This window comes from Dermacentor andersoni, chromosome 8 (assembly GCF_023375885.2).
Source record: "Dermacentor andersoni chromosome 8, qqDerAnde1_hic_scaffold, whole genome shotgun sequence".
Classification (NCBI taxonomy): Eukaryota; Metazoa; Arthropoda; class Arachnida; order Ixodida; family Ixodidae; genus Dermacentor; species Dermacentor andersoni.
The window spans coordinates 39,474,752-39,618,610 of NC_092821.1; the positions used below are offsets into that span (position 1 = coordinate 39,474,752).

The window sequence follows — 143,859 nt, forward strand, 5'->3', positions numbered from 1 at the left end:
TTATGTATGGCCACACATGTGCAGGTCATAAATACCAGGTTCTCTAGCCGAGTGCCATCCGTGCGGTATAACCGAGCTCAGATTGGTCCACCTTGACTGATCAAATAGGGCACCACTGTAGGTTAAATGAGGCGTACAACTGCTGCGGGACCCGCCGTGGTTACTCGGTAGCTATGGTGTTAGACTGCTGATCACGAGGTCGCGGGATCGGATCCCGGCCACGACGGCCGCATTTCGATGGGGGCGAAATGCGAAAACACCCGTGTACTTAGATTTAGGTGCACGTTAAAGAACCCCAGGTGGTCGAAATTTCCGGAGTCCTCCACAACGGCGTGCCTCATAATCAGAAAGTGGTTTTGTCTCGTAAAACCCCATAATTTAATTTTTAATTTAACTCCTGCGGAGACGGTAGAGTATCCGCCTCCCGTGCAAGAGGACCGTGATTCAAATCCCTGTGCCGCACAATTCTCCACCGGAAAATACAAAAAAAAAAAACCGTGTGTTGAGAAAATTGCACAACAGGCCTGGAGTGCGGCCTGATCCCGGTGACCAGAACTGGTAACGCACTCTCTCACCAGAGCAGGATTGGCCACCCTGGTGCAGTACTTGGCCACAACCTCCTATATGAACACAACAATCAAACCCCGGCCCTCAGTCCCCAGCAGCTGCGAAGCAACTGACCACGGCGGCGGTCAGACCTGCGACGCTGCAGAGGGTGCTAAGAATCCCTGGCTCCGGACAGGCCGCCATTGGAATATGAACCTGGCAACGTTTAACGTTAGAACGCTATCTAGTGAGGCGAGTCTAGCAGTGCTATTGGAGGAATTAGAGGGCAGTAAATGGGATATAATAGGGCTCAGTGAAGTTAGGAGGCCAAAAGAAGCATATACAGTGCTAAAAAGCGGGCACGTCCTGTGCTACCGGGGCTTAGCAGAGAGACGAGAACTAGGAGTCGGATTCCTGATTAATAAGAACATAGCTGGTAACATACAGGAATTCTATAGCATTAACGAGAGGGTGGCATGTCTTGTTGTGAAACTTAATAAGAGGTACAAAATGAAGGTTGTACAGGTCTACGCCCCTACATCTAGTCATGATCAGTGGCGTAGCTAGGTTGTCTGGCACCCGGGGCCCATAGGTCTTCGGTCACCTCCCCCCCCCCCCCCCCCCGGCTGTAGTCGAGGAAGGCGAGGATATCGACAATTTCCGGGTTTCAGCACCAGTACAGCCGCCTTCGATACCGCGCAAGTCCCCTGGATCCCCCTCTCCTTCGCTTTCTTTCCCAGAGATCGCGAATGCAGCAGGTATTGGCGGCGAGGAGTTAGGCAGTCGCCATCTATCGGAAGCGCCTCGCTGGCGTAGTATGAGGGATCACGAGGCGCGCTTCTTATAGGTTTTGCTTTCAGCGCTCACTGAAAACACCACGCGCGAGCTCTCCCGGACATTTCTGTAAGTACTTTCGAAGCGAGAGAAGGTTTTTACTGTCTAAATTATAATCTTGGGCTAACTGAAAGCACCGAATGGTTTACAGACGCAATCTCTTTACCGAATACGTACAGTGAACGCCACTGTGCGCGGTCGCCGCGATGGAGTCTCCCGAACCGGCTTCTTGCGTGAAAGGTAGGCAAACGCTGAGAGCAAACTATGTGAAATATGTTCTTATAGTGTTTGTATAACTAAATTGAGCATAATAGAATGAAGTCTCAATGCAGCGATCGCACAGCTTCGCAGTGACCGACTGCGCGTCTGCATGCTTGTCCGCGCACTGTTTCGCTTTCTCCGCGTGAGCGTTTTCGCACCGTGCCATGAGCTTTAGGCCGCAGAATATGAGCATTTGACAGTATACAAGCAAGCATTGTTGCGTCGGCGCTATCAGAGCTGTGCAAAAATTATTTCATTGTAGAGACTTTGACGCCTACGGGGACTGTGATGTGCCGTCGCGACAATTCAATCTTTATTTTTTCTAAATTCTTGGACGTTTCAATATTATTTCTCGAGTTGCATCGCACTATATGTTTATCGGTGTTCTTAGCGTGCGATATCCCGGTGCTGCTTTTTTTGTAATCCAGTGCATTATTTCATAACACAAACACGACCATATGCCATGCTTTTTCTTATGTCGCTCCCTTTCCACTCCAGCAAACTTGCCAGTATCTATAGCATCGATAAGTTCATAGACCAAACCTTCATGACGTTAGTCGGGCAGCGGACTCGGGAAAGCGTTTCAGTGCGCGTTTTTCGAACATCGCAGACCCGGTGTGGTCCCAGAAATCTTCCTCGCGTCTGTACTTGCTGCATACCCGAGTTGTAGCCGATGACTGTTTGCCGGTTTTATGTTTCGCGAGCCAAGCTTCACGCAGCTTCTTGTCCTGCGGCTACGTATGAATAAGGCTGACACTGGGCTCCGTTGCGTACGTCCGGCACCGAGCAGTAGCCTACCATGTTGCACTCCTTCAAAGGCAGCCACTACATATTGTAGTGCTTTCTATCGTTGTAAAGGAGACACTCGAAGCGGGAAAATCTCGCCACTAAATGAGGGCTGCAGCGTACGAGGGAACTTAAGCTCTCGTTTCCGGCTCGCTTCGGCGCTCCCGAAGCAGCCGACGCGGCCGCTATGTCCACGTGATCCCTAATAGCACGTCACGCCGACGGTGGCGCCAGCTTTTCCAGTGGTGCAGCTCGAGGCCAGTGCACGCTGTTTTTTCTGTGCCAAATAACACAGGGTGCTGCACTGATAACTTGTGATAAGCACATGTGCACATATTCTGTCAGACTGTAAGGCTTGGCAACCAATACAAATGCGGCATCGTGGCAAATACGGCTCACGTCACAAATAAAAAAAAAATATTTTTATGAAGTTTTAATTACCAGTTTTAGCGGCAACATTGCATTTGCAAAATTGAAGGCCGACATTCATATCTTGTCCAGCAAAAACTTCACAAAAATCGTCGTAGGTACTATGGCCCGCAGTATTCTGGCTGTGGGAAGCCCTGAACGAAAACGAAAATTAAATTGTGTCTCAATGACGCTGATCTCCCCACCATATTACAAAAACAGAAAACGCCACCTGCCTCCCTGCTGCGCGGGCGCCAATGCTATGACAATTACGAGTTCTCTTTATTCTGATCAATAAAGCCTTGTTTTTATTTGCTGCTATGCGGACAAACGTGATTATCCGAGCTGCGGTACCCCGAAAAGATTGGGAGACGAATAGAGCACGCTTCGCGTCGATTCTTGGCGTCACCATGAAGCCCGTGCCAGCGAAACCTGTTCGTCTGCACTCGCAATGGAGAGGGTTGAGGGATCAACGCCACTGGTCCACTATTTCATATTTCTTTCGCTACTGCCATACTGGGCGCCACCCGCTGTGTCGAAGTACTGTAGGTCGTAGCACCCAAAACGATTTTGTTTAAGAAATGTTTGTTGAGTTAATAATATGACTTTGAGTCCTCAATTCTTGGAATTGAAGTGCTTCCTCTAAAAGTACTAATTAAGGAATTATTAAGGATATGGTTATTACCTATCTGCAATATTTTTCGCGCTACCGAGTTCCTAGTAATCACAAAGACACATATAACTTGATAGAGTATCGGGAAATATCCTTACAAAATTCACGTTTTTATTTTTGTAAAATTCTGTGCAGCTGACACAGACACTGTACTTGTGACATGAAGTCAAACAACAACAACAGTTTTCTGAAACTTTCGAGGGTAGGAAGGAAAGCGTGAAAGATAACGGCAGGTTTCGCAGCGGCTTCTCGGAGCGAGCGCGAGAGGGGAAGTAAAAGGCAAGTTGAACATCGCGGCGCCCGCGACTATATACGGCCTGTCGAGTCATACGCCGCCAAACTCTTCGGCCGCACCGAGTTTGAAGACGATGCAGAGAATCCCATTCGCGACTTTTGACGGCCGCACTTATGCAACGTCGCTCTCAACGAACGCTTCGCCGTAAACGCGAGCGCCGGGCGCGCTGGTTGAACGCCCTCTTTCTACTGCCCTTCTTCGTCTTCGCTGCGCGTTCTGAACGGAAGAGGGACCCAAGAGCCTCAACGCCTTATAACGCCTCACTGTATGTTTAGCGACGCCTGCTCCCAGCATGAACGCACGGCACGAGGTGGTGGTGGTGGTAAACATTTATTGTTTGAGCCTCTTTACAACATTACTTGTGAGGGGGCTCAGGAGCGCGTAGGGTGTCCGGGAGTTTGTGGCCCTCGGCGACCCTCAGAGCCCAGTCCACCAGCCGTATTTGGTCGGCTGGGTTGGAGCTAGACACCGCGGTCTCCCATCCCTCTACGTCGGTGAGTTGCCACTCAGAGGGTGGCTGGAGCTCAGGGCATAAGAACATAATGTGATGGAAGTTAGCTCTAGGTGCGCCGCAGAGCGTACATTCCTGTTTATATAGGCCTGGATGAACCAGGGCGAGAAAAGCTGGAGAAAGAAAAGTTTGTGCCTGAAGCTGGCGCCAGGTACTTTGTTGGAATTTTGTTAAGGATTTATCTGGGGGAGGGTATCTCAACCGCATTTCGCGGTAGTGGAGGGTGATCTCGTGATATTCGACCAATCGGTCTCTGGCGTTATCCAGGTCATCGGACGGCGTGGCTCGGTTGACGGCTACTCGAGCGATAGAATGGGCCATCTCATTGCCTGGATGGCCTGCGTGCGCGGGCACCCAGATGAGCTTAATTGGTCTGAGGGGGGTCTGATGATTGAGAATTTTCAGTGCCGGGTCATGAACTCGGCCTTTCGAGTAGTTGCGGATTGCAGTTTTGGAATCACTAAGGATAACCTCGGCAGCGGTGGTTGAGATGGCCAGCGCTATGGCAGCCTCCTCCGCCTCTATGGACGTGCGCGCGTGTATTGTGGCAGCTGTGATGTAACCAAGTTGATGGGACACTGCACTTACGGCATAGGCTGGTTTCTGTGGGTAACTAGCGGCGTCGACACACACAGTGAGGTGGTCGTCTTCGTGTTGTTTGTAGAGTGCTTTTGCCCTGCTCTGCCTGCGTGCCTCGTGATGCACGGGGTGCATGTTTTTAGGCATGGGGAGAATAATGATGCAGTTTTGTATGTCCGATGGTAAAGGACATGTCTGATGGGCCTTGGAAGTCGGGATTAGCCCTAGTTTGTCCAGGATGTGCCGACCTGTGGTGGTAGAGGACAACCTCTCAATTTGGGCTGTGCGATGGGCTTCCGTGAGCTCATCAAATGTGTTATGTACCCCCATGCGAAGGAGGCGCTCGTTTGGCGTGTGCCTGGGGAGGTTAAGTGCAGTCTTATACGCTTGACGTATAAGGGCATCCACTTTTTCCGTTTCCGTCCGGTTGAGATGTAGGTATGGGAGCGAGTATAGTACTCTGCTTATGACAAAAGCCTGCACTAACTTTCTCAAGTCATGCTCTCTCATCCCATTGTGTCTATTGGCTATCCGCTTAATGAGGCGCATAGTGTGGTGTACTGTGGTGGTGAGTTTGTTCAAGGTCGCCGTATGTCTGCCGTTGTTCTGCATGACCATGCCAAGCACTCGTAGCTGTGTGACCTCTGGAATGGAATACGTCTTCATGTGGATACGGATGCTGGGGTTTGGAGTTGGGTCTGTGCGACTCTTGGGGGGGTGAAGAACAAGAAGTTCCGACTTAGTCGGGGAGCATGCGAGACCTATTGCCATAGCCCGCTCCACCACCACATCGGCCCCTGCTTGTAAGGTCGCCTCCATGTCGCCTATGCTGCCTGTAGTGGTCCACAAGGTAATATCATCTGCATACAGGGAGTGCGAGAGGTTAGGAATATTTGCCAGGTCTCTGGCCATGGGAATGAGAGTAAGGTTGAAGAGGAGTGGCGAGAGCACTGACCCTTGCGGTGTGCCTCTGCTACCCAGTTGGACCTTGTCTGTTGTGAGTTCTCCCACAGTAAGGACCGCAGTCCTGGCCTGTAGGAAAGCTGTGACATAGGCGTGAGTTCTCCCGCCTACGTGTAGATCGGATAAGGCGTTCAGCACTGCGGTATGTTCCACATTGTCAAAGGCCTTGGTCAGGTCGAGTGCTAGTATGGCTCTTGTGCGTTTGACATGCCGGGGGTGTAGGACTTCTTCAGAGAGCTGAAGCATGACGTCTTGCGTGGATAGATGCCCGCGGAAGCCAATCATTGTGTGAGGGAAGAGATTATGTGTTTGCATATGCTGTTGGAGTCTTTCTAGTATGACATGTTCGAAGAGCTTACCTAGACATGAAGTGAGTGAAATCGGACGTAGGTTTTTTAGATCTAGCGGTTTGCCTGGCTTGGGAATAAAGGTTATCTTTGCATGGGTCCACTGTGGTGGGAGGGTTCCTGCGGCCTAGTGCGAGTTAAAGAGTTGGGTTATCGCCTGTATCGACCTGTCATCAAGGTTTCGAAGGGCTTTGTTCGTGATGTTATCCTCCCCTGGAGCGGATGTCGTTCTGAGCTTATGTAAGGCTGCGCGGACTTCCCAGACAGTGACGTCTGCATCTAGTTCTGGATTGTCCTGGCCGGTGTAAGGAGGTAAGGGGACCCTTGTGCGGTCCGCCAGATATAGGGTTTGCAGAGAGTCCAGTAGTGCTTTGTCTTCCGCTGGGTTGCTGTGCAGCAGCCGCGAAAGACTCTTGCGCTGTTGAGAGCGCACCCCACATGAAACGTTCCGCTAAGGCGAGTAGTTTAGCGACCATTTTGCGAACTAAATTTTTTAGCCCGCACATTCGTGCAATTATTTCGTGGGGTGTTGATAGAGCTGCAGCCGACAATTCTGCGGCTCAACGCGTCGGGTACATGAGCTCGGGCTACTGGATACTGGAGCATTCTTTGCCATTTGTGCCCAGTCAAGCCGGCAGAAAGAGGGGTGTCTTCAGGCGTATGACACCCCCCCCCCCGACTGGCCCCTTGTACCGGGGGCCCACGGCCCCCCGGCCCCCCCTGTTGCTACGCCACTGGTCATGATGACCAGGAAGTCGAAAGCTTCTATGAAGACGTGGAATCGGCGATGGGTAAAGTCAAAACAAAATACAGTATACTGATGGGCGATTTCAATGCCAGGGTAGGCAAGAAGCAGGCCGGAGACAAGTCAGGGGGGGAATATGGCATAGGCTCTAGGAATAGCTGAGGAGAGTCATTAGTAGAGTTTGCAGAACAGAATAATATGCGGATAATGATTACCTTTTTCCGCAAGCGGGTTGGCCGAAAGTGGACGTGGAGGAGCCCGAATGGTGAGACTAGAAATGAAATCGACTTCATACTCTGCGCGAACCCTGGCATCATACAAGATGTAGACGTGCTCGGCAAGGTGCGCTGCAGTGACCATAGGATGGTAAGAACTCGAATTAGCCTTGACTTGAGGAGGGAACGGAAGAAACTGGTACATAAGAAGCCAATCAACGAGTTAGCGGTAAGACGGAAACTAGAGGAATTCCGGATCAAGCTACAGAACAGGTATTCGGCTTTAACCCAGGAAGAGGACCATAGTGTTGACGCAATGAACGACAATATTATGGGCATCATTAAGGAGTGCGCAATAAAAGTCGGTGGTAACGCCGTTAAACAGGAAACCATGCAGTAAGCTATCGCAGGAGACGAAAGATCTGATCAAGAAACGCCAATGTATGAAAGCCTCTAACCCTACAGCTAGAATAGAACTGGCAGAACTTTCTAAGTTAATGAACAAGCGTAAGACAGCGGACATAAGGAACTATAATATGGATAGAATTGAACAGGCTCTCAGGAACGGAGGAAGCCTAAAAGCAGTGAAGAAGAAACTAGGAATAGGCAAGAATCAGATGTGTGCGTTAAGAGACAAAGCTGGCAATATCGTTCCTAATATGGATGAGATAGTTCAAGTGGCTGAAGAGTTTTATAGAGATTTATACAGTACCAGTAACACCCACGACGATAAGGTGAGAGAGCATAGGCTAGAGGAACTTGAAATCCTACAAGTAACGCCGGAAGAGGTAAAGAACGCCTTGGGAGCTATGCAAAGGGGGAAGGCAACTGGGGAGGATCAGGTAACAGCAGATTTGTTGAAGGATGGTGGGAACACTGTCCTAGAAAGATTGGCCGCCCTATATACACTATGCCTCATGACCTCGAACGTACCGGAATCTTGGAAGAACGCTAACATAATCCTAATCCATAAGAAAGGGGACGCCAAAGACTTGAAAAATTATAGACCGATCAGCTTACTGTCCGTTGCCTACAAAGTATTTACAAAGGTAATCGCAAATAGAATCAGGAATACCTTAGATTTCTGTCAACCAAAGGACCAGGCAGGATTCCGTAAAGGCTACTCAACAATAGACCATATTCACACTATCAATCAGGTGATAGAGAAATGTGCGGAATATAACCAACCCTTATATATAGCCTTCATTGATTACGAAAAAGCATTTGATTCAGTCGAAACCTCAGCAGTCATGAAGGCACTACGGAATCAGGGTGTAGATGAGCCATACGTAAAGATACTGGAAGATATCTATAGCGGTTCCGCAGCCACCGTAATCCTCCACAAAGAAAGCAACAAAATCCCAATAAAGACAGGCGTCAGACAGGGAAACACGATATCTCCAATGCTATTCACAGCATGTTTACAGGAGGTATTCAGAGACCTGGAGCGGGAAGAATTGGGGATAAAAGTTGATGGAGAATACCTTAGCAACTTGCGATTCGCTGATGATATTGCCTTGCTTAGTAACTCAGCTGGGAGACCAATTGCAATGCATGCTCACTGACCTGGAGAGGCAAAGCAGAAGGGTGGGTCTGAAAATTAATCTACAGAAAAGTAAAGTAATGTTTAACAGTCTCGGAAGAGAACAGCAGTTTACGATAGGTAGCGAGGCACTGGAAGTGGTAAGGGAATACATCTACTTAGGGCAGGTAGTGACCACGGATCCGGATCATGAGACTGAAATAACCAGAAGAATAAGAATGGGCTGGGGTGCGTTTGGCAGGTATTCTCAAATCATGAACAGCAGGTTGCCACTATCCCTCAAGAGGAAAGTGTATAACAGCTGTGTCTTACCAGTATTCACCTACGGGGCAGAAACCTGGAGGCTTACGGAAAGGGTTCTGCTGAAATTGAGGACGACGCAACGAGCTATGGAAAGAAGAATGATAGGTGTAACGTTAAGGGACAAGAAAAGAGCAGATTGGGTGAGGGAACAAACGCGGGTAAATGACATCTTAGTTGAAATCAAGAAAAAGAAATGGGCATGGGCCGGACATGTAATGAGGAGGGAAGATAACCGATGGTCATTAAGGGTTACGGACTGGATTCCAAGGGAAGGGAAGCGTAGTAGGGGGCGGCAGAAAGTTAGGTGGGCGGATGACATTAAGACGTTTGCAGGGACAACATGACCACAATTAGTACATGACCGGGGTAGTTGGAGAAGTATGGGAGAGGCCTTTGCCCTGCAGTGGGCGTAACTAGGCTGATGATGATGATGATGATGTAAATCTGCCAACTTGATACAGGCAAGGAAAACATCTTTTTGACAGTCTCACCATATGTCTGCAATCCATTAAATCTGTGTGCCCAATATGTGGTACCACACTTCTTCAACCGAACGCAGCAGACCTACAAATATTTCTACTTGTATGTGAGGCTTACCGCTCCTTTAATTGCTTCATTATTGTCGTTATGGTAGTGCACCGGATAAGTGAAAGCAGCGGTTTTTAATGCAGATCGAAGCCCCTTATATATAAAGCTCAGTGGACGTGCAGTTGGGAATGGTTTAGGTATGAAACATTTCGGTACATTTAATTATATAAGGTAAGAGTGACATGTCTTTCTCAAAAATCAAACTCGAGAATAATTGTGACGTTTTACATCTGGTGATATATATATTGAGGCACCCTGTTCAGTTCTAACCACCTTGGGTTAACCTAAACAGGAGTACACGAGTGTTTTTCCATTTCGTTCCCACCGAATTCCGCGACCTGGTTCGAACCCGTGAGCTCGCGTTTAGCAGCGCAACGAGCTGCCGCACCACTTTTTTTTCTTCGTTTTTGTTGGTATTGTTAAGCATGAACAGAACAAAAAATTCATATGGCTTACGGGCCAAATATTAGCACGTATAATGGCTACCTAAAGCTGTTTTCGGCGCCTGAGGTCCGACCGCAATAAAAGCACTCGCAATATATTACTCCTCATTGTGTTACATGAGAAGGAAACATGAATGGAATGTTGCACTGCATATTTTTTTCTTTTTACTAGAAGAATACTTTCCGTAAATCTGAGTACTTCCTGTTTCCCGCTTCAAACAAATATGTTTTTTTTTAAAGCGGTGAGCAGGTAGTTTACAAATTTTAGTATACGACTATAGAATACGGGAAACGCGGCAGGACCAGCGCATGTTATGCAGGGAGGCGCGCGACGACGAAAAATGCTGTGGCGGCGCTGCGATCATGATTGGGACTCATCAAGGTCGCGCCATTAGAAACTGCCGGCGATACTTCTTGGAAGGGCCATTCGTGCTACTTCGCGCTCTGGTACATGCGTTCACACCGCTCAAACGGTGTTTATAATTGCGCATGACATATATTTTATGCCTTAGGAGTAGATGCTTTTCTTTGTCTTTTTTATTTCATTGTATCTTTTTTGTTTAATGCCGCTCTGTGATTGTGCGTGCATTGCGGCCCCAGTGTCGGCTCTCATTCCACTACGTTATTGTACGATTCCCTTTGGAAAACAAATATTTTTGTCTTCTTCAAGAAGCATGTATCTCTCGCGTGTATTTTTGCGCATATAGTTTTCCATTAGTAGGTCTTCAGCAGCGCAGACAGAAAGCATATGTAACCTACCTGCATGGCGTTTCAAACAAAGTATGTCTGCCCCATTCGGCGCCCTGTACTGTGATTTACAGGAAGTATTCTTTGCAACATTCCATTCATGTTTCCGTTTTCCCCGCGTAACGGAATGCGGAGTAATTGGTACGGCTTCTTTTATTGCGGTCGGACCTCGCGAGCGCCGAAAACAGTTTTAGGTAGACTTTGTATATACTAACCTTTGGCCCTTAAACCGTGGGAACTTTTTTGTGCAGTACATACTTAACAACAACAACAAAGGAACAATGAACAAGAAGAAGCGGCGCGGTAGCCTCACTACTTTACCTCATGTATTCACAGTTTATTTTTCGATCTTGGAATATATATTTGTTTCCTTTTATTTGTGTTATTTATTTATTAACCATTTTTTTATTTATTCAATCATATTACCACCAGATTCGTGGCCTTTCCCCCATAGTGGGTTTGTGCCATTAATTGAGGCTTCATCATCATCTTCATTAGAGGCTACATAGTGGATATGGCGTGGTGCTGCTAAACTCGAGCTCACAGGTTCAAACCAGGTCTATTAAATTTATGGGAACGAAATGGAAAACGCTCGTCTACTAAACACTGCTTAGGTACATGTTAAAGAACGCCAGGTTGTGAGAACTGAACAGGGTGATTCATAATCGTATCACCGGGCATAAAACGTCTGAATTTGTTTAATTGAAAAAAAAGAACAAAAAAGCAGAAAAGCGTCCTTATGCTTTTTCTAGGGATGTAAACGAAAGAAATTATTCTCGAGGTTGATTTCTGTGAAAAACGTGTGACGCTTATCTTATATTTCATATCTAAATGTAATATGCCGTTCCCAAATGTACGTCCGCTCAACTAAGCAGCTTCTGTATTTTAAACGGCTGCTTTCATTATCCGGTGCACTATCATAAAAACAGTAATGAAGCAATTAAAACAACGGTATGCCTCACATACAAGTAGAGATATTTGCAGATCTGCTGTGTTCGTTGAAGAAGTGTGGTACCACATTGGGGCACCCAGTTTTGATGGGTTGCAGACATGGCGAGACTGTCAAAAACATCTTTTCCTTGCCTGAATCCAGTTAGCAGATTTACAGGCTGCCCCTAAACGGGGCGGCTAATTATATTGAACTAGAGCTAGGAAACTCGTTCAGCAGAAACAATTAGCACCCATGCGTTAATTCTCTCAGGAACTAATGCGCCACTGCGCAACAGCAACGACTCTAGCTCCAGCAGCACAATAATTCGGAATAAGAGCCCTCACTTGCACTGGCCCCTCACCATCAAGAATTTAAATGTGCTGTTATATGCGTTACATTCGAATGGAAACGGCTATTCGATCATTTTTAATAGTGAATTCTGAAGTCGAATACAATCTGATCAAATAGCAAATATTCGATTATACTATATGTTTCTGCTTCGTTTCCCCTGCTGGCACTTTGAAGGAGACCGCCAGACAAGCCACGGACATTACAAATTGGTAGACCCTTTCCGGTCACCGCGATTCAGTTTGAGTCCATAGGCAATAGCTTTTCCCTAGCACCGTTGTTCATATTAACGTTCAATAATGGCCTTGATTCCTTTTCTCGGAAAGTCGATTGGTTCACCTGGGGCTGTTGCAGCTTTTAAAAGAAACATGCTTATTCCGGTGGGGAGTTTACACTTTTTCAATCAGTGGATTTATGATATTTGATAATGTTTCTCATACACGTATGTCGTGGATATATATATGACCATGTACCCTTAGATTTACCTAGAAGTGCACTGGTCATCTCCATCTCTTCGCGCCACGCAGATGATAAACCTGCTTTATTTCTCTATTATATTGTTATCTTTGATCATTGTCCATGATCAACATTCCACCAACAGGAAGCGCACGTAATGTGCGACGGTAATAATAAAATTGCAGATAGGCGGATTCTGTGGCAATAAATAATAAGGGTTACTTTTGGAAAACAATGTTAGAAACAGCAGTTCACCTGGCTAAAACTGCAATTGGCACCAGCCGACGAGAGTAGCGGGCACGCCAAAGCAAGTAAAACCATAAAAAAATTTACTGTACAGACTTTTTTCAAGAAAAACTCAGCCTCGGCCAGCGTCCACGCAACGAACGCGCGCTCGCTAGCAGACGACGCAATTGACAACGACATCAAAATTGATGATGTCGTGCTGTATATTCCATGCATCGAATGCTTAGGCGTAGCAAAAAGGTTTGAAAATAAATTTGCAATTGAAACAAACCGCCATTATAAGAGCGTACGCGAGCAATCGGTCTCTGCGCCCGCAGCGCAATTAAGTTGAATACGCCGCGAAGCGCGCCCCCGCCCCAATGGATGGATATATGGATGGATGGATGGATGGATGGATGGATGGATGGATGGATGGATGGATGGATGGATGGATGTTCAGAGCGTCCCCTCTGGAACGGGTTGGTGGGTTGCGCCACCAAGCTCTTGCTTTTATACTCCCTAATGTCCTACCTAGGTTAAACAATAAAAAAATAAAAAATAAAAAAAGAACACTATGAACTACCACACCCAAATTTTCTGATCCCCTAGTGCGAACTGTGCATTTGTACGGCTCCGTCTTTTGTCGTTTCCCTACTTTTCTTCCACCAATCCTTTAATCGCCCCTTACTAATGCCTATTGCGGACATGTTTACTTTACCACGGCTCCCGCTGAACCGAAGGCCTTCAAGGAGGCCAGTGGTGCCTAAATCAACCGCTGGGTAGACGTCTTCACATTCTAATAAAACATGCTCCATAGTTTCCCTAGCTTTACCGCAGCAAGCACATGCTTCTTCTCCCTTCTTATATTTATTTATTTATTTATTTATTTATTTATCATACCCTCAGGGCCATTACGGCATTATAGAGGGGAGTGGTTACAAGCAAAACGGGTAAATTCAACAAACAGGAGTTACTTGTGCAGAAAATTATGTATATAAATATGTATGAACAAAACTATTTAACAAATGGCACCTAGATATACAATGTTAGCTAAGGCATTTGTGAGTACAGGTTGAACAGTATGAAAAAATAGTTTCCTAGTTATACAGTGCTAGCTATGGCATTCTTGAATAATTGGTGATCTGCGATAGTGGCTATCGAGGCGGGGAGGTGATTCCACTCATTGGAACTGCGTGGTACAAATGACTGCAAAAAAGCGTTTGATCTGCAAAATGAAATGCTGACCTTATGAATGTGGTCTAGTCTGGGTGATACATACGGAGGCGGTGAAATAAGTTTGTTGCGTAGCAGCGGGGGATGAAATAATTTATGAAAAAGGCACAAACGGAACAATTTTCTACGTGATGACAAGGACGGTAGGTTAAGACTAGATTTCATGGCACTGATACTCGCGGTTCTATTATAGTTAGAAAGAATGAAACGAGCAGAGCTATTCTGAACCATTTCCAGTGAGTGTATTAGGTTTACTTGACCTGGATCCCAGATTGAAGCAGCATACTCAAGTTTAGGTCGTATTAGAGTTTTATAGAGGATTAATTTTAAGGAGGAAGGTGCTTTGGAAAAGTTGCGTCGTAAGTAACCTAGCATTCTGTTAGCGTTACTTATTATATGGGTGATGTGGGTATTCCAAGTAAGATCAGAGGTGATGTGAAGGCCAAGGTACTTGTAAGTTGTTACCAATTCTAATGGAGCGTTGTTAAGGAAGTACACAGGTGGTTCACTGGTAGTTAGAGATACACGCATGAATTTACACTTGTTAACATTTACTTCCATGAACCATGAATTGCACCATGCAGAAACGGCGTTAAGGTCAGCTTGAAGCCTGGTAACATCCTCGTCGCGAGTTATTTCGGTGTAAATTACGCAGTCGTCAGCAAATAGGTGAATTTGAGATGAAACACAGGAAGGTAAGTCGTTAATATATAAGAGAAATAGGAGGGGTCCAAGCACGGAGCCTTGTGGTACACCTGAATAAACAGGACTCAGATTAGATGTTACTTCGTTAGCTGAAACGAACTGTGAATGGTTAGTAAGGAAGACCTCAAGCCAGTACAGAATTTTAGGGTCAAGGTTTAGTTGTTGCAGTTTGTAGATTAATAAGCTGTGGCACACTTTATCGAACGCTTTTGCGAAGTCCAAAAAAATTAGATCTGCAACTGAGGAGTGGTCAAGCAATAGGTTTAGTTTATGCGTGAATGATACTAGTTTGGTGTCACATGAATATGTTTTGCGGAAGCCGTGTTGAAACTCAGAAAAAAAGGAGTTTTCTTCTAAGAAGTTGGCAATATGAGAAGACAGAACATGCTCGATAATTTTGCACGGTACACTGGTTAAGGAAATAGGCCGATAGTTCAGTGGGGAATGTTTAGTACCTGTTTTGTAGAATGGAATCACCTTCCCCACCTTCCAATCAGCAGGCAGTGAACCTTTGTCAAGTGATTGCTGGAAAATCTTTCCAAGAATAATGGAACAATATGTGCTAGTGTTTTTTAGAAACTTGGCGTTAATCAAGTCACAGCCAGGAGCGGATGAGAGTTTCAATGAGGCGATTATTTTTTCTATGCCAACGGGTTCGATTATTAAAGGGTGCATTGCGGCGTAGTCGTAAGATAGTGTAGTTGGGCGTGTTACATGAGCGTGTTTAGAAAAGTTACGCGCAAAAACGTCATTTAATACAGATGCGCAATCGGCAGGGGGAATTGCGGTATCGGTGCTATCAACAAGGGTTATGGCGTCGTCATGTTTTGGGTTAATAGTGCGCCAGAACTTTTTCGTATCAGTAGTTAGCATGGAAGGCAAAGTGTTATTTAAAAAGTTATCTTTAGCTTGTTTAAGCGCTGTTATGTAGTTATATGTAGCGCGTTTGTAAGCTGCCCATGTTTGAGCGTTTCCAGATGTTTTAGCTAGTCTGTACGAACGTTTCTTTTTGTTTGAAAGGCGCTTAATGTGGGTGTTGTACCAGGGAGCGTTATCATTACAGGAAAGAGTGTAGGTAGGGATAAATTTTTCCGTTAATTCACGAATTTTAGTAACAAACATATTCCAGTTCAGTTGAACACTGCGGTTATCGAAATCAGTAAGGAAAGTGTCAAGGAATATACAGAGTTCGTTGTTAATTGATTCAAAGTCAGCTTTCTCATAGTCGTGAATTGTCTTGATCTTTTTTTCTGATTTCGGACGTGAGATGTTGATGTTGAAATGGATAAGGGAGTGATCGCTTAAGGATGGTAAGTAAGTAATGTTCGAAATAAAATCGGGTCGTGTTGTTAACAGAAGGTCAAGGGTGTTAGCGACTTGTGGTGTGATTCTGGTGGACTGGGTTATCAGTTGATTGAAAGAGAACAGTGCGCACAAGTCAAGAAAATCTTTTGCTAACGCGGAGAACGGGTGTATCACGATAGGTTCACTATGCCAGACTATGTTTGGAATGTTGAAGTCACCCAGTAGAGACAAGGGTAAGGAAGGAAAGCGTGTTACGACGATATTGATTGTGTCTTGTAACTCGTTAGCAAAGGAGGCAACGTCAGTAGGAGCGCGATAACATACGCCCATTATAACTTTTACGTAGTTTATTTCGATAATTGCCCAGACTATCTCCAAATTAGTAGCAATAGTAATGGGTTGAGAGTGTAGGTGTTTATTAATTGCCAGAAGAACACCACCACCTTTACGCAACGTACGGTCGCAGCGATAAACTGAGAAGCCATGTGCGGTAGAGAAGATTTCGTGGTCTCTAATATGTGGGTGCAGCCAAGTTTCGGTAAGTGCAATAATATCTGGGTTAAACGTGTCGACTGTGGAAGTGAATGAGTCGCGTTTGTTCTTGATGCTTCGAATGTTAGTGAAAAGGACAGACATGGGATGTAAGTGACTTCCACTGCCCCTCGCGCTTCCCTATGGATGACTAGGTGGCGCGGTACGCGGTTCGGTGTTAGCACGCGTGTGTTGTGACGTGCACTCTGTCACGCTGTCGGTGACGGGATCGTACGTATACTGCTTCTTGTTTACAACTAATTTGTTGTATCGAAGATGAAACAGGGGTTTGCCCGGTAACTGTTTTGCAAAGGAAATCAGTTTGCTTCGGATATGGCGGGTGGCAGGTGAGTAGTCATCACAGATCGTGATGTCTTTATCTTTTAGGAGCTTATGCGCGGAAAGCACCTTTTCCTTTACTTTGTAGTTGCTGAATTTCGCTATAATGGGGCGGCATTTATCAGGTGAATAGGAACCGAGACGATGAGCGCGTTCAATTGCCATGTCGGGTAGACTGCCGATGATAGTTGCTAGCGCGTTAATGATGTGGGCCTCAGATTCTTCCCATGATTCACGAGAATCAGGGACGCCATGAAAAATTAAATTGTTTCTTCGCGATCTGTCCTCTAGGTCGTTGAAACCAGTTTGCAAAGAAACAAGCTGAGTGTTGCACGTCGCTACAGATTTCTGGAGACCTGTGACGTGTTCCTTAAGCTGATCTAGTGAATTAGCTTTATCTTCAAGAGCGTCCAGTCTTTCTTGGATGCAGCCAATCTTGCTTTCAATATTTTTTTGGCTGGCTTTGATTGCTTTAGTATCAGCAACCAATTCTGTCTGATGCTTTGAGGACTGAACCGATCGCAATTGAACGTCTTTCAGAAGCTGGAAGAGGACGGCCATTTGTTCCGAGGGTTCATCAGGTAACGTCTGTGTATCAAGAAGATACTCTGAACGCGTGATAGGCCCAGGATTAGTTTCGATGTCGCCACAGCAAAGTAATAACACAGACATATGGAAACATTCGCAAATAGTATCACAAAGCACGTGTGTCGCTTTATAAATGCGTGTTCTAAGGCATCCCGATCTCGCTTCGAAAAGTAATGAGCTTCCCTTTGAGTTATCATAAATGGTTTCTTTCCTGATTTCGTTTTTTCCTCTTAAGTAGTTACTCATGGTAGGTTTCTTTTCCATTGCCGCCACCCATGAGTATATTTCAGCCTCTCTGACTTTCCACTTGACCTTCCTTGTTGCTGGGTTGCCACTCTATACAGGCCGCATACTTGCTGGTAAGCGTCCTAGTTCTTGTCCTCCACCGTGAATCAGTGTTTTTCCTGAACAGATACCTGGAACACTCTACCAGCCCATTTACTTTCTTCCATATTCCTCAGCCGTTCTTCATACTCAATTGCACTGCTTCTAGTTCTAGTTCTCGTTCTAGTAGTGCAATCTAGTTCGCTCGCAGCGCCCTCGCACAATTTTTCCACACGCGGCGCCTCAGCGGGAAAGCGCCGTTTGGTCCACTGGACCATTGTTTAGTTCACTCTATAGTTACGACCTGAAGCATCCTGTAATCAAGGGCTACAGACAACCTCATCTAAAAGCGTTGGGTACAGGACGTTTAAGTAAATATCATGAAAAGCATGTACAGAAATTATTTAGCTACCTCAATTCTCCACAAGAAAAGTAGGAAGATACCTATATATAAAAGGATCAGGCAATGAGACAATCTCTCCCCAATGCTATTCACTGCGTGCTTGGAAGAAGAATTCAAGCTATTAAATTGGGAAGGCTTAGGAGTAAGGATCAACAGCAAATATCTCAGCAGCCTTCGATTTGCAGATGACATTGTCCTTTTCAGCAACCCTGGGGATGAGTTACAACAAATAATGATTGAGGATCTTAAAGGAGTACTGACACAAAATTTCGAAGTCGAGCTAACGAGTGAATATAGCCTACAGCATATTTAATATCAATTTTAAATGAGCAGCCAACCGCAAAATGCAGCACCTCTTGACATCGACAATAAGAAAGCAATGTAAACAACCGAGAAAACGCTACGTCACGAATTTTCGTTGGCTGCCATGCTGCTTGCTGCAAGTGATCTTCTCAGTTCTTGATCGCAATGGGACGCTGTCCGTGTCGCTGCAACTGCAGAATTAGGCGGAAGTTTTCGTCGCGTCCGCGGATTTCCCGCACTATCAGCTTGACTGCACTGCACTGACCACGCACGAATTGCGAGTACAGCACAATGCCGCGTACATACTGCGTCGTTGACTACTGCCGAACAAATTCAGGGTTGGGAATAGCGATACATCGTTTTCCCCGCAATACTACGTGACCTCAAGCCTGCTGCTGTGCCGACTATTCACCACTTCTTGTATCCTGCTCCGGAACATGCTTCCTTGCCCAGGCATTCTCGACGACAGGTTTGTACTACTTGCAGCGGTGCGTACCCATAATGATAGCGCCATATGTAATGATGCCTGATATTGCACAGTCGTGCTCGGACACGGAGTTCGAGCCAGCTGCACCACGTCCCGTGTCGATGCACCTCAGTGCTGACTACAAGATGAACGAAGCCACAGATGTGGCAGGTGAGTTTTTAGTGCACCGTGTCGATGTCTAACGCAGAACAATTACGTTTAGGCTGTTGCTCAACATTCCTTCTTGGTCCCTTCTTGGACCAGTGACTGTGCAAACGGCAAATCATCAAGTCACGTTTGGAAAAATTGAGATATGTTTGAGCTTTCCTGAGTGAAAGGCTTGGCTGCGCTCCTCGAGTAAACGAGCATCGCGATCGAAATAGGTGATATTACACTAGAGTTGGGAAACGGAAATCACAGAAAGATTTGGAAGTTCTCGTCATTTCACTGGACATTTCAGTTTACATGCTCTTTGTACTGCTTCGCACTTCTGAAGTGTCGCACAGTGCTGTGATCTTTGACAAATTGCAATAAGTGTAGACCTGCCCAATACATGTCGTTAGATAATTTGACAATGTTAAAGTACGAAAACGTCCATGAGACTACTGAAGGCAAGATACAGACTATTGAAGGCAACATACAGCTCTAATAGAAACAGATCTATAATTATCAAATTAGCACATTTCAAAGTAAAACAACGTATTCTTTCAAATGCTAAACAACTAAGAGGGTCCAACCACAGCGTACCAGAAGACTACTCAGCTTACACTCGGCATGTACGTAAACAACTAATCGAGTTCGGCAAGTCGCAGCAGAAACCTTTCAAACTCCGGTACGATAAACTAATCATGGATAACAGAACTTACAAGTATGATAACACTACAAATAGAGTTATATCAACTTCGTAGCTACCATCACGCACTACCGCAAAACCATATAGCATCCCTGTATCGTTCGTTTATACTAGCATTAGAAGCTTGTCGCCCAAACGCGAAGCACTCTGTAGCCTTATCGATTCTTCTGATTGTAAGCTTCTGGTACTAACAGAAACGTGGCTGCATTCCACCGTCGATAACACAGAGCTTAATTCTTTCTTCCCTGATTTTGACATTTTTAGGCGGGATCGTGTAGGCAAACGCGGAGGAGGTGTTCTGATAGCTGCCCATCGCAGCCTTTGTTGCTCCATTGTCAATGTCACTTCACCTCTTGAAATTTTATTCGTATTGTGCAGTTCTTCATACCTACAAACTAGTATCGGTGTATGCTATGGACCCCCCGACGCAGATGCTTCCTTCACTATTCACTTCCACGATGCACTGCAAACTGTTACGACGTCATTTAATCATGCGCAACTACTCCTCTTAGGTGACTTTAACTTTCCTGATATAACATGGTCTGAACCAGCCATAACACTGTCTAAGAATAAGGAATAAGCTTGCATGTAATTTTCTTAACACATGCCTCACCTTTGGTTTGACTCCGCTAGTATCTACTCCAACGCGAAAAAACGAACAGTGCTCTAACATATTCGACCTTATTTTAACATCCCATCCCGACAGTGTTTCTTCTGTAACACATCTACCAGAACTAAGTGGTCACTCAGTACTGCATACAGAATTATCCTGGCAGCTACCTCAGTGCAAAAAATCAAAAAAGAAAATAACACTTTACGATAAAGGTGATTACATCAGCATCAACAATGCACTAACCGAGTTTTAAGCTGGTACATTATAGATTTCCCGAAGCGCACAGTAGACACCAACTGGACGCTTTTTCAAAAATAATATGATCGAACTCACTGAGGCCTGCATACCAACTATCATTTTAGCAGAACGACTTTCGTCCCCATGGTTCAACAACAAATTAAAACGACTAAACAATAAAAAGAAAAGATTGTTTCGTAAAGCCAAGCATTCCAATACCGCTCCGGCCTGGGAAAAGTATTACGTCAGTGAAAAGGAGTTTCATTCTTTGGTCGCCACAGGTAAACGAACCTTCTACTTAACGACACTCCCTAACATGCTGTAAAACAATCCCAAACAATTCTGGAAATATATTAAACGAAATAACCGTAAACCAGTATTATTATATGACAACGACAATAACCGTGTTCCAGACCATAAAGTATCTGAAGTACTAAACTCAGTCTTGCGTGTTCACTTCTGAACTTGACACTGACCACCCAGGCTGTCCTTACCTCAATAACCCAACGATGCCAGACATAACAATCGAAGCATATGGTATCACCAAGCTTACTGAATCCCTCAAATTAACATCCTCAGCCGGTATCGATGGAATCAATTCCAAAATGCTTAAGAACACTATGCACATCTCTAGTGTATTTTTATGCCATATCTTTCAGCAATCATTATCACTTGGAGTGGTGGCGCAAGACTGGAAAATAGGTAAGATAATTCCAGTACCAAGAAAAGGATCAACGTCATCGTGCCACAATTACCATCCAATTTCCTCCATTAGTGTTCGTTCTAAACTAATGGAACATATAATTTATTCTCATACTGTAAACTACCTAACATCCGCTAATTTCTTTAATCCTAATCAACACAGTTTTCAGAAAGGCATGTTCTGCGAGACTCAACTAGCTCTATTCGTTAATGACATCAGCTCGCATCTTGATCAAAACATACCCATAGACGCCCTCTTCCTAGATTTCCAAAAGGCTTTGGACAAGGTTCCTCCATGAACGGCTCCTCCTAAAACTATCACGTCTTAATCTTAACCCTTGTGTTCTCCAATGGATACGCAACTTTCTAACTAACCGTCAACAGTTCGTTTACGCTAACCAATGCTCGTCTAATTTATCGCCCGTTATCTCCAGCGTGCCACAAGGCACAATCCTGGGGCCACTACTCTTCTTAATATTGACGCGTCAATTCTTCTATGCAGACGATAACGAAGATAGGGACATTAACGGACTTCATCTAGTGGGTCAGTGGGATTCGGCGAGGACGAAGAAGACGTGTCTCTGGTCCATTTTGTATTTGAACAAGTTGTCCTGTGGTTCTTGAACGTCTCCCTGTCTACTGTCCACGTTGTACTGCGACACTGGTGGAGGTGCGGGGTACTGACAGCGTCTGGTGCGTTGGAGTCCTTCAGGGAGTCGTTCCTCTAGCCCGGACGCATTATCACCAGTTACGACAACCGTGCATCGCTTTAGTCGTCGACTGCTAGGCCTTTCCCCGGAGTTCTCCCCCCTTCAACTACCTCTCTCCAGGAGCTCCACGCATCTCGCAATGGCCGAAACCAGCCCACCGCATGCACCCCAAATCAGCCGGTTTTCCAGTCCACAGCAAGTAACCGTTCGGCATCCTCTGGTTCCCGATAGCTATCGCGGAGCAGTCTTCGAAGACATTGAAGACTGGCTTGACAAATATGAACGCGTCGCACAGATTAATCAGTGGACTGAGCAGCAAAAGCTCTCCGACGTCTATTTCACCCTTGACGACAGTGGCCGTACTTGGTACGAAAACCGCGAAGCTAGCCTAACGACATGGAATGACTTTCGTCAGAAAATCACGGATACTTTTGCGAGTTCCGACCGACGCGACCGTGCCGAGCAGATGATGGAGCTACGGGTACAACAACCTAATCAGTCGGTCACAATGTTCGCCGAGGACATGGCCAGCCTCTTTCGTAGAGCCGAGCTAAACATGAGTGAAGAAAGAAAGTTGCGCTACCTCATGCGAGATGTAAAAGAGCAGTTGTTCGCGGGACTTGTGCGGAATCCACCAGTCACCGTTGCTGACTTTATCAAAGAGGCTACGGCTATTGAGCGGGCCCTTCATCAGAGATGCCGACAGTACGATCGACTTTCCACCAGCACCACAATCAATGCCGCCGCAGTGACTGGCGAGTATCAGAACCCCCTGCGGGAATTGATCAGAGAACTCGTCAGAGAAGAAATTCAAAAGATTCTGACACCGACAGTGGATAGATCCGTAGCGTCAATCGCAGGCGTGGTGCGTGACGAAATCAGGCAGGCGTTACCCGCAGATCTTCAAGATCACCAGCGTCCCATGACCTACGCAGCCGCTGTCCGATGTCCACCACCCGTTGCAACCACACCGCCATACCACCAGCGTCCAACAGTCGTTCCTTGGTCGCCGCCGCAAGAGGAGGCTTCGAGGCGGGCACCCGTTACACAGCTACAGTCATACCACCAGCCGCCGTTCACAGCGCCTTGGTCAACGCCGCAAAACGACACTACGGGACGGCCACAATTTCGGAAAACCGACGCATGGCGCACCGTCGATCGGCGCCCACTCTGTTTTTATTGCGGAGGCGCCGGCAACATTTCGCGTCATTGCTGGCATCGCGACACATCATTTCGACCTTTTCATCCGTGGTCCTATGGTCGACGTGCAAATAACGACTCCATGCTACGCCGCGACGAAACTGCTTTTCAGGGACCTCCAACAGCCCACCCGAATGACGAATCTGTGCCGCATGTTCAGCCCGATTTCGGCCGTCGGTCGCGCTCTCCAATCCCTCCACGTCAGATGCCTTCCCCTACAGGACGTACTTTTACTGACCTCCGAGGACGAAGGTCGCCCAGCCCACGCCGGGGGAACTGAAGGCGGTGACCTCTGGGGGTAAGGTTGCAGGCCCATCGCAAGACAATAAAAAGCCCCCGACACTCTCGCCGCAGAACGACGTGAAGCCGATAAACCCGACACCGAAGAAATTGTGAGCACCGACATTGATGTTTTGGTGGATTGACAGCCGGTGACAGCGTTAGTCGACACTGGTGCCGACTTCTCGATAATGAGTCTGGAACTCGTCCTCCGCCTGAAGAAAGTAAAGACGCCATGGACGGGACCTCACATAAAGACGGCAGGCGGTCAATTACTGATGCCTACTGGAAGATGTACTTCTGGAATTGATATCGGGGATTCTTCTTTCGTGGAAGCTTTCATCGTTCTGCTTGTGTGCTGTAAGGATTTGATTATTGGAATGGATTTTCTGAAAGAATATGGGGCCGTAATTAACATCCCGGATCGCATGGTGACGTTTTATAAGAGTCCTGGTTTACTCTATTGCTTATCGCCGCAACACCACTCCTTTCGTCTAACAGAAGACGACGTTGTCATCTCACCTCGATCATGTACTCTTGTTTCGGTAGCATGTGACGCACCGTTTCATTGCGAGGGAGTTGCCGACCAAATAATTACGTTGTTGCTTACTCACGGTATCTCGATCGCACGAGGAATCGTAAATGTCACCGACGGGCGCACGAACCTGTTGCTAACAAATTTTAGCACAGAGCGACGGCGCCTTCCAAAGGGCACGGCTATGGCTTATTTTGACGGTGTTGCGGATGTCCGCGGCTGCTGTTCACTACTCGAAGAAGCACCTACGCAAGACCCAGCTTCTGTACTTGACGTCAGCACAGCTTTGTCGCCACAGGATCGAGAACGGCTTCTTACGCTACTGGCCAAATTCAGCGACTGCTTTGCGTCGGCGTCCAGCGTCGGTGGGACACCTCTAACAAAGCACCGCATAATTAAAGAATATACTGCAAGACCGATTCACCAAAATTCTTATCGTGTTGCTCCCAGAGAACGTGAAGCCATACAACATCATGTGACAAAAATGCTTAAAGACGACGTGATCCAACCATCAATGAGTCCCTAGGCATCTCCTGTAGTTCTAGTCAAGAAAAAGGACGGCAGCTTGCGTTTCAGTGTGGACTACCGAAAACTAAATCAGGTGACAAAGAAAGATGTGTACCCGCTTCCCCGTATAGACGATTCACTCGACAGGCTTCGACAAGGGCGTTACTTCTCTTCAGTAGATTTAAAAAGCGGATATTGGCAAATCGAGGTAGACCCGAGAGACCGTGAAAAAACTGCTTTTGTGACACCAGACGGCCTATACGAATTTAAGGTCCTGCCTTTCGGCTTGTGCCCTGCCCCTGCTACGTTCCAACGCCTCATGAACACTGTGCTTTCAGGCCTGAAGTGGAAAACATGCTTAGTATACCTCGACGACGTCATCGTGTTCTCCGCAACATTTGAAGAACATCTCGAATGGCTTGAAGCGGTTCTGCAGTCCATCCGGTCCGCCGGCCTTACCATGAAACCGGAGAAGTGCCACTTTGGCTTTGCGGAACTACAGTTTCTTGGACACGTCGTCAGCTACGTAGGTGTCCGCCCGGATCCCGGAAAAGTTGCCGCCGTCACACAGTTTCCCATACCATCCAATAAAAAGGCTGTCAGGCGCTTCCTCGGCGTCTGTGCCTTTACCGGCGGTTTATTGCAGACTTCGCTCATATTGCGTCGCCGTTAACTCGCCTGACGAGAGACGACGTTGCTTTTGTATGGGGCGGCGAAGAGCCAGGTGCATTCAACGACTTGCGGGAACGTCTCCAGACGCCTCCAGTGCTAGCCCACTTTGATGAGACCGCTCTTACATTGCTCCACACTGATGCAAGCAATGTTGGCTTGGGAGCTCTTCTTGTGCAACAGCAAAAGGGCACAGAAATAGTACTTGCCTATGCAAGTAGAACACTCTCACGCACAGAGGCTAATTACTCCACGACTGAGAAAGAATGCCTCACCGTAGTATGGCCGGTTATGAAATTTCGCCCATATTTGTATGGCCGCCACTTCACAGTTATAAGCGACCACCATTCACTGTGTTGGTTGACAAACCTTAAATATACTTCGGGACGACTGGCGCGTTAGAGCCTACGGTTGCAAAAGTTTGACATGACTGTCAAGTACAAGTCGGGGAAACGACATACGGATGCTGACTGCCTGTCTCGATCGCCGATAGAGTCGTCTGCTCCACCCGAAGAAGACTCTGCATTTCTTTGTGTTCTGGGCACATCCACCATCGCGCAACAACAACGGGATGACCCTGAGTTGCTTGAACTCATCAATTACTTAGAGGGCAGATCTGCGAAAGCGCCTAGAGTTTTCGCAAGAGGACTGTTGTCGTTTTGTTTGCGGGCGAAAGCACTTTACAAACGAAACTTTTCTTCCACCGGGTCCCCCTATCTGCTCGTCATTCCTGCAGCTCTTCGTACGGAAGTACTTCAAGGCTGTCACAACGAGGTGACTTCTGGTCCCTTAGGCTAAACGAGAACGCTGGCCAGAGTGCAGCAGAGGTACTACTGGCCGAGACTTACCACCACCATGAAACATCACGTTCGCACTTGCCTCGACTGCCAGAGGCGCAAGTCGCCTCCTTCGAAAGCAGCCGGCCTCCTACAACCTGTGCAGGTTCCTCGAAGACCGTTTGACCAAATCCAAATGAATATATTGGGCCCACTTCCTACTTCTACTGCAGGAAATCGCTTTGTTATCGTCGCAACCGACTATCTCACACGCAACGCTGAAACAAAGGCAATCCAGAGAAGTACAGCAGCCGAGGTGGCGCGCTTTTTCATTGAGCACATTGTGTTGCGACACGGCGCACCAACCGTCGTAAAAACATACCCAGGAACCGCATTCATGGCTGCCCTTTTAGATCACGTCTTGCTGGTAAGTGGAACGGCGAATTGGAAATCAACCGCCTACCATCCACAAACCAACGGACTAACAGCACGCCTAAACAAAACAATTGAAGACATGCTCTCCATGTACGTGGATGTTGAACAGAAAAATTGAGACGACATCCTGCCTCATATCACCTTTGCATACAACACGGCGAAACAAGGGACAACGCGAATGACTCCGTTCACCCTTGTTAACGGACGGGATGTACGAACGATGTTGGATGCAATGCTTCCACACGACTTTGACGACACTGATATGGACGCCGATGTGTTTACGCAACGCGCAGAAGAGGCTCGGCAGCTAGCACGCTTGCGGATCTGCCAGCAGCAAGACTACGACTCAGGGCGCTACGACCTTAACCGTCGACTGGTCATCTATGACATCGGCGACAGAGTGTGGGTTTGGACACCCATACGGAAACGAGGCCTCTCCGAAAAGCTGTTAAGACGATACTTCGGACCGTATCGAGTATTGCGCCGACTCAGTGATGTCACGTACGAGGTCGTCCCCGATAGTGCCAGTTGTACGCGGTGCCGCACGCATTGTCCTGAACTTGTGCACGTTGTCCGCATGAAGCCGTATGTGACCAAATAACTATGCGAGAGGCTCTTACTTCCGCGAGTGACATTTCTGGTTTAGCATCGGGGCGATGCTCTTTTAGGGAGGGACAAATGAAGCGTATATTCTACTTAGAAGACAACGACGATGGGGGCAATAACGGACTCCGTCTAGTGTGCGGCTCAGATTTGGGAGAGGACGAAGACGTGTCTCGGTTCCGTTTGTTTTTGAACAGGCTCGCATATGCTAGCACTTTAATTTCCTCATCGGCATACATGTATCCTTTAATGCTCGAGTCGCAAAGCACGCTTAAGCAAAGCGGTTGTAAGTATATGGCGAAGAGTAAAGGCCAGAGCGGACAGCCTTGACGAACGGATGACTGTACTTGTATTATATCTGAGAGGGTACGGTTCACAATTAACTTTGTAGTGCAATGTTTATAACAAAGTGTTATACCATTGTATAATACATCCCCTAACTGAAGATGTCGCAGTAGTTGGAACAAAAATTCGTGTTGAACCTTATCAAAGGCTTTGGCGAGGTCAATCTGGAGAAGAGCTACTTGATTCGTACTACCCTCTATGCACTCAAGGACTGAACGTGCGATATGAACATTTGTCTGTATAGAGCGGCCTAGAATTCCGCATGTTTGATGATCACCTACTAATTTAGTAATGACTGTCTGCAATCTATTTGTCAGTATTTTTGCAAATATTTTGTAATCCACGTTACATAACGATATCGGCCTATATCCGCTTACTCTCTTTATTGTTTGATCATCAGTGCTTTTTGATATTAAGGTTGTCTGGCCCTGGTAGAAAGATGGAGGAAGCTCACCATATAGATAGGCTTCCTCGAAAAGCTGCTCCAGAAAAGGACACAGGAATTCCTGAAATTTTATATAAAATTCAGCACTAAGGCCATCAGGACCAGGCGTCTTGTTCTTCTGCAGCGTTTCGACGGCAAAATTAATTTCTTCTCGAGTTATTGGCCCATCAACGCTGAGTCGATCATCTTCTTCTAAGTGTGGCATGAGCAAAATAAACTGATCAGCGTTTTCTTCGTATCCATTCTGAGGCTTAACTGCAGCGAAAAGATCTTTATAGTGAGCTTCAAATAGGCTTCTTATTTGGGACGTGTCTGTGTATATAGACCCGCCAGACTCAATTTCCAATATTTGCTTGGAAAGCGCGTATCGCTTTTCACCACCGAGAGCCCTTTTTGTGGGCTGTTCCTCTGTGAAGCGAGTTGTGCGTGAACGCACCATTGCTCCTTTGTACACTTCCGTCTCATATTTCTGTATTTGTGCGCGAACTGTGTTTATTTCATCACTATACAACCCTGGTTCCTGGCTTTCGAAAGCGTGCAGCTTGTGAAGTAGATCATGAAGGTAATGCTTTTCAGCTTTTTTTCTTTGAGACAGCTCACATGAAATGGCAATCGCCTCATTTTTTACTCTAATTTTGAACATTTCCCGTTGAGCGAACAAAGGAAGCTGTTGACATTGTGTTATTTCTAGCCATAATTCTTTCACTTTGTTTACAAAACTTTCCTCTCGCAAATGTTGTGTATTAAGTTTCCACAGTTCCCAGTTTGGAGCAAACCTGCGAAATTTTCGGGGACCCCATGAAACAGCTACTAAACAGTGGCACGGCCGTTCGATGAAAACACACAAGTGCGTTTTCATCCAGCGGCCGTGACAGTGGTCTGTGAAAAATACAGGCTTCACGGCGTAGTTGTGAATGTTAGACCAGAGATTCGTCGAAACATACACACGATGAAGTCGAGCATGGGAGACGCCTTGAAAGTGCGTGAACCGCACCCAAGATGGTGTGTAGGCGCCCACGTCTATTGGATTGTGATCTTCCGTTAACTGATGCAGGAAAGTAGCACTTGCGTCATAACGATTAGTTAGGTATGAGTGGTCTCTGGAATGACAAACACAGTTGAAGTCTCCCAACATTACCAAATCTTTGTCAGTATCTAGGAGCGGAGCAAGTGAGAGGAAGAAAGGCTTCCTGTCACTCACTTTTGAGGGAGCATAAACGCAAATAAATCGTCAATTACGGGAATGAAAAGAGAGGTCACAGCATATAAGGTGGCCTTCCCCATCAACACGCAGCGACAATGAAGAATGATTTAACTGCTTTCTGACTAACAAAAAACATCCAGCGGAAGCACCACATGCTTGGCTTATACACACCTCGTAATCAGGTTGAAAAAATTGCAGCGCAAGGTTGACATCACCAGCAGACGATATGTTTGTCTCTTGCACTGCACCAGCATCAACTTCATGCTGCCTAAGCACGTGTAGTAACTGCTGCTGACGCCTTATATTCTTCAGCCCACGTACGTTGCGTGTCCCTACACATAAGGGGAGGGTGAAGGCGGTAGCCATTTTGCTCACCTAAAGCTTTTGTGTTTCATCGCCTTTGGCCACAGGTAAATCTGTAGTCTTGCTCCCTTTGGACTTCTTTGTGGCACTCTTCTGACTACGCTGATAAAACCGGCGCGGCACATTATCACCAGGAGAGGGAGTTCGCTGAGCACTAGGAGACACTTTCTCGGGCGCCTGTAGTGCACTTTCTGTTGCTTCGTCGTTGCATGGTGCCGGACGTTTCCTTGCCTGACTTATGCCCATCGCCTCTTCCTCTTCTTCCTTGTCATCAGGGGGCTTTTCTTTAAGGCTTGCTAGGCCAGGTGGGCAAACTGAGTCATCCTCGCCGGTAGCTTCGCTAGTATTACTTGAGCTGTTGTGACTGCTTGGCATTGGCTTCAAGGACTCCTGGTCTTCGTCCCTAATGCCACCTGTAGTCTCTCCGGTGGCATCTACTACCTCTGTAGAATCCATGAGATGGTCCAGTTGTGGCTCGTCTGCGCTATATTGCCCAGAACGAAGCTTATTGGCATAGGTGGACACGCAGGCGTCCGCTGAGTGACCAAATCGGTGGCACTGTAAGCATCTCGGTGTTCTGCATTGTCGTCGAACGTGTCCCACACGCTTGCAACGAAGGCATGGCGGAGGCCTACCGGGGATAAGTACGAGGCACTGGTGTCCATAAATGGACATAATGTGCGGTATTGAGGTTACGGTGATAGTGTCCTTGAGCACCAAGGAAACCTCCCGGTTTGTTGTCACCCACTGTTCCATGCCAGTGCATCTCCATACTTCTCTCTCCACCGACTTCACCTGACCATAGGCCTGGAACGCCTCTTCAACGCGTCGTGGTTCAAGGTGAGGTGGAAGCCATAGTAATTTAAGCTTGATCTATCACCGGATCTATCACCATGCACTTCAGCTCTTTGACACGGAGCTCACCACAGGCGACGAGAGTCTGTTTTGCCGCACTACTAGCGCACGTAACCATCCATACATGGCTCATTTAAAACTGTCCGACACCTACAATATCTGAAGTATTCACTAGCTCAAGCAGGGCGTCTCGGAAGTCGGGAGCACGGTATGGTCTGCCACTCAAGTCCACATGAAGGAAAATAGAATTCAAAACATCGTTACCGGTGGGTAGACGCGGGAGGACAACTTTGTAGCTTGCATCTTCGTTCGAAAACGGGGTCGACGATCCTCGGCCTGGGGCCGATACGCTGTTTCCAGCAGAGAGCATTTTCGAGCACAGCCGTTCCACACGGCAGAAACCTAAGTGAGCATATATCGGGTGAAATGGAATGATAAATTGGCGTGCGTATGAGGACTTTTTTTTTCGTATGTCGAATATAAAAGAACATGCCCCAGGTGAGGCTCCAACTCAGAACCCCGGCATGGCTCACGAGAACTGTTTTATAAGTACCGTGCGCTAACCAATTGCGCCACTGGCGATTGAGTGCAGCAAAAACCTTTTTTTTTCTTTATTCCCAGTCCTCGACATGTCAACAAAAATGCCTTAAATGATATACAAAAACACGAAACAAAACAGGAATGAATACAAAAATCGAACAAGAAACAATGATATCACATTCGTTGCCGTCGGCTACTATGGAATGACGTTGTCTTATTAAAATTCCTTCAGTGCTGTCAGGGGTTCAACCCTGCACAGCCACTCAGGAACAGGCTGTTACAACTTCTGCCCTTCCACATACCGTTGCATGCATTCCCGGAAGTATACACGCGCCGGTCGGGCGTCCGGGTCACAATGGTAGCCCGCCATTCCTGCGCGCCATAAACAGTGGAGGCCCGTAAGCATGATGACGTCGTACGGGAAACCTTCGTCGTCACTTACTGGCAGAAACCTGATTCCGTGGGGAACTATCGGTAACTCCTTTTTTAGAGTCCTTTGCAGCACGTCCCAGAAAAAAACCCCTTCCCAACAGTGGATGAAGACATGTTCTATGGTTTCTGGTTTTTTACAAATAAGGCAATGTGTTCCCCATGGCATGTAGAACCCACGTTGTTCCAGGAAGATTTTAACAGGTAAAGTGCCGGTATATAATTTGAAAAAGAACGATTTCGTGGCTGGCTGAACTGGCATCATCTTCACTCTTTTCAGTACGTCTAGGCCTGGGCCTCCACTGTACACGGCTCTGTACATGGGTACAAGCAATACACTGTCACACAAGTCACGATATAGCTTTTTCCGTTTTGCACTCCATAAATATGCACCTGAAAAACGAACACGCAAAAAATAAACACTCTGAACTATTTTCCGAAAGAAACCACGGACTGGTCCTGGCATTATTTCCGTACCTACAACGAATTCGGGAAGTGATCTTGACAGCCTCATTTATATCACCGTGCGCAGAAATGGGTCGTTTGTATCTCGAAAGAAGAAGAATCTATTCACCAGTTGACGCAAGAAAAGGTGCGCCAACCCCAGACCACCATCATTCACACGTCGGAAGAGATTATCTCGGCTGCATCGCTCCCAGCTCGATGCCCACACGAATACAGCGAACACGCGGTGCAGTTTCTGCACATTAATACGAGAACACTGTAGGACCTGCATTACGTACCAGATCTTTGACACGAGAAACATGTTGCACGCTGTAGCTCTCGCGAACATTGACAAGTGAACGGCGTTTCATCGGTCCGCTTTTTCTTTTAGTTCTTTTGTCCGCTCCTTCCAGTACTCGCTACTGTTCTTGTAGGCATCAAGGGGTGCTCCAAGGTACTTAACTGGCGTCGTGACCCAGTTTACGTTCGAAAAGTGGTCTGGTGTAGACGCCCATCTTCCATGCCAAAACCCCAAACATTTCTGCCAGTTAACGTAGCTGTTAGTGACGTTACTAAACTTTTTGACGATATTAACAGTATTAAATACAATTTGTTTGTCTTTACAGCACACAGCCACATCGTCAGCGTATGCCAGTAGCTTCACTTCTGCTGATTGAAGACAAAACTCCTTAATACATTCATTTTCGATGATGGCCAGACATAGCGTTTCTATGTAGACACAAAACAGGAGTGGACTGAGTGGACAATCCTGGCGAACGGAGCGCTTCACGTTAATGGTGGCCCCCAACATCTGATTAATTATAGGTCTAGTATAGCAGCTCTGGTAGGCCAGGGTCACCCCTTCAGTGATTATGTGGCCAAAATTAACGTGTTCAAGGATGGTAAGCAATATGTCGTGAGAAACACAATCAAACGCCTTCTCCAAGTCTAGCTGGAAGATGGCTACTGCATCGCACATGGCGTCACAACACTCCAGCACACACTTCATTGTATGGATGTTAGTGAAAATGGTTCTTCCACGAATACCACACGTCTGGTTTGGGCCGACTACTTCCTGAATAACTGACTGGACCCGTCGTGCCAACACCTTCATCAATATTTTGTAGTCGCAGTTAGTAAGCGCTATGGGTCTGTAGTATGAAAGTTGCTCGAGCTTTTCGGTCTCTTCTGTTTTCGGTATTAGTACTATATGGAACTGGCCAAAGGACGGTGGAAGTATTTTCAGTTCATATTGACACGTGTACTTATCTTTTTCGGGCGACCACGTTTCGCCGCCGAACAAATGTTATCGCACAGCCCGGGACGCGCCTGCATGTATCCGAAGTTTCTGGAAAGTTATCGATGCTTCTATCCGCTGTCTGTTGTCGCCGAACCTTGTATTATCTAATTTCATCGCGTGACGCGAATGGTGTAGAACTTTGTGGAAGGCACGCGGGTCCGAACAATTGGACTGGAACATTCGATGACTGCTGTATAAAAGCCGACGCGCTTGACCCGCTGATCAGATTTTCGACGATCGCCGATCGTGTTCGCCGCTATCGTTGTGCTATAAGTGTAGCCTGTTTTGTGGGCACAGGTTCGCCCAATAAAAGTTTGTTTTGTCGTTCACAGTATTGCTACTGTGTTATTCAACGTCACCACCACGTGACATCTGGTGGAGGTGCTTTTCGTTCATGTACCGGACGCCCCCGACAAGCCGTGATCAAAGCCCGGACCGCAAAGAGAACACCAACGTAGTCCCGGAGCATCGAGCAAGCCGCCGTCTTCAACAGCTGCCCCCGGAGCACGGACTTCTACCTGAGAAGACCAAGAAGATTGTGGACAAGGCAACCCCAATGGCAGCCCCAGCGTCCCCCATCGTGCTGCAGCAACCCAGGGAACCTCCGACGTTCCACGGATCAACATTCGAGGACCCGGAAACCTGGCTCGAAACGTATGAGAGGGTCGCTAAGTTTAACAGTTGGGACAGCGACGACAAGCTGCGGCATGTCTATTTCGCATTGGAAGACGCCGCCAGGACGTGGTTCGAGAATCGGGAAGCCACCTTAACGACGTGGGACCTTTTCCGAAGCGGCTTCTTGCACACGTTTACAAGCGTCGTGCGAAAAGAGCGAGCCCAAGCTCTACTAGAAACCAGAGTGCAGCTGCCAAACGAGACGATCGCGATCTTCACGGAGGAGATGGCCCGTCTTTTCCGGCACGCCGACCCGGAAATGTCGGAGGAGAAAAAATTTCGCTTCCTGATGCGCGGCGTCAAGCAAGACCTTTTCGCCGGACTTATTCGTAACCCACCGAAGACTGTGGCTGAGTTTTCTGCAGAGGCATCGACGATCGAGAAAACTCTGGAGATGCGCACCCGGCAATATAACCGCCAGGGGCACACGTCGCAGTATGCCATCCAAGAACTGGGTTCGGACGACCTTCAAGAGACCATCAGGGCCATTGTGCGCGAAGAAGTGCGCAAGGTCCTGCCTTCGTCGCAGCCTCAAGTAGCTTCGATCGCTGACATCGTGAAAGATGAGGTTCAGCGATCGCTTGGGGTTCCAGAGGTGCAACCTCTATTACCGCAGCCCCAGCCGGAAGCGAGGACCTACGCCGCCGTCGCACGCCGTCAAGGTCATCCTCCGCGACCACGCCAGGGCCCTGCAACGACGCAATTCCGTCGTCCCCCGCCGCCGCCGCCGCCGCCAGCATGCCCACCCGTCGCCCAGCGCACCTACGCGAGGAAGACAGACATTTGGCGAGCCCCCGACCACCGTCCGCTCTGCTATCACTGCGGAGAAGCCGGCCATGTGTATCGCCGATGCCCATACCGGGAGATGGGACTGCGAGGTTTCGCCGTCAATGCTCCGCGCCCGCAGCGAGGTGAACGCCCTCGCGATATCGCCGACTACCTCACCGCCACTCAATGGAGCCCTCGACGACCTTCCCGTTCGCCATCACCAGGCCGCTACCTGTCGCCGCAGCGCCGTACATACACTGGCCCAGCCCGGGGCCGGTCAGCGAGCCCGTATCCGGAAAACTAAAAGCAGCAACCGATGGAGGTGCGGTTGCTGTTCGTCGAACTGACGAAGATCCTCCGCCGCCGACGAAGACGACGAAGAAACCATCTCGACGACCTAATGACGACACGCCGCCGTCCCGACGAAGTCAGGAAGCCAAGACTACACCGACGAAAGACGACTTGATGGCGCGACGTTCCAGCGTCAGTTCAACACGACGCAGCCGTGATCCGACGCCGAGACCTAACTGTAACGCAAGACGAAGAACCACCGACCTCGACGTGCTTCTCGACGGCCACGCAGTCACCGCCTTAGTAGACACAGGAGCCGATTACTCCGTCATGAGTGGACCCATCGCAGCCCAGTTGAGGAAAGTTAAGACTGCATGGGAAGGCCCTCAAATTCGCACCGTTGGAGGACACCTGATTACGCCGACTGGAATCTGCACGGCAAGAATTACCGTTCATGACCGGACTTACCCTGCCACCTTCGTTGTCCTCCAACAGTGTTCACGAGACGTCATTCTCGGCATGGACTTCCTGAATCAACATGGCGCAGTCATCGACCTGAAGTCGAAATCGATAACCCTGTCACAAGATCAAGCGATACCGCCGGAGAGCTGTCGTAGTCACCACGCCTTGAGTGTGCTCGAAGATCAAGTGAGCATCCCGCCGCGCTCCAGCATTATTATTTCCGTCGGCACTGAAACACCCGCTGACGTAGATGGCGTCATCGAGGGCGACCAACATCTACTGCTCGACCGTGAAATTTGCGTCGCAAGAGGGATCGCTCGACTCCACGGAGGGCAAGTGGAAGTTATGCTAACCAACTTCAGCCAAGAGTTCAAGCACATCAACAAGGGCACGACAATCGCATACATCGAGGAAATTGTGGAAACCAGCAATGCCTTTGTCCTCTCGGATTCAGCCGCATCTACCCCGATGAGCATTGCCCCCGAACCAGACTTCGACGTGAATCCAAGTCTTCCTATGAGTAAGCAGCAACAGATCAGAAGTCTTCTCCGACAATACAAAGACTGCTTTTCGACGTCATCGAGGATTCGACAAACACCAGTTGCAAAGCATCGCATAATAACCGAAGAGAGCGCTCGGCCACTCCGCCAGAGCCCTTACCGAGTTTCGACGCGAGAACGTGAAGCTATTAGGCAACAAGTCGACGAAATGCTGCGCGACGACATCATCCAGCCGTCGAAAAGCCCGTGGGCCTCTCCTGTAGTCCTGGTAAAGAAAAAGGACGGAACCCTACGCTTCTGCGTCGATTATCTTCGACTGAACAAGATCACGAAGAAGGATGTGTACCCCCTTCCACGGATAGACGACGCATTGGATCGGCTCTGCAACGCTAAATACTTTTCTTCGATGGACCTCAAGTCTGGCTATTGGCAAATAGAAGTCGATGAAAGAGATCGCGAAAAGACCGCCTTCATCACCCCAGATGGCCTCTACGAGTTCAAGGTCATGCCATTTGGAGTGTGCTCGGCCCCTGCGACGTTCCAGCGCGTGATGGACACGGTTTTAGCAGGATTGAAGTGGCAGACCTGTCTCGTTTACTTGGATGACGTCGTTGTATTCGCCGGAAATTTCGACGATCACCTTAGGCGGCTTGCCACAGTACTAGAGGCCATCAAGTCATCAGGGCTCACTCTGAAACCAGAAAAGTGCCGCTTCGCTTACGATGAGCTTTTGTTCCTAGGCCACGTGATCAGCAAATCAGGAGTACGCCCCGACCCACAGAAGACAGCTGCCATCGCAAAGTTCCCGCAGCCAACCGACAAGAAGGCAGTGCGCAGATTCCTTGGCATGTGTGCCTACTATAGGCGCTTTGTCAAGGATTTCTCACGCATCGCGGAGCCGCTAACACATCTAACCAAATGTGATGTCGCGTTCAAGTGGGAAACGCCGCAGGCCAAGGCATTTCAAGAACTCAAACGACGCATGCAGTCGCCGCCGGTACTTGCACACTTCGACGAGGACGCCGATACCGAAATCCACACTGACGCCAGTAGCCTAGGCCTCGGTGCCGTCCTAGTCCAGAGGAAAGAAGGACTTGAAAGGGTGATATCGTATGCTAGCCGGTCGCTGTCAAAAGCGGAAAGCAACTATTCTACGACTGAAAAGGAATGCCTCGCCATCATTTGGGCTATAGCTAAATTCCGCCCTTACCTCTATGGCAGGCCATTCAAAGTCGTCAGTGACCACCATGCATTGTGTTGGCTAGCTAACTTAAAGGACCCTTCAGGATGGCTGGCGCGGTGGAGCCTCAGACTACAAGAATATGACGTCACGGTAATATACAAGTCCGGAAGAAAACACTCCGGCGCCGACTGCTTATCGCGCGCCCCCATCGATCCCCCGCCGCAAGACGACGAGGACGACGACGCCTTCCTTGGGATAATAAGCGCGGAAGACTTCACTAAACAGCAACGAGCAGACCCGGAGCTAAAAGGCCTCGTCGAGTATTTGGAAGGAAACACCGACGTTGTCCCTAGGGCATTTAAGCGCGGGTTGTCGTCGTTCACGCTACAAAACAACCTGCTCGTGAAGAAGAACTTCTCACCAGTCCGCGCCAGCTACCTTCTTGTTGTACCGTCAGCGCTGCGTCCAGAAATACTGCACGCCCTACACGACGATCCAACCGCTGGGCACCTCGGATTCTCCCGGACGCTGTCGAGAATACAGGAAAGGTATTACTGGCCGCGTCTGACCGCCGACGTCGCGCGTTACGTCAAGACATGCCGAGACTGTCAACGACGCAAGACACCACCGACAAGGCCAGCAGGATTACTACAGCCGATCGAACCTCCTCGCCGACCATTCCAGCAGATTGGGATGGATTTGTTGGGGCCGTTTCCGATATCAACATCCGGGAATAAGTGGATCGTCGTGGCGACGGACTATCTCACCCGCTTTGCTGAAACTAAAGCTCTACCAAAAGGCAGCGCAGCCGAAGTGGCGAAATTTTTCGTCGAGAACATCCTGCTGCGACACGGTGCCCCAGAAGTCCTCATCACCCACAGAGGAACGGCTTTTACAGCAGAGCTCACCCAAGCCATTCTGCAGTACAGCCAGACAAGCCACCGGAGGACAACTGCCTACCATCCGCAGACGAATGGTCTCACGGGGCGCCTGAACAAGACCCTCGCCGACATGCTAGCAATGTACGTCGACGTCGAACACAAGACGTGGGACGCGATCCTGCCGTACGTAACCTTTGCGTACAACACGGCGGTGCAAGAAACAACACAGATCACGCCGTTTAAGCTGGTTTACGGCAGGAACCCGACGACGACGCTTGACGCCATGCTGCCGCACGTAACTGACGAAGAGAATGTTGACGTCGCTAGCTATCTCCAGCGCGCCGAAGAAGCCCGACAGCTCGCCCGCCTGCGAATCAAGAGCCAGCAGAGGACCGACAGCCGACACTACAACCTCCGACGACGCTTCGTCGAGTACCAGCCTGGCGACCGTGTTTGGGTCTGGACCCCTATACGCCGACGAGGACTCAGTGAGAAACTACTCCGACGCTATTTCGGACCTTACAAGGTCATCCGACGTATTGGCGCTCTGGACTATGAGGTCGTGCCAGACGGCATTTCGCATTCACAGCGGCGCCGCGCACGATCTGAAGTGGTCCACGTGGTGCGCCTTAAACCCTTTTACGGACGCTGACGAACTTCATTATCTTTTCTTTGCTACGAGTGCTTTTGTTTATTAACTTCGTTTGTTTGCAGCATCGGGTCGATGCTTTTTAAGAGGGGGGTATTGACACGTGTACTTATCTTTTCCGGGCGACCACGTTTCGCCGCCGAACAAATGTTATCGCACAGCGCGGGACGCGCCTGCATGTATCCGAAGTTTCTGGAAAGTTATCGATGCTTCTATCCGCTGTCTGTTGTCGCCGAACCTTGTATTATCTAATTTCATCGCGTGACGCGAATGGTGTAGAACTTTGTGGAAGGCACGCGGGTCCGAACAATTAGACTGGAACATTCGATGACTGCTGTATAAAAGCCGACGCGCTTGACCCGCTGATCAGATTTTCGACGATCGCCGATCGTGTTCGCCGCTATCGTTGTGCTATAAGTGTAGCCTGTTTTGTGGGCACAGGTTCGCACAATAAAAGTTTGTTTTGTCGTTCACAGTATTGCTACTGTGTTATTCAACGTCACCACCACGTGACAATATGCTTCATTGAAAACTGCTGTTAAGATAGGAACTAGGTGACTTTTGAACGATTTGTACCAAGCGGCACAAAGACCGTCTGGACCTGGCGACTTCCCAGGATTCAGGTCTTCGATGGCTTTCATCACTTCATGTTCTGTTAATGGTCGTTCTAAGGTTTCTTTAACCTCACTCGACAGCTGTGGGATTCGTTGCAAAAATAATTTCTTGAAATCGTGCATGTTGACAGGCCTGAATGCAAAACGTTCTTTGTAATGCTCAAAGAAAGCACGCCCTATATCATTGTTATCCGTTAATACCACCCCTTCATATTCGATAGCCTCAATCTGCTTACGTCTCGAGTGCTTTTTTTCTAGCCCCAGTGCTCTTTTCGTTGGCGTTTCCCCGCATGATAGCCTTTCTGCTCTGGCGCGCACTAGCGCCCCTCGGAAGCGATCTTCGTCGAATACCTCGAGCTTCTTCTTAACGGCGCGCATATCTTGTTGATAGGCGCCAGATTGCATGCATTCAAGCTTCGCAAATTTTTCTAGCAATGTTGTTAAATCCTTTTCTCTGGCCTTTTGTTCATATCGCAGTACGCTACTTCTTTCGATTGCCTTCAATTTAATGCTTTGCTTCAGCAACTCCCATTTCTCACCAAATTTCGTAGAACTGTCTGCTCCAAAAGAATTCAGAGCAGCCACTGCATTTTCGTTAAAAGTTTCATCCTGTAACAGCTCTGCATTCAATTTCCACAGTTCCCAGACGAACTTGTTTCGCTCTTTCTTCCTGCCCACCGTGCATTTTACCAGGCAGTGGTCAGAATATGATATGGCCGTAACTGTGTAGCACTGGCATTTTTCAACTAAATCATATGAAAGATAGATACGGTCTAAGCGTGCGTGACTTGTGCCCTGAAAGTGAGTGTAGCTTACGTCTCCGTGACCGCGAAAACATTCTGCGATATCTTCTAATTCGAATTCGTGTGTAATCTGCGCCAGGATATCACTACTTTTGTCACAAACCACGCGACGCGTAGACCTATCCTCTGCTTTCAATACGCAGTTGAAGTCGCCTACACAGGCTATCATTTTTTGCACATGTAAATGATGCTTTAAACTCAAAAAGAAATTTGCCCTCTCTTGCACAGTATTAGGCGCATAAATGCAAAACACGCGCCATTGGACATTACAATAGCTGAAGTCACAAAAGACAAGTCGACCAGAAGTACAGGAGAAGTAACCATCTATAACAAGACCAGGGAGCTTCCTCACGAACAGCACACACCCTGCCCAAGTCCCTAAGGCGTGGCTCACTACCGTATAGTAGTTATACGTGAACCTTTGCACCATGCTCCCGGTCTCCTCCTCGCCGTCTACCTTGGTTTCTAGCACGGCTAAAACGTCGAGGTCGTGGTCCACTAGTAGTCTGTAAACCTGACTCTGTTTCCTTTTGGCGGCCAGACCTCGAACGTTTAGCGTGCCGAGGCTAAGCGACGGGTTGGTAGCCATTATTGGTGAAAACCGGAGGGGAGAAGGCCCGGAGCATGGTGCTCACCTTAACGTCTAGCTGACCGCTAGACGCCTCCGTGGCCATCCGGTGGCCGTCGCCCGGGTTCCTCTTTGGTCGGCTTCGGGGTAAGCCTACGGTCAGTCTCCAGGTTCGGCTTAGGCTTGAGGGTGGAGCGCCTTCCAGGTAGCGTCTTAGCGGGTGGTGCCTCGGAGTCACCGCCGGCCTTTCCGTCGACTTTCTCCTCGTGCTGCATGGATCTCTTGACCGGTGCCGAGACGGATTCGACGCGAGCGCTAGCAGGGGTCGCGTTGTCGTTCGCCTCTGCCTGCGTTGCATCCGTAGCTCGCTGGTGGCTCTCATTTTCTTGCGGGGCCGTCTTCACGCTCTCGACTGTAGCTGCTGGTTCTTTGGGGGGAGGCATATTCCTTCCTCCTTCGGCTTGCTTGGTCGTCGCGCCGGTTTCTGCCGCCACTTTGCCGTTTCCAGCTCCCGTGGCCGCTTCCTCCGCCTCGGTCACGTCCATTACATGGTCTAACGTCGACGGCTCGCTCTCCGCCGAACCCGCGGCTACTGCGTATGAACACACACAGTCCGCGTCGTTGTGTCCAAAAAGCCTGCACCGCGAGCAACGGGGAACGTTGCATTCACGACGAACGTGGCCAGAGCCCCGGCAGCGCAGGCACTGCATGGGACGTCCTGGGGCTACCACCAGCGCAAGCTCGCCGGCGACGCGGATCTGGTGGGGCAGGTCGTCGACTTTCATTCCTGCCTTCAGCTGCAGCAGCACTGCTCGGGTCGTCGAGCCCTTGTCGGAAACGCCATCCACTCGCCAGCGCTCCCGGGTCACTTCCGTCACTTTGCCGAAGGAGGCCAGCGCGGTCTTGACGTCTTCGTCGTCCACCCCATGCAGAAGCCAGTGGATACGAAGCTTCACCTGTTGTTCCTTGGGGTCGATGACCAGGCAGCGACGCCCCTTCACCTGCAGCTCCTTCAGGGCCGCCAGCTTTTGGGCAGCCTCGGCTGTCTTCATCGTCACCGCCCATACATGGTTGATTTGGTATGCTCCAAGGGCGACGACGCCAGAGAGCATACCAACAGCTTGAAGCGCGTCTCGAAAATCTTCTACACGAAACGGGCGAACACGAGCGTCGCCGTGCAAAAAAACTGTGTTTAAAACAATACGTCCTGTAGGTAGCCGAGGCAAAATTATCTGGTAATCCTTATCTTCTTCCGTCGAAAGCCTGTTGCCGCGGCTAACAGCCGCATATGCCGCTCCATTGGAGCCCATGATCCCGCGATCCGTTCAGCTCGGGAGCCGGAAGCAGAATGCTCGAACTCACAACCCCGGCATGGCTCACGAGAACTGTCGTATAAGTACCGTGCGCTAACCAATTGTGCCACTGGGGATTGAGTGCCGCAGAAACCTAAGCGAGCATGTATCGGTAACTATGGAATGATAAATAGGCATGCTTATGAGGACTTTTTTTTTCGAATGTGGAATATAAAAGAAAATTCCCCAGGTGAGGCTCGAACTCACAACCCCGGCATGGCTCACGAGAACTGTTCTATAAGTACCGTGCGCTAACCAATTGTGCCACTGGGGATTGAGTGCCGCAGAAACCTAAGCGAGCATATATCGGGTAACTATGGAATGATAAATGGGCATGCTTATGAGGACTTTTTTTTCGAGTGCGGAATATAAAAGAAAATTCCCCAGGTGAGGCTCGAACTCACAACCCCGGCATGGCTCACGAGAACTGTTCTATAAGTACCGTGCGCTAACCAATTGCGCCACTGGGGATTGAGTGCCGCAGAAACCTAAGTGAGCATATATCGGGTAACTATGGAATGATAAATAGGCACGCTTATGAGGACTTTTTTTTCGAATGTGGAATATAAAAGAAAATTCCCCAGGTGAGGCTCGAACTCACAACCCCGGCATGGCTCACGAGAACTGTTCTATAAGTACCGTGCGCTAACCAATTGCGCCACTGGGGATTGAGTGCCGCAGAAACCTAAGCGAGCATGTATCGGTAACTATGGAATGATAAATAGGCATGCTTATGAGGACTTTTTTTTTCGAATGTGGAATATAAAAGAAAATTCCCCAGGTGAGGCTCGAACTCACAACCCCGGCATGGCTCACGACAACTGTTCTATAAGTACCGTGCGCTAACCAATTGTGCCACTGGGGATTTTTTTTTTTTAATTTAATGCCGGTCTTTGACATAACACAGAAAATACACGCATCTCACAAATGGAAAACAGCGAAAAAAAATTACAATAATGCCATCCGTCCGTATAGGACCGGCGTTGTCAAATTAAAATTCCTTCATGGCTGTGAGAGGTTCTAGCCTCGACAGCCAATCCGGTGCACATTCTTGCATTTTCTGTACATCAAGAAACCGCGACATACATTCTCTGAAATATATATGAACCGGCCGTGCGTCGGGATCGCAGTGGTACCCAGCCATTCGAGACCGCCATATACAGTGGAGGGCATTCACCATAATGAAGTCATATGGGATGCCATCTTCATCCTTAATAGGCAGATACCTGATCCCTTGGGGGTTTACAGGTAATTCTTTCTTCAGGGTTCGCTTCAAGACGTCCCAGAAGAACACAGCAGCCCAGCAGTGCAAGAACACATGATCTATGGTTTCGGGCTTCTTGCAGATCAAGCAGTGAGAACCCCAAGGTACGAGACAGCCTCGTTCTTCCATAAAAGTCTTCACGGACAGGGTTCCAGTGTGGAGCCTAAAAAAGAAGGATTTTACCCCTGGTGGCACCTGCATGCGTTTAACCCGTTTAAGGACGTCCTGTCCTGGCCCTCCACTGTACATGGCTTTGTATAACGGCACTGGGAAAACAATGTCGCACACATCTTTATACAGCGTTTTCCTTTTCACTTGACACAAGTAATCACTTGAAAAACGAACAGTAAGAAAACGCACACTGTCTACCACTTCCTTAAAATAGCCACGAAGTCTTCCGGTTATGCCGGCCGTACTGACAACATGTGCCGGCAATGCGTCGGTCAATCTGTGCTGACATACGGTGCGCAGGAAAGGATCGCGCACGTCGCGGAAAAACAAAAATCGGTTTACTAGTTGTCGAACAAAAAGATGCGCCAAACCCACACCCCCGTCCTTCACTCTTCTGAACAAATTTGTTCGACTGCACCTTTCCCAGGTTGAACCCCAGATGAACACCGCAAACACTCTGTGCAGCCTTTGCACATTTACTCTAGAACAATATAACGCTTGTATAACGTAGTATAACTTGGCGACTAAAAAGATGTTACAAACTGTCGCTCTTGCAAATACAGACAGGTTAGTAGCTTTCCATTTGTCTAATTTTTCTTTAATTTCACTCGTTTGCTTCCTCCAATATTCATCACTGCTATTGTAACTATCTAGGGGAACACCTAGATACCTCATCGGAGTTCTCACCCAGCTCACACTCGCGAAATAGTCCGGTGCGGAAAGCCAGTCCCCGTGCCACAGTCCGAGGGATTTGCTCCAATTTACTCTGCTACCAGACACTTCACAGAAATGATTTACTACAGTTATTGCTTCGGTTACGCTTGGTTTATCTATGCAACACACTGCAATGTCGTCTGCATACGCCAATAGCTTCACTTCTGTCGCTGCCAATCTAAAACCACGTATTTTGTCATTTTCATTGATTGCCACGCACATGGCCTCTATATAAATAGCAAACAGAAGTGGGCTGAGGGGACAGCCTTGGCGCACTGAACGCATAATGTTAATGGGGGCCCCCAATGACTTATTAACAATTAATCTGGTTGTGCAATTCTTGTACGCCAAGGCCACGCCCTCAGTGATGATGGAACCGACATTAACGTGATCCAAGATGGTAAACAAAATAACATGCGCGACACAATCGAAAGCTTTCTCTAGATCGAGCTGAAGAACCGCAACGCCACCTCCGTTGACGTCACAGCACTCGAGAACACATCGCATCTTATGAATGTTAGAAAAAATAGTTCGCCCTCTGATGCCACAAGTTTGATGGTCTCCGACTATTTCTTTGATGACGCCTTGGAGTCTAGTAGCTAAAATCTTCATAAATATCTTGTAATCAACATTTGTTAGTGTTATTGGCCTATAGAACGACACTAATTTTAGTTTATCTATTTGATCGCTCTTAGGTATTAGTATGGTGTGCGCTTTTCCAAAGGAAGGGGGCAAACATTTCTGCTGATACGCGTCATTTAATACCTCTGCCAACAATGGCGCCAATTCTCTCTTAAACGCCTTATACCACCCAGCGCAGAGGCCATCAGGTCCAGGCGACTTTCCAAGGTTCAAATCGTCGATTGCCTTTTCTACTTCCCCCTCAGTTATTTTGGCTTCTAATCGTTCTTTGGTATCATCACTTATTCGCGGCATGAGATTAAGAAAATCCGCTTTAAAACCCCCTACATTCGCTGCCTGAAATGCAAAGAGTGACTGGTAGTACTCGAAGAAGGCGCTCCCAATGCTCTCACTGTCTTCAACGACAGTCCCGTTCAATAGAATTTTATCGATGTGGTTTCGCCGTCCGTGCGCCTTCTCAAGACCCAGCGCCCTTTTCGTGGGCGTCTCCCCTGCCACTAGTGCATCTGCTCGCGCACGCACGATAGCGCCTTGATAACGCTCTTTGTCGAACTTTTCAAGTTTTTCCTTGATGTTTCGCACGTCGTCTTTGTACGTACCAGGCTCTCTACACTCAAGCGTTATCAGCTGCTCAAGCAGTCTTCTTAAGCCCTTTTCTTTTATTTCCCTCTCGAATTTTAGGCAACTCGATCTTTCTATGGCTTTAATTTTAACCTTCTGTTTAAAACATTCCCACTTCTCCGCTATTGTTTCCGTTGCATCATCGAATACTTCGTTAACCGCATCCCTTACTGCTTTTACAAACCGCTGATCATTTAGTAACAAGGCATTCATTTTCCATAGATCCCAATTAAAAGCATGTTTCGTTTTCACTACACCTATGTGACATTTTACGAGGCAGTGGTCCGAAAACGACACGGGCACTACACAATAACTGTGGCATCTTGGAATCATGTCCAACGACATGTACATTCGATCCAGTCGTGCATGACTACTACCCTGAAAACGAGTAAAAGTCACTTCACGCCCCCCTTCCAGACACTCGAAAACATCGTCAAGTTCATTTTCCCCTATTAGGTTTGATAATACGCTACTGCTTTTGTCGCGCACACCTGCATTATTCACTCGGTCTCTGGCATTCAACACACAATTAAAGTCCCCTAACAAAATAACGCGCTTATCACAGCGGACATGCTTAGAAAGGTTAGAAAAAAAGGAGACACGCTCTTCGACAGAATTCGGAGCGTAGACGCATATGACACGGTATTCAACATTACATATCACGACATCGCAAAAAACAATCCTTCCAGATTCACAGGAATATACAATTTGAATCTGCAGTCCAGGCAGTTTCTTGACAAACAGAATGCACCCCCCGGACGTGCCTACCGCATGACTAACCACCGCAAAATATCTGTGCGTGAATCGTCGCACCATGCTCCCGGTCTGCTCCTCTCCATCAACCTTAGTCTCTTGGACGGCTAGTACGTCTAAGTTGTGGTCAGTGACCAACCGTAGGACCTGACTTTGCCTACGACTAGCCGCCAAGCCTCGCACGTTCAATGTGGCAATAATAAGGAACGGTATTTCAGCCATTTCCAGCTAGCGAGAAAAGCAGGCCCGGAGCATGGTGCTTACCGTTCACGACTAGCCCTCGGCTAGCCGTCTCCGGGACCTCCCGGCTTGTTTGTGTCGTCAAGCGTGGCCGTTTTGCCCGCAGGCTTCTTTCCAGGTGGTACATTGGGTTTTGGCTTGTAGCCCATCCGCCTTCCTTGAGGCGCCTTCGTCGGCGGCCCCTCGCTGGTGCTGGTGGCACCGCCGTCCTTGTCCTTGGTCTCGTCGTGGGGGCGCTTGACTGGGGCACCAATAATCGCGGTCCGCTCGCCGTCATTGACTTCCTTGTCCTGCAGCATTGCTGTCGTGTCGTTGTCGGGTGCGTCTTCGTTAACGCCCCCCGTAGCAAGGCTCACTGCAGGCAGGACCTGTACCGGTTTGCCCGTCTTCTCGGCAGCCTCAGCCACCGTGCTTTCAGCGCCAGCGGTAGATGACCCTTCAAGTGTGGCTGTCGAAACCAAGTCTCCAGTTCCTTTGGCGGCGTCCTCCGTCTCAACCACGTCCATGACGTGCTCCTCAGCAACGTCAGTCGCTGCTGGTCCTGTCACGGCGGCGTAGGATTTGACGCAGTCAGCGTCAACGTGGCCGAAACGTCTGCACCTGGAACAGCGTGGGACTTTACACTCTCGGCGGACGTGCCCCGTGCCTTGGCAGCGCAGGCACTGCATGGGTCGACCAGGCACAACCACCAAGGCCAACTCTCCGCCGACGCGGACCTGATGAGGAAGGTCCTCAACTTTAACGCCGTTCTTTAGCTTGAGGAGCACCGTCCTGGTGGTCGACGTCTTGCTTCCCATGCCTTCGACTCGCCACCGCTCCCGGCTCACCTCTTCCACCTTGCCGAAAGCCGCGAACGCTGTCCGGACGTCCTCGCCAGCCACTCCGTACAACAGCCAGTGAAGCCTAAGCTTCACCTGCTGGTCCTGCGGGTCCACGATGACGCATCGTCGTCCCTTCACTTGCAGGTCCTTTAGGGAAACCAGTCTTTTCGTCGCCGTCGCATCATTCAGGGTCACCGCCCAGACGTGGTTTATCTGGTACGCCCCTATGCATACCACGTCCGGCAGGAGGCCCGTCGGCAGTAGGGCGTCCCTGAAATCTTCGACCTTGTATGGTCTCGCACGCACATCACCGTGCAAAAACACGGTGTTAATCGCAACTCGTCCTTTCGGCAGTTGTGGCAAAATGAACGGATATTCCTTATCATCCTCTGCAATCCTGTTTCCGCGACCAAAAGTGGCCGCTGTCGCTGCCCCGGAAGAGGCCATGACCCTACGATCCGAACAGCTCGGCTGCCGGATGCAGAATGCGCCACTGGGGATTGAGTGCAGCAGAAACCTAAGTGAGCATATATCAGGTAAAAATGGAATGATAAATTGGCGTGCGTATGAGCACTTTTTTTTTTCGAATGTCGAATATAAAAGAACATTCCCCAGGTGAGGCTCGAACTCACAACCCCGGCATGGCTCACGAGAACTGTTCTATAAGTACCGTGCGCTAACCAATTGCGCCACTGGGGATTGAGTGCAGCAGAAACCTAAATGAGCATATATCAGGTAAAAATGGAATGATAAATTGGCGTGCGTATGAGCACTTTTTTTTTCGAATGTCAAATATAAAAGAACATTCCCCAGGTGAGGCTCGAACTCACAACCCCGGCATGGCTCACGAGAACTGTTTTATAAGTACCGTGCGCTAACCAATTGCGCCACTGGGGATTGAGTGCAGCAGAAACCTAAGTGAGCATATATCAGGTAAAAATGGAATGATAAATTGGCGTGCGTATGAGCACTTTTTTTTTCGAATGTCGAATATAAAAGAACATTCCCCAGGTGAGGCTCGAACTCACAACCCCGGCATGGCTCACGAGAACTGTTCTATAAGTACCGTGCGCTAACCAATTGCGCCACTTTTTTTTTTTTTTTTTTTTTTATTACCGGTTTTTTCACACAACGTGCATGTTCCACACATTACAGTATCACGATTGCAATACAAACAAAAAGGAATGAAAAGAGTCACACCGTACAACAAAGCCGTCTGTCCCTATTGGACAGGCGTTGTCAACTTAAAATTCCTTCATGGCTGTCAGAGGTTCTAGCCTCCACAGCCATTCCGGAACAGATTGTTGCATTTTCTGTATTTCTATGAATCGCGACATACATTCTCTGAAATAATCGCGAGCGGGCCTAGCGTCAGGATCACAATAGTACCCTGCCATACGAGCCCGCCATATACAGTGGAGAGCGTTTAACATAATGAAATCATATGGAACCCCGTCATCATCCTTAATTGTGAGATACCTTATCCCTTGGAGGTCCACCGGTAACTCTTTTTTCAGGGTTCGCTTTAAGACGTCCCAGAAAAAGAAGCCCTCCCAACATTCCAAGAAAACGTGATCTATGGTTTCCTGCTTTTTGCAGATCAAGCAATGCGTTCCCCATGGTACGATACAACCTCGCTCTTCCATGAAAGTCTTCACTGAGAGCGTACCGGTGTGAAGCTTAAAAAAAAACGTTTTTACCCCTGGTGGCACCTCCATGCGTTTTACGCGTTTAAGTACATCATGTCCTGGCCCTCCACTGTAAATGGCTCTGTATAACGGCACTGGGAAAACAATGTCGCACACATCTTTATACAATCTTTTCCTTTTCACATCGCAAAGGTAATCCATTGAAAATCGAACAGAAAGAAATCTTACGCTGTCGGCCACTTCCTTAAAGAAGCCACGAAGTGATCCGGTAACGCATGCCGTACTAACAACATGTGTCGGCAAAGCGCCGCTCAACTTGAGCTGGCATACTGTGCGCAGAAAAGGATGGCGCACATCGCGAAAAAACAAGAATCGGTTTACTAGTTGTCTAACAAAAAGATGAACCAAACCCACGCCCCCGTCCTTCACTCTTCTAAACAAATTTGTTCGGCTGCACCTTTCCCATGTTGACCCCCAGATGAAAACAGCAAACACTCTGTGCAGCCTTTGCACATTTGCTCTCGAGCAATACAACGCTTGCATGACATAATATAACTTCGTGACAAAAAACATATTACAGACTGTCGCCCTTGCAAAAATAGACAGCTTCACATCCTTCCATCTGTCCGCCTTTTCTTTCATTTCATTGGCTTGGCTCCTCCAATATTCATCGCTACTATTGTAGCTATTGAGAGGAACGTCCAGATACCTCGTCGGCGTTTTTACCCAGTTGAGGTTCGCGAAGTTGTCCGGTGCAGACTCCCATTTCCCGTGCCACAGGCCTAGGGATTTGCCCCAATTTATTCTACTACCCGTGACATCACAGAAATGTTTCACTGCCGATACTGTTTCCGTTACACTTGGTTTGTCTGTGCAACACACCGCAATGTCATCTGCATATGCGAGCAGCTTCACCTCTGTCGCTCCTAATCTGAAACCACGTATTTTGTCATTTCCGTTAATTACTACACACATTGCTTCTATGTATATGACAAATAACAGCGGACTGAGGGGACAGCCTTGGCGTACTGAACGCATGATGTTAATGGGGGCCCCCAGAGACTTATTGACAATTAATCTTGTTGTGCAATTCTGGTACGCCAAGGCCACGCCCTCCCTGATGATGGAACCGACATTAACATGATCCAAGATGGCAAACAAAATAACGTGAGCGACACAATCGAACGCTTTCTCCAAATCGAGCTGAAGAACTGCAACGCCACCATCGGTGACGTCACAGCACTCGAGCACGCTCCGCATCTGATGGATGTTCGAAAAAATGGACCGCCCCTTGATGCCGCAAGTTTGGTGGTCTCCAACAATTTCCTTGATGACGCCTTGAAGTCTCGCAGCTAAAATCTTCATAAAGATCTTGTAATCAATGTTTGTTAGTGATATCGGTCTATAGGATGACACAAATCTGAGTTTGTCTGTTTGATCACTCTTAGGGATTAGTATTGTGTGCGCTTTTCCAAAAGATGGGGGCAATAATTTCTTCTCGTACGCGTCATTGAATACGTCTGCTAACAATGGGGCCAGTTCTCTTTTGAAAGCCTTATATAACCCCGCACAGAGTCCATCAGGCCCAGGCGACTTGCCCGAGTTCAAATCGCCGATTGCCTTTTCAACTTCGTTCTCGGTAATGTTGCCTTCCAATCGTTCTTTAGCGTCATCTCCCAGTCTCGGCATCCGCTGAATAAAATCGGCTTTGAAACTCTCTACATTCGCTGCCTTAAATGCAAAGAGCGACTGGTAGTACTGACAGAAGGCGCGTCCTATGCTTTCGTTGTCGTCAACAAGAACCCCGTTCATTAAAATCTTATCCACATGGTTTCGCCGTCCGTGCGCCTTCTCGAGTCCAAGCGCCCTTTTTGTGGGCGTCTCCCCCGCCGCTAATACATCTGCTCGTGCTCGCACGATGGCACCTTGATAACGTTCTTTATCGAACTGTTCAAGCTTTTCCTTCACGCTCCGCACATCGTCTTTGTACAGACCAGGCTCTCGTCACTCCAGCGTTATCAGCTGCTGAAGTAGTGTTCGCAAAGCCTTTTCTTTATATTCCCTCTCAAATTTGAGGCAGCTTGACCTTTCTAAGGCTTTCATTTTAACTTTTTGTTTGAAACATTCCCACTTTTCAGCTATTGTTTCAGCTTCATCTTTGCGTATTTCATCAATGGCATTCCGTACTGCCTTTACAAAAGATTCATCATTTAATAACGAGGCATTCATTTTCCACATCTCCCAATTAAACGCATGTTTCCGTTTCCCTATACCGACATTACATATTACGAGACAGTGATCTGAGAACGATACGGGTACTACAGAATAACCGTGGCATCTTGGAATTGTATCCAGCGAAATGTAGATTCGGTCCAACCGCGCATGGCTACTGCCCTGAAAACGTGTAAATGTCACGTCACGCCCCCCTTCCAGACAATCAAAAACGTCATCTAGTTCATTTTCACTAATTAGTTTTGACAAGACTTCACTGCTTCTGTCACGCACACCGGCATTATTGGCTCTGTCACTAGCGCTCATTACACAATTGAAGTCTCCTAAGAGCATAACGCGCTTATCGCATCGAACATACTGCGAAAGGTTCAAAAAGAAACGGGCACGCTCTTCTACTGAATTGGGCGCATATACGCATATGACACGGTACTGAAACTCGCACAAAACAATATCGCAAAAAACAATCCTTCCAGATTGACAAGAAAAGGTACTTTGAATCTGCAGTCCAGGCAGTTTCTTCACAAAAAGAATGCACCCCCCAGCCGTGCCTAACGCATGGCTTACCACCGCAAAATACCTAGACGTGAAACGGCGCACCATGCTCCCGGTCTCCTCCTCCCCGTCAACCTTAGTTTCCTGGACGGCTAGTACGTCGACGTCGTGGTCAGTAACCAACCGTAGGACTTGACTTTGCCTACGACTAGCCGCCAACCCTCTCACGTTTAAAGTGGCAATATTAAGGGACGGTATCTGAGCCATGTTGAGCTAAAGAGAAAAGTAGGCCCGGAGCATGGTGCTTACCGTTCACGACTAGCCCTCGGCTAGCCGCCTCCGGGACCTCCCGGTTTCCCGGCGTTGTTTGTGGGCGGCACTTTGTCCGCAGGCTTTCTCTCAGGTGGGACATTCGGCTTTGGTTTTAAGCTCGTGCGCCTCCCAAGGGGTGTCTTTGTCGGCGGCCCTTCGCTGGTGCTGGTCGCGCCGTCGTTGCGGTCCTTAGTCTGGTCATGGGGGCGCTTGACTGGCGCACCAAGAGTCGAAGTCCGGTCGCCGTCGAGGACGGCCTCCTCCTGCTGCATTGCCGTCGCATCGTTGTCGGGCGGGTCCTCACTACTGCTCCGCGTAGGCTGGCCCTCAGCGGTCGCGCCCTGCACCGTCCCACTCGGCTTCACGGTAGTTTCAGCCACCTTGCTGACCACGCCCAAAGCCGTCGTCCCACTGGCTGTCGCTGTCGAGACCGTGTCTAGCGTTCCTTTAGCAGCGTCCTCCGCTTCGGCCACGTCCATGACGTGCTCTTCCGCAACTTCACTAGCTACTGGGCCTGTTACGGTGGCATAAGATCTTACGCAGTCCTCGTTGACGTGGCCGAAACGTCTGCATAAGGTACATCGGGGGACTCTGCACTCACGGCGGACGTGTCCCGTGCCGTGGCAGCGCAGGCACTGCATCGGTCGACCGGGCACGACGACCAAGGCCAACTCTCCGCCGATGCGTATCTGATGTGGCAGGTCCTCCACTTTCATGCCGCTTTTCAATTTGAGAATGACGGTCCTGGTGGTTGAGGTCTTCGTTGTCATGCCTTCGACGCGCCATCGCTCCCGGCTCACCTCCTCCACCTTGCCGAAGGCCGCGAATGCCGTCCGAACGTCCTCGTCGGCCACGCCGTACAGCAGCCAGTGAAGCCTTAGCTTCACCTGCTGATCCTGCGGGTCAACGATGACGCACCGTCGTCCCTTCACTTGGAGTTCCTTGAGGTCCAGAAGCCTTTTTGTGGCACTCGCATCACTGAAGGTCACTGCCCAGACGTGGTTGATCTGGTACGCCCCTATGCATACCACATCAGGCAGCAAGCCCGTCGGCAGAAGGGCGTCCCGGAAATCTTCCACCTTGTACGGTCTCGCACGTACATCACCGTGCAAAAAGACGGTATTAATCACCAATTGACCTTTGGGCAGTTGCGGCAAAATAAAGGCATAATCCTTGTCGTCGTTTAGCCTGTTTCCGCGGCCTAAAGTGGCCGCTGTCGCTGCTCCACTGGAGCCCATGACTCTGCTGACCGCTCAGCTCGGCTGCCGGAAGCAGAATGACCAATTGCGCCACTGGGGATTGAGTGCAGCAGAAACCTAAGTGAGCATATATCAGGTAAAAATGGAATGATAAATTGGCGTGCGTATGAGCACTTTTTTTTTTCGAATGTCGAATATAAAAGAACATTCCCCAGGTGAGGCTCGAACTCACAACCCCGGCATGGCTCACGAGAACTGTTCTATAAGTACCGTGCGCTAACCAATTGCGCCACTGGGGATTGAGTGCAGCAGAAACCTAAATGAGCATATATCGGGTAAAAATGGAATGATAAATTGGCGTGCGTATGAGCACTTTTTTTTTTCGAATGTCGAATATAAAAGAACATTCCCCAGGTGAGGCTCGAACTCACAACTCCGGCATGGCTCACGAGAACTGTTCTATAAGTACCGTGCGCTAACAAATTGCGCCACTGGGGATTGAGTGCAGCAGACACCTAAATGAGCATATATCGGGTAAAAATGGAATGATAAATTGGCGTGCGTATGAGCACTTTCTTTTTTCGAATGTCGAATATAAAAGAACATTCCCCAGGTGAGGCTCGAACTCACAACCCCGGCATGGCTCACGAGAACTGTTCTATAAGTACCGTGCGCTAACCAATTGCGCCACTGGGGATTGAGTGCAGCAGAAACCTAAGTGAGCATATATCAGGTAAAAATGGAATGATAAATTGGCGTGCGTATGAGCACTTTTTTTTTCGAATGTCGAATATAAAAGAACATTCCCCAGGTGAGGCTCGAACTCACAACCCCGGCATGGCTCACGAGAACTGTTCTATAAGTACCGTGCGCTAACCAATTGCGCCACTGGGGATTGTTAGAATCGCACCGCTGGCACGAGTTGTTGGGGTCTCGGTGCTGACGCCCGTTATTGCCAATGGGTCGCAAGCCCCAAGGGTAGCGTTGGCCTGGCGGCCTGGGGCACTGGAAGCATCCGAAGGTCCCGGCAAAGCAAGAGAAGACTGGTAACAGAACAACTTGTTTATTCTAACATAGCAAAAGAGCGGCCGGTCAGGTCGACCGAAGTGGAGAGACGGGAGAGCACGTAACTCAACAGTACAAATCGGAGCCTCTCTCCTGGCGTCCGGGGGCAGCTGCTCTTATAATCTCGGCGTCGCGGTCCAAAAGGGAAGGTCATGGGATGAAGGTCACGGGATGAAGGTCACGGGACGGCGGAGCATGAGCCCACGACGGCGCGCACGGTCGAGCCGAGAGACCTGCTGAACCGAGTGCAGTGACGCATCGCCAACCCGCCCACACGACGGCGCGCACGGTTGAGCCGAGAGACCTCCAGGCTCCTCATTCGGGGAACTCCGCTCCCCGGCTGCCGCGCTTTGACAAGCGAGGGCACACACACACACACGCACACACGAAGACACGTGGCACTGAAACACGCCTGGACACGCTTGGCGGGGAGGCGTTGCGGCGGCGTCGCACGTGCCAAAATGTCCGCCGCTTTGAACGAAGCCCCGGCGTCCGTTGCATCCGCGCCGGCATTACCGCGCGTTGTAGGCGAAACGTAACAGACCGCCCCGCCGGGGGAAGGAGATCCCGATGGTCAGGGGACTGCATCCGCTGTCCGGAGGGATGTCGCTCGATGATGCTCATAACCGAAGTCGGGCGTCCTTTGGCGTTTCTTGAGCGCAGCGCACAGAGAAGGCCTCGTTCTCACGTTCAGGTGCACACAGGACACTGCAAAGTGACTTCGGGAGAGTCGACATTTTTGTTCTCGTTTCCGGCAAGCGTTAGAACTACGCCGAAAGTCAACCGCTCAGTCAGCAAGCACGGCACAACCCTCACTAAGCCCTGCCAGGCTCTTTCCCCTTTTATGCTGCTGCCTAGTTCCTTACAGTAGTTTAGCAGCACTCAGAACGCGTCCACAAATCGGAAAAATTGCACTAAAAAGCACATCATCACTTTGAAACACTACACAAAAGCAATAGGTTAAAAATCCTGCCTCAGGAAGAAAAACATCAGTAACAAGCAATTTTGAGGCTGATTCCCACGTTAGGGGCTTCGACTTAAGCCATCGGCGTTACCGTTGAGACTCCCCTTTTTGTAACGCACCTCAAAGGAATATTGTTGCAAAGCGAGGCTCCAGCGCAGGAGGCGGCCATTTTTGGGAGAGATGGTCTGCAGCCATTGGAGAGGGCAGTGATCCGTCTCAATGATAAACCTCGAGCCAGCTAGGTAACATGACAATTTCTGAACGGCCCACACGATACACGCACACTCTTTTTCGGTGGCGCTATACGCCTGCTCACGACTCGTCAGCTTACGACTAGCATACAGGACGGGGTGTTCTACTTCTCCATTTTCCCGTTGGCACAGTACAACGCCCATGCCTCGCTCACTAGCATCACACTGAACAACGAACCCTTTTGTGTAGTCGGGCGATCGTAGCACAGGCTGGCTTGTTAGGGCGCTCTTTAGGGCGCTAAAAGCTCTTTCCTTTGTCTCATCCCAGACGACTGTTTGCGGCTCTGTCTTTCTTAGAGCATCCGTCAAGGGAGCCGCGATATCAGAGTACCTGGGGATGTACCTCTGATAGTAGCCGGCGACACCTAAGAACGACCGAATATCGGTCTTCGTGCGCGGTTGCGGGAAGTCTCGCACAGCGGCCACCTTTATTTCAGAGGGGCGGCGACGACCCCGACCAATCACGTGTCCGAGGTAGACAACCTCGGCCTGTGCTAACTGGCACTTGGGAGCCTTGACTGTCAAGCCCGCATCGCGCAGGCGGGTTAGCACTGCCCGCAAGTGCGCCATATGCTCAGGCCAGGATGCGGAGAATATCGCTACGTCGTCTAGATACGGTAAAGCGAATTCTTGCTGTCCCCGCAACACTTTATCCATGAGGCTTGAAAAGCAGTATGGCGCGTTCTTCAAACCAAAACTCAAAACTTTAGGACGGAATGTCCCCATTGGTGAAATGAACGCCGCATACCTACTAGCCTCTTCTGTAAGTGGAACCTGCCAATAACCCCTGACAAGATCTAGGGTGGAAATAAACTGAGCGCTACTCACTCTCTCAAGGCGCTCCTCGATGTTAGGGATCGGATAAATTTGATCCTTAGTGATGGAATTAAGCCTGCGGTAGTCGACGCAAGGACGAGGTTCCTTGCCCGGTACCTCAACTAAAATCAAAGGGGAGGTATAATCACTCTCACCCGCTTCAATCACACCGAGCTGTAGCATTTTCTTTACCTCAGCCTCCATAATATCGCTCTGGCGGGGTGACACCCGGTACGCCTTGGATCGTACTGGCTCTGGGGAGGTAAGTTCTATGTCATGAGTAAGGACAGAAGTCCTACCAGGCCTCTCAGAGAACAGACCTTGAAACTCTTGTAAGAGCTGGTGTAGTTCGGTTTTCTGCTCAGGCGACAGCGATGCTTTACTTATTAAGTCACTAATGACTTGATCGGTGTCTTTCCTGTTCGTCACTGAGCCTAGTCCCGGAAGCTCGACCGGAAGCTCTTCTAACTTTCCCGCATCGGGAATTTCCTCTCCAGTATCTGGTGCCTTTAACGCTACAGGCTCAATTTTATCCCGTTCGGGCGTGCTCTGAATACCAGCTTGCTGCGCCTCTGACCCTTTCTCATCGTTCAACAACGTCGGCCCCGCAACTACCGCCTTTGCAGCGAGCTCCCGAACCTTCGATCTGGTTAAGGCCTGAACGCTAGCCTCACCAAACAAAAGCCCCTTCTCGCGCAGGAGGTGATCGGACCTGTTCGAAAATAGGTACGGGTACTGGGGGGGCAGCATAGATGACACTGCGGCCTCCGTCTCAAGTGCTCCGAAAGGTCCTTCAATAAGCACTTTTGCTACCGGCAGACACACGCTATGAGCTTCCACTGCTTGCTTGATCCATGCGCACTCGCCCGTGAACATATCGGGTTCTACGTAAGAGGGGTGAACTACATCCATTGTAGCTGCGGAATCGCGAAGCACTCGGCACTCTTTCCCGTTCACGAGGAGGTCTCGCATGTAAGGCTCGAGAAGCTTCATGTTCTCGTCAGTGCTGCATATAGACAAAAACACGACTTGTGTTTTTGTTTCTGGACACTGCGCCGAAAAGTGACCCGGCTTCTGGCACGTATAACAAACGCGCGCTTGCCTCGTCTCGAACCGCTTTCTGCGTTCGGCTTCGGTTGCCGCCGTCTCCGTACGTTCGGTCGGACTGCTTTCACTCGCATCCGAACTACGTGTGTCCCCCTTTGCTCTCATGGGCGTGAACTTCGGCCTCTCAAACTTGGAGCCAAATTCACCCTTTTGACCGTCCTTAGCTCCACGAGCCCGACGCGTCACAAACTCCTCGGCTAACTCAGCGGCTCTAGCCACCGTACTAACGTCTGGCCTATCCAAGACCCAGTACCGCACGTTCTCAGGTAACCGACTATAAAACTGTTCTAGCCCGAAACACTGCAGAACTTTCTCGTGGTCACCAAACGCTTTCTCTTCTTTGAGCCACTCCTGCATGTTTGACATAAGCCTGTACGCAAACTCTGTATATGACTCACTTCTGCCTTTCTCGTTTTCCCGAAACTTCCGACGGAACACCTCCGCTGACAGCCGGTACTTTTTTAGCAGACTCGATTTCACTTTGTCGAAATCCTCTGCCTCCTCTCTCTCCAAGCGAGCGACTACGTCGGCCGCCTCGCCGGGTAGCAAAGTGAGCAAGCGCTGTGGCCACGTTTCCCGAGAGAACCCCTGCTTCTCGCACGTTCGCTCAAAGTTAACCAGGAACAAACCAATGTCCTCTCCAAGCTTAAACGGCCGCATCAGGTCAGTCATTTTGAAATATACTCGTTCTCCTGCACCGTGTGCCTGACTTCCATTACGAGCGCGTTCCATCTCTAACTCGAGACGCTTCATTTCCAAAGCGTGTTGACGGTCGCGCTCTCTTTCTTTCTCTTGTTGCTCTCGTTCTATCTGTTCTTTACGTTCCTGCTCCTGTCTTTTTGCCGTCTCCCTCTCCTCAATGGTCTCAAGGCATTCCGACAGCTCGTCATCCTCAGCTTCTAACTCAAGAATAGCCCTTAGCTGTTCTGGTTTTCTGAGTTTGTCTGAGACATCCAGACCCAACTCTCTTGCAAGCTCCAGCAATTTCGGTTTGCGCAACGACTTCAAATCCATGGCTGCTCTGAATGCTGCTTTCTCTACTGCCTACTATTGTCTTGCCGCAAACTAACCCGGTAGCAACGACAACCACAATTACCAGCTCTGTTTCTGACACTAACAAAAGCCTGGCAAAACTCAGAAGAAGAAAGTCCCGCACTCACCAAACCTCGCAGCCAAGAATTCCGCGCAGTCGTTCCGCTGCAGGCAACCAGTCATCACACAGGGCTCGTTGCGCTGCTCCCGGATGGTCGTTGTGCTGCTCAGCATACAGTCAACCGCATCTCTTCGCTGCTGGCCTCCGTTGTCGCGATCTCACCGCTGGCAACCAGATGTTGGAATCGCACCGCTGGCACGAGTTGTTGGGGTCTCGGTGCTGACGCCCGTTATTGCCAATGGGTCGCAAGCCCCAAGGGTAGCGTTGGCCTGGCGGCCTGGGGCACTGGAAGCATCCGAAGGTCCCGGCAAAGCAAGAGAAGACTGGTAACAGAACAACTTGTTTATTCTAACATAGCAAAAGAGCGGCCGGTCAGGTCGACCGAAGTGGAGAGACGGGAGAGCACGTAACTCAACAGTACAAATCGGAGCCTCTCTCCTGGCGTCCGGGGGCAGCTGCTCTTATACTCTCGGCGTCGCGGTCCAAAAGGGAAGGTCACGGGATGAAGGTCACGGGACGGCGGAGCATGAGCCCACGACGGCGCGCACGGTCGAGCCGAGAGACCTGCTGAACCGAGTGCAGTGACGCATCGCCAACCCGCCCACACGACGGCGCGCACGGTTGAGCCGAGAGACCTCCAGGCTCCTCATTCGGGGAACTCCGCTCCCCGGCTGCCGCGCTTTGACAAGCGAGGGCACACACACACACACGCACACACGAAGACACGTGGCACTGAAACACGCCTGGACACGCTTGGCGGGGAGGCGTTGCGGCGGCGTCGCACGTGCCAAAATGTCCGCCGCTTTGAACGAAGCCCCGGCGTCCGTTGCATCCGCGCCGGCATTACCGCGCGTTGTAGGCGAAACGTAACAGGATTGAGTGCAGCAGAAACCTAAATGAGCATATATCGGGTAAAAATGGAATGATAAATTGGCGTGCGTATGAGCACTTTTTTTTTTTCGAATGTCGAATATAAAAGAACATTCCCCAGGTGAGGCTCGAACTCACAACTCCGGCATGGCTCACGAGAACTGTTCTATAAGTACCGTGCGCTAACAAATTGCGCCACTGGGGATTGAGTGCAGCAGAAACCTAAATGAGCATATATCGGGTAAAAATGGAATGATAAATTGGCGTGCGTATGAGCACTTTCTTTTTTCGAATGTCGAATATAAAAGAACATTCCCCAGGTGAGGCTCGAACTCACAACCCCGGCATGGCTCACGAGAACTGTTCTATAAGTACCGTGCGCTAACCAATTGCGCCACTGGGGATTGAGTGCAGCAGAAACCTAAATGAGCATATATCGGGTAAAAATGGAATGATAAATTGGCGTGCGTATGAGCACTTTCTTTTTTCGAATGTCGAATATAAAAGAACATTCCCCAGGTGAGGCTCGAACTCACAACTCCGGCATGGCTCACGAGAACTGTTCTATAAGTACCGTGCGCTAACCAATTGCGCCACTGGGGATTGAGTGCAGCAGAAACCTAAGCGAGCATATATCAGGTAAAAATGGAATGATAAATTGGCGTGCGTATGAGCACTTTTTTTTTTCGAATGTCGAATATAAAAGAACATTCCCCAGGTGAGGCTCGAACTCACAACCCCGGCATGGCTCACGAGAACTGTTTTATAAGTACCGTGCGCTAACCAATTGCGCCACTGGGGATTGAGTGCAGCAGAAACCTAAGTGAGCATATATCAGGTAAAAATGAGGTAAAAATGGAATGATAAATTGGCGTGCGTATGAGCACTTTTTTTTTTCAAATGTCGAATATAAAAGAACATTCCCCAGGTGAGGCTCGAACTCACAACCCCGGCATGGCTCACGAGAACTGTTCTATAAGTACCGTGCGCTAACCAATTGCGCCACTGGGGATTTTTTTTTTCTTTTTTTTTTTTATTTAATGCCGGTCTTTGACATAACACAGAAAATACACGCATCTCACAAATGCAAAACAGCGAAAAAAAATTACAATAATGCCATCCGTCCGTATAGGACCGGCGTTGTCAAATTAAAATTCCTTCATGGCTGTGAGAGGTTCTAGCCTCGACAGCCAATCCGGTGCACATTCTTGCATTTTCTGTACATCAAGAAACCGCGACATACATTCTCTGAAATATATATGAACCGGCCGTGCGTCGGGATCGCAGTGGTACCCAGCCATTCGAGACCGCCATATACAGTGGAGGGCATTCACCATAATGAAGTCATATGGGATGCCATCTTCATCCTTAATAGGCAGATACCTGATCCCTTGGGGGTTTACAGGTAATTCTTTCTTCAGGGTTCGCTTCAAGACGTCCCAGAAGAACACAGCAGCCCAGCAGTGCAAGAACACATGATCTATGGTTTCGGGCTTCTTGCAGATCAAGCAGTGAGAACCCCAAGGTACGAGACAGCCTCGTTCTTCCATAAAAGTCTTCACGGACAGGGTTCCAGTGTGGAGCCTAAAAAAGAAGGATTTTACCCCTGGTGGCACCTGCATGCGTTTAACCCGTTTAAGGACGTCCTGTCCTGGCCCTCCACTGTACATGGCTCTGTATAACGGCACTGGGAAAACAATGTCGCACACATCTTTATACAGCGTTTTCCTTTTCACTTGACACAAGTAATCACTTGAAAAACGAACAGTAAGAAAACGCACACTGTCTACCACTTCCTTAAAATAGCCACGAAGTCTTCCGGTTATGCCGGCCGTACTGACAACATGTGCCGGCAATGCGTCGGTCAATCTGTGCTGGCATACGGTGCGCAGAAAAGGATCGCGCACATCGCGGAAAAACAAAAATCGGTTTACTAGTTGTCGAACAAAAAGATGCGCCAAACCCACACCCCCGTCCTTCACTCTTCTGAACAAATTTGTTCGACTGCACCTTTCCCAGGTTGAACCCCAGATGAACACCGCAAACACTCTGTGCAGCCTTTGCACATTTACTCTAGAACAATATAACGCTTGTATAACGTAGTATAACTTGGCGACTAAAAAGATGTTACAAACTGTCGCTCTTGCAAATACAGACAGGTTAGTAGCTTTCCATTTGTCTACTTTTTCTTTAATTTCACTCGTTTGCTTCCTCCAATATTCATCACTGCTATTGTAACTATCTAGGGGAACACCTAGATACCTCATCGGAGTTCTCACCCAGCTCACACTCGCGAAATAGTCCGGTGCGGAAAGCCAGTCCCCGTGCCACAGTCCGAGGGATTTGCTCCAATTTACTCTGCTACCAGACACTTCACAGAAATGATTTACTACAGTTATTGCTTCGGTTACGCTTGGTTTATCTATGCAACACACTGCAATGTCGTCTGCATACGCCAATAGCTTCACTTCTGTCGCTGCCAATCTAAAACCATGTATTTTGTCATTTTCATTGATTGCCACGCACATGGCCTCTATATAAATAGCAAACAGAAGTGGGCTGAGGGGACAGCCTTGGCGCACTGAACGCATAATGTTAATGGGGGCCCCCAATGACTTATTAACAATTAATCTGGTTGTGCAATTCTTGTACGCCAAGGCCACGCCCTCAGTGATGATGGAACCGACATTAACGTGATCCAAGATGGTAAACAAAATAACATGCGCGACACAATCGAAAGCTTTCTCTAGATCGAGCTGAAGAACCGCAACGCCACCTCCGTTGACGTCACAGCACTCGAGAACACATCGCATCTTATGAATGTTAGAAAAAATAGTTCGCCCTCTGATGCCACAAGTTTGATGGTCTCCGACTATTTCTTTGATGACGCCTTGGAGTCTAGTAGCTAAAATCTTCATAAATATCTTGTAATCAACATTTGTTAGTGTTATTGGCCTATAGAACGACACTAATTTTAGTTTATCTATTTGATCGCTCTTAGGTATTAGTATGGTGTGCGCTTTTCCAAAGGAAGGGGGCAAACATTTCTGCTGATACGCGTCATTTAATACCTCTGCCAACAATGGCGCCAATTCTCTCTTAAACGCCTTATACCACCCAGCGCAGAGGCCATCAGGTCCAGGCGACTTTCCAAGGTTCAAATCGTCGATTGCCTTTTCTACTTCCCCCTCAGTTATTTTGGCTTCTAATCGTTCTTTGGTATCATCACTTATTCGCGGCATGAGATTAAGAAAATCCGCTTTAAAACCCCCTACATTCGCTGCCCGAAATGCAAAGAGTGACTGGTAGTACTCGAAGAAGGCGCTCCCAATGCTCTCACTGTCTTCAACGACAGTCCCGTTCAATAGAATTTTATCGATGTGGTTTCGCCGTCCGTGCGCCTTCTCAAGACCCAGCGCCCTTTTCGTGGGCGTCTCCCCTGCCACTAGTGCATCTGCTCGCGCACGCACGATAGCGCCTTGATAACGCTCTTTGTCGAACTTTTCAAGTTTTTCCTTGATGTTTCGCACGTCGTCTTTGTACGTACCAGGCTCTCTACACTCAAGCGTTATCAGCTGCTCAAGCAGTCTTCTTAAGCCCTTTTCTTTTATTTCCCTCTCGAATTTTAGGCAACTCGATCTTTCTATGGCTTTAATTTTAACCTTCTGTTTAAAACATTCCCACTTCTCCGCTATTGTTTCCGTTGCATCATCGAATACTTCGTTAACCGCATCCCTTACTGCTTTTACAAACCGCTGATCATTTAGTAACAAGGCATTCATTTTCCATAGATCCCAATTAAAAGCATGTTTCGTTTTCACTACACCTATGTGACATTTTACGAGGCAGTGGTCCGAAAAGGACACGGGCACTACACAATAACTGTGGCATCTTGGAATCATGTCCAACGACAGGTACATTCGATCCAGTCGTGCATGACTTCTACCCTGAAAACGAGTAAAAGTCACTTCACGCCCCCCTTCCAGACACTCGAAAACATCGTCAAGTTCATTTTCCCCTATTAGATTTGATAATACGCTACTGCTTTTGTCGCGCACACCTGCATTATTCACTCGGTCTCTGGCATTCAACACACAATTAAAGTCCCCTAACAAAATAACGCGCTTATCACAGCGGACGTGCTTAGAAAGGTTAGAAAAAAAGGAGACACGCTCTTCGACTGAATTCGGAGCGTAGACGCATATGACACGGAATTCAGCATTACATATCACGACATCGCAAAAAACAATCCTTCCAGATTCACAGGAATATACACTTTGAATCTGCAGTCCAGGCAGCTTCTTGACAAACAGAATGCACCCCCCGGACGTGCCTACCGCATGACTAACCACCGCAAAATATCTGTGCGTGAATCGTCGCACCATGCTCCCGGTCTGCTCCTCTCCATCAACCTTAGTCTCTTGGACGGCTAGTACGTCTAAGTTGTGGTCAGTGACCAACCGTAGGACCTGACTTTGCCTACGACTAGCCGCCAAGCCTCGCACGTTCAATGTGGCAATAATAAGGGACGGTATTTCAGCTATTTTCAGCTAGCGAGAAAAGCAGGCCCGGAGCATGGTGCTTACCGTTCACGACTAGCCCTCGGCTAGCCGTCTCCGGGACCTCCCGGCTTGTTTGTGTCGTCAAGCGTGGCCGTTTTGGCCACAGGCTTCTTTCCAGGTGGTACATTGGGTTTTGGCTTGTAGCCCATCCGCCTTCCTTGAGGCGCCTTCGTCGGCGGCCCCTCGCTGGTGCTGGTGGCACCGCCGTCCTTGTCCTTGGTCTCGTCGTGGGGGCGCTTGACTGGGGCACCAATAATCGCGGTCCGCTCGCCGTCATTGTCTTCCTTGTCCTGCAGCATTGCTGTCGTGTCGTTGTCGGGTGCGTCTTCGTTAACGCCCCCCGTAGCAAGGCTCACTGCAGGCAGGACCTGTACCGGTTTGCCCGTTTTCTCGGCAGCCTCAGCCACCGTGCCTTCAGCGCCAGCGGTAGATGACCCTCCAAGTGTGGCTGCCGAAACCAAGTCTCCAGTTCCTTTGGCGGCGTCCTCCGTCTCAACCACGTCCATGACGTGCTCCTCAGCAACGTCAGTCGCTGCTGGTCCTGTCACGGCGGCGTAGGATTTGACGCAGTCAGCGTCAACGTGGCCGAAACGTCTGCACCTGGAACAGCGTGGGACTTTACACTCTCGGCGGACGTGCCCCGTGCCTTGGCAGCGCAGGCACTGCATGGGTCGACCGGGCACAACCACCAAGGCCAACTCTCCGCCGATGCGGACCTGATGAGGAAGGTCCTCAACTTTGACGCCGTTCTTTAGCTTGAGGAGCACCGTCCTGGTGGTCGACGTCTTGCTTCCCATGCCTTCGACTCGCCACCGCTCCCGGCTCACCTCTTCCACCTTGCCGAAAGCCGCGAACGCTGTCCGGACGTCCTCGTCAGCCACTCCGTACAACAGCCAGTGAAGCCTAAGCTTCACCTGCTGGTCCTGCGGGTCCACGATGACGCATCGTCGTCCCTTCACTTGCAGGTCCTTTAGGGAAACCAGTCTTTTCGTCGCCGTCGCATCATTCAGGGTCACCGCCCAGACGTGGTTTATCTGGTACGCCCCTATGCATACCACGTCCGGCAGGAGGCCCGTCGGCAGTAGGGCGTCCCTGAAATCTTCGACCTTGTATGGTCTCGCACGCACATCACCGTGCAAAAACACGGTGTTAATCGCAACTCGTCCTTTTGGCAGTTGAGGCAAAATGAACGGATATTCCTTATCATCTTCTGTAATCCTGTTTCCGCGACCAAAAGTGGCCGCTGTCGCTGCCCCGGAAGAGGCCATGACCCTACGATCCGAACAGCTCGGCTGCCGGATGCAGAATGCGCCACTGGGGATTGAGTGCAGCAGAAACCTAAGTGAGCATATATCAGGTAAAAATGGAATGATAAATTGGCGTGCGTATGAGCACTTTTTTTTTTCGAATGTCGAATATAAAAGAACATTCCCCAGGTGAGGCTCGAACTCACAACCCCGGCATGGCTCACGAGAACTGTTTTATAAGTACCGTGCGCTAACCGATTGCGCCACTGGGGATTGAGTGCAGCAGAAACCTAAGTGAGCATATATCAGGTAAAAATGGAATGATAAATTGGCGTGCGTTTGAGCACTTTTTTTTTTCGAATGTCGAATATAAAAGAACATTCCCCAGGTGAGGCTCGAACTCACAACCCCGGCATGGCTCACGAGAACTGTTCTATAAGTACCGTGCGCTAACCAATTGCGCCACTGGGGATTGAGTGCAGCAGAAACCTAAATGAGCATATATCGGGTAAAAATGGAATGATAAATTTGCGTGCGTATGAGCACTTTTTTTTTTCGAATGTCGAATATAAAACAACATTCCCCAGGTGAGGCTCGAACTCACAACCCCGGCATGGCTCACGAGAACTGTTCTATAAGTACCGTGCGCTAACCAATTGCGCCACTGGGGATTGAGTGCAGCAGAAACCTAAATGAGCATATATCGGGTAAAAATGGAATGATAAATTGGCGTGCGTATGAGCACTTTTTTTTTTTCGAATGTCGAATATAAAAGAACATTCCCCAGGTGAGGCTCGAACTCACAACCCCGGCATGGCTCACGAGAACTGTTTTATAAGTACCGTGCGCTAACCGATTGCGCCACTGGGGATTTTTTTTTTTTATTTAATGCCGGTCTTTGACATAACACAGAAAATACACGCATCTCACAAATGGAAAACAGCGAAAAAAAATTACAATAATGCCATCCGTCCGTATAGGACCGGCGTTGTCAAATTAAAATTCCTTCATGGCTGTGAGAGGTTCTAGCCTCGACAGCCAATCCGGTGCACATTCTTGCATTTTCTGTACATCAAGAAACCGCGACATACATTCTCTGAAATATATATGAACCGGCCGTGCGTCGGGATCGCAGTGGTACCCAGCCATTCGAGACCGCCATATACAGTGGAGGGCATTCACCATAATGAAGTCATATGGGATGCCATCTTCATCCTTAATAGGCAGATACCTGATCCCTTGGGGGTTTACAGGTAATTCTTTCTTCAGGGTTCGCTTCAAGACGTCCCAGAAGAACACAGCAGCCCAGCAGTGCAAGAACACATGATCTATGGTTTCGGGCTTCTTGCAGATCAAGCAGTGAGAACCCCAAGGTACGAGACAGCCTCGTTCTTCCATAAAAGTCTTCACGGACAGGGTTCCAGTGTGGAGCCTAAAAAAGAAGGATTTTACCCCTGGTGGCACCTGCATGCGTTTAACCCGTTTAAGGACGTCCTGTCCTGGCCCTCCACTGTACATGGCTCTGTATAACGGCACTGGGAAAACAATGTCGCACACATCTTTATACAGCGTTTTCCTTTTCACTTGACACAAGTAATCACTTGAAAAACGAACAGTAAGAAAACGCACACTGTCTACCACTTCCTTAAAATAGCCACGAAGTCTTCCGGTTATGCCGGCCGTACTGACAACATGTGCCGGCAATGCGTCGGTCAATCTGTGCTGACATACGGTGCGCAGGAAAGGATCGCGCACGTCGCGGAAAAACAAAAATCGGTTTACTAGTTGTCGAACGAAAAGATGCGCCAAACCCACACCCCCGTCCTTCACTCTTCTGAACAAATTTGTTCGACTGCACCTTTCCCAGGTTGAACCCCGTATGAAAACCGCAAACACTCTGTGCAGCCTTTGCAGATTTACTCTGGAACAATACAGCGCTTGCATAACGTAGTATAACTTGGCGATTAAAAAGATGTTACAAACTGTCGCTCTTGCAAAAACAGACAGGTTAGTACCTTTCCATTTGTCGGCTTTTTCTTTCATGTCACTTGTTTGGGTCCTCCAATATTCATCACTGCTATTGTAACTGTCTAGGGGAACACCGAGATACTTCGTCGGAGTTTTCACCCAGCTCACACTCGCGAAACAGTCCGGTGCGGAAAGCCAGTCCCCGTGCCACAGCCCGAGGGATTTGCTCCAGTTTGCTCTGCTACCCGTGAATTCACAAAAATGGTTTACTAGAGATATTGCTTCGGTTACGCTTTGTTTATCTATGCAACACACTGCAATGTCGTCTGCATGCGCCAGTAGCTTCACTTCTGTCGCTGCCAGTCTAAAACCACGTATTTATTCATTTACATTGATTGCCACACACATGGCCTCTATATAAATAGCAAACAGAAGTGGGCTGAGGGGACAGCCTTGGCGCACTGAACGCATAATGTTAATGGGGGCCCCCAGTGACTTATTAACAGTTAATCTGGTTGTGCAATTTTGTACGCCAAGGCTACGCCCTCAGTGATGATGGAACCGACATTAACGTGATCCAAGGTGGTAAACAAAATAACATGAGCGACACAATCGAAAGCTTTCACGAGATCGAGCTGAAGAACTGCAACGCCGCCTCCGGTGACGTCACAGGACTCCAGCACACATCGCATCTTAAGGATGTTAGAAAAAATAGTTCGCCCTCTGATGCCACAAGTTTGATGGTCTCCGACTATTTCCTTGATGACGCCTTGGAGTCTGGTAGCTAAAATCTTCATAAATACCTTGTAATCAGCATTTGTTAGTGGTATTGGCCTATAGAATGACACTAACTTTAGTTTATCTATTTGATCGCTCTTAAGTATTAGTATGGTACGCGCTTTTCCAAAGGAAGGGGGAAAACATTTCTGCTGATACGCGTCATTTATTACCTCTGCCAGCACTGGAGCCAATTCTCTCTTAAACGCCTTATACCACCCAGCGCCGAGGCCATCAGGTCCAGGTGACTTTCCCGGGTTCAAATCGCCGATTGCCTTTTCGACTTCCCCCTCGGTTATTTTGGCTTCTAATCGTTCTTTCAAATCATCACTTATTCGCGACATGCGATTAAGAAAATTCGCTTTAAAACCCTCTACATTCCCTTCCTGATATGCAAAGAGCGACTGGTAGTACTCGACAAAGGCGCACCCGATGCTCTCACTGTCTTCAACGACAGCCCCGTTCATTAGAATTTTATCGATGTGCTTTCGCCGTCCGTGCGCCTTCTCTAGACCAAGCGCCCTATTAGTGGGCGTCTCCCCTGCCGCTAGTGCTTCTGCTCGCGCACGCACGATGGCACCTTGATAACGCTCTTTGTCGAACTGTTCAAGTTTTTCCTTGATGTATCGCACGTCGTCTTTGTACGTACCAGGCTCTCTACACTCAAGCGTTATCAGCTGCTCAAGCAGTCTTCTGAAGCCATTTTCTTTCAATTCCCTTTCGAATTTCATGCAATTCGATCTTTCTATGGCTTTAATTTTAACCTTCTGTTTAAGACATTCCCACTTCTCTGTTATTGTTTCCGTTGAATCATGGAATATTTCATTAACCGCAACTCTTACTGCTTTTACAAACCCCTGTTCATTTAGTAACAAGGCATTCATTTTCAGCAGATCCCAATTAAAAGCATGTTTTCACTACAGCTATGTGACATTTTACAAGGCAGTGGTCCGAAAACGACACGGGCACTACACAATAACTATGGCATCTTGGAATCATGTCCAACGACATGTACATTCGATCCAGTCGTGCATGACTACTGCCCTGAAAACGAGTAAAAGTCACTTTCCGCCCCCCTTCCAGACACTCGAAAACATCGTCAAGTTCATTTTCCCCCATTAGTTTTGATAATACGCTACAGCTTTTGTCTCGCACACCGGCATTATTCACTCTGTCTCTGGCATTCAGCCCACAATTAACGTCCCCTAACAACATAACACGCTTCTCACAACTAACATACTTAGAAAGGTTCGAAAAAAACAAGACACGCTCCTCCATTGAATTCGGAGCGTACACACATAGGACGCGGAATTCAATACCACAGATCAAAACATCACGAAAAACATTCCTTCCAGATTCGCAGGAAAATACACTTTGAATCTGCAGCCCAGGCAGCTTCTTAACAAACGGAATGCACCCCCCGGACGTGCCTACCGCATGGCTAACCACCGCAAAATATCTGTGCGTGAATCGTCGCACCATGTTCCCGGTCTGCTCCTCTCCGTCAACCTTAGTCTCTTGGACGGCTAGTACGTCTATGTTGTGGTCAGTGACCAACCGTAGTACCTGACTTTGCCTACGAGTAGCCGCCAACCCTCGCACGTTCAATGTGGCAACAATAAGGGACGGTATTTCAGCCATTTTCAACCAGCGGGAAAAGCAGGCCCGGAGCCGTTCACGACTAGCCCTCGGCTAGCCGCCTCCGGGACCTCCCGGCTTGTTGGTGTCGTTAAGCGATGGCGTTTTGCCCACAGGTTTCTTTTCAGGTGGTAGATTCGGCTTTGGCTTGTAGCCCATCCGCCTTCCTTGAAGCGCCTTGATCGGCGGCCCCTTGCTGGTGCTCGTCGCACCACCGTCCCTTTCTTTGGTCTCGTCGTGGGGGCGCTTGACTGGGGCACCGAGAGTCATAGTCCGCTCACCGTCGTTGACGTCCTTGTCCTGCAGCCTTGCCGTCGTGTCATTGTCGGGCGCCTCTTTGTTAACGCCCCCCGTAGCACGGCTCATTGCAGGGAGGTCCTGTACCGGCTTGCCCGCCTTCTAGGCAGTCTCAGCCACTGAGCCGTCCGCGCCGGCGGTCGATGACCCGCTGAGTGTCCCTGTCGAAACCACGTCTCCCGTTCCCTTGGCGGCGTCCTCCGTCTCGACCACGTCCATGACGTGCTCTGTAGCAAGGTCACTCGCTGCTGGTCCTGTCACGGCGGCGTAGGATTTGACGCAATCAGCGTCAACGTGGCCGAAACGTCTGCACCTGGAACAGCGGGGGACTTTACACTCTCGGCGGACGTGCCCCGTGCCTTGGCAGCGCAGGCACTGAATGGGTAGACCGGGAACGACCACCAAGGCCAACTCTCCACCGACGCGAACCTGATGAGGAAGGTCCTCCACTTTGACGCCGCTTTTCAGCTTGAGGAGCACAGTCCTTGTGGTCGAAGTCTTGTCGCCCATGCCATGGACGCGCCACCTTTCCCGGCTTACCTCCTCCACCTTGCCGAAAGCCGCGAATGCTGTCCGGACGTCCTCGTCGGCAACGCCGTACAGCAGCCAGTGAAGCCGAAGCTTCACCTGCTGGACCTGCGGGTTCACGATGACGCACCGTCGTCCCTTCACTTGCAGTTCTTTGAAGGCCATAAGGCGTTTCGTCGCAGTGGCATCAGTCAGGGTCACCGCCCAGGCGTGGTTTATCTGGTACGCCCCTATGCATACCACGTCCGGCAGCAGTCCCGTCGGCAGTAGGGCGTCTCTAAAATCTTCGACCTTATAGGCTCTGGCACGTACATCACCGTGTAAAAACACGGTGTTAAATGCCACTCGTCCTTTCGGAAGATGAGGCAAAATAAACGGATACTCCTTATCGTCGTCGGTGATCCTGTTTCCGCGACCAAAAGTGGCCGCTGCCGCGGCCCCGGACGAGGCCATGACCCTACGATCCGAACAGCTCGGCTGCCGGATGCAGAATGAGCGCCACTGGGCATTGAGTGCAGCCGAAACCGTAGTGAGCATATATGGGGTAACAATGGAATGATAAACTGGCTTGTGCATGAGGACTTTTTTCTCGAACGTCGAATATAAAAGAATGTTCCCCAGGTGAGGCTCGAACTCACAACCCCGGCATGGCTCACGAGAACTGTCGTATAAGTACCGTGCGCTAACCAATTGCGCCACTGGGGATTGAGTGCAGCCGAAACCTTAGTGAGCATATATCGGGTAACAATGGAATGATAAATTGGCGTGTGTATGCGGTGTTTTTTCTCGAATGTCGGATATAAAAGAATATTGCCCAGGTGACGCTCGAACTCAAAACCCCGGCATGGCTCACGAGAACTGTTTCATAAGTACCGTGCGCTAACCAATTGCGCTATACTGGGAATTGAGTGCAGCAGAAACCTAAGGGAGCATATATCGGGTTACAGTGGAGAGATAAGTTGGCGTGCGTATGAGGACTTTTTTCTCGAATATAAAAGTATGTTCCCCAGGTGAGGCTCGAATTCACAACCCCGGCATGGCTCACGAGAACTGTCGTATAAGTACCGTGCGCTAACCAATTGCGCCACTGGGGATTTTTTTTTCTTTATTGCCGGTACTTTCACCTAGCAAACACAAAGGGCATCGTTTTTTAAAACAATGTAAGCGATACATAATTATGTGCGCATGCATGTTCTGCGGTCACTCACGTTGTGGCTGGCCATGTCAGGTTTAAAATTCATTTAATGTTGCGAGGGGCTCGATCCTCGCCAGCCAATCCAGAGGACATTCTTGGTCTTTAATTACATAAATTAACTTGGAAATACCTTCCCGGAAGAGCAGCCGCGCGGGCCGGCTGCCAGGCTCACAGAAGAAACCGGCCATTCGAGCCCGCCATAAACAGTGGAGGGCCATTAGTGTAATTAGGTCGAAAAGTATCCCGTCCTCATGTTCTACCGTCAAAAATCTAATACCTAATGGACTTAAAGGCAGTTCCTTCTGTAGTGTTCTTTGAAGAACGTCCCAAAAAGAAATAAAAAACCTGCCCAACAATGCAAAAGACAATGGTCAATTGTTTCGAGCTGTTTACATATAAGGCAGTTTGCTCCCCAAGGTAAATAAACACCCCTCTCTTGTAAAGAGGCCCGTACCGGTAAAGTTCCGGTATGCAACTTAAAGAAAAAGCATTTAGTGTTTGGCTGCACCTGCATTTTCTTAACACGCTTTAACACGTCGTTTCCCTGTGCTCCACTGTCTATGGCTCTGTACATCGGAACCGGCATAATCATACCAACTATATCCCTGTACAATTTCTTCCGCGACACCGAAAAAAGATAATTATTAGAAATTTGTACGGACAGAAAGCGGGCACTGTCAACGACTTCCCTTAGGTACACTCGAAGAGCACCAGGCATACTTAAATTGCACACCACGTGCATCGGCAGATGCTTGCTCAGTCGTAACTGGCACATTGTGCGCAGAAACTGGTCATGCTCGTCTCGAAAGGAAGAAAACCGGTTAACTAGCTGTTTACAAAAAGATGTGACAGGCCTAAGCCCCCGTCCTTGACTCTCCTAAATAAGTTCGTACGGCTGCACCTCTCCCATTCTGATGCCCAAATGAATACAGCAAAAACTCTGTGGAACCTTTGCACATTTAAACTAGAGCAACAGAAAACTTGCATAACGTACCATATTTTGCTTATTAAAAACAAGTTACATACGGTAGCTCTCGCAAACATCGAGACATGAGCCCCTTTCCAATTTGCTGTTTTTTTTCTTGAATCGTTTGGCCTCTTCTAACCAGTGGTCCTCATTCCGCCGGTAATGTTCGAGCGGAACGCCCAGGTATTTAGCTGGCGCTCTAATCCATCTATTCTTGGCGAACGTTTCCGGTGTTGACTGCCATTCACCATGCCAAAAAACGGAGACACTTACTCCAATTTACAACGCTCCCTGTTGTGTTTCCAAAATGTTTAACAATGGTTGTTACTTCTGTAATATTTTGTTTAGTTGTACAGCACACCACTACATCGTCTGCATATGCCAGGAGTTTCACTCCGGCTTCCATGCTACTGTTTTGAATGATTGCCAAACAAAAGCTTTTAGATAGGTGGCAAACAAAAGCGGGCTGAGAGGACATCCCTGGCGCACGGAACGCTCTATTTTAATGGCGGCCCTGAGTGTCGGTGGTTCTTTTGTATTTGAACAAGTTGTCCTGCGGTTCTTGAACGTCTCCCTGTCTACTGCCCACGTTGTACTGCCACAATATACATTAAACTTTTCTTCGACCGGGTCCCCCTATCTGCTCGTCATTCCTGCAGCTCTTCGTACGGAAGTACTTCAAGCCTGTCACAACGAGGTGACTTCTGGTCACTTAGGCTACACGAGAACGTTGGCCAGAGTGAAGCAGAGGTACTACTGGCCGAAACTTAACACCAGCGTGAAACATCACGTCCGCACTTGCCTCGACTGCCAGAGGCGCAAGTCGCCGCCGTCGAAACCCGCCGGCCTCCTACAACCCGTGCACGTTCCGATCGAAGACCGTTTGACCAAATCGGTATCGATATATTGGGCCCACTTCCTACTTCTACTGCAGGTAATCGCTTTGTTATCATCGCAACCGACTATCGCACACGTTACGCTGAAGCAAAAGCAATCCAGAGAAGTACAGCAGCCGAGGTGGCGCGCTCTTTCATTGAGCATGTTGTGTTGCGACACGGCGCACCAACCGTCGCAATAAGAGACTGAGGAACCGCATTCACGGCTGCGCTTTTAGATCACGTCTTGCTGCTAAGTGGAACGGCGCATCGGAAATCAACCGCCTACCATCCGCAAACCAACGGATCAACAGAACGCCTAAACGAAACAATTGAACACATGCTCTCCATGTACGTGGATGTTGAACATAAAAATTGGGACGACATCCTACCGTATATCACCTTTGCATATAACACGGTGAAACAAGAGACGACGCGCATGAGTCCATTCACCCTTGTTAATTGGCGGGATATACAAACGAGGTTGGATGCGATGCTTCCACACGACTTTGAGGACACTGATACGGACGCCGCTGTGTTTACGCAACGCGCATAAGAGGCTCGGCAACTCGCGCGCTTGCGGATCTGCCAGCAGCAAGACTACGACGCAGGGCGCTATGATCTTCACCGCCGAATAGTAATCTATGATGTCGGCGCCAGAGTGTGGGTTTGGGCACCCATACGGAAACAAGGCCTCTCCGAGAAGCTGTTAAGGCGGTACTTCGGGCCATATCGAGTATTGCGCCGACTCAGTGACGTCACGTACGAGGGCGTCCCCGATAGTCCCAATCGTACGCGGCGCCGCACGCCCCCTCCTGAACTTGTGCACGTTGTCCGCATGAAGCCGTATGTGAGCGAATAACTATGCGAGAGACCCTTACTTCCGCAAGGGACACTTCTGGTCTAGCATCGGGACGATGCTTTCTTAGGGAGGGACCAATGACGCATCTATTCTTCTATGCAGACGACAACGAAGATAGGGACATTAACGGAGTTCATGTAGTGGGTCAGTGGGACTCGGCAAGGACGAAGCCCGCTTTGTATTTGAACAAGTTGTCCTGCGGTTCTTGAACGTCTCCCTGTCTACTGTCCACGTTGTACTGCGACTATATACATTAACGACTTACGGATAGGTTGTTCTTCCAAAATTCGTTTATTTGCTGATGATTGTGTAACCTATTGACCTATTACTAACGACGCGGATTCCCGCGCTCTCCAGTCCGACCTTAACGTCATTGAAACTTGGTGTAATAATTGGCTAATGTCCCTCAACGTCAAAAAACGTCGCTACTTACTTTACATCGTCGCCAAAAATTTATTTCAGCTAATTACATTATCGCTGGTTCGGAAATATGTGCTGTGACTTCTTATAAGTACCTAGGTATTAACTTGTCCAATAACCTAGGCTGGTCCTCGCACATTTGCCGTATTAGCAATGATGCCAGTCGTGTACTATGCTACCTGCGCCGTAATCTACGCCTTGTTCCGCCCGCAGTAAAACTACTCGCATATTTAACAATCGGTCGACCCAAACTGGAATACGCATGCTCAGTGTGGGACCTACACCAATCTAACCTGGCAACAGCACTAGAATCCATACGGAATCGTGCAGCAAGGTTCATTCATTCTGACTACTCTTACCACACTAGCTTTACTAAACTTAAGTAATCTCTGAACCTTCCAACTCTCGATCAGCGCCGCAAAACAGCAAGACTGTGCCTCTTTTACAAATTTTATCACTCACTACTTCCTCAGACTGACAGCACGCCTGCGCATCGCACTTCATCCCATCATAGCCATTCAAAGGCTGTTTATCCCCCTCCAGCTCGCGCCTCCGCTCATCTTAACTCTTTCTTCGCTCAAACAGTGAAAGACTGGAATCATCTACCTGCCGAAGCGGTGCACCACTTCAGTCATTCATCGTTCAAGGCATTCATTGAAAATATGATCTAAATATGCCCACCCCTCATGTAAAACTCCAAATGGGGTATATGAAGTACAAATAAATAAATAAATAAATAAATAAATAAATAAATAAATAAATAAATAAATAAATAAATCGTGAAGTACATGCAGTTCACAGCAGATATCTATATTTAAAAATAAGGAAATAATGGCAAAACAAGAATAATTGAAAACTTGATTTTAGACTAACATCTGACTACTTATTTCCTCAGATCGAGTAAAGCTGGAAACACAAACTCAGTGCTTTGGTCAAGTTTCTTCTCAGGCTACTCAGGTGGCTCTGAAGACTATGACAAAAGCTGCAAAAGTCCAAACGAGCCCAACTGTAAAGGAAGTGGGTAAGTGCCTGTCACGCCATTGGAATATGTACTTGTATTGGTGGTCTTCAAACTTGAAGCTATTACGGAACCCATTATGTGCGGGTTTCGATGGGGCACCTTTAGCATGCTTATTGCTCTTTAGCACTGATTGCTCTTCCAGGATGCCAGACTGATTTGGTATTGCCAGACATCCTGTTAATGGAGGCAGTGCAGCAGCGATGTTTTACACCATTATGTTCAGAGCCATCTGTGACGTATGAGGGCAACATTCGTGACAAAACGTATGAGCCTACATTGGACAGTTCACCGGCGTACGTGGCATGACATTTTGCTTTCTTGTTTGAGCCCGCAACAGGAAGGGCATTAATGTCAGTTACCTTGGAGTATACCTTGCAGGATGATCTCGCAACATGTATGTCACAACGTGTATGTCACAACAATCCAAACTGTTTAGTAGTCGCACTGTCCTAGCTTCAATCGAGGGGAATTAAATGTGCACAGGGTTGTGAAGGTTCAAGGGAATGTTTTCTTCCCGCCGCTGTACTTGCTTGACCAAGTACTGGCTATGGCAGTCAAATAAAGTCCAGGCACAGTGACCATCACCAGCATTCCAGCATCCCGGGCATGTACCTGTCGTGGTGGCTTAGTGCCTATGGCTTTTCTGCTAAGCACGAAGTTGTGTGATGAAGGGACAGTGATTGCATTCTGATGGTGGCGAATTGCAAAAACGTCTGTGTACCATTCATTGGGTGCACACCACAGAAACCCAGGTTGTCGAAGTTAGTCTAGAGTACCCCACTAAAAACGTCATGCCTCATAATCAGGTTGTGGTTGTGGGATGTAAAACCAAGCAATTTACTTTTCATTTAATCATGAGCATGCCCCTCTCAATAGTAATGCAAAAACTGTATTACTAAGGTACGAGTTGTATATTTCCTCATTATGCATTCGGGAAATGTGCAGAAGAAATAGGCTTGTAATGCCCTAAAGGTTACCTTGTATATGGCAGTGTTATTTTTTGTGAGCATTGTTGCTGCCACTTGCAGCATCTAATCTGTCATTTCCTCATGCCTTTCTTTGTCATCTGTGTGCGTGTGCCTCATATCATGCAGTGAAATTTCATGCATTTCATAATTGCTGATTCGCTCCACCAGTTATTTTTGGTGGGTTGTTGTAATTGTAGTGCATGGCGGTTGCAGCAGAATACGAGGGACGTTCCCAAAGTTAGTTTCGGCATTTTTTCTGAAAGAGAAGAGGTCGCACCAGATGAAACAAACAATTGCCATAAGAATCCACACCCTTTGCTGGTTCAACGACGGAAGGAGCATCAGCGGAGGAGGAATGACGCATGCGCAGAGCACCGAAGAATAGAGAGTAGCAGCAGACAGGCATGCCCGAGGTTATTCGAGTACAAATCACGATGGCAGGCAGATGTGTGCTGACAACGGGGTCACCAATAGAAGTGCATGTTGTTATCCCGTATGAATGGGCACCTGTTCTCTGCATTGAAAGCCGCCCTCCATTGGAACGTCACTTCCAAAATAATGCTAAGGTGGATCACTCATCTCACAAGTACTAGTCACCGCTCCAGCAAGACACAGCTGACTCATGTCACATGCCTCAAGCCTTACCACCAGCGGTCCCCTGATTAACTCGCCCACTGGGCATCGTCAGCGGAATGGGGAAATGAAACATGCTAATGCAAGTTAGAAAACAACGAAGTTGGACTGTACTGCGATTGTCTACGAAGATAGCCTACCTTGGACTATTATCTTCCCTCCTGTAATTAAATGCGACCCACCGTCACAATATTTATCTCAGTTTTCTTTTGGAGCTTATTACGTTTCTTATACTAAGAAACATTTCTTGTGCTACTTCTACTTTTTTATGTACTGAAACATTGTATTTATACTAGCTATCGCTGTGAAAGGGGCCATGACATAGTCGTCTGACTATGTCAATATAACCGAGAGTAGAGAGCCCAATGCAGTTATAGAAAAAAAAAAGGTTAAGAAAACCTTAACCTTTCTGTTTGAAATTGGTGCCTCTGAGCTCCTACTGACAGCAACTGCTACTTTAGCATGGTCTGTGCAAAATCAGGAACTGAGGGGCTACTACTTTGTAGTCTCTTGTGGGCTACCTTTTTGAACCATCTTGTAACCTCACCCTCTTGGTTTCTGCATCATTCTGACAAAAAGAAATCAAAGGAGGTCAATTATGCCATAGTAAATGAATTCTTGTCTAACATATCACTGCTTAGCATAAGCATTAGCTGAAATGGCAGAGAAGATGATCGCACATGACTAGAAACAGGGGCACTTGTCTGGTCTAATATGCATTGTCTACACTTGTGCCATTTGTTGCAAGATGAACTTGTACCAAATAGGCCAAGCACTCGGATTTGCACAAGCCAGTTTCCTATTTGTGAGAGCTGTATGCAAGTGTGTTTGCTTAATGCATTGTAGCTAAATACACAGAAACCACTATGCCCTCTAAAAATGATTTGTGTACCTACGCCTCGGTGCAATTATACGACACAAATACATGATGCGCCCCATTCGCTGCTTAAATATTACACTCTGAAGTCGCCATTTGTTGCATGTAAAGAAAGCGAATAATTTCTAAATGCATGTCGTGCCTCCGAGGGCCTAGTGTTCATATATCGTAATGTATTGAATGAATTGTTTCGTAAGCAGAAATCAGAATGGCAATGATTGAGCAGATAAGATTGTGCGACCTTGCATTCACTGCGCTTGAAATACTTAACCAGCCTGTGCTATCATCTTGACTGTGGATATGTAGGCCACAAGTGACACAGACCTTGGTCGTGGCCCTGTTAGTAATAGTGCCACATGTTTTGTCAATAAAAATGATATGCATTTTAAAATTTGTTGAGAAGGCAATTTGTAACTTCACCAGTGATACGGCGGCGACTTCCGCCTGCAGGAAATCATCGCCGCTGGATGACGAAAACTACGACGACGATGGTGGCGCGGACATCGAAAAACACGTGCAGGCGTAGCAGACGAACTAGCAACACGAAGATCGTGCGCGAGGGTGCGCGCTGGCGTTGCGTCAGAGCACACGTAAGAAGTTTTTGTGATCACGTGCCCAGCTGTGTTTACATTCCTTCTTCGGTCATCTCGCTTTCTGAAACCGAAACTGGGACTGGTCGCTACAAACCGCGCCACTCATTTCATTACTTCCAACCATCATCGTGCAGTTAGCGTTTCCTTAATGAAATCGAATGTTAGACTGCCAGACCTATTTCCCCGGTGAAAAATTTCTCGCCTGGCCTTGTATCATAAAATCTTTTTTTTTGCCCATCACTAAAAAGCGAACTTCTTTTCCAGCCTTCCTACGTATCACCTCGCACTGACCACAGTTCGAGGTCGCCGTACCCTATTTTTGCAGTAATGTTTTCTTCCACTCATTTCTGCCAAAAACTTGCAGCGAGTGCAACCGCTTTCCCACTTCCAATGCCTCAGCTGTGGATATGCCATCTTTCAAATCAGCACTGATTGACTACCTGGTGTAATAGCACCACTACTCTTGTTTAAAAACTCTGTACTTTTGTATTTGGTTTTATTTTTTTTGTAATAGCACCAATATCTTTGTATAGAAATCTGCACTCTGTACTTCTGTATCTGTTTCTATTTTTGCATTGTACCCACCCCCTCTCTAAAGCCCTTCCGGGTTATGAAAGTACTGAATTAAATGAATAAATAAATAAATAAATAAATAAATAAATAAATAAGGCTCCAAATTATTAACTGTCGCGCTCTGAAGTAAACGAGCTTTCGTGCCGTGATTATTGGGTCATACGCTACTTATTAAGGCAGAAAAACCAGATCGAAAATTTTTGTGTCAATACTCCTTTAACAGGGTGACTATATCGAGTAGAGTTGAAAATTAATATGCAGAAGACAAAAATAATGATCAATGGCCTGGCAAGGCAACAAGAGTTCAGTATCGCCAGTCAGCCTCTAGAATCTTCTAAGCAGTACGTTTACCGAGGTCAATTACTCCCAGGGAACCCTAATCATCCGAAGGAAACTTACAGGAGAATAAAAATGGATCCGATCGCATTCAGCAGACATTCCTGACTTCCTGACTGGAATATTACCGTTATCTTTAAAAAGAATGGTCTACAGTCAATGCATTTTACCGGTGCTGACATATGGGGCAGAAACTTGGAGACTGACAAGGAAGCTCGAAAACAAGTGAAGGACCGCAGAAAGAGCGATGGAACGAAGAATGTTAGGCATAACGTTAAGAGATAGGAAGAGAGGAGAGAGCGGTTTGTATCGGAGAGCAAACAGGGATAGCCGATATTCTAAATGATATGAAGAGAAAGAACTTGAGCTGGCAGGCCATATAACGCGTAGTTTGGATAACCGGTGTACCATTAGGATTACAGAATGGGTGCTAATGGAAACGCAATCGAGGACGGCAGAAGACTAGGTGGGGTGATGAAATGAAGAAATTCGGAGGTGCTAGCTGGAATCGGTTGGCGCAGGGCAGTGGTAATTGGAGATTGCAGGGAGAGGCCTTCGTCCTGCAGTGAACATAAAATATAGGCCGATGATAAGATGATTCGCGACCTCCTCGTGATTCTAGTACGCTCTTGTACAGTGTACTACGAGGGGGTAGTGTGTTCAGGGGCGAGAGAGTCTGATTGTGAAGGGGAAGAGGCGCTATTTTCTTCACGAGGCGTGCGTTGCCGTGAGGCCGAAAGTGTGGAAAGGTCCGGCACTTCGATGCCAGCCCATGCGACAGCAGCGGCACCGCCAACATCTTTTACAGAGGGCTTCCCGTCGCCCATTCCGGATGGTAGCTGTGCTGGTTGCACGCCGCTAACATGAGCGTCCAACTTTGTGTTAGCGATTTTTTTTTGTAGTCTGTGTAGTTCAAACGACGCATTCATTTAAAACGGAGGCTTGCTGTTCGCTGAGGTGTCCCAGTTTGAATTATATGCAGTGGTTTCTCCCCGATATAAAAATCCGAATGCAATATAAAGTATTGAATTACTTCTACTTATCCAACTATAAAATTACGCGTGTAAGCGAAGCCTATAGCTGTGCAATAATTGATTAACCATTTTCTAATTATATTTGATCAGGTAGACCTAAGCTTGCTGTTGGTTCAAATTACTCATATTGGCTAAATTATTGAGCAATTAGGTAAAGAATGATTTTGTTATGAATTCCGCTGTCTCCAATAGAGTGTTGATCCTGGCACTTTTAGATATTAACTAGCCACTCTGCGGAATGTCCATGTGTTGTTTGAATGATATCTGTATACGAGGGAGTAGGTGTACATTGATAATTTTTTTATATGGGAAACTTAATTGCAAGAATTGCATGTGCATTTCCAAAGTTGTTGATTTTCTGCAGCCTAACGATGTATCGAAGGACACGATCATGGGGGACACGATCCTGGGGATCGTGTCCTTCGCTGTAAAAGTAGCCAGTTCATTTTAGCTAGGTTCTTAAAAAGTAGCCCAAAAGGTTGCCAGGCTACAGTGTAGCAGGAGGCAGTGGGCTAAATCGCCGGCGGAGGCTATGTGGCACGGCGCTTAGAGTTTTTGACACTAACTACTAGAGGGAACTCTGGCGCTAGCGCCTACGGGAGCTGCAGTAGAGTCGGTTGAGCCAGCATGTGAATTATGGTAAATATATGGATTTGCCTAAAGTTCGTCCTTCTGGCTTCAAACAAACGTCTTAGTGACAAGTAAACTCGTCATTTTCGACAATGCACTGCGAAATAAATAATTAAATAAACATTATTAAAATTGTCCGACGGCAGGATTCGAGCACAGAACCTCTAGCACAGAAGCCTGATATTGGAACCATTACGCCACAGACTCTTTCTTTCTTTGATTATTGAAGAGTTTGACATTTAAGGTCACGGGTTGCAATGGATAAAACGTATCGCCGATGCTTTGGCTAATGCGGAGTTATTTATTTTTTTTCAGCGAGACCAAATCATGAAGTATAGATATCCACTCTGGTGGATCAGAGAGCGAACGATACACCTCTCAGACATACCACACTGTCAATGAAGTGCTTGCGAACAGGATGAAAGAGTGGGTCTGCATACACAAATTCCGTTCTCGCTTTCCACAAAGCGTGGAGGCTCAGGATCATAATTAGATCGTATGGTGTATAGTCTGATGTATTTACTGGGAAGAATCATATGCCATGTTAGTCAAGGGGTAACTGCCTCTTCAATGTTCGCTGGAGTATGTCCAAGTGAAAAATCGGGCCCCAACAATCTAGGAATACGTTTTCGATTGTTTCGGGTTTCTTGAATAAATAACAGTTCGTTGCCCAGAGTACGAAGATGCCTTTATCGCTAAGCCAGGTGTGAACGGGAAGTGTGTTGGTGTGTAATTGAAAGAAGAAGGTTCTAACTGAAGGCGATACTGGCACTTTCTTTGTTGTTTTTAGCAGATCCTGTCCTCGGCCCCCACGATGTGGTAAACGGTGCAAAGGTACAGGAAGGATGTTTTCAACAGGATCCCTATGCAGTTTCTTCTTGCTAACGCTGCATGAGTACTGTTGTGAAAACCGCACATTTAACAACCTGTACGAGAGCACCACTTCTCGCAGAAACCCAGTTACTGCTCCGTGCATGTTTTCACATGACGTCACGGTGAATCCTGGAAGAAGTCGCCGTATAGCCTGACTTGTATGACGGTGCGAAGAAATTGGTCGTTTTGTTCACGTAAATAAATGAACCGCGATACAACCGCGAAACAAGTGCACGAGTCCTAGCACACTTTTCTTGACTGGATGGAACAAATTTGTTCGGCTGGCCCGCTCCCAAGTGGATGCCCAAATAAAAACGGCGAAAGCAGAGTGAATTTTTCGTAAGCTTACTCGCGATGCACATAACACATTCATCACATACCAGATCTTGTAAATAAGAAACAGGTTGCAGACAGTCACAAACATGGACAATCACCTGCCTTACCACTCCACTGTCTTTTCTCTTGTACTCAGCACTTGATCAATCGGGTACGTTTCAGGATCGCGGTACTGATCAAGTGGCACACCGAGATATTGCGTTGGAGCAGTCGACCAGCGTAAATGAGAGAAAAGTTCCGGCATGTCTTCCCAGTTGCCATGCCAAAAGCCGTAGTTCTTGTCCCAGTTAATCTGGGCTCCAGTACACTCGCAAAAAGTTTAAACAACATTCGTGGCTTTTTTAATGCTCTCCCTGTCCGAGGAAAAGACGGCCGGATCTGTGCGTAAGCCAATATTTTTACATGTGCAGCCTGCAGCCTAAAACTTGTTATATCTTCATCGTAAGCGATGGCCAAACAGAGTGGCTCGAGGTAAGCTGCAAAGAGCAAGGTCGAAAGTGGGCATCCCTGCCTCACAGTAGAGCGAAAGCACAGGCATCAGTAAGTTGACCACTGACAATAATGCGCATTGTGCAATTCGTGTACGCCATCTTAATGTCCTCTAGTATTACGCGGCCCACATTTGAATGCTCTAAAATGCAAAAGAAGACCTGGTGCGAGACGCGGTCGAAAGCTTTTGCCATATCAAGCTGAATGATCGCCACGTGTTCATCAAGCTCGTCGCAGAATTCATACACACTTCGCCCAACATGCACGTTTCTCGCGATGACCGGCCTTTGATACCGCAAGTCTGGTGCGGCCCTACCAATATTCTTATAACACGATGAAATCTTTTCGCTAATACTTTCATAAGTATTTTGTAGTCGATGTTGGCGAGGCAAATCCTGCTCGTCGTAGTCTGGAGGATCGACGGGATGACAAGACAAGCAGTCGGCATCCATATATAAGCAGTCGGACTTCTATCTCACAACGAATAAATACTCCTGAAGTCTGAGTGCCCTTTGATCGAGGCGGCCAGTCTTGTCTTTCAGTAACGATAGCCAGCACAGGGAATGGTAGTCCGTGATGACAGAAAATGGGCGGCCAAAGAAGTAAGGGCGAAATTCAGCCACTGCCCACACCAGAGCGAGGCACTCGCTTTGGATGACAGAAAAAAAAGTGCTCTAAAGGGGACAAGAGGCGACTGGCGTAGGCAATGACGCACTCGGCTCCATTTTGCTGTTGGGCGAGGACATCACCTATGCTGCCGCCAATTCCGTCTTTGGGAACTTGAATTCGTGCAGATGGATCAAAGTGGCCTAGTATCGAAGGCGTTGTTAACAAGCGAATGAGAGTGTCGAAGGCATCGGCTTGTTCGCTGCCCCAAAAGAACGCCGTGTCCTTCTTGAGAAGGTTTGTCAGTGGCCTTGTGATTTGCTGAAACTTTTTAACAAACCGACAAAAATAGGAGCGTGAGCCCACGAAGCAGCGCACTTCTTTTGCTGAGCAAGGTACAGGAAAGTTCTTGACTGCGTGAATCTTATCAGGATCAGAACGTATACCGGTAGCACTGACAAGGTGGCCAAGAACATTGACTTCGAGATGTTGAAAATGGCACTTAGAAAAGTTAAGTTGAAGGCCAGTCTTCCTAAATACTTAAAGGATAGCTGCCAAGCGACTGAGGTGGGTATCAAGCGTAGGGGAAAATGCGATGACATCGTCCGGGTAACAAAGGCAGGTGGACCACTTAAAGCCCCGAAGGAGAGCGTTCATCATTCTTTCGAAAGTTGCTGGGCCATTGCAAAGTGCGAAAGGCATAACCTTAATATGGTAACGGCCGTCCGGTGAAACGCAAGCGGTCTTCTCACGGTCGAGTTAATCAACCGCAACCTGCCAATAACCAGATCGGAGATCGATTGAAGCGAAGTATTTGGATCCGTGAAGACAGTCGAGAGCGTCATCTGTGCGCGGGAGAAGGCAGACATCCTTTTTCGGGACATTGATGAGTTCACGGTAGTGGACATAAAATCGCAAGCTGCGATCCTTCTTCCTGTCCAAGACAACCAGCGATGTCCAAGGACTCGGAGAGGGCTCAATTACAGTATTGGTTTGCATCATGTCTACTTCAGCTTGAATAACGTGGCGTTCTGCGCGAGAAACGCGATGGGGACATCGGCAGATAGGACTAGCATCACCGGTGTTGAGCTTATAAGTCACAACAGTAGTTTCTCACAACGGGCGATCATCAAAGTAGAGACATCGCGATAACACACTAGGACGCGACAGATATCCGCAGCCTGTTCGGGAAGCAGGTCATGAGTGATCATCTTTGAAAATGTGCCGGAATAGGGCGCTTCGGAACTGATCGGAAAGCAGGTGGCTGCAGAAGAGGACGGAACATCCAATACAGAGATGGCGGTATCGTCGATCGGGAAAGTGTTGCCGAGCGACATGCCTTCCGGGATAACTTCGGTACTTGAACCAAAGTTTAAAGTAGGAAGGAATACACGGTTGCCGGCAATAGTCACAATGGTATGCGGTACGGTAACTGTGCGTAGCAGAACATCGACATTAGGAGTGCACATAGTCACCGCCAGGAAGAGATGGGAAGCACGTCAAAGGTAAGTACATGGTGGCATGAGGTGACAACCGTACGAAGTCAGCAGAACATAAACGAGACTCAGCTGATTTTGGAGGTCAGCAGTGATCAGGCAGCCCGAGTTGGAGGATGCCAGCACTGCAGTCAGCCAGTGACGAGTGGTCCGACAAGAAGTGGAGGCGGAAAGTCGTCATAGGAACACCGCAAAAGGGCAGCAAATAGAACGGAACTGCTGAAACCAGCAAAAGCTATTCCGGCAGTACACATGCCAAGGTTAATAGCCGTTGCTTCTTCGGCGGCCCTGACAATACGAGATGCGGCAAGTGTAGGGACATTCTTCAGGTGGCAACGACGATGGTTGCTCATTATCGACATATGGGCCCCAGTATCAACAAGCCCTGGGACATGTGTACCGCCGACTTTCACATCGACTATATTCGCGTGTGGTCGGCAGGGTGAGAGGCTTTGGCGGAGACGTCGACAATGCAGCGTCACCTCCGGGAGTTGCATCTCTTAGTTTTATGAAGGTTCGCGCCCACGTCGGGAAGATATCGACAGGCGACGGGACGGGGATGACGTCCACGACGGGTGACACTTTGCGGTTAAAGGCACTGGTGACTGCTCGGCGGACGGTGAACGACGGCGTCATGTGGTCGTACCGTCCGCGGCGTGCAGGTTCGGCTCGGCTTGCGGCTGGAAATGGCGAAGACTGCCGTTTGAACGAGGGCTGTTGGAGAACGGCATCGAGGGTCCGTGGTTGAGACAATATCGAGCGACATCAGCAACTCGGCGACAACTGAAGCAAATTGGTCGGTCATACGGTGTTCGCCACTCTGCCGTGTTGCTAGAACCTCGAAGGACCCGTTGATTTTGGGTAGGCACGAGCGAAGGACGTTCGGTCGGCCGGGAACCGGTCATGGTGCTGATTTCAAGCCGACATTGGCGAGTTCTTGGTAGACAATAACCTGAACAAGGGGGACCTTAGGACCACATGCATTGTTGACAGGTCGGTACAGAACCGCTGGAAACGCTTTTGAGTTTTCAAGATAAATTTGACTTATAATTTTGTTTGTAGCCGACTAGGAATAAATATTGCGCTGGTTAGTTTTACATTCGTGATGAGTAAAACTTAGGCGTACAAAAAGAAAACGCACGCAGGAAGAACGGAAAAAGACAAGTGACGAAGGCTCAGATAGAAATTTTACTTCCACATGCCTACGTGATTGTTGTGGGAGTGTGTGTGCAGCAAATGTAAACGCATTTGTGAATACATAGGTGCCGGCATGCACTGTGTCACACGTAGACCTTTAGCCATCATTTCTAAGTCAGACCTTTCTAAATCAGCGACCTTTCGACGCGACGACTTTTGGACCGTCAGCGATTTCCTTCTCGGAGAACCCGTATCCTGCCGTCCATTTCTCTTCAAAGAAAAGAAAACTCAAACTACGATGAGTCCAACCTTGAGGTCGAGCGCCTATTCCTTGTTAATTGCAGGATTATGGCGTTTAGGCCGCCCTTCACTAAGCGCCGACGTGGACGCAATGTTATTCGTCAGGAGCGCCTCAAGCACTACTGTGATGGTCTTGTGTCCACTGCTAAGCTAAACTGGACACATGCCCATCTTTCCACGACGGCATCAGGAGGGCACACAAAAAACTTTCCCGCATTGCGCGTCGGATCACGTGACCTCAAACAATCGGCTTGCAGAAAGGGGCACGGGAAGGGAGAAATATTTCAATTGTACTTAAATATTGCAATAGCACCTGAATCGAGAAATCAATAGCATAGTTATTGTCTCAAGAATAAAATAAAACCAAAACATTTATTCACCAATTTATATTTCTGAGAATGCGCATCCTTGTTACGTGTCTCCGGCCACGTTTTTGAAATAGAGCTACTGATGCAGAATATAACGTTGTCAGCAGAACAGAAAAAAAAGAGGCCCCGGAAACGCAAGCCTGCGATACAGAAACAGCCGTGCGTTAAACAATCTGCGTCATAGTGACGAAGGCAGCTGTGCCCGCATTACGACCAGCGAACACAACCACCCTTACGGGTTATAGTTCGAAACTACATGCCCCTCAGGACATTCGGCGGTGGGGTCCACTTCCCAGGTGATACACCTCTAGAACAACCGGGCGCCGAGTTCGGGAGCGCCTGTACCCACATTTTTGTTTTTCATGGTCTGTGCGGGCGATGGATTTCCAACTTGCCACCTTCCGCCGCCGTGGCTGGCGACCTGTACACTAGGCCACGACTGTTTTTTTTTTTTTCTTTATTACCGGTTTGGCACTTCCAAACACAAAACTCCTAAATACAATTTTACAAGTACAATAAAAGACGCGTGAGCCTTTTCATGGCTGGAGTGTGAAGCTAAAATGGCTTCAGAGAAGCCAGCTTATCGAGCACAGGTATCCAATCCGGTGGGTTCCTCTGGATTTTGAGAACATCTCGTATGTACACACAGTTCTCACTGAAGTTTTGCATGGCCGATCTTGCGTTGACATCCGCATTTCTGACCGCCATCCTCGTTTTCCACACACTATGCAAACACAGTAACATGAACATGTCGCATGGCATTTCATCTGGATCTTCACATGGCAAGAATCGGATACCAAAGGGTGTTACTGGCAAATCTTTCTGAAGTGTCCGTTTAAGGATGTCCCACAAGAAAAAAGCATCGTGACAGTCCAAAAAGATGTGTTCTATCGTTTCCTCCTTTCGACATATCAGGCAGTGTAATCCCCATGGGACAAAGATACCTTTGCTTTGAAGCCACGGTTTTACAGCGAGCGTGCCCGTGTGCAGTTGGAAAAAGAATGATTTAGATGACGCTCTTACTGGCATTTTTCGAACTCGTTTTAATACGTCTCGTTCTGGTCCTAGTTGATAGATGGAGCGGTACAACGGTATTGGTAAAAACACATCAATTAGATCTTTGTACAATCGTTTACGTGCCACTGCGCTCAAATATTCTAAGGAAAACCGTGGCTTCAGTACTTGATATGCAGACACTATTTCGCGCCAAAAACTGCTCAGTGTTCCACGCGTATCTGCATTTGATGAGACAATATAATCCGGGATATGATTACACAACCTCATGTGTATAACAGTACGCAAGAAAACATCTCTTTGGTCTCTCAGAAAGAAAAACCTTGAAACTATTTGTTTCAAAAATAAATGACACAGACCAAGCCCTCCGTGTCGCACCGAAAGGAACAAGTTTAACCGACTGGTGCGTTCCCAGGTAGAATTCCATATATAGGTGGCAAACACTGTGTAATTTTTGGACACAAGTTCTGCTCATACTGAACACTTGAAGTACGTAAAACACTTTTGCAACAAAAAACACATTACAGACTGTAGCGCGGGAAAACATAGAAAAGTTATGCCCTCCCCATTTTTCAGACTGATCCTTGAGCCTTTCTGTCTCTCCTGCCCAGTATTCTGCAGTATTTCCATAATGTTGGAGAGGAACCCCCAAGTATCTAGCAGGAATACTTGTCCATCTCATGTTTGCATACGCCTCCGGCTCTTGCCCCCAATTTCCATGCCAAATGCCCAGAGATTTATCCCAGCTAATGGCACTTCCGGTAGCACTACAGAATGATGTAGCTTCCTTAACAGCTTCTTTAATACTGTCTTTGTCTTTGCAGAATATAGCTATATCATCGGCATATGCCAGTATTTTTACTTCAGTAGCATAAAAGGAGTAACCATGCACCATTTTATTTATGCGAATTTTTAAACATAAGGGTTCCAAATAAAGTGCAAAAAGAAGAGACGAACAGGCACACCCTTGTTTTATACCTGACAGTACTGGAATGTTTTCACTTACGGTGTTGTTAATTATAAGGTTTACTGCACAGTCTTCATACACCATCTTGATGCCCTCCTTGATAACGCTACCTACATTACAATGTTCTAGTAATAACTGTAGTATGTCATGATTAACTCTATCAAATGCTTTCTGAAGATCCAGTTGTATCATAGCTATGTTATCTTGAGTCATGTCACAGCATTCTAGGATAGTTCTAGCGGTGTGTATATTTGTGTAGATTGTCCTTCCTTTGATGCCACATGTCTGGTGAGGTAATACGAGGTGTGTGATAACGCTCTGCAATCTCTTGGCTAGCACCTTTGTAAATATTTTATAGTCTACATTCGTGAGACTTATAGGTCGATAGGCCTCAACATCCAACAATTTCCTGGGATCATCCGATTTTGGAATGAGTACTACATGACATTTTCTAAAAGATAAAGGTGCTCTTTTTTGTTCATAGCACTCATTTATCACGCGATGTAACGCTTGTGCCAGTTCTTCCTTGAAGCATTTGTAAATGGCAGCCCCTAGTCCATCAGGCCCAGGTGCTTTGCCAGTGCTTAGTTCATCAATGGCCTGTTTTACTTCATTCAGACTAATTGGCCGTTCAAGCGTTTGTCTTACTTCATCGCCTAGCCTTGGCATGAGCGACAAAAATTCGTTTCGAAAGGCTTCTGTGTCCTTTATTTTTGGGCTTAGCAGTTTTCGATAGCATTCAACAAACGCTTTCTCTATCAGTTCCTTGTCGCGCGTCACATCGTTTTTATATCTTATTTCTTTTATCTCTTTTTTTATTGCTTGCCTTTTTTCTTCCCCGAGTGCCCGCTTAGTAGGCGTTTCCCCTAGCCATAGTCTTTCAGCCCGTGCTCTGACGATCGCTCCACGATATTTCTTTTCATCTATCACTTCGAGCTTACTTTTAAGGTCACGTAGTTCCTTGCTAAAGTGTCCAGGGTTAGCACTCTCAACCGCAATCATATAATCTAACGTGCTCCTAAGTTCTTTCTCTTGTTGTTTTTCAATGCTGCGCCGCACGCAAGCTCGTTCAATCGCCGCAATCTTTACTTCATTTTTAAATTGCTCCCAAAGCGCTGTGAAATTGGAAGATTCAACCGAACATATTTCCTCTATCCTTTCCTTTACTTTTTTAACAAAAATTTCATCATCCAACAGTGTATCGTTTAATTTCCACAAGTTCCAACTAAACTTTGACACTTTTGTCTTGGTTCCTAGTGTCGCTATCACCAAGCAGTGATCGCTAAATGTGACGTTCTTTACTTTGTATGTAGTAATGTGTGGTATCGCAGCTGCCGGAACATATATGCGATCTAGTCTAGCATGACTTACACCTTGGTAGTGCGTATACTGTACGTGCTCGTCACCGTCAAAAATACAACCAACGTCGTCCAGTTCAAGCTCGTTTACAAGCGCGTTTAATTGTGTCGCACTTCCATCACGGTAAGTCAATCTGTTGATTCTGTCTTGCGGCCTGCACACACAATTAAAGTCTCCAAATAAAATTATGTTCCTTTCGTACGTCATGCATGTCCTCAGGTTATCTATGTATTCTACACGTTCGTTAATGTTATTCGGAGCATACACACATATTGCACGCCAAAGGAGGCCACAAATGCCAAAGTCGATGAATAGTAGCCTGCCATCATCACTGGACTTTACAGATTGCGCTACAATATCGGTGCATTTTCGAACGAGTATCATGCAACCCGCTGAAGTGCCTCTAGCATGAGACACACATACATTATACCTATCCCTGAAAGGTTCGACCATTCTGTGCGTTTGCTCTTCGCTTTCTACTTTGGTTTCCTGCACTGCCATTATGTCAATGTCATTTTCCAACAAGAGACGGCTTAACTGGCACTGCCTCCTGCGGGATGCCAAACCCCTCACATTCAACGTAGCTACACAAAGGGGAAATGTCAGATTAACAGCCATTTTTTGGATTAGCAAACAGACGGAACGGTACTCACATCCGGACAGGCAGTGATAGCAAAAACCAGCACAGGTCACATTCTACTTGTCCGCTATGTAACGTCTTATACTGAGGACAGGCTGGCTGAACACACTTCGCGCCCCTAAGTCGGGGTCAATGTTGAAGCCGACCGCCTATCAGGCGGTATCTTCGGCTTCGGTTTGAGGCCCATTCGTCTCGTTATAGCGGTCTTCGGCGACGGCTCGCCGCTGCTCGATGGTTCGGGTGAGGCTTGAGATCCGTCAGTGGCCTCACGAGGCCTCTTTGCAGCTGCTTTAGCGGCTGCTGTCATTTCAACATCCTCAATGCCTTCGGTCTCGTCTTTCGCGGTAGTCACTGATGCGCTTACTAAAATCGCGTCCTTTCTCTCATTGACGTTTTGGTCGTTAGTCGGCTTCCCAACCAGCACGCTCTTTGCCTCGCCAGATTGGCTGTCGCCGGGCCCAGTGGAGTTTTCCTGAAGTGTAGACGCGTCAGAGGGTGTGCTGTCTGCCGCCGGTTCTTCGGTCGTTGCTCGGGATGCTGCATCGGCATCAGCATGGTCCATTATGTGTTCAGCCATCTCGTCGCCTTTAACTGGACTTGTTACCGCTGCATAGGATCGCACGCAGTCTTGTTCTTCGTGGCCGAATCGTCGGCAGAGTGCACAGCGTGGTATGCGACACTCGCGCCTGATATGTCCAGTTCCATTGCACCGGAGGCATAACGGGGGCCTTCCTGGTACATGCACGAGCGCTAAGTTTTCCGCGACGCGCACCTGATGAGGCAAGTCTTCAACTGTAATTCCAGGCTTTGGCAAGAGTGTCACCAAACGGGTGGTGGACCCTTTATCATTACATCCCTGTACCCGCCACTTTTCGCGGGCGATATCTGTAACCTTTCCGTAAGGGGCTAACGCTGCTCGAACCTCGTCGTCGTGAACGAAATGCAACAGCCAATAAAGCTTCAGTCTGATGCCTTGGTTGCAGGGATCATAAACGACACAGGGCTGGTCTTTCACGTTGAATGTTTCTGCCGCAAGCATCTTTTTCTTCGAAGCTTCATCACGGAAGGTCACCGCCCACACATGGTTCATTTGGAAGGCGCCAAGGGCCACCACTTCCGGCAGCAGTGCAAGACGCGCGAGCGCATCTCGAAAGTGCTCGACCCGATACGGCCTGGTTTTAACATCCGCGTGCAAAAATACTGTATACAAAACTGATGTACCTGAAGGCAGATGAGGCAAAACAACTTGATAATCCGGGTAAGGCTTATCCGTACACCTGGTGCCACGGCCGAGGGCCGCTGTATCCGCCCCTACGGAGCAAGGCATTCCGCGTCCGTTCACTGCGGTGGCCGGAAATGGAATCGACTAGGCCACGACTGCGGTGAAGCCACGCGCTCGACAAAACGTACTTATATTAGCATTCGTCTCGCATCACTGCTCGTTTTTTCTTTGCGAAACGGAAATGAAGTGTTACTTCACGCACTGCAGCTGCATTCTATAGCTAGCTCGTTGAATAATGTTCCAAGCAACACCACTATAAGATTTTGCAGTAAGAGATAAAAGAATGCATCCTGGTGTTCACCCAATTGTAACGACGGGGCCGCTTGTCGACTGTCCACAAATCTGAAGACTCGCTTGCGCCTATAAGCTGCGCGAGTTTGAATTGCGCAAGTTATGGTTCCTGAGCGGCGTGGTTTAGGCGTGGTTTAGGCATGCTTTCACGTAGCTGGCAAAGATATCGTTGAAAAGCGAAGCAGAACCGAAACGAAGCGACCGCAGTTCATTAGCACGACGGCCGATTTCTACATTGGCCCCTGGCGCCAGACGCAACTTCTGTGTGCGCTATGCGCGTGCTCCGAAATTAAAGTTTCGCATTCTGGCATCGAAACAATGGAGTGATTATTTCTTGCGTCTTTATAGCAATGGACGAATTTCCGCATTAGTATTAGGGCGACTCGAGGCTTATTCTTTATCAAAACTTTCTTCTATATTGAACTTCACTTTCGCTATATTTCTAAACACTACGACTACGACTAGAATCACTGAAACGGGGTATATGCGTGTTTTTTTAGCATTCCGGCTGCGCTAGATGATCTGCAGAGTTTTCATGCTGATGATATAAGTTGCCCGTGAGTTGCGAGAACGACGTAGGATAATTACGGCCTAAATAGGTACTCTTACCGTTATTTGTGCATTCCGTCTTCCTTCTCAATGAATACTCGTCATCATCAATTGAGGGCTCGACGGTCAGTGACACACTTGCTGAAATAAAGCTGAACCGTCGCACAGCAGTTCTCTCGTAATTGACCGAGGTACTTGTAGCGACCGTCCGTCACTGCGTGGTGCCTCGGTTTGGGGGTCATTGCCCCTTGGTCTTTCCTGTAACCGAAGCAGCTGCCCGACTGGGGCGCAACCACAGCCACGCGGCAAAGGTGCTTTTAATTTCCAATAGTGCTAGCTGGCTCTCCGTTCACAATCTGTCACAACGTAAATTCCTTGCCTCCGCCAAACCGAGCTCCCGACATAGGTGACCGAGGATATGTAAAGTTTTTTTCAAACACTAGCCATGGACGACGCGGCTCCTGCTCCTGCTGACACTAACGACGCCTCGAATACGTGTCCTGTCATCGCCGCAGAGCTTTAGCTTCAAACTTCTGGCCCAAGAATCGTCGAGGTTGGTATATGCATGTGCAGGCTCGTTTTTAACTTTGGCGCATCACTTCGCGGAGAGCAAGGTACCTGCACGTATTCGCCGCGCTACCCTACCAGATCGCCAACGCCATAGAGGAATTGCTAACGCGTACACGTTCGGCCACAGCATGCGACGACTTGAAACACACAGTCCTGCAGCGCATCCATCCATCGCAACAGTCAAAGCTCTAACCGCTCTTCTCCGAGGAACTCGGTGACCAACGACCGTCACAACTGCTGCACTGGTTGCGTCAATTACTGTGTGAGCACATTGCAAAGGAGAGCAAGCTTCGAATTTTGCGTGAGGTGTTCTTCCAACGTCTCCCACATTGCGCCAGCATTGTACTGGCGGGTTTCGTGACGATGGGTGTCGATCGGCTGGGTGCACTCCCTGGTCGTGTATTCGGCTACTTGTCTGCGGCATAGATACCTATCGCCGCTGCCAGAGTCTCAGAGCCAGGTGACCGACACTGGCTGCTGGAGGAAACCTTCAGCCACCTTACCACTGCTCTGGCGAAGGTGATGTCGGGTGGCAACTCTGAGGACCAATTTCGGCGAAACCATTGACCTTTATAGTCTTGCAGCGCACCTGCAGACTAGAGTTCTGCTCGTACCGATGTCGCTTTGGCGTACAAGCAAGTCGTTGCATCCAGCGCTGTTCGTGGACAGGAAACACACCGGCCTACCGGTAAAGCTGCATACGACATGGGCCCTCGCGCTAGCCGCCTATTCTTCATAGTCGATCGCATCATCGGCACTCACGTCCTCGTCGACACCGTAGCCGAGCTGTCCATCGTTCCCGCTACGGTTGCAGATCACCAACGCGGCAAGTCCACACCCACGGTGCACGCAGTAAACAATATTGCCATTGCGTCTATGGGGACCAGTCAATAAAGCTAGATGTCGGACTCCGTAGTTCGCACAGACGGTTGTTTGTGATCGCCGACGTCACCTTTACCTACTTGGAGCAGACTTCTTCAACCATTACAACCTATATTTGACGGTTCGCGATCGGCACCTAAAGGATCCCGTCACATGCCTCGACGTACTTGGCGTGATATCCAACTTCACCTCATCTGCTATCCGTACGTCTAGCCCGATCTCAATATACAGAGATAAATTTGCTGAGTATGCGCAGCTTATAAAACCCTGAAACTCTGCGCGGTCCGTGAACCACAAGGTGTCCCATCATGTTAACGCCCCCGCCCCGCATATTGTAGCCCGGCCTCGAAGGCTCGCTGGACGAAGTTAGGAAGTCGCCCGCCGTAAGTTCGAACCCATGCTTCAGCTCAAGCCCAAGCCCACAAATGCATTTTCGTAGTTGAAGCTATGCATTTTCTCAGCCATCGCATATCTCGCCAAGGAATGAATCCATGTTAGGCACGGATGCGGCCAATCGATATCTTCCCCTCTCCGACCTCCTTTTTAAATTTGGGCGAGTTTCACAGGCTCACAAATTTTCGCAAGCAATTCGTAGCATCCTGTGCTGAAATTTTCAAACCGCGTACCGACCTGCTGCGCCATGACTACAATAAGAAAACGCCCACTTTCCAATGGTCCTCAGAGCTCAAACACTCGTTCCAGGAAGCCAAAACGCAGTTGGCGACGGCAGCGTTGCTCCCTAATCCGTTGATGGCGCCCCTGCTTCGCAACCTAGGTAGGACCTTAGGCAGTACAAGTAGCAAGAGCTTGGTGTCGCAACCCACTAAGCTCGTGTCTCCGGCCACGTTTTGAAATAGAATTGCTGATGCAGAGTGCAAAAGCTTGACAGCAGAAAAGCAAAAACAAGAGGACCCGGTAACGCTGGAGAGTGATGTGGAAACAGCCGTGCGCTACACAATCTGCGTCATAGTGACAAAGGCAGCTGTGTCCGCATTACGGTCAGTCAACATACCCACCCTTACGGGTTACAGTTCGAAACTATAGGCGCCCCGCAGGGCTTTCGGGTGCACTCCACCAGGCGATACACCCCAAACACTACCCGGCGCCGGGTTTCGGGAGCGCCTGTACCCACAATTTTTTTTCCCGGTGGGTACGAGCGGTGGGTTTCGAACTAGCCACCTACCGCAGCCGTGGCTGGCGCTCTATACACTAGGCCACGACTGCGGTGAAGGTAAGCTCTCGAAAAAAGGTATCTATGTTTGCATTCGTCTCGCATCACCTCTCGCTTTTTCTTCTTTCTGGAAACGGAAATGAATCCTTACTTGACGCACTGTAGCTGCACTCTATAGCTAGCTCGTTGAATAATTTTACAACCAACACCACTATAAGATTTTGCAGTAAGAGATAAAAGCATGCAGCCTGGTGTTCCCGCAATTGTAACGACAGGGCCGCTCGTCGACTGCCCACAAATCTGAAGACTCGTTTGCGCCGATAAGCTGCGCGAGCGTGAATTGCTCAAGTTCTGCTTCCTTAGCGGCGTGCTTTAGGCATGGTTTCAAGTAGCTGGCGAAGACACCGTTGAAAAAAGACACACAGTTCGTAAATGGTCGCTTTGCTGGACAAGCTTAATTCACACTGTAAGGTATGCTGTTATTGATTGATTGATTCATTCATTCAGTCATTCATTTATTTATCCAAAGTTCTTTGTACAGGATGAATTTGCTGGTCAATCTAAGCACGCAGTGCTTGTAAAATGACCTAGCAGTTAATGAAACAACATATTAAATTCATATTACCCCAATTAATACATTTTCTCGCATATATACACTGAACACCGTCCAGTGCATGAAACAAAAAATGACAAGCATTTTGAGTTCCTGTTTTTTCATTACACAATGTTGTCAAGAAAAACATCAAAGTCAAAACAAAGTCAAAACATCAAAGCGATACCTAAATACACCGGTCACTTACAGGACTACAACTCAATTCTTCAAACTGCTCATTTCAAAATTATACACAGGTATCGAAGCATGATCATAAAGAAAAGTTGAAAACGAAGCCGGTAAACAATTCCATATGAGTCAACTGTCTTTACCTACTAAACGTTTATATAGCTTGCAGACCATTTTCTGATCGCTTTATTCATTTTTCATTTCGTGTTTATTGAACATAATTCATCACTCAATTGATTAAATACCGCAGGGACATAGTAGTTCCGGGTTCTTTTTCCATAATGAATACAGACACGTGGTTTCACGTACTTCTCAGTTTGTCGCAATGTCACGTTCTTTTTTACGGCAACCCTAAATTCTTTGCTGAGGCGGTGATTCTTCAAAACTACATAAATAAATTGTTCTTTCACTGGTAGTATACCCAGGGCTTGGTATTCTTCCCTTGCGCCTGCGCTATCTAATGCTGTACCGTAGGTTATGCTCTTGACTATTTTACGAATTACACGATTAATTTCTTGTTTTTTGTTTTCAGAGCAAGTGCCGTATAATGTAATGCCATACATAAGTAAAGCTTCAGCTAGCGCCTTAAATACACTAAGCTTTACTTTAAATTGAACTCTGCCTCGAAGGTGATACACCATGGCAGCAATTGATCTTAGCTTTTTACATATGTGTTTAGCGTGACTATTCCAGTTAAGACATTGATCGAAATGTACACCCAGATACTTTACAGCTGATTCGAGTGGCAAAGATAGGCAATGGCATGAATTACAGTTTGATGACTGCAGAAAAATCCGCCTATTAATTGTGATATATTTGTGGGGATTCTTAAAACAATCTAGCTTTTTTTCCCTTTATTTATGAAAATATAATTTTCCTGAAATCAATCACATAATTTAACAACATCACTCTGTAGTTGTTGGAACCCTGTATCAATGTTGGCAACATCTATAGTGATCGCAGTGTCGTCCGCATACTGGAAAATTTTTGAATGTAATGGTAGAAGGCTGAGGTCTGTAACATAAATATTAAAAAGCAGGGGTCCTAACGTACTACCCTGAGGTACTCCATATTTTAGTGGCTCCAAACTGCTATATGTTTCTCCTTACCTAACACACTGAAATCTGTCAGCAAAATAACTTGAAAAGAACTAAATGAAGTGTCCCCGAAAGCCCAGATATTGCAAATTTTTTATCACAAAATTATGGTTTATGGTATCGAAAGCTTTTGTTAAATCTAACATAAAAGCCATGACCACTCGGTTATTTTCTATCGAACTGTTGATGTAATGGGAAAGCTCATCTAACAAGGAAGTTGTATTTTTATTCTGCGTAAAAATAAATTGCGCATCATTGTTCAGTGAAAATCGATTACAGAATGACGGTAGCATGGATGCTCCATGCTTTTCCATTATGTGGGCAAGCGCTGAAAGAATAGAAATCGGTCTGTAGTTTCCGTAGTCACTCTTTTTTCCGTTTTTGTATATTGGCCTAACAACAGAGATTTTCATTCCTGCCGGTTTATCTCCAAAAAAAAAAATTATGGGGTTTTACGTGCCAAAACCACTTTCTGATTATGAGGCACGGCGTAGTGGAGGACTACGGAAATTTCGAGCACCTGGGGTTCTTTAACGTGCACCTAAATCTAAGTACACGGGTGTTTTTGCCCCCATCGAAATGTGGCCGCCGTGGCCGGGATTCGATCCCGCGACCTCGGGCTCAGCAGCCTAACACCATAGCCACTAAGCAACCACGGCGGGTTGGCAGAAAAGCTGTGTTCGCGCATGTGCGTTTAGGTTCGTATTCGGTGTGCCTATCGCTACTTGTTGCTCTTCGTTTTTCCGCCGCATGCAAGAACGAGTCATTGAACTTATCACATATTACTTTCGTGTCTACTGTGGGGAAGTTATTTTTTATCGCGTCTTCAACGCATGCGTGCTTCGATCGGCCCATCAGGTCGTTTACCAATGCCCACGTTTTCTTTACATTGTTTTTATTTAACGAGAATTCTCGTGACAGGTATCTTCATTTCGCAAGTCGCAATTTCGCTGTCACCAGATTTCTTAATGAACAGTATTCTGCTGTTTTCGTAACATCGTGCGGTTCTTTCTTGCTTTTCTGCCATGCTTTGTGCTTAAGGTAGCACTATTCTATGCTTACTATGCTTACTAATCAATACTATTTTATTCATGGGTGGAAACGTCATCCACCGAACCAAGCAGTCACGCAATGTAATCTGCAGCTAACGGTTTGAACGCTTGTCAAGGTATAACAGCACAGTTCCTATAGTAGCAGAACGGTACCAACGCTGTTACAATCATCGCATATGTTTCATAGCTCCTAAAGCGTTGCTTAGAACTAGAGGATATTACTGTAATAAGGTCACATTAGTGAATGGAACATTCAGAAATACACAATTATTCTCCGAGACTCATTGTAGGCTGAAGTATGCGCGCAGACTTCGGGCTACGTGCTCCGTCCGTCTCAACGCCAGCCCAAAGTCAGGCCACACTGACTTAAACCACTTCATTACGTCTTACAGATCCGTTTACCACGTAGAAGGCGCACGTCATACTAAGCAGACCGCACGAGCGCGAGAACAAACGCTACAACCCACCGCCGAGCGTATACCTGCCATGCAAAACGGAGCGCTCGCCCAAGCCAGCATGCCGACTGCCCATAGATGGCGCCCCTGCGTAGCAATCTAGGTAGGACATTAGGCAGTACAGTAGCAAGAGCTTGGTGGCGCAACCCACAAAGCTCGTGTCTCCGGCCACGTTTTGAAATGGAATTGCTGATGTAGAATATAAAAGCTTGACAGTAGAAAAGCAAAAAGAAGAGGCCCAAGAAATGCTGGCGAGTGATTTGGAAACAGCCGTGCGCTACACAATCTGCGTCATAGTGACAAAGGCAGCTGTGTCCGCATTACGGTCAGTCAACATATCCACCCTTACGGGTTACATTTCGAAACTATAGGCGCCCCGCAGGGCATTCGGCGGTCTGGTGCACTCCCCAGGCGATACGCCCCGAACACTTCCCGGCGCCGGGTTTCGGGAGCGGCTGTACCCACTCTTTTTTTCGGTGGGTGCGAGCGGTGGGTTTCGAACTGTCCACCTACCGCAGCCGTGGCTTGCGTCCTATGCACTAGGCCACAGCTGCGGTGATTCCAAGCACTCGAAAAAAGCTATTTATGTTGTAATTCGCCACGCATCACCTTTCGCTTTTTCTTTATGAAAACGAAAATGAAGCATAACTTGGCGCAGCGCAGCCGCGTTCTATAGCTAGCTCGCCGAATAATGCTGCAACCAACAACAATATGAGAATTCGCACTAAGAGATAAAAGCATGCAGCCTGGCGTCCACCCACATATACTGACTGGGCCGTTCGTCGACTGTGCATAAATCTGAAGACTCGCTTGCGCCGATAAGCTGCGCGAGCGTGAATTGCGCTCCTTAGCTTCCTTAGCGGCGTGCTTTGAGCGTGGTTTCACGTAGCTGGCAAAGACAGCGTTGAAAAGCAAAGCAGAACCGAAATGAAGTGAACGTAGTACATTTGCACGACGGCCGATTTCTACATTTGGCCCTGGCGCCAGACGCAAGTGCTGCCTGCCTATGCTCGTGCTCCGACATTCAGTTTTCACATTGTGGCATCGAAACAATGGAGGGACCATTTCTTGCGTCTTTCTATCTGCGGTGGAATTTCCACATTAGTATTAGTGCGTCTCGAGGCTTATTCTTTATCAAAGCTTTCTTCTATATTGAACCTCACTTTGGCTATACTTCTCCCCAGTACGACAACGTCTAGAAGCGCTGAAACAGGTTATATATGTGTTTTATTAGCATTCTGGGTGCAATAGAATATTCGCAGAGCTTACATAAGGATGATATCAGGGGATCGAGGGCTCAAAGAACGGCGTAAGATAACTAGAGCATAAATGATTACTGTTAGCACCATTTGTGCATTTCGTGTTCCTTCTCAATGAATACTCGTCATCATCACTTGAGGGCTGCACGGTGAGTGACACACTTGCTGAATTAAAGGTGAACTGTCACATAACAGTTTTCTCGTAATTGGCCGATGTACTTGTAGCGATCCCGGCAGCAGAGTGACACGGAGCCTTACCACAGGCCCCTTCATCTTGCCGGGAATCAAGAAAGATGTTTGAAGCTTGGCATGAAGCTGTCAAGCCTGCCAAGCTGTGAAATTTAGCCGGCACACCCGTTCAGCCGTACAGCCGTTCTGACCACCGGTGAGCCGTTTCGATAACGTGTATTAAACTTGGTGGGGCCTTTTCCATCATCTCAAGGGTTCAGGTACCTACTTTTGTCTGTCGGCCAGTACTCATGGTGACCTGAGGCGAGGCCACCTTCACAGGACGACGTCAAAGTCTTATTGGGAAATTCTGTGGACACCTCAAGGGTTCTCTCAGTACAACAACCTAACCAACATAATTTCTTACGGTTTCGAAACCGTATTCCTGGAGTCCACTGCCTCGCGTTGGACTAACTTGTGAGATTGTGAAAAACTTGTGAAATAAAACCGTCGTTTTATTTTGCTTTACGGAAAAGCTAGGTCTATGAGGACCATTCAAACTTTATATTGATAAGGTGCATTTGGATAGGACTGTGCACGCAAGAGAGAGAGGAAGTCCTAGGAAGTGATAGACTGTCTACTGGAGCTGTTGACTTTGTACCAGCCTGCGAGCTTACCGCGAACTTTTTCCTGTGCAAATAGTCATTCATACGTTTATGCCTCGGCTTCCTCTTCGTAATATTTGGTGGAGTTGCGGGGTAACGACTTATAATGGAGCTTAGTAGTGGCCGCCGCTTCGTTTCGCCACCGATATTACTGAACACGGTGCCTGGGTCGGCAACGCCCGCTCTAATTGCGTCGACTCTCGTACTCACGCTTCCACGTCGCTCCTAAATGGCACTACTTTCCACCACTTAGTGGGCTGTCATGTACACAGCGAATGTCGAGCCTGTTCCACCTCAAAATGCCTGTACTGCCAGAATCATTATTGGGCACAATCTGTACACTATTCCTCATTCTTGCGTCCTGCTCTTTCGATATCATACTTGGCTGGCATTTTCTCACTCGCTGAAATGCCGTTATCGACTACGATCACTCTAAACTTGTGCTCTCTCCGCTGCAGGATGAGCCTTTGAACAAGGCTCATCAGACTCAGTCGTGGAAGCTATCAGGAACATGCTCAGTAAGTGCCCGCTCGTTTATACGTGCTCTTTAGCGACCTTCCAACGCGACGACTTTTGGACCGTTGGCGATTTCCGTCTCGAAGATCACCTACACTGAAACGCACCGCTCCCCATTCCTGGTTTCTCTTCAAAGAAACGAAGACTCAAACTATGATGAGTCCAAGCGTGTGGTCTAGCTACTGTCCCTTGTCATTTGCATGATTAAGGCACGTAGGCCGCCTGTCACTAAGCGCCGTCGGGGACCCTATGGCGCTCGCGAGGAGCGCCTCGAGCACTATACTGTGATTCCCTTGAGGCCACGGCTTAGCTAAACTGGACACACGCCTATCTTTCCACGGAGGCATGAGGAGGGCACACAAAGAATTTTCGCGTAGTGCGGGTCAGATCACGTGACCTGAAACAATCGGCTTGCAGAAAGGGGCGCGGCAAGGGAGAAATGCTTCAATTGTACTTCAATGTTGCAATATCACCTGAATCGAGAAATCAATAACGCAGTTAATCTCTATAGAATAAAACCAAAACACTTATTCAAGCAATTTATATTTCTGCAAAGGCGTATCTTTGTTACGCCTCTCAGGCCACGTTTCTGAAATAGAATTAGTGATGCAGAATATAAGTTTGTCAGCAGAACAGAAAAAAGAAGAGGCCCCTTAACTGCAAGCCTGCGATAAGCAAACAGCCATGCGCTGCACAATCTGCGTCATGGTGACGAAGGCAGTTGTGTCCGCATTACGACCAGCGAACATACCCACCCTTACGGGTTACTTTTCAAAACTACATGCCCCGCAGGACATTCGGTGGTGGGGCGCACTCCCCAGGCGATACACCACTACAACTACCGGGTTCGGGGGCGACTGTACCCACATTTTTTTTTTCACGCTGGGTGCGTGCGGTGGGTTTCGAACTGGCCACCTACCGTAGCCGTGGCTGGTGCCCTGTACACTCGGCCGCCACTGCGGTGAAGTCAAGCTGTCGAAAAAAGCTATTTATGTTTGCATTCGTCTCGCAACGCCTCTCGCTCTTTCTTCTTTATGAAAACGGAAATGAAGCCTTACATGACGCACTGCACCTGCATTCTATAGCAAGCTCGTTGAATAATGTTACAACCTGCACCACTATAAGACTTTGCAGTAAGAGATAAAAGCACGCATGTGTTCACCCACATGTAACGACGTGGCCGCTCGTCGACTGCCCACAAATCTGAAGACTCGATTGCGCCGATAAGCTGCGCGAGCGTGAATTGCGCAAGTTCTGCTTCCTTAGCGGCGTGCTTTAGGCATGGTTTCAAGTTGCTGGCAAAGACAGCTCCCTCTTGCGCGCACGGTCCAGCCCAAAGGGACCGTAGGACATAGGCAGAAATATGCCTTTTTTTCCGGGGGGCCAGGGACCTTACCAGCTTTCCGCACCCCATGTATGCACCCCCCCATATATATATATATATATATATATATATATATCCTTACGCATGATGAAAACGATGACCGGTGAACGTGCTTGCGGTCCCGAGTGGGGCAAAGAAGAAGAGAACGACGCTTAGTTCATCAACCACCTGGCCGCTCTTGCGCTCACCTTCGCGACCTAAAGTAAACGGTCCCCTTCATCCGTAAGGGTTATAAACGGTCTCCTTCGCGCGTAACAAAGTGGTGGAGGTGCGGGGTACCGCTCACAACAACGGAACCATAACTGCCGCAGCTTCGTCGAAGCCGTCGACTTGCCGGCCTCCCGCCATCAGCTGTGACCGTCTTCGACATGCTAGAAGAAGGAGCCGCTCCGATGGCAGCGCCTAGCAGTCCACTGCCGTATTACCGAGTTCCACCCACCTACGGAGGCAAAGCGGAGGAAGATGCCGACGACTGGCTCGTCCACTACAACGAGTTCGCAAGTCCAACGGGTGGGATGTAACCGCTCAGCTCACCAATGTGGTGTTCTCCCTGACCGATATCGCCCTCGTGGTACGAGAACCACGAGGACGCGCTTACGATGTGGGAACATTTTGTTGACGAGCTAAAGGCGAGTTTTGGGGACTCAGTCGCCAAAAAGAAGCGTGCGGAGGAGACACTGTCGCAACGGGCGCAGCTACCAGGTGAGACATGCACAACATATATCGAAGAAGTGCTAAAGCTGGGCAAGGTGGTCAATGCTCGCATGTCGGAAGAAGATAAAGTTGGACATTTGCTGAAAGGACTGGCTGAGGATGTGTACAATTTTCTAATTGGAAAGGAGAGCCTCAGTTCTCTGTCCGACGTCATTCGGCACTGCAGAACGTTTGAAACGCTCTAGATGTGTCGGATTGCGCCAAAGTTTGGTCGGCTGGCAAATGTTACGATGGTTGCCAGTGCGGACACGAGTCCTTGCCTCGACCTTCCTTCGACCCTCCGACAGATTGTCCGCCAGGAACTTTCCCGCCGCGAAGAGTTGTTGCATTCAACTGCTGACCACCATGGCGTGTACACGTCACGTGAGGCTATGACGGCACCACATTCGGCCCCTTGGCAGCCGATGGTTACCGCAGCGGCCGCAAACTACAACGCCACCCCACAGTCGAGGATGACAACACGCCCTTCGGCTCCGCGCTATGACCAACGCGCTCAGCGCACGCCTTCTCGACGCCCGATGTATCGTCGCGACACACGCCACGAACCAACCCACTACAAGCGGGAAAATGATAATATCCGCTTCTTCCAGGAACAACCAAGGTTTCGACCTCTCCCGATGTGTTATTCCTGCGGTGTCCCGGGTCATATATCGCGGTTTTGCAACCAGCGTATGACCACGCGGTATGGCCAGCCCTCAGAGTATTCTCGGCCCTCCGAACGTCCACACGGTGCCCCGTAGCCAGCACACGTATCATCTGGCGACGAGTATTGGCCGAGCAGCTCCCGGAATCGCTCCCCAGCATCTCACAGGCGTTTGACACCCCCACCGCAACGTCGTGCTCCCCGTTCTCCCTCACCGCGGCGTCGCACCACGTCCCCTTCGTCACCGGAAAACTATCTAGCGCGGCCGATGGAGGTGAAGTCGCTGGAGACGTACTACTGACAGAAATACCTCCTGTGTCGATGCTGAAAAACAAAGTGCGCGTTCTTGAAGATAAAGACAACGTAATGGCTCTAGTGGACACAGGCGCAACAATTTCGGTCATGAGTGCCTCTTTTAAACACGTGTTAGGGCGAAAGGTTTTGTTTAAATGGGACGAAGATTCAAAGTTCTGGGGAGCGAGTGGCGAGCCGTTGCGACCTATTGGGGTGTGTAGTGCTGACGTGTTTTTGGGAGGGCATGTTATTACGACAGAGTTGTAATTTCCCTCGGTCGACCCATGATGTTATTCTCGGCATGGACTTCTTGCGGGAGTGTGGTGCTGCTGTTGACTGCCGCAAAGGGAAGGTATCCATAAGGGGTAGGATTCCATCAGGACTCCTGGAGTACCCTGTAGATCGCGAAACTACACTGTGTGTTTGTGGTGATACGGTCATACCTGCATCATCTACCGCTTGGGTTCCCGTTGTCTGTTGCGGCGCCGATTCCGACAGCTTCGAAGCTACCATAGAACCGATGCACTTTAACTGCGTGAAGAATGTGTTGGCACCACATTGTGTGGTGTCGATCAAAGGCGGACGCACTGGCTTATGGACCGTAAACTGTTCTAAGGAGCTCGTTATACTAACCAGACGGCATGAAATTAGCCTTCGCCAGGGAACACGCGTCCTTATCAGTGGCTGAACTTACAGATGTGCCGGAAGAACCTGATGGCCACAGTTCGGAAACAGCCCTTTTGTCGCTGGTAAATAAATCGCTCAGCACGAGTGAACGCCGAACGTTAGTGAGTGTGCTCTCGAAGCACGTTTCAGTATTCGACTTTGCGCAGAAGGACAAAATACCTGCAATCCCTGCGTCTTGAACGCGCGATAACATCAACACGGGTTCGGCGAATCCGATTAGACAAAAGCCATATTGTGTTTCACCATCAGAGCGCCAGATAATCAATGAACAAGTGCACGAAATGATGAAAAAGGGAGTCGTACAAGAGTCAGCGAGTCCGTGGGCAGCTTCAGTGATTCTTGTTAAAGAAAATATGGATCTTGGAGATTTTGCGTCGACTAGCGCCGTTTGAATGCTCTAACAAAAAAGAACGTGTACCCACTCCCACGTATTGATGACGCAATAGACTGCCTTCATTCCGCCTCTTACTTTTCCTCAGTAGAAGATGAAGTATTTTAATGACTGGAAAATGTAGAGAGGTCGGCCGGATAATGGAGCATCTGGCCTGCTCCTCTACATAAGGGAAGGGGAAGAGGGGAAGAAAAAGGTTCACAATGGGGGATGATAATTTGAGGAACGAGGTGAAGGACACATTACACAAGTGGAATCACGGGCGTGAGTCCAGGCCCGTATCACCTAGGAAACGTGAAAGAGCACGCATTGTCTCTGTCGTCTGCCAACTCTGTGGCCATGCGCCTAGCAAGAGGTCCTCCAACAGTGGTCCATTGTGTAAATGTCTCAAGGTATCTGCCATTGTCAGTCTTTCGCGCGCATACTCAGGGCACACTACGAGCACATGTTCTATAGTCTCTACAGCGCCGCACACTGAACAGTCCAGGGAGTCTGTCCGTCCAATAATGTGAAAATATTTGCGCGTGAAGGCGACGCCTAATCGCAGTCTGTGTATCAGGCATGTATGAGGGCCAGGAATTCCACGCAGAATAGGAAATTTCATATCGGGATCCAGCCATTTAAGGCGGACGTGACGAGCGTCTGGATGGGCCCAGTATCTTCTCGTCGCACTCCTCATTAATTCCGACAGGAGGCATGTGATGTCCGGTCTGGAGAATGGCACTACAGTTCGCAGGCCATTGCTGAGGGCGCGCCTTGCTGCAGCATCGGCCATCTCATTACCGTTGAGCCCACAGTGTCCCGGGATCCATTGGAACACTATGCGGTGGTGTTTTTCTTGAGCGCATGAAAGTAGCTCGGTGATCTGCAGTGGCAGAACCTGATATGCGGTGTGGCGCAGGAAGCATCGCAAAACTTGCAGCGCGGGTTTTGAGTCCGTGAAAATGCACCATTCCTGAGGTCTTTCCCCGCAGATGTGGCGAATCGCTTCCCGAATAGCCACAAGCTCTGCAGCGGTTGATGTAGAATTATGGTCTAATATGAAACTTCGAGTCATCTGTTGGGCTGGTATCACCACAGCTGCTGTTGATGCCTTTGGTGACGCGGAGCCGTCTGTGTAAACATGAACATATGTCTGGTATTTTGACCAGATGTACGCGAGAGCAAGTTGTTGTAGTCCACTGACGGGAACCAATGATTTCTTTAGCATGCCGGGGACATGTACGAATACGGAAGGTTGAACCATCACCCACGGTGGTTTGACGGGGTGATATGGAAGGGCATAGCCTGATGTTATGTGGGGTAGATGGCAGCGAAGTGCACTTGTGAAACTACTGTTTCTTTTGCTGACTATTTGCTGACTATTCCTTGAATCTTTCTAGCTGCAGATGAATTTGCGCATTAGTATTAGTGCGTCTCCAGGCTTATTATTTATCAAGATGTTCTCCTATATTAAACTTCACTTTGGCTATACTTCTCAACACAACTGCTACGACTACAAGCCCTAAAATAGGCTGTTTGCGTGTTTTATTAGCAATCTGGGTGCACTAGGTGATCCGCAGAGTTTACATACGGATGATATGAGGGGTTCGTGAGTTGCGAGAATGGCGTAGGATAATTACGGCCTATGTAAATACGCTTAGCGTTATTTGTGCAAATAAAGGTGAACCGTCACATAGCAGTGGTCTCGTAATTGACCGAGGTACTTGTAGCGACCGTCCGTCACTGCGCGGTGCCTCGCTTTGGGGGTCATTTCCCCTTGGTCTTTCCTGTAACCGAAGCGGCGGCCCGACTATGGCGCAAGCGCAGCCGCTCGGCAAACCTACTTTTCATTTCCAATAAAGCTAGTCGAACCTCCGTTATCAAGCTGTCACAACGTAAATTTTTTGCCTCCGCCAAACCGAGCTCCCAAAAAAAAGTTGACCGAGGATATGCAAGTCTTTTTCCAACACTAGCCATGGACGACGCTGCTCCTGCTCCTGCTGACACAAACGACGCCACGATTACGTCTCCTGTCATCGCCGCAGAGCTTCAGCTTCACAGCTTCAGGCCCGAGAATCCTCGAGCTTTGTTTACGAGTTTGGTTTGGAGCTTGGTTTACGAGAATCAAAGGAAAGGCAGATCATTGTTAAATAGGTTAGCGAAAGAATTGCACGGAGCTGTATTCGAACCCAAGAGCCTCACCTGGACGCCGGACACCTAATCCACTGATCCACACTGGCATCCCGTACAGCTTTTTAAGCACTGGTAGCCAAATGTATAAGCTGTCCAGAAACCCGAATATCTTCATTTCATAAAAAGATATTTCACACGGTCACATCTAACATGGCAAAATATGTGTTTCTTATGCTTGAAACCTCACATTATTATAGCAGCAAAGATCATTTTCAACGAAAGTGAAAGCCGTAGTATGTGTATGAAAACCTTTCACGTAGGGTTGTAGTGCTTTACTTGGAGTCTAAATTTCTATGTGGTTTTATTTCCTTCTCACAGTCCTACCATAATATCTTGAGCAAAATGGGTACATGCAGGTAACTAAATGTGAAAACCCTAAGAACACCTTTTAACAACCATAAATGTGTGAAATGTTGCTTCAGGCATAGTAATACTTCTTCTTTGTAATTGTTCTCTATTGTTTTACCGCATAGGGAGCTCCTTGAGGTTTTATTTTATTTTTCAACGTTCAACCAGCTTTCCGTACCACATGTGTGCACACACACACACACACACACACACACACACACACACACACACACACACACACACACACACACACACACACACACACACACACACACACACACACACACACACACACACACACACACACACACACACACACACACACACACACACACACACACACACACACACACACACACACACACACACACACACACACACACACACACACACACACACACATACACACACACACACACACACACGCACACACGCACGCATATATATATATATATATATATATATATATATATATATATATATATATATATATATATATAACTTTACCAACAGCCGCACTTGAAGAAACTTAGTATGACCTCGAAGATGCTCACTGAAGTGGCGGCCATATATGCGCATTTAAAGCAACTCATAGTAACAGACAGTTCAATTTCACAGCCCCAGTATTCTTAAACCACCAAGAATCGGGCGTCTTTCGGTGGTGTAATCTTCCTCCGTGTAATTGTCGTGTACTTCGCTATTGCTAATACCGCTTCGCCTTTCCGGAGAAACTGGGGCATCTCTCTCTCTGTCTCTTCTTCTGTGAGTCCGAGTACAAACGCTCCTGCGTATGACGGCTGCTGATTCTGATTCTGAGTGAATCCGGCTTGGCCTCATTTCGGTTATTAAGTGAATCATACACGGTGTCGCAACTATCATACACCAAGTCTTTAAAGAGGAGCAATTGCTTTACTTGGTAATTTAATTTGGTAATTGTAATTAGTTATCTAACTCGAGAACTACTGCCCTAGTTATCAAAGTGTCAATGAGGCATTTGGAGGCACCTTCATGTGGCATCTAATTGTAGTGTATTCAGCGACGAACTAATAGCATACTCATTTTTCTACGACTGGTAATGAAACGCCACGAAATATGAAAATTTTCATGCGTCTGCGCTCCCACCCGCTTCATAAAACAGCGCATTCAAATAAGCTGATTGAAAGCAACTGCTTTGCCTGTCTTAAACCCGAAGAGATAGCGCATCAGCTTGATGGTACGGAAGGAGCATTAACAGCAAGTTTCGTGGCTTGGCAGTCATTCATTCCTCTCAATTCTACGTCCCACTTATCCAGTTCCAGTTCAGTGTAAGATCGAAGAAGATGGGGCCGATCATGGTGCCGTCGTAAGTTCCGCACCAAGCATTGAACTACCACTGGCAATGGCGCCGAGTAAGCTCTATCCATTGTGGATTGGAGTCACTCCGATAGTGTGTATTATGCAAACTTACCTGGGCGTTTCTGCAAAGATTGCATTCATCTGTGCACATGATGTTGCTCAAAAAGTCCGGTGACTCATCGGCTTTTGTGGGAACCCAATTCAAGAAATATAGACGATTGTGCAAGTCCCTGTCTTCCAAGCATTGGTACTGTTAAGAGGAAGCTTTAGCTCGGGCCCAACTCCGACGTGGCCTATTCAAATGCATGTAAAACGCAAAAATGTTTTGCTGAGATAACCTCTGGACCGATTTTACTGAAATTTGTTGCATTTGAAATAGAAAATGAAATTCTAGTGACTGTTGGAAGCGGAATATCGATTTAGGGCTTGAATTTTCCTAAAAAGATTTTCAAATATTTGACCTATTGAAGAAAATAGAAGCACTAAGTTTACAAATTCATACCTCTGCATAAAGAACTGATATCGCGGTTCTGTAAGCGGCATCCATTATACCACTCAAAGCGGGCAAATTCGATATGTCATTTTACATCTTACGTGAATTTGTTACGTTGGTTACAAAGGTTCTGCAAAAGCTGTATTCCCCTACTAGTAAATTTTTTTATATTCATGTGTTTATCACATGATAAGTTTTGTCCGCTTTTGTCCGCTTTAGATGTACTATTAGATACAATTCACAGAATTGCATTATCGTTTTTCGTTGTTGAGTTACAGAGTTGTAAACTTGATAGTTTCGTTTTTTGAAAATTTTTGATTTTGGGCAATTTTTAATAAAACGTTGACGACCTAACTCGAAAATTCGAAACCAACAGTCACTAGAGTTTAGGTTTTTCTTTTAAATGCAGCAAACCTCGTCAAATTTGGTGCTGTGGTTGCCGACAAAAACGAATTCTCCGTTTACATGTATTTAGATAGGAGCACACGAGCTAAAGCTTCCTCTTAAGGTGGTACAAGTGAAAGGGCGAGTGATTTAGAATCCTCCAAAGTGATGACTTGAATATTGGTACCCGGGCGGCTACGTCCCTCACGCTAGCATGCCATAGATGCTAGAACATCCATGCGTGGGCTAGGACTTAAAGATGTAGTGCTCCGTCACTGTTTTCGGAAGCCGTTGGTTTATCTCAGGTTTTCATCATTTCGGATGATAGTCGATGCGTTTTTTCTACCCCAACACTTCCATGACTGATATGTATTTGCGGCCTTTCTCTTGTTGTCATTTGCAGCTCCCGAGGCAACAATCAAGTTGTCCTTCTGCTCATTCGAGAATGACATGGTGACTGGGACGAAACAAAACGCGCCTTTAAACCTTTGGACTGGCCTCAATTAGCTGTTGTGGTGATAGGTTTTGTGGCAAAAAACAAAAACAACCATCCGTAAGCTTTATCTGCGTTAAGATTACACCTATCACAGCTTGTTTCCAACTATAGTAACAAACGCGACGTGTTAATTCAGCCGAGGCGCGGCGGATAAGAAACGAGCGCGATCACGGTTTTTCTTTATTTCCTTCATTTCATTCTAACTCAGAGAGAGCCTGTTTGAGAGCGCTGCTTTTTATGCGCGTGAGAGCGTAGTCAAGTGATATTTTTGATAGATGGCCGGGTTTATTTTCAGTCGGAAAAAAATTAATACGCAATTAGTACGTCGCTGAAAATTCCGCAGTTAGATGTCCCTTGGTTGTGCCTATACAAATGCCTTACTGACACGTTGATAATTAGGAGAGTACGTCTTAAGTTATACAAATAAATACAATTACCTAAATAAGTCTCAGTAACGAAATAATTACTGGCGGCTACTACACTGTACTGGAAACGATATGCACTAGGTTTCCTTCGAGTAATGCAATTGCGCTTATTTAAATCTTGGTGCATCATAGTTAATTGAGACATCCTGTATATATTTATGACCATGTATGCAAGTCACGACTTTTCCATTTCTAATAAAGGTTGTAACTTATTGGAAGCGTTTCTCTTTCTTTATTTTTCATTAGTCGTTAGCATTGTTTAGTAGAAAGAGCAGCTATACCGAAACACATATTATTCACATGCATTTCATACGCCCTTCATGAAGGAGTCTGGCGAAGGACGAACGCTGACTCTCAACTAAATATTTATTGAAACTAACGACATATATACAAGTGATTGCAAATACCGCAACATATGAACATGACAAGGTCTAAAGACATGAGTTAAACATATCAAGAGGTAGGGAAGCCAAAATCCAAACAAGAGACTCTACTTGAGGCTAACACACGTGCTGAGAAGATATTAAAATTGGCTTTCTAACGGAGATATTGATGCATGGCTAAAGCGAGTCTCTCCTAACCTTTTTACTGTGAAATGCCTGAATCATTTTCGGTGTGGCTTCGTATTTGTGCCTTGAAGAGATATTTGGGTCTTCAAAAGAAGGTCCATAACCGCAAGTGAAACAATGCGAAGCTAGATGTGAATCATTAAGGTTGTTAGATGATTGTTTGTGTTCGTTTAGCCTGATATTGATACACCTGCAGCTCAGTCCAACGATAAATAGGAAACTTGAACAGCGTGGGAAAAGAAGAAAAAAATGATGGTGGCGTTAGGTATGTGTCCCCTTTAGTTCCTTGTAACACTGGCATAGTTTATCTGATTCCACTCAAGTGCGGGAAATCTTCCATTAGAAAGACGGGCAGGCTTGTCAATATGAGACTAAAAGAACACACACAATCACCTAATAACCCTAATGCTTCACATCTAGCGTCACGTTGTTTCAATTGGGGCTGTAAACCTTTTTTTGACGACACAAAAATCCTTTCAAGACACAAATACCAAAGAACACGAGGAATAATTGAGGCAATTCACATGGAAAAGATTAGAGGAGAGAGAGAATGAAACTTTTATTTGAAGTAGTGACTTGTCATTCGAGGTGGGAGGGTCCCTTATTCCAGGAACCCTCTGGCTTGGATCGCCCTCCGGGCCCGGGCGACGAGTTCGCGCTGGTCGACCAGGTCAGGTTTGGAGATCGCAGCCTCCCACGTTTCAGCGAGGAGGTTTTCGTCTGCGTCTGCTGGGGCTGCTAGTTGTGCCACTGTGATGGGTTCTCGGGTTTTCTTGCATTGCAGGAGGTGCGCCAGGCTGTCTGGCACGTTGCAGTGTGGACAGGTGTAGCTGTATAGCGTCGGGTGGAAATGATGCAGTAAGGTTCTATGGGTAAAGGTATTGCTCGGCAGTCGCCTGTAGTCAATGCCTTCGTTTCTCGTTAGTTTTGGGTGTGGTGGAGGGTATACCCTGCGTCCAAGGCGATAGTGCTGCAGTAGTGCTTGATAAGTTAGCGGTATTGTTTCTGTTTCCTCCGCTGATTTGGGTGGGTGGGACATGCCTAGAATCTCGTGCGGCGAGGCCCGGTTGACGCTTGCGCGGGCCGCGGCGTGTGCCGCTTCATTCCCCTCGAGTCCCTCGTGTCCCGGAACCCACATGATGCAGGTGCAGGGGGGAGGAGTGTCGCCACGTTTCAGTATGTTGATCGCTTTTATAGAGATCCTGCCCTTCATGTAGTTACGTGCTGTTGCTTGAGAGTCGGTGAAGACCACTATGGCATGCTCACTTGTATGGGTGGCGAGTGCTATAGCGGCCTCCTAGCTGTGTCGGCGCGTTTGGCGAGAATGGTCGCCAACGCCAGTGTCGTACCCTTGTGGTCTGTGACGCTGATAGCGAAGGTATTTCGGCCCGGATACTTGGCTGCGTCCACGCAGCGCGCCTGCGGGTCGTTACGGTGCTTGCGGCTGATGGCGTTTACCCTGGCGAGCCGTCTGCCTCGATGGTGTTCTGGATGCATGCTTCGAGGTATCTGAAGAACTTGTAGACATTCTCGGAGCTTCGACGTGATCTTTTCCTTACATTCGTAATCGTGTTCTGGGTTGGTTACGTATCCTGTGCGTCGGAGGACTGCTTGGCCTGTGGTTGTTAGCTTGAGTCTCTCGATCTGGTTGATGAGGTGCGCTTCCGCGAGTTCTTCCCAGGAGTTGTGAACTCCCATGCGAAGCAATCGGTCAGTGGAGGCGGTTGTCGGCAGTCCTAGGGCGAGCTTCGTGGCATTTCGTATGAGAAGGTTTAGCTTTTGTTTCTCAGCTGTCTTCAGGTTGAGGTAAGGAGTTCCGTATGTAATGCGGCTGTAAAGGAGGGCTCGTACCATTTGCAAGGTGTCGTGCTCTTTGAGGCCATTGCGGCGATTGGCCACCCGTCGTATCAGATGAGTAAGCTGTGCCACGGTATTGTGTAGCCTAGGGAGTGTGGCGGAGCCGGACCCGTCCTTGTGTATATGGACTCCGAGAATTCGAAGCGAGTCGACCTTCGGTATCGGGACTCCCTGAAGGAGGACTTGTGGGTCCGGTGCGTCGTGACTTGGGGGCCGGCCCCGGGTGCGTGCCCCGAGTACTAACAGCTCGGATTTATCCGGGCCACAGTGGAGGCCGCAGGTGTTGAGGTATGGTTCGATGATGTTGACCGCCTCCTGAAGACGGGTCTCCTGTTCGCCCGTGCTCGTGCCTCTCGTCCACAGTGTGATATCATCTGCATATAGAGCATGGAATATCCCTGGGACGGTGTCTAGGAGGCGGGGAAGCTTGAGGAGGGCCACGTCGAAGAGGAGTGGCGAGACTACCGAACCTTGTGGCGTACCCCTGTTAGGTAGGAGAAATGTCTTGCTCCGGAGGTTGGCGATCCCCACCGTGGCCGTGCGGTTGGTGAGGAAAGCGCTCATGTAGGCGTATGTTTTGGCTCCACAGCCGATATTTTCTAGGTTACGCAGAATGGCTTCATGGCTCACGTTATCAAAGGCGCCCTTTACGTCTAGAGCTAGAATGGAAGACTTGCTGTGTTTGCTCAAATGGTCAAGAATATCTTCCTTTAGCTGGAAGAGGACGTCCTGCGTGGAGAGCATCTGGAGGAAGCCGAACATGGTGTGTGGATAGCGATCGTTTTCCTCGAGGTATGTGGTGAGCCGTTCGTTGACCATGTGTTCAAGCAGTTTCCCGGCGCAGGATGCAAGTGAGATGGGGCGGAGATTTGCGATGGAGATGAGTTTGTTTGGCTTGGGTACCATGGTTACCTCCGAGTGTTTCCAGGCTGTTGGTAGCTCGCCCTTTATCCAGCAGTCATTATAGTACCGAAGGAGAGCCGTCAGTGCCCGAGGGGGTAGCTGTCGAAGGTGCTTGTTGGTGACTCTGTCTTTGTCCGGGCTCGTATTGCGTGTTAGCCTAGATAGGGCCGCCTGTAACTCTGCCTGTGTGAAAGGCCGATCTAGCTCTTCGTTCGGCGCTCCTTGGTACTCCTTGGGGGTGGAAAGGTTGGTGGCAGTGGTTTGTGGGTTAGCTGAGCCGTGTAGCTTCGTCTGAAGTTCTTGGAGTAGCTGATCCTCTGTGCCGCCATAGTTGTGGATTAGTCGGTGAATTGTATGTCTTTGTTGGGTTTAGGTGTGGGTGTCGTCGACCAGGGCTCGAAGTATATGGCAAGTCTTCTTTGTGCTGAGGGTCCCTTGAAGTTGGTCGCAGAAGGATCGCCAGTTCTGACTCGCTAGCTGTTCAGCGTACTCCTGTGCCTGCATGCTTAATAGGGCAATTCGGCGCTGGAGCTTGCGGTTGACCTTTTGGCGTCGCCATCCTTTGAGGAGCGATCGCCGAGCCTCCCATAAGTGCAGCAGGTGATTATCGACCGCCGGATTGTCCTCGTCTAGTTGAATCGTCCTGGTGTGGCCGTCAGCCGCCCCTACGAAACCATTCAGCCAAGCTTCAATGTTTTTGATGTCCGAATCTTTGTCAAGCTCACTCCTATACGCGTTCCAGTCAGTGAGTCGTGCCTTTCCTGTCTTGGGCGCGGGGTGGGATTGTTCAACCTCGATTTGAATTATGTGGTGATCGCTCCCTAGCATGTCCGGGAGTCGGGTCCATGTGGCCTTTCGCACGTCTCGAGTGAACGTGAGATCAGGATTGGTGTCCCTCGACACGCTGTTGCCCACTCGGGTGGGTTGGAGCAGGTCATTCCATAACGTAAGACCGTGCTGCTGTGCGGCATCGTGAACCCGTGCCCCTTTCTTGGTGGTATTGGGTTAGCCCCAGGCCGCGTGTGGGGCGTTAAAGTCCCCTACCACAACAAGCCGGTTGCCAATAACGTTCTTGCGAAGGTCCCAGACGAAGTGGTCGTAGTGGAGTAGCTGCTCCCGCGGCGGGCTGTAATGATTGACCAGGTATAGGCTCTGTTGATTCTTGCGAGTCAGCAACACCTCCACTATGGTGTGTTCCATTTCAGTGTCTTCAATTTCGTGAGGCTGTGCGGTTAGTGTCTTCTTGACAAGAATTGCGGTGCGGGCAGTGTGTGCCATAGTGTTGTAGCCGGGGAGCTTTATTTTCTTGGTGTTGGTTTCTTGTAGCGCGATTATGTCCGGATTGCTTGCGTTGAGATATTCTTGCAGGTTGGCCGAGCGGGGTCTATAGGATCTGCAATTCCAGTGCCAAATGCGGAGGGTGAGAAGCGGCTCAGTATGTCTACGTTTGGGAGCCGCCATGTCGGTGGTTGTCCTCCACCTGGAGTAGGTGGTTTGGTGTTGTCGAGCTAGAATCCTCCGCGGATTCCACTCGTGCTGTCTTTCGTCCTTTACGCTTGGTTCCTAACTGCTGCGCCAGATGTTCATGAGTCACGAAATTCTTGTAAGCATATGTCATGAAGTTGCGTTGTGCCATGAAGCCATCCAGTTTGGCGTCGAGTGTGGTGACCGTACGGGTTAGTGGCTCTACCTTTTCCATGATTTTAGTTACCACTGTCTGTATCGTTCTGTCTGCTGATGCGAGAAGTTTTGTAGTGAGGGTTTCCTCGAAGACTTGAAGGCATCGTTCAACAAGGTAAAGAATCTTCGCTTCATGTGCGTGCAGCCGTTCGTCTACCTGCTTCATTATTCTAGCTTCTACCTGTTTTAGTATGCTTTTTTCTACACTCTGCGTTACTTTTTCCTCGAGTTCTGGCGTGTTGCACTCGGCTACCGGTTGTTGTTGTATCGTCCTCTGTAGATCCTGTATTTTATGTTCGAGAGTCCGTATCGTCGCTGTCTCGCCCGAACTGCTCGGGTTGCGTGAGGAATTCGAGGCGCTGCTTCCGTTCGCCGCGGCGACGTAAGTGATTCGCCTAACGGAGCGAGACCGTGACCGAGAGCGGGATCTAGAGCCCGATCTTAGGATAGAGCAAGAGCGTCTCCGGCCAGGTCTTTGTCGAGGTGAGGGCCCCCGTGAGCTGTCCGAGGTGGTAACCAGCGCGGGGAAGTCTTCGGTGCTCGAGCTCCAGTGATTCTCTCGGGCGCGAGCGTTGTCAAGCTGCTGTCTTCTTACTTGGTAGGGAGGCGGGTTGTTACGGAGCTTCTTGTTACATTCCTTGCCTACCGTTTCGTGGTCTCCGCCGCAAATCTTGCACTTCGGGTGAAAATCGTGTTCTTCCGTGACTCCATCGCGTCCGCATTTGTAGCACAAGTTGGCTCTCGGCTGAGGACAGATATCCTGTCGGTGTCCGATGGCGCCGCAGGTTCTGCAGTATTGGACGGATTTTCGGTAGGGCTTGCATCTGTAGTCACCGCTCTGGTACGTTACGTAATAAGGGACGTGCTGCCCGTCGAAGGTGATAGCCGCGGCTGTTGAAGATCCTAGCATTCGCACGCCGAGAACCGTGTATCTTGAGTCCACTCGAAGGCCGGCAGCAATCTCCGCAGGACTTGTACCCGGTTCGAGGCCGTATATAACTCCGCGGCACACATCGTCAGGGTGTCGAATGTGGGGATTTACTTGATAGACGGTCCCGCCGAGTTGTATGGTGTTGATGTACCGCAATTTGGAAGCCCATTCCGTACTTGCCGTGCTCGCGATGATCACGTTCTCTAGTTTCTGCACTTGTACACGGACGTTATCGTGAAAGTCTTGCTGGACCAAACCGCTGGATCTTCCGATGGCATGTGTCACTGCGATGAGTGTGTGCTTCGAGAGGTCCAGTCCTGCTTTAGGGCGGAAGACGATTTTGAAGTCATCAGTAGGGAAGGGTCGCATCCTCAGCATGCGTTGACGCTGCGGCAGAGCTTGTGCTTAAGGTTTGTGGTCTGGTTTCAGGACTTCTATGGCTCTTTCCTCAGCAGATTTATTGTCTTCTTTTGCTGATCTGCCTTTGCGACAAACTTGTAGCCACTTGATGTGGGCTTCACCCGTCGTTTTGCCGCTGTTCGCGTCATATGTCCACTGCGGTGTGGTGTCGGAGTTAGCCGCGGTCACCTCCATTCGCGCCGTTGTCGGCTCTTGTAAAGCGTTCGCCATCTGTTTCCAGAAAAGAGGGCGCGCTTCGCTTCAGATGCTGGTTCTGCGTGATTCACTCCTACTGCGAGAGCGCCGTGCTCGTGCACCGCAGGCCTGCAGGCGCGAGCCGCTGGTCTCCCGCTCGTGCCACGGGTGCCCCGGCGTTAGGGTTGTCTTGGAGCGCACGGTCACAGAATGTTCAGGGTTCGATTATTCGAGTGAAGGTCTACTCACTGCGTCGTGGCTGGTGTCAAACGATGCCTTGCAACTTCAGGAATCCGAAGTTACCAAATTCGCTGTTTCCAAGCAATGTCCCACACAAAATAGCCAGAAAAGCAGGAGCCCATGTGAGGTACGACTGTGCTCCTCTGCCCCCTAGCGGTCTCTCGCAGATTAGGAGAGACTTGCGTGAGCCACGCATAAATATCCCTGTTAGAAAGCGAATTTCAATATCTTCCCAGCACATGTGTTAAAGTCAAGTAGTGTCTTTTGTTGTTTGGTTTTTCGCTTCCCTACCTCTTGATATGTTTAACTCATAACGTTAAACATTGTAATGTTCATATGCTGCGGTATTTGCAATCACTTGTTATATATCATATATTATATGTATATTATAAATAATATATATATATATATATATATATATATATATATATATATATATATATATATATATATATATGTATATATATATATATATATATATATATATATATATGTATATATTGTTAGGATTGGGGGCTCAATCCCATCGCTCGTAATCAGTTGTCAAGATTGCAGTCGGGCATGAATTAGAAGGTAGCTGGCCCATCCCTTCCTCCAACTTATCCACGCTCAGGACGTTGATGAAGGGAAGGACTGCTTCTCATTGAGAACGAGGAATATGGGTTTATTTACAGTATCTACATAAGGATGTTGCAGGTCATCAGTCTAGCATGACTGCGAAAGAAAGTGCATCAGTCTAACATGACTGCTTGAGGAAAGTGCACTGAGACGCCGCACAACAGCGGTTTATAAACGCTCGGTCCTCCCTCGATCACAAGGTGAGGGAAACGGCCAGCCAGTGATCGTAAACGAGTCGCCTCTCTGCGGGACGGCTTACACACGCACTCACGGACATACTTCCTTGCGCGAGGTTCCCGGTCCCCAACCGAGGTCAAACGGACTTCGTAGAACTTGGGTCTTGTACCAGGAAAGGTGCCTTTTATTCCCCGAGCTGACCCCCGCAGCGCGGCCGGGTGCCCATTGTCTTGCGTCTTGGACTGCGCGTGGGAAGGGGTCTCGAACTACGTTCCTCGGGGACTCCCTCGTTCACAGCAGACCAGGTTGGCGGTGGCGGGTTCAGGAACAAAGCCTGCTTCGTTGCACTCCTCTTCGCTCCAGCGATATAGAGTTGAGGACGCGCGTATTGTTCTTCACACACGGTCGACTTAGTGACGCCGTGGCTAGAGGTTCGCGGTGGCGTTCCAGGAAAGTTGCTGCGGCTGTCGCAACTAGCTGGCAAAACTCGCACTTCAGCTGGTCGTTCTTAAGATTATCTTGATAGTGTCGACAAAGCTTTAGTTGAGAGTTAGCGCTCGTCCTCTCTGCGTCTAGTCTCTTTCGGTGTTACTTCGCGCTAGAACCCAAGATTATGCTACCGTACAAACTCATCATCATCATCAGTGATGAGTTTGATGGTGGTTTGAACTCACCCAACTTTTTATCCTTTTGCAGTTTCGTGTACCTTGACGAAATTCACGTTGCAAGCCTAACAGACGAAGAAGACGAAGAGCACCTTCTCCTTCTATATGAGCCACTGGATGAACATGGCCTGGTCCTCAAGCCCCACAAATGCATTTTCGTAGTTGAAGCTACGGATTTTCTCGGCCATCGTGGAACTCGCCAAGTCATCAATCCACTGGAATCACGGATGCGGCAAGTCGAGGTCTTCCCCTCTCCAACCTCCTTCCTGAAGTTGGGATGAGTTTCACAGGCTCACAATCGTTGCATCCGGTGCGAAAATGTTTAAGCCGTGTACCAACCTGCTGAGTCGTAATTCCAAAAAGAAAACGCCCACTTTCCAGTGGTCCCCAGAGCTCGAACACTCCTTCCAGGAAGCCAGAACGCGGTTGGCGACTGCAGTGTTGCTCCTTATTCCGTTACCCCACGCCCCAACTCACCCCTATGGCAGGCGCGTCGACCACGGCAGTTGGTGCCATACTGCAGCAGCGCGAATGCAGAATGGAGGCCGTTGGGCTTCTCAAATCGCCTGAAACCTATAGAAGCTTGTCACAGCCCCCTCGAGAGGGAGATGTTGGCCATCTATTGCGCTGTCAAGAATTCAATATTTTTTTGTGTTGAAGGCTGTAGCTTTTACATTCTGACCGACTACAAGCGATTGATGACCGTTTTGATGAACAGTTCCTCGTACACAGAACGTGAGCGTCGGCAGCTTTCCTTTATCTCCAAATTTTCTTGAGGCATCTCCCATATCTCAGGGGCCAAAAATCATTTAGCTGAGGCAGTGTCACGGAAGGCCGGTGTGCGTGCTGAGCCTGTGGATCTCCAAGCTCTAGATTGCGCCCAGCAAAACGACCCCGAGCTGTGCGAATTGCAGGAAAAAGAGTCGTCGTTCCAACTTGCGGAGGTTACAGTTCCCTGCATGCAACTCCTCACCAGTTCGTGCCCAATCAGTTTCGGCGGGCAATATTCGATTCACTGCATGGGCTCAGCAATCCCGGTAGGAGAGCAACACGGAAGCCTGCCATAGGCCGCTTCATCTGGCCTGGGATCAACAAAGATGTCCGAAGCTGGGCATGAAGCTGCAAAGCCTGTCAAGCTCTGAAATTGACCCGCCAGATACGTTCAGCGGTACAGCCGTTTCTACCACGACAGAGCCGTTTCGTCCACCGCAGAGCCGTTTCGATAACGTGTATTAAACTTGGTGGGGCCTTTTCCATCCTGTGAAGGTTTCAGGTACCTACTTATGTCTGTCGGCCAGCACTCAAGGTGGCCCAAGGCGAGGCCTCTACAAGGCCTTTCGACTGAAGCAGTAGCGGAAGCAATTGTTGCTACGTGGGTGTCGCGGTACGGTTTCCCTTTGCGCATACCTACTGACCAAGGCCGACTATTCTAAACCTCGCTTTTTTCTGCCCTGGAGAGACTACTCGGCCACGCGCCTTCATAACACCATGGATTACCACCCAGAGAGAAAAGCATATTCGAGCGTCTCTATCGACAACTGAAGGCGTGATTGGCCGCCCCGTTCTTCAGACAGCATTTAGCGGAAAAACTACCCGTAGTTCTACTGGTGCTACCAACAACAATCAAGGATGACATTGGAGTTAGCGCAGCTCAGATGCTCTATGGGTCTGTAAACTGCGTTCCAGGACAATTTTTCGCCACCTGGCAAGGCACATCGCCAGCGGCCGCGCAGCACTTACAGAACCAACATTCCTGGCTCGACCAGCTTTAACCTACACTCTCATGTGTCGGTCGCGGGCTGCCTGTGTTTAGTTGCCCGATAATGGAACCAACCACGCACATCATTCAGCGGCGCGACTTCATCCAGCCACCATTGACTCCTTTCTACCAGGGCCCCTTTCGTGTGGGTCCACTTTCAAAAGAAAACCTTGAAGATTGACGTTCGCGGCAAAGAAGTGACAGCGTCGTGTGACCGCGTGAAACCAGCCTATCTTGACCATTACCTCTCCATTCCAGCCTCCGGCATTCTAAGGAGGGGGGGGGGCAGCCCTTGTAGCGACTGTCCTTCACTTTCCCGTGCAACGGCGACGCTTCTCCAGTCCATTTTGACGGAGGCTCACAAGGCTTCACTGAGTTTCGGTGTCACCTGGGAATCAGAAGGCCCCCGCATGTCCCGGGGTGACATAACACTTGGTTGGAGGAAATGCACTAGTGTGGTGAGGACACTCAGGACGGCACTGGCGAACGCACGAAATCACGATCTCCATGAAAAACCCAGTCAGGGGTAAGTGATGGAGTGCGTTGCCGCCGACCGGAGCCGTTCCCACCTTGTGCGTACCGGCCAATTCACGAGGTTTACTGACTGGTGTTTCGTTCACCGCGCCCGACTCAACGTTATGCCCCTGAACCGAAGTTGTGGGCTACGGCCGCGGACCAGCGGTGTAAGATGTGTGGTGGTCAACCCGAGACCCTGCCACATGTCCTGTGCCTCTTCGTGACCCACAGTCAAGCATACACAAACCGCCACAGCCAGTTCGTGAACAGAGTGAAAGCTGCTGCCACCGCCAAGTTCACTGTCACCACCTACAAGAATCGGGCAGTGGGAACTACTAATCTCCGTCATTATCTTGTGCTTTGCAGGAGCGAGAAGGCAATCATCGTGGATGTAACCTGCCCGTTCGACAACCGGTCTGCAGCCCTGAACGCGGCCCGCCAGGGGAAGGAGGAGAAGTACAAGACAGTCCGAGAGTAGCTGCTGCGGAAATACTAGAAGATGGACGGTGGGAGAGGGGCGGTCATCATCAGGGCATTTGGATCGTCGGATCCGAAGAACGACCGACTCATGCGCCGCTTCTGCAGCCGGAAATACCTGCGGCTCTTCATGAAACTCGCCGTGAGCGGGACGATCGCTGTATGCCTCAACCCTCGATAACGCTATCGCGTTCCACTTTTGAAGACGAAGCTTAAGCGTCCTCCAAATTTTCAATGGCATACTTAATACTGCGACCTAGGTTGATTCATAGGCTAAGAAATGCCACACTATACATAGAAAAGTAGATATTAGTGGGCCACTTGTTACGGCATTATTTACATCGTAGCACAGAAGCACATGGACGACGAAAGGAACAGGGGGGACACATATCAGGCAGCTTGACAAGCGCAAAGGCTTTCTTTGTTTTCCTTCTTGTAATTCTTTTGAATGTTTTCGCGTGTTAGCTGATGCATGTATATAGGGAGAATACTTGTTCTTATCGTTACATACTGTTTAGAATTTCAGAATGAAGTGGCAGATTGACCCTCATTACAGTTGGTCACAATAAGTAGGATGAATTGTTACTGTGGCGATCAGGGCAGAAATGAAAACTAAATTAGATGAATTCTTGTGTGTTCTTTCCAGAAATATGATATGATCATGAGGCAGGTCGTAGAGTGGTCTTGCGGAATAATTTTACCTAGCTGACGTTCTCTAACAGTGACCTAAACGTAACTACACAACAGATTGCGGCTTGTTACTGTGGACGGAAAATGGTACGTCTTGATAAGATCATCACCCCCAATCACCACGGGGAAATGCGAAAGCAAGCGACCAACTCATCAGGCGACTTGTTCACGTGTTTGAAAAAAGCTTGCAAAGATATATAGTTACCTATGAACAGCAAAATTTGAATTAAAATGTTGTTTGTAGCCGACGAGGAATAAATATTGGGCGACTTGGTCTTGCATTCCTGATGAGTAAAGCTTAGGCATACAAAAGGAAAACGCACGAAGGAAGAATGGAAAAGGACAAGTCAGGAAGGTTGGGACAGAGATTTTACTTCTACCTGCCTTCGTGATTGTAGTGGGAGAATGTGTGCAGTAAAAATAAACGCAGTTAAGAATACATAGGTGCCGGCATGCACGATGCCGCACGTAGACCTTTAGCCGTCATTGCTAAATTAGAAAGGAATGAATTTGAGCAGCGCGAAGGTAGTTATTGTGACAAAAGGTTGTCGCCATTTTGTCGTACGCTCCTAAGCGACACAACTTCCGTTCACTAAGTAGGCTGTCATGCACACGGCGAATGTTGAACCTGTTCCACCTCGAAATGCCTGTACTAGCAGAGTCATTATTATGCACAATCTGTGCACTATTCATCACTCTTGCTTGCTGCTCTGGCGATATCATACTTGGCTGGCACTTTCTCACTCGCAGAAATGCCGTTCTTCACTACGATCCCTCTGAACTTATGCTCTCGCCGCTGCAGGATGAGCCTTTGAAAAAGGCTCATCAGACTCTAGGGAAACTCGTCGAGGCTGTCAGAAACTTCCTCAGTAAGTGCCCGTTCGTTTACACGCGCTGTTTAGCGACTTTTGGACCGTCGAAGATTACCTTCTCGGAGAACACGTATGCTGCCGCGCACCGCCCCACATTCCTGGTTACTCCTGAAAGAAAAGAACAATCAAACTATGATAAGTCGAACCGTGTGGTCGAGCACCTATCCCTCCTTAATTGTATGATTAAGGCGCATAAGCCGCCTGTCACTAAGCGCCTACGTGGACGCGAAGTCGTTCGTGAGGAGTGCCTCAAGCACTACTGTGATGCCCTTGTGTCCACGGCTAAGCTAAACTGGACAACTGCCTATCTTTCCACGGAGGCATGAGGAGGGCACACAAACAATTTTCCTGCAGTGCGGGTCAGATCACTTGACCTCAAACAATCGGCTTGCAGGAAGGGGTGCGGGAAAGGAAATATTTCACTTGTACTTGAATATTGCAATAGCACCTGAATCTAGAAAACAATAACACAGTTAATGTCTATACAATAAAGCCAAAAAATTTATTCAGCAAGTTATATTTCTGCATATGCGTATCCTTGTTACGTGTCTCCGGCCACATTTCTGAAATAGAATTACAGCTGCAGAATACAAGTTTGTCAGCAGAACAGAAAAAAGAAGAGCCCCCTTAACTGCAAGCCTGCGATAATCAAACAGCCGTGCGCTACACAATCTCCGTCATGGTGACGAAGGCAGCTGTGTCCGCATTACGACCAGCGAACATACCCACCATTTTGGGTTACATGTCGAAACTACGTGTCCCGCTGGACATTCGGCGGTGGGGTGCACTCCCCCAGGCGATACACCCCTACAACTACCGGGTTCGGGAGCGCCTGTACCCACTTCTTTTTTTACCGAGGGTGCGTGCGGTGGGTTTCGAACTTGCCACCTACCGCAGCCGTAGCTGGCGTCCTATACACTCGGCCACAACTGCGGTGAAGCCAAGCTCTCGAAAAGAGGTATTTATGTTTGCATTCATCTCGCATCGCCTCTCGCTTTTTCTTCTTTGTGAAAACTGAAATGACGCCCACGTGACGCACTGCAGCTGAATTCACAAGCTAGCTCGTTGAATAATGTTGCAACCAACACCACTATAAGATTTTGCAGTAAGAGATAAAAGCATGCAGCCTGGTGTTCAGCCACATGTAGCGTAGGGGCCGGTCGTCGACTGTCCACACATCTGAAGACTTGCTTGCGCCGATAAGCTGCGCGAGCGTGATGTGCGCAAGTTCGGCTTCCTTAGCGGCGTGCTTTATGCATGGTTTCGCGTAGCTGGCAAAGACAGCAATGAAAAGGGAAACAGATCCGAAACGAGGAGACCGGAGTACATTAGCACGACGGCCGATTTCTACATTGGCCTATGGCGCCAGACGCAACTGCTGCGTGCGCTATGCGAGTGCTCCAACATTCATGTTTGGCATTCTGGCATCGAAACAAGGGAGTGACAATGTCTTGCGTGTTTCTAGCTGCGGACGTAATTCCGCATTAGCTTTAGTGCGTCTCGAGGCTTATTCTTTATCAAAAATTTTTTCCTATTTTGAACTTTACTTTAGCTATACCTCTCCACACTGCGACTACGACTTGAAGCGCTGAAACAGGGGATATGCGTGTTTTACTAGCATTCTGAGTGCACTAGATGATCCGCAGACGTTACATACTGATGATATTAGATATTCGGGAGTAGCGAGAATGGCGTAGGGTAATTACAACCTAAATAAATACTCTTACCGTTATTTGTGCATTTCGTCTTGCATCTCAATGAATACTCGTCATCATCAGTTGAGGGCTCTACGTACGGTGAGTGACCCACTTACTGAAATAAAGGTGAGCCGTCACATAGCAGCTGTCTCGTAATTGACTGAGGCACTTGTAGCTACCGTCCGTCACTGTGCGGTGCCTCGCATTTGGGATCACTGCCCCTAGGTCTTTCCTGTAACCGAAGCGGCGGCCCTACTGGGGTGCAATGATAGCCACTCGGCAAACCTGCTTTTAATTTCCAATAAATCTAGTCGACTCTCCATTCTCAAGCTGTCACAACGTAAATTCCTTGCCTCCGCCAAACCGAGCTCCCGACATAGGTGACTGAGAGTATGTAAGGCCTTTTCAAACACTAGCCATGGACGAAGCTTCAAACGACGCCACGAATTTGCTTCTTGTCGTCGCCGCAGAGTTTCTGTTTCAGAGCTTTTGGCCCAAGAATCATCGAAGTTCGTATATGCAAGTACACGCTCGTTCTTAACTTTCTCGCTTCAATTCGCGGACAGTAAAGTACATGCGCGTATTAGCCGCGCTACCCTATCAGATCGCCAACGCCATAGAGGAATTGCTAGCGCGTACACCTTCGGCCACAGCATACGATGACCTGGAACGCACAGTCCTCCAGCGCATCCAGCCAACGCAACAGCTAAAGCTCTAACCGCTCGTCTCCGAGGAACTCGGCGACCAATGACCATCACAACTGCTGCACCGGTTGCGTCAATTACTGGATGAGCACATTGCAAAGGAGAGCACCCTTCCAATTTTGCGTCAGGTGTTCTTGCAACGCTTCCCACATTCCGCAAGCATTTTACTGGCGTGTTTCGTGACAATGAGTCTCGATCGGCTAGCTGCACTCTCTGATAGCGTATTTGGCTACTTGTCTGCGGCACAGATACCTATCGCCGCTGCGAGAGTCTCGAAGCCAGGAGACCAACTCTGGCTCCTGGAGGAAACCAGCTACCTTACCAGTGCATTGGAGAAGCTGATGTCGGGTGGCAACACTGGCGACAAATTTTGGCACAACCGTTCACCTCCATAGTCTTGCAACGCACCTATAGACTCGCCGTGGCAGTTCTGCAGGTACTAATTTCCCTTTGGTGTACGTACAAGCAAGTCGTCGCACCCAGCCCTGTTCATGGACAAGAAATTCACCGGCCTGCCGGTAAAGCGCCATACGACATGGGCCCTCGTGCAAGCCGCCTATTCTTCATATTCGAGCGCATCACCGGCACTCACCTCCTCGTCGAGCCCGTAGCCGAGCTGTTTATCGTTCCCGCTGCGGCCGCATATCGGCAACGCGGCAAGTCCACACCCACGGTGCACGCAGTGAACAAAACTGCTATCGCGTCTATGGGGCCCAGTCAATAAAGCTAGACATTGGACTCCGGCGCTAGCACAGATGGGTGTTTGTGATTGCCGACGTCACCTCTCCCTACTTGGAGCAGACTTCTTCAACCATTACAAAGTAGATTTGACTGTTCGGGATCGGCGCCTAAAGGTTCACGTCACATCCCTTGTTGTACTTGGCGTGATATTCAACTTCACCTCATCTGTTATACGTACATTTCTGCTGATCTCAACACACGGCGACAAATTTGCTGAGTACACGCAACTTTTAAAGCCCCGAAACTGTGCGCTGTCCGCGAAGCACAAGGTGACACAACATAGCACCGCCAGAGCCCAGCATTTTGTAGCCCGGCCACGAAGGCTCGCTGGACGAAGTTAGGAAGTCGCCCAGCGCAAGTTCGGACACATGCTCAATCTCGGCGTTATTCGTCCTTCCTCCCGCAAATGGTCTTCACCTTTCGATGCGGTTCAAAAGTAGGGAAGTGCGATTGTCGGCCTTGTGTTGATTACAGAGCTTTGAATCCCTTCGCTAATCCGGATCAATATCCCGTTGCCCACACACATGGCACCAGCGCCGCTCTCGCAGGAAGCAAAATATCGAGCAAGATCCATTTGACGAGCGCGTACCACCAACTTACTAGGCTACCGAGTGACATTCCAAAGACAACAATCACTACTCCATAAAGCCTATATTAGTTTTGAAGAATGCGGAGCAAACTTTCCAAAGGTTCATGGACTAGGTTACGCTAGGACTCCCGCATATTTTCGTCAAACATATTCTTGGAGATTAACGTGAAGTGGCAAAGACAGAAGACAGGACGAGCGATAACTCTCAACTAAATCTTTATTAATACTATCAACATATATAAGAGTGATTGCAAATACCGCAGAATATACACATAACAAGAGCTAAAGATATAAATGAAACATATCAAGAGGTAGGGAAGCCAAAAACCAAACAACAAAAGACACTTCTGGAGGTTAACACACGTGCTCAGAAAATATCGAACTTCCCTTTCTAACAGAGATATTGATGCGTGGCTAACGCTAGTCTCTCCTAATGCTTTTATTGAGAAGTGCCTGAATTATTTGCGATGTGGCTTCGCATTTATGTCTTGAAAGGGTTTTTGTGCATTGAAGCAATGGTTTATAACCGCAATTGAAACAATGCGATGCTAGATGTGAAGCATTATGGTTAAGTGATTTCCTGTGTTTTTTAATCTGATATTTATACACCTGCCGCTCAGTCCAGTGATAAATAGGAAACTTGAACAAGGTGGCAAAAGAAGAAAAAAATGATTGCGGCGTTAGCCATGTGTCCCCTTTAGTGCCTTGTAACCCTGGCATAGTTTATCAGATTCCACTCCCGTGTGGGAAAACTTCCATTTGTGGGGATCGCAAGCGCATCCCGATATCTCCGGAGCGGCCACGCGGTTATCACGCGATAATCACGTGCTCGCTCGCGGAGGGTAGCGGGGAGAGGGCACCTTCGCCGCTCCCGCTGCTCTTCGCGCCTGGCCGCGACGCCGCAGCCCAAGACACCCCGTTCCCTCCTTTCCCTTTCTTGGAACCGGGTAGACTCCCTCTCCGCCGCTCGGGGTGAAGCGCTATTCCCCCGATGCACCGTTGTCTTTCGGCTGAGGAGCTTGCGACAGGCCGCATCTCAATTCAGCCGCTGAGACCGCCGCACGCCGTCCCCCTGCTGCTCTCGGCCTTGGTGAGCGACTGACCGCCCCAGGGCCCGAGCGCGGATCCACTCTGGGTGAGCTGAACTTTTATCAGCCTCTTTCGTGGTTCCCACATTGTGCGGTATTTCGCCCCAGACGTGCGGAACGCTCCGCCGTTGTGGTTTTGTGTTGTATTTGTATGTGTTGTTGCTGTTGTCGTCAGTTGGTACATTTGTACGCTAAGGTGAATAAACACCTTAGGTCGAGACTCACCCTGTCCCCCCTGGCCTGAACCCGCCGTGGTCGCAACTGACTGCGAACCGCGGGTTAGGGGTCACAGCTGTTAGGGCTGCTGCGAAAGTGCTAGGGAGCGACTGCCGCTCCGCTGGCGCTGTGCGATCCAGAGAAGGGTCAGGTGCGCACGCGCGAACTTGAGTAATACCCCTATACATTATAGAGACCGGCAGGTGTATCAATATCCGACTAAAAGAACACAAACTATCCTCTAATAACCCTAATGCTTCAGATCTAGCGTAACATTGTTTCAATTGCGATTGGAAATTTTTTTTAAGACACGAAAATGCTTCCAAGCCGCAAATACCGAAGCAGACGGGAAATAATTGAGGCATTTCACATTAAAATGGTTAGAAGAGACTTGCGTTAGCCGCGCATCAATGTCTCTGTTAGAAAGCGAAGTTCAATATCTTCTCACCACGTTTGTTAAAGTCAAGTAGTGTCTTTTGTAGGTTGGGTTTTGGCTTTCCTACCTGTTGATATGTTTAACTCATAACTCTAGACCTTGTCATGTTCGTATGCTGTGGTATTTGCAATCACTTATATATATGTTGATAGTTTCAACAAAGATTTAGTTGAGAGTTAGCGCTCGTCCTGCCTGCTTCCAGTCTCTGTCGGTGTCACTTCGCGCTATAACGCAAGAATATCCTACCGTACCAACTCGCCCAATTTTCTATCCCTTTGCTGTTTGGTCTACTTTGACGACATTCACGTTGCAAGCCCCACAAGCGGAGAAAGCGAAGAGCACCTTCACCTTCTGTTTGAGCCGCTGGATTAACACGGCCTGGTCCTCAAGCCCCACAAATGCATTTTCGTGGTTGAAGCTATGCATTTTCTCGGCCATCGCATATCTTGCAAATGCATCAATCCATTAGAATCACGGATGCGGCCAATCGAGATCTTCCCTTCTCAGAAATCGTTCCTAAAATTCGGCGAGTTTCACTGCCTAAGGAATTTTCACAAGCAATTTTCGTAGCATGCTGTGCGCAAGTTCTTAAAGGGAAGCTCAAACACTTTTCGAAAGAAATGAGTTCTCTGCGGCATTCTACACTTTTGAGTCCCCTGAACACGAATATCTGGTTCAAAAAGGGCGGAAACAAACGCAAGCGGCTGTTTTTCCAAGAAAACGCGCACCAGCGCCTCAGGGCATCGCGCGAACGCCGCTGTTGCCCGTGATTGGTCGGGGCTGCTGTGACGTCTTTCGCGGCAGCCTCCGGTCGGCGCCGCCGTTTCAGAGCGTTGTTCTGTTCTGGCTTCATAGCTGAGTTGTAAGCATTATGGAACGTTCTCTGTGTCTCGGACAGCTTGTATTTTCGCCGTACATGTTCGAACCGACAGCCGATACGGAAAACGATGGCGGCAACGGCGGCAGCGGCTGCAACGACGATGTTGAGTGTGCCAACAGCGAGAGCGATGTGTGCACCTTCTCGCGCGTGTGAAATCTTAGCTGGTACTTATGTTTTTTTTTTTCATGTAGCTGCAGGTTCCAATGCCAGGAGAAAAAATGCGCTAAAGTGTCGCTGGGAAGTTGCTGCTGGAAGAATGCCGAAGCACTAACTTCTCATTAGATTGTAAACACGGGTGCAATTCCGTGATGACAAGCACCTTGCCGCTGCTTGTCTAAAGTAGTCCCGTGGTTTTTTGAGTGTTGATGCACGATCGCGAACATAAGTGCCGCGTTTCAAAGCGCGCACATGCAGTGTTGCGGGGTACAGTCATGGAAGTTGCTTATCATACAAATCCAGAGATGGCCAGAGGTATTATATGTGCAATATTCATACTATGGTTCAACGACTTTGCGATTGTGGCTCGATCAAGAATCGGTATGCGCGCTCCATGCTAGTGTTTACATAAAGATATTAGGCAGTTTTAGCCCCACCGTGTGGTAAACACGATAACTGCAACCGTACGTTGAATGTCACTAGGCAAGCCTATACTCCGTTTCATACCTCAGGTGCAACGCTGTGGAAGCTACGCACGAAGTCCGGTCACCAAAATTTATTACTGCGCGCGTTTCCGTCTTTCGCAGCGTGCCAGCGGCGTTTGCTCGCGCGAGCATGCACGTGAAGCTGCCGCGACGGGCTGCAATTAAAAAATGCCGAAAAGAAAATTGATTTAAAAGAACGTGTTAGCAGCCGTATAAGTACACGGATTGTTTCTATGGGTAAATTCTTTCTTGTTTTCATTAAGAACTGAGCTTATATATGGAAAATTTTCTCAAAAGTTGGGTCAAGCAACACCGAACGCAGCCACTGCAAGAAGTATCTCAAGCCTCCACAGCGTTGCACCTGATGTATGAAACGGAGTATAGCAACGCTAGCAACAACGCGTTTCCGCATTTGTCGTAAGGCTATCCGGCTACGCTAAAACTGTGTTACCAGACGTTAATGGCTGCGAATGTTCGCATTTCTCGAGTGCATCGATGTGGGTCTAATCAGGCTTTCATTAAACTAGGTGCACCTGCATGTGCTGCGTATTGATGGAAGATGAAGAGCACAGCACAGTTTATTTCATCGGCACGAACTTATCTCTCCTCACCGCACGGACCCACTGCGCTGCAAGCTTCTTGTCCTTCGGGAACCTGTGAAACACCACATCGTCTCGCCCGCCTGTGTTCGCACAGCCGAATGCTGCACAGAACGAGGGCATGTTGGGCGCCCTTGGCTGTAGGCACTCACGCAGCACAGAAGGAAAGAAGAGTTTACGAGAATCGCAAAAGAAAACAAACGTGAGCGGCGGCGGCGGCAGATCTCTCGTAGCGTCGTTCAGTAAAGCGCAGGATGGAAAGAGGCATGCCAGCACATGCCAGCACGCCGTTCCGGCAGCTCGGTCCCCGCCAGTGACGTCACTCTCGCCGGTTCTCTCCTCTGGCAACCACCTCACCCGGCGCTCCGGGAAGCGATGGGGGCGTGTCCGCGGGGGTGATTTAGAAAGCGATTTCCACCCCTTATAATAATGAAACGAAGAAAAAAATTACGGAGCCGTAAATTATTAAGTCTGTTCTTCCCAATCCCAGCAATTCATGCAAATTGAAAACCGTTTCAGCTTCCCTTTAAGACGCGTACCGACCTGCTGCCTCGTGACTCCAAAAAGAGAACCTCCACTTTCCAAAGATTCTCAGAGCTCGAACACTCCAGCCAGAAAGCTAAAACGCGGTTGGCGACTGCAGTGTTGCTCCTTAATCCGTTGCCTCATGCACCAACTCAGTCTTATGGCAGACGCGAGAGAGTGCGTACTGTAGCAGCGCGAATGCAGAATGGAGGCCGCTGGGCTTCTCAAATCGCCTCGAACCTACAGAAGCTTGTTACAGCAACCTCGAGAGGGAGACGCTGGCCATTTATTGCGTTGTCAGGAATTTTCATTTTTAATTAGAGGTTGTAGCTTTTACATTCTGACCGACTACAAGCCGTTGATATTCATTTTGATGAGCACTTTTTCGTGCTCAGAACGTGAGCCTCGGCAGCTTTTATTTATATCCGAATTTTCTTCAGGCATCCCCCATAACTCAGTGCCCAAAAATCATTTAGCTGATGGCATGTAACGGATCGCCGTATTGCATGCTGACACTGTGGATCTCCAAGCTCTACTTTGCGCCCAGGAAAACGACCCCGAGCGGCGCGAATAGCACGAAAAAGGCTCGTCATTCAAACTTTCGGAGGTGCCACTTCCCTGCACAACAAAACGAATCACGTACGACACATGGCAGGCAGCTCCTCGCCCGCTCGTGCCCAATCAGTTTTGGCGACCAATATTTGATTCACTGCATGGGCTCAGTGATCCCGGCAGCAGAGCGACACGGAGGCTTACGACAGGCCGCTTCATCTGGCCAGAGATCAACAAAGATGTTGGAAGGTGGTCATGAAGCTGCCAAGCCTGTCAAGCTGTGAAATTTATCCGGCACACCCGTTCAGCGGTACAGCCGTTTCAACCACCACATAGCCGTTTCGATAACATGTATTAAACTTGGTAGGGCCTTTTCCATCCTGTCAAGGTTTCAGGTACCTACTTATGTCTGTCGGCCAGTACTCAAGGTGGCCTGAGGCGAGGCCTCTACAAGACATCACGACTGAAGTAGTGGAGGAAGATTTTGTTGCTCCGTGGATGTCGCGGTACGGTTGCTCTTTGCGCATAACTACTGACCAAGGTCGACTATTCTACACCATGCTTTTTTCTGCCGTGGCGAGGCAACTTGGCACGCGCCTTCATAATGCCATGGTTTGCCACTCACAGAGAAAATCATAGTCGAGCGTCTCCACCGACAATTGAAGGCGTCATTGGCCGCCACGTTCGACAGACAGCATTTGATGGAAAACTAATCCTAGTACTACTGGCGCTACCAACAACAATCAAGGATGACCTAGGAGTCAGCGCAGTCGAGATGCTCAATGGGTCTGCAAACCGCCTTCCTGGTCTATTTTTCGGCACCCAGCAAGGCACTCCGCCAACGTCCCGCGCAGGACTTAGAGAACCAACATTCCTGGCTCGACCAGCCTTAACCTACACCCTCACGTATCACTTGCCGGCCGCCTGTGTTTAGTTCACCGATAATGAAGCCAACCACGGACATCATTCTGCGGCGCGACTTCAACAAGCCACCCTTGAATCCTTCCTATCAAAGCCATCATGTGTGGTTTCACGTTCAGAGAAAACCTTGGAGATTGACTTTCGCTGCAAAGTAGTGACACTGTCGTGTGACCGCTTGAAACCAGCCTATCTTGATCATTACCCCTGCATTCGAGCCTCCGCCATCCTTAAGGGGTGGGGGGGGAGCCCTTGTAGCGACTGTCCGTCACTTTCCCGTGCCACGGCGAAGCTTTTCCAGTCTGTTTTGACGGAGGCATTTCCAGTCCGTTTTGAAGAAAGCGCCCACATCGCCAGGGGTGACATGACACTTCGTCCGATGTAACGCACTAGGGGGGTGAGGACACACAGGACGATTCTGGCGAACGCACGAAATCACGATCTCCACCAAAAACCTAGTCAGAAGTAAGTGATGGAGTGCGTTGCCGCCTAAGATCCTAAGAATCCGAGTCATGCGCCGTTTCTGCAGCCGCAAATACATGCGGCTGTTCAAGAAACTCGCTATGAGCGACACGATGGCTGCATCACGCAACATCTACGCAGAGCACATTGCAGCCAAATGATTAACATCAATAGGTAGATACACACTACACTAACACACACTTCTATGGCAGCACAAAAACTTACAAAATACTCAATAAGCACTAAACGAACACCCACCTCCATGTCAGCCCACAAACTAACTCCAAATTCTAGCGTCTTCATGTCAATAAACAGTCCTTTTCGGGAAAATGTAACAAGCATTTTTTCAATAAACTCCTTTCTTATCAGCCTAATATCTTATACGGGTTCTGTTTCGACGCACGATATTTTTGAACACCATAGGAGTGCATGTATCGTTGACAGCTGGGCAGACAGCCGCAGGACACATGTCTTCCAGCTCAGGGCGCACAATCTTCGTCAGCTGCTCTGAAGGCTGCTGCTGCTGCCACGCTGGAGAGTCCCGTCGGTTTTCAGAAGAGGATGTTGCAGCCGTCTTGGGGAGCCGTGCTGATACGACGTCTTTTAACCTCCTCGAAACACTTGCACTCCGTTATAACGTCATAACGTCAATCAGAAGATTCAAGGCGTCATCAACGAAGTCTTTAAGACATGCCCGGCTTTTTTAGACACGGGCATTTCAGCGTCAGCCTTGCGGCAGAGTGCCAGGACGGCTTGTATGCGACGTAATCATCGGTAGAAGTTTGAGCTCGTGGTGCCAACTCTTCCTTGGCGAGACCTTCCGACCCAATGGTTTTCCGAGGAGGTCTTGCTGCTTCTGCCAGCAGGTCCCCAGTCAAGCAGTTCAGTCTCATGATTTTGAACCATACTAGCGCTGTTCCGGCCAAATAAAAAATTATGTTCGCCAGAATCACTGTGAGATCCCATTTGTTGTGGCTGCTCACCCGGTCATACATTTACAGCCAGTCGTCGACGTCAGCACCATCGGTGCCAAAGAAGGCTCCCGGGAGATCACGTGGAAGCGTGAGTACGAGAGCCTACGCAATCGGAGCGCGCGTTGCCGACCCAGGCAGCTTATTCAATGACATCGGTGAAGAACCGAGGTGGCGGTCACTGCGAAGCTCCGTTCTGAGTCGTTACCCCCGGAACCCCACCAAATATTACGAATAGGAAGCCTGACGCACAAACGTATGTATAACTATTTGCGGAATAAAAAGTTGGTGGTAAACTCGCAGCCTTATACAAAGTCTACCACTTACCCTTTGTCACTCTCTTTCCGGCACGGTCCTGTTCAAATGCACCGTAACAATGCAAAATTTGAGGGGTCCTCATAGCCCTACCCTTTTCGTAAAGCAAAATAAAACGGTGTTTTTGCTGGCAGTGTTGAGAAACAGTTTGCTCCCCATTTTCTAGCGCGGCTTTAGTCTCCAGTCTGTGGGCAACAATTTCTGGTCCACTACATCAATTCAAAAAATGTCAGGGAGCTATGTCAAAAAGCCCAGTACGACTATTCTGCTAAGCTTTTTCATGCCGTCTATAATGTATAGACTGAATAACGTCGGCTGGCGATATTTCGTCTACGTAGTGTACCCATCACCGGGCAGAAATATCTGTCTAAATGTCAAAATTGGTGCAACGTTACACGAGTTGCACCAATCTCATAAGTTAGTCCAAAGCGAGGCAGTGGATTCCTGGACTGCGGTTTCGAAACCGTAACAAAGGATTGTGGTTACGTTGTTGTGCTCAGAGAACCGCAGAGAAAACACTTCACAGGTCGAGGTCAAAGTCTTTTTGGGAAATTCTGTGGACAGCTGTGCAGATAATACTGCTAGCTTTCGCTTACTATAGACGGCACTATTCATTTCCGAATGCATCACAGCTACCGACATTGTGCAACACGAGCAAATAAACGGCAGTTTTAGCAATTTCCTTCAGAACTCACGTATCATTTCACTTCTGGGCAACTCCTTCGTCAGCTTCACGGGAAAAAGCAATTATGCCAAGCAAGCACTTGTAAATGACGTAAACTTTGGTCGATGTAGGCACGCGGGTGGCACGGACCTGTCTTCAGCGATGCTACAGGCTAGTGGAAAAGATAACTGACCTTGTTTAGCAGGATATGTATGCGACTTTTTATACATATATGGGTTTGCAGAAATATCGCTAGAGTGCCGCCGATGTTGAAAGCCACGATAACTATCAGGATCGATTATTTTCATTTAGTGCAAGTACTTACACGATGATTTTGGGTAAAAAGGATCGCACATGCTGGAGCAAATTCCAGTATCAGGCGAATACAAAATTACGACAGAGAGCGGCATGCGCAGTTGTAGACGGTGTCCCGTAACCAGGACAGTTGCGGAGATGGTCAACGTTACAACCACAGCGAAGGCTACTCGCGGTAGCCGGGACCATTTGGTCCACGAAAATAGTGACGTGTAAATGTTCCAGAAGTTAATCCGAAGTCCCTTTCAATGGCACGACTCATCGCAGTTCTCGCAAGTATATCCCCAGAAGATAACACATAATGCGTCGCCTGTCGGGTGAACATCTGGTTTCCTGTCTCTCTTTTTTCAGTTTGAGTTGAAGTGACTGAGCAATTAAAATGGCTATTTTCTCGTGTGTGCAGCAGCAGTCTCGTGAACTGATCTTCGTATACAAACTACTATTATCTTCGGGTGCTTAATCTTTTTTTGCGCTGTCATTTGAGTATTGCTTTTTTGTATTGACTGTAATGGTGTTCCCTGTTATTGCGTTGTGTGAATGATGCTTTTCTAACTAGATTCTTTTGGCGTAGTTGAAATAATGTTACTTTCTATTTTTGTAAGCTTATTTTCCGCCTAAGTCAGAGCTTGCCTGAATTCCGTTGAAGGTTTTCCTACATAAATATATTTAAAAATAAATGACACAAACCTGCCGCAAGCAGAAGCGTGAAAAATTAAGTAGTATTTTTCTCTTTCGTGGGAACATTATTGACTCTTATATATATATCCGTGCTATTACTTTCTTGTGTAGCTCCTGCTAATACCAATGAACGAGTTATTACTTGCATATTAATCACATCACGCTTCTCGCACAATTTCTAGCTCCATCTTACCTTGACACTGTGCTTTACAGCAAGGTATGCCTCATAAAATAAATAAGAAGCACAAGTGTTTTCTCTAATCCGCGAAGAAGCTTTTCTTTAACTTGCTGCGCCTTAGCTAAACCATTTATTGTGCGTTTGCCAGCTAACACTTCGCGTTGAATATTTGCCCTTTCAATGGCATAGCTAACACTGCGACCTAGGTTGGTCCATAGATTAAGAAATGCCACACTATAGATACAAAATTAGATACTGATGGGCCATATGGTATGACATTATTTAGACAGTAGCATAGAAGCACATGGACGACAAAAGGAACAGGCGGGACACAGATTAGATATCTTGACGAGCACAAAGGTTTTGTTGGTAGGTCCTCTTGTAACTATTTTGAATGTTTTCGAGTGTTAGCTGATGCACGTCTATAGGTAAAAAACTGGTTCTTATCGTCACATACGGTTTCAAATTTCAGTATGAAATGGCAAAATGGAAACCTATAACAGTTGGTCGCTATAAGCAGGAGGAGGCGTTACTGTGGCGATCAGGGCAGAAATGAAAGCAAAATTAAATAAATTCTTGTGTGTTCTTCCTAGATACATGATACGATTTTGTGGCACGCCATAGAGTGGTGTTGCGGAATAATTTTAAACAGCTCTGGTTCTCTAGCAGGGACCTAAGTGTAAGTACACAACATATTTCAGCTTGTTTCTCTGGACGGAAAATGCGACGTCATGCTCAGTTCATCAACCCCAACCACCACGGTGAAATGCACAGACGAAAGCAAGCGCACACATAAACAGGCGGCTTGTTCTCAGCTTTGAAGCAAGCTTACAAATATATGTAAATGGCTATAACCCCGAAAATTTGAAATATAATGTTGTTTGTACCCGAAGAGGAATAAATATTGGGCTGGTTGGTCTTGCATTCGTGATGAGTAAAACTTAGGCATACAAAAGGAAAACGTATGCAGGAAGAAAACAAAAGAGAAGTCACGAAATTTTACTTCTACATGGCTACGTAGTATTAGTGGGACTATGTGTGCAGTAAAAATAAACGCATTTGAGAATACATAGGTGCCCGCATGGACTCTGTCGTGCGTAAACCTTTCGCCGTCATTTCAAAATCACAATGAAATGAGAGGGCGCGTGGTGCGCCTTTCCTCCTCTCTAGCTTGTGCGATCCGGTGCGGCCTTACTTGAAAGTATTGCTGTCGCGTGCTGCGGAACGATTTCGAGATGCTTTAGATCATACTTTGTGAAATTTACGGAATGTCCCTCCATATGAAGTCGTCGGAGAAGCCTTTCATTGCATCGGTAACTACAGTGCGCGGAAATATCTCTTGGGGGCGCAAACATGTGATGCGCATTATCAGCTGCGGTGTGTGTATGTGTTGTGAACTATTTTTTGTATATTGGTTTTAATTCAACGAAGAGAACTGGTGTCTCTGTATTACGAGCATGAAATGATAAATCCGCTCACTATCTGATCGCTTGGCGTTGGGACTAAAACATAAAACGTAAGAGCGCATGCTCGTGTGAAGCCAACCTAAGGCAACCACGAAACATCTAAGCGGACGGTGCTATTAAATATTTCTGATACACCAGCATCGTGCTCGCGCAATTCAAGTCTAGTAGGCTTCAAATAATTATATGTCTACGCTAGCCTCCTGCATGAGGCCGATGATTGCTGTGTTAAACACAGCAATCACTGCGGTTTGTAAACCATGCAGCATGATTCATATATAAGCTATGTGTTTCGGCATTGCCTTTTTGCCCTGAAAGGCCATAATATATGAGAGGGATCGCATCAAAATAATGCGATTGCTATTTTTGAGGACTAAATTTCCGTAATACGTGTCAGTGCGTTGTGGAGAAACAAAAGAATACAGCAGAAAAGAAAATTCGGTTATAATCCTTGTTATCTAGAAAGAAAAAGAAAACGGGCTAACGCCGCGATAAGACCTCGCATAGTCAATCACGCCGCACAACGTTTACAGATCTATAAAAGTTGATGCCGTATGGTTGGACCATGCGCTATGAAGAACAATGATATCTGTTATCCAGCGCCTACAACTGCTTAGGACGCTCACGCAGTTCGTATACGCTCGCTTTGCTGGAGAAGCTTAACTCACACTGTAAAGTATGCTGTTATTACTAATCAATACTATTTTATTCATGGGTGGAAACGTCATCCACCGTACCAAGTAGTCACGCAATGTAATCTGCAGCTAACAGTTTGTACGCTTGTCAAAGCATAACAGCACAGTTCCTATAGAAGCGGAACGGTACCAACGGTGTTACTATCGTCGCGTATATTTCATGGCTCCTAAGCCACAGTTTAGAACTAGGGGATATTACTGTAATAAGGTCACATTAGTGAATGAAACATTCAGAAATACACAACTGATCTCCGAGGCTCATTGTACGCTCAAGTATGCGCGCAGACTTCGCGCCGCGTGCTGCGTCCGTCCGAACGGCAGCTCAAATCAGGCCATACTGACTTAAACCACTTGAGTACGTCTCACAGATCCGTTTACAACGTAGAAGACGCACGTGATACTAAGTAGACCGCACGAGTGCGAAAACAAACGCCAGAAAGTACCGCCGAGCGTATACCTGCCATGCAAAACGGAGCGCTCGACCAAGGCAGCATGCCGACTGCCCATAGATGGCGCCCCTGCGTAGCAACCTAGGTAGGACCTTAGGCAGTACAATAGCAAGGGCTTGGTGGCGCCACCCACCGACCCGTTGCAAAGAAACGCTCATAACGTCCGTCCGTCCGTCCGACCGTCCGTCCGACCGTCCGTCCATCCGTCCAACCATCCGTCCGTCCATCCGTCCATCCATCCATCCATCCATCCATCCATCCATCCATCCGTCCGTCCGTCCGTCAGTCCGTCCGTCCGTCCGTCCGTCCGTCCGTCCGTCCGTCCATCCATCCATCCATCCACATATGATGACGCCCATGAAAAAAAAACGCTCTATAGAATAGAAGAAGGCCAAAATTCAGCAATCCATATTTATGAAAATGCGTATTCCTGTTACGTGTCTCCGGCCTCGTTTATGAAATGGAATTACTGATACAGAATGCAAAACCTTGACAGCAGAAAAGCAAAAAGAAGCGGCTCCCGAAACTCAGGAGAGCGATGTGGAAACAACCGTGCGCTACACAATCTGCGTCATAGTGACAAAGGCAGCTGTGTCCGCATTGCGGTCAGTCAACATATCCACCCTCACGGGTTACACTCCGAAACTATAGGCGCCCCGCAGGGCATTCGGTGGTCGGGTGCACTCCCCAGGCGATGCACCCCAAACACTACCCGGCGCCGGGTTTCGGGAGCGCCTGTACCCACTTTTTTTTTTTCTTGCGGTGGGTGCGAGCGGTGGGTTTCGAACTGTCCACCTACCGCAGCCGCGGCTAGCGCCCTATGCATTAGGCCACGACCGCGGTGACGCCAAGCGCTCGAAAAAAGCTATTTATGTTTGAATTCGCCTCGCATTACCTTTCACTTTTTCTTCTTTATGAAAACGGAAATGAAGCCTAACTTGTCTCAGTGCAGCCGCATTCTATAGCTAGCTCGCCGAATAACGTTACAACCAACAACATTATAAGAATTTTCACTAAGAGATAAAAGCATGCAGCCTGGCGTCAACCCTCGTATGCTGGCGGGGCCAGTCGTCGACTGCGCACAAATATTAAGACTCCCTTGCGCCGATAAGTTGCGCGAACGTGAATTGCGCTCCTTAGCTTCCTTAGCGGCGTGCTTTGAGCATGGTTCACGTGGCTGGCAAAGAAAGCGTTGAAAAGCAAAGCAGAACCGAAACGAAATGACCGTAGTACATTAGCACGACGGGCGATTTCTACATTGGCCCCTTGCGCCAGATGCAATTTGTGCTTACCTATGCTCGTGCTTTGACAATCAGGTGTCACAATGTGGCATCAAAAGAATACAGTGACTATTTCTTGCGTCTTTTAACTGCTGGAGAATTTCTACATTAGTATTATAGCGTTTCGAGGCTTATTCTTTTTCAACACATTCTCCCATATTGAATCTCACTTTGGCTGTACTTTTCACCACTATGACTACGACTAGAAGCGCTGAAACAGCCTATATGTGTGTTTTATTAGCATTCTGGGTGCAATAGATGAATCGCAGAGCTTCCATAAGGATGATATCAGGGGATCAAGAATTTAAAGAATGGCGTTTCCGGGAATTATCCAGGAACCGAAGCGCCAGCCCGACTGGGGCGCAACCGCAGCCACTCGGTAAGCCTGCTTTTTTTTTTTTTTCAATAAAGCAAGACGACTCTCCATTCTCCAACTGTCAGAACATAAATTCGTTGCCTCCGCCAATGCGAGCTCCAGGCAGATATGATGGGGATATGCAATTCCTTTTCCAACATCAGCCATTAACGACGCAGCTCCTGCTGACACAAACGACGCCGCGATTATGTATCCTGTCATCGCCGCGGGCCTTCAGCTTCACAAATGTTGGACCAAGAATCCTCGAGATTGGTTTATGCAAGTAGAGGCCCGTTTTTTACTTTGGCGCAATACGTCACAGACAGCAAACTACCTGCACGTATTCGTTTCTCTACCCTACCAAATCGCCGCGCCGTAGACAAACTGCTAGCGCGTACGCCTTCGGCCGCACCATACGACCACCTGAACCTCACGTTTCTTAAGCGCATCCAGCCATCTCAACAGTGAAAGCTACAACAGGTGATCTCCGAGGAACTCACCGACCAACGACCGTCACAACTGCTGCACCGCTTGCGTCAGTTACAGGGTGAGCACATTGCAAAACAGAGCCAGCTTCCAATTTTCCGGCAGGTGTCCTTGCAACGCCTGCCACTGTCCGCAAGTATTGTACTGGCGGGTTTCGACAACGTGAGTCTCGATCGGCTAGATGCAATCCCTGATCGCGTATTCGGCTGCTTGTCGGCAGCACAGCAACCTGTCGCCGCTGTGGGAGTCACAGAGCCAGGAGACCGACTCTGGCTCGTGAAGCGAACCTTCAGGCGCTTTACCAATGCAATGGAGAAGCTGAGGACAGGTGGCAACAGAGGCGACCAATTTCGGCGCACCCATTCACCTTCATAGTCTTGCAGTGCACTTACAGACTGGCCGCAGCGGTTGTGCTGGCCCCAATGTCGCTTTTGCAAACAAGCTAGTCGTTGCACCCAGCCCCGTCCATGGACCGGAAATCCACCGGCCGGCCGGTAACGGCGGCATGCGACATGGGCCCTCGCGCAAGCTGCCTATTCTTCATGATCACCCGCATCACCGGCACTCAGCTCCTCGTCGACACCAATACTGCCATCGTCTCTATGGCGACCAGTCAATAATGCTAGACATCGGACTCCGGCGCTTGCACACATGGGTGTTTGTGATCGCCGATGTCACCTTTGCCTGCTAGGAGCAAACTTCTTCAACCATTACAACCTAGACTTGTCTGTTTGCAGACCGGAACATGAAGTATCACGTTACGTGCCTCGATGTACTTGGTGTGACATGCAACTTCACCTTATCTGCTATCCGTACGTGTCGGCACATCTAAACATACTGCGCGGAATTTTCTGGGTACACGCAACTTATAAAACCCCGAAAATGTGCGCCGTCCGTGTTCCACAAGGTGACGCATTATATGACCACCACTGCCTCACATTTTGTTGCGCGACCACGACGGCTCGCTAGACGAAGGTTGTAAATCTCCCGCCGTAAACTCCAACATATGCAGCAGCTTGGCGTTATTTGTCCTTCATGTAGCACTTAGTCTTCACCACTCTATACTGTTCAAAAAGAACAGTGGCGAGTACCGGCCTTGTGGTGATTCCCGAGCTTTGAATGCCGTCGCTACTTCGGATGAATGTCCCCTTCCCCACACACATGACCGTAGCGCAAGTCTCGCACGAACCAATATATCGCGCAAGATCGATTTCATGAGCGCGTACTACCAAATTCCAGGGCAAGCGAGCGTGTCTCCCAAAACAACAATCACTACACCATTTCGCCTATTTTAATTTGTCCGTATGCCTTATGGTTTCAAGAATGTGGAAAAAACTTTCCAAAGGTTCGTGGGCTTAGGTACGCTCGGACGGCCGTGCATTTTCGTCTACCTTGACAACATGCACGTTGCAAACCCCAACGACGATGAGAACGGAGAGCACGTTCGCCTTCTATTTGAGCGACTGGATGAACACGGCCTGGTCCTCAAGCCCCACAAATGCATTTTCATAGTTTAAGTCATGGATTTTCTCGGCCATCGTATTTCTCTCCAAGGCATCAATTTACTGGAATCACGGATGAGGCCAATCGAGGTCTTCCCTCTCCAACCTTCTTCCTAAAGTTGGGCGAGTTTCACTGGCTCAAATGTTTTCACAAGCACTTCGAAACATCCTGTGCGCAAGTTCTCAAGCCGCGTGCCCTCCTGCTGGATCGCGATTCGAAAAAAATAAAGAACAACCACCACATTCCAATCGTCCTCAGAGCTCGAACACCCCTTCGAGAAATCCAAAAGGCGGTTGGCGACTGCAGTGTTGCTGCTTAATCCGTTGCCCCACGCGCCAACACAGTCTTATGTCACGCACCTCTACCACGGCAGTGGTTGCCATATTTTAGCAGCGTGAATGCAGAATGGAGGCCGCTGGGCTTCTCAAATTGCCTCAAACCTACAGAAGCTCATTACAGCACCTTTGGGAGGGAGATGTTGGCCATCTCTGGAGGTGTCAAGAATTTTCATTTTTTTTATTGAAGGCTGTAGCTTTTACGTTCTGAGCGACTACAAGCCGCTCACCTTCCTTTCGATGAACAACAGCTCCTCGTACTCAGAACGTGAGATTCGGCAGCTTTCCTTTATCTCCAAACTTTCTACAGGCATCCCCCATATTTCAGGGACCGAAAATCATTTAGCTGACACATTGTCACGGATCGCGACTGTGCGTGTTGACCCTGGGGTTTTCTAAGCTATAGTATGCGA

General features: G+C 48.4%; 1 protein-coding gene and 19 non-coding genes across 20 annotated transcripts; all 20 read right to left on the reverse strand.

The window, feature by feature from the left end:
* Positions 1-41,916: 41,916 nt before the first annotated feature.
* Positions 41,917-42,008, reverse strand: TRNAI-UAU (transfer RNA isoleucine (anticodon UAU)). Its single transcript is given in 2 exon segments — positions 41,917-41,952; positions 41,971-42,008. It is a non-coding gene; the product is annotated as a tRNA-Ile (tRNA).
* Positions 42,009-42,113: 105 nt separating this feature from the next.
* TRNAI-UAU (transfer RNA isoleucine (anticodon UAU)) lies at positions 42,114-42,205 on the reverse strand. Its single transcript is given in 2 exon segments — positions 42,114-42,149; positions 42,168-42,205. It is a non-coding gene; the product is annotated as a tRNA-Ile (tRNA).
* A 105-nt stretch (positions 42,206-42,310) lies between these two features.
* Positions 42,311-42,402, reverse strand: TRNAI-UAU (transfer RNA isoleucine (anticodon UAU)). Its single transcript is given in 2 exon segments — positions 42,311-42,346; positions 42,365-42,402. It is a non-coding gene; the product is annotated as a tRNA-Ile (tRNA).
* A 105-nt stretch (positions 42,403-42,507) lies between these two features.
* Positions 42,508-42,599, reverse strand: TRNAI-UAU (transfer RNA isoleucine (anticodon UAU)). Its single transcript is given in 2 exon segments — positions 42,508-42,543; positions 42,562-42,599. It is a non-coding gene; the product is annotated as a tRNA-Ile (tRNA).
* Positions 42,600-47,567: 4,968 nt separating this feature from the next.
* On the reverse strand, positions 47,568-47,659 carry TRNAI-UAU (transfer RNA isoleucine (anticodon UAU)). Its single transcript is given in 2 exon segments — positions 47,568-47,603; positions 47,622-47,659. It is a non-coding gene; the product is annotated as a tRNA-Ile (tRNA).
* A 106-nt stretch (positions 47,660-47,765) lies between these two features.
* Positions 47,766-47,857, reverse strand: TRNAI-UAU (transfer RNA isoleucine (anticodon UAU)). Its single transcript is given in 2 exon segments — positions 47,766-47,801; positions 47,820-47,857. It is a non-coding gene; the product is annotated as a tRNA-Ile (tRNA).
* Positions 47,858-53,051: 5,194 nt separating this feature from the next.
* On the reverse strand, positions 53,052-53,143 carry TRNAI-UAU (transfer RNA isoleucine (anticodon UAU)). Its single transcript is given in 2 exon segments — positions 53,052-53,087; positions 53,106-53,143. It is a non-coding gene; the product is annotated as a tRNA-Ile (tRNA).
* Positions 53,144-53,449: 306 nt separating this feature from the next.
* Positions 53,450-53,541, reverse strand: TRNAI-UAU (transfer RNA isoleucine (anticodon UAU)). The gene is given in 2 exon segments: positions 53,450-53,485; positions 53,504-53,541. It is a non-coding gene; the product is annotated as a tRNA-Ile (tRNA).
* A 106-nt stretch (positions 53,542-53,647) lies between these two features.
* On the reverse strand, positions 53,648-53,739 carry TRNAI-UAU (transfer RNA isoleucine (anticodon UAU)). The gene is given in 2 exon segments: positions 53,648-53,683; positions 53,702-53,739. It is a non-coding gene; the product is annotated as a tRNA-Ile (tRNA).
* Positions 53,740-59,382: 5,643 nt separating this feature from the next.
* TRNAI-UAU (transfer RNA isoleucine (anticodon UAU)) lies at positions 59,383-59,474 on the reverse strand. Its single transcript is given in 2 exon segments — positions 59,383-59,418; positions 59,437-59,474. It is a non-coding gene; the product is annotated as a tRNA-Ile (tRNA).
* A 107-nt stretch (positions 59,475-59,581) lies between these two features.
* TRNAI-UAU (transfer RNA isoleucine (anticodon UAU)) lies at positions 59,582-59,673 on the reverse strand. Its single transcript is given in 2 exon segments — positions 59,582-59,617; positions 59,636-59,673. It is a non-coding gene; the product is annotated as a tRNA-Ile (tRNA).
* A 107-nt stretch (positions 59,674-59,780) lies between these two features.
* TRNAI-UAU (transfer RNA isoleucine (anticodon UAU)) lies at positions 59,781-59,872 on the reverse strand. Its single transcript is given in 2 exon segments — positions 59,781-59,816; positions 59,835-59,872. It is a non-coding gene; the product is annotated as a tRNA-Ile (tRNA).
* A 118-nt stretch (positions 59,873-59,990) lies between these two features.
* On the reverse strand, positions 59,991-60,082 carry TRNAI-UAU (transfer RNA isoleucine (anticodon UAU)). Its single transcript is given in 2 exon segments — positions 59,991-60,026; positions 60,045-60,082. It is a non-coding gene; the product is annotated as a tRNA-Ile (tRNA).
* Positions 60,083-65,060: 4,978 nt separating this feature from the next.
* On the reverse strand, positions 65,061-65,152 carry TRNAI-UAU (transfer RNA isoleucine (anticodon UAU)). The gene is given in 2 exon segments: positions 65,061-65,096; positions 65,115-65,152. It is a non-coding gene; the product is annotated as a tRNA-Ile (tRNA).
* A 107-nt stretch (positions 65,153-65,259) lies between these two features.
* Positions 65,260-65,351, reverse strand: TRNAI-UAU (transfer RNA isoleucine (anticodon UAU)). The gene is given in 2 exon segments: positions 65,260-65,295; positions 65,314-65,351. It is a non-coding gene; the product is annotated as a tRNA-Ile (tRNA).
* A 107-nt stretch (positions 65,352-65,458) lies between these two features.
* TRNAI-UAU (transfer RNA isoleucine (anticodon UAU)) lies at positions 65,459-65,550 on the reverse strand. Its single transcript is given in 2 exon segments — positions 65,459-65,494; positions 65,513-65,550. It is a non-coding gene; the product is annotated as a tRNA-Ile (tRNA).
* Positions 65,551-65,658: 108 nt separating this feature from the next.
* On the reverse strand, positions 65,659-65,750 carry TRNAI-UAU (transfer RNA isoleucine (anticodon UAU)). Its single transcript is given in 2 exon segments — positions 65,659-65,694; positions 65,713-65,750. It is a non-coding gene; the product is annotated as a tRNA-Ile (tRNA).
* Positions 65,751-70,700: 4,950 nt separating this feature from the next.
* Positions 70,701-70,792, reverse strand: TRNAI-UAU (transfer RNA isoleucine (anticodon UAU)). The gene is given in 2 exon segments: positions 70,701-70,736; positions 70,755-70,792. It is a non-coding gene; the product is annotated as a tRNA-Ile (tRNA).
* A 297-nt stretch (positions 70,793-71,089) lies between these two features.
* Positions 71,090-71,181, reverse strand: TRNAI-UAU (transfer RNA isoleucine (anticodon UAU)). Its single transcript is given in 2 exon segments — positions 71,090-71,125; positions 71,144-71,181. It is a non-coding gene; the product is annotated as a tRNA-Ile (tRNA).
* Positions 71,182-90,774: 19,593 nt separating this feature from the next.
* On the reverse strand, positions 90,775-92,014 carry LOC126526406 (uncharacterized). Its single transcript, XM_050174322.3, has one exon. It carries the CDS (start codon positions 91,981-91,983, stop codon positions 90,775-90,777), a length of 1,209 nt encoding a protein of 402 aa, XP_050030279.1. The 5' UTR covers positions 91,984-92,014.
* Positions 92,015-143,859: the final 51,845 nt, after the last annotated feature.

Coding starts and splice junctions, on each gene's coding strand:
- LOC126526406 (XM_050174322.3), bottom strand. CDS start 91,983: ATGCCTTGCTCCGTAGGGGCGGATACAGCGGCCCTCGGCCGTGGCACC.